This window comes from Moschus berezovskii, chromosome 6, assembly GCF_049115385.1.
Source record: "Moschus berezovskii isolate FMDL1 chromosome 6, NW_MosBer_1.0, whole genome shotgun sequence".
NCBI lineage: Eukaryota > Metazoa > Chordata > Mammalia > Artiodactyla > Moschidae > Moschus > Moschus berezovskii.
The window spans coordinates 109,293,239-109,436,350 of record NC_142465.1 but is presented as its reverse complement, the minus strand read 5'-3'; the positions used below and the strand labels follow the sequence as shown (position 1 = coordinate 109,436,350).

The 143,112-nt window shown below is 45.4% G+C and overlaps 3 protein-coding genes and 1 non-coding gene across 5 annotated transcripts; 2 read left to right on the top strand and 2 right to left on the bottom strand.

Annotated features, from left to right (window-relative positions):
- Window positions 1–24,719: 24,719 nt before the first annotated feature.
- TRNAG-UCC (transfer RNA glycine (anticodon UCC)) lies at window positions 24,720–24,792 on the top strand. The gene has a single exon. It is a non-coding gene; the product is annotated as a tRNA-Gly (tRNA).
- Window positions 24,793–26,738: 1,946 nt separating this feature from the next.
- FGF6 (fibroblast growth factor 6) lies at window positions 26,739–43,237 on the bottom strand. Its single transcript, XM_055396287.2, has 3 exons — window positions 42,664–43,237; window positions 41,615–41,718; window positions 26,739–31,112 (listed from the first exon to the last, which is right to left on the bottom strand). The coding sequence occupies exons 1-3, from the start codon at window positions 43,007–43,009 to the stop codon at window positions 30,936–30,938; spliced, it is 627 nt and encodes a 208-aa protein (XP_055252262.1). The 5' UTR covers window positions 43,010–43,237; the 3' UTR covers window positions 26,739–30,935.
- Window positions 43,238–81,966: 38,729 nt separating this feature from the next.
- FERRY3 (FERRY endosomal RAB5 effector complex subunit 3) lies at window positions 81,967–120,144 on the bottom strand. 2 transcript variants are annotated; one of them, XM_055395190.2, is made up of 14 exons: window positions 119,913–120,144; window positions 118,305–118,503; window positions 116,242–116,387; window positions 111,824–112,005; window positions 107,224–107,323; window positions 107,004–107,125; window positions 99,484–99,590; window positions 98,483–98,680; window positions 97,517–97,645; window positions 93,378–93,452; window positions 88,973–89,175; window positions 85,118–85,175; window positions 84,378–84,445; window positions 81,982–83,526 (listed from the first exon to the last, which is right to left on the bottom strand). In XM_055395190.2, exons 2-14 carry the CDS (start codon window positions 118,480–118,482, stop codon window positions 83,434–83,436), a joined length of 1,659 nt encoding a protein of 552 aa, XP_055251165.2. In that variant the 5' UTR covers window positions 118,483–118,503; window positions 119,913–120,144; the 3' UTR covers window positions 81,982–83,433. The 2 variants fall into 2 exon arrangements, with proteins under 2 accessions (XP_088693532.1, XP_055251165.2); XM_088837406.1 differs by lacking the exons at window positions 107,224–107,323; window positions 111,824–112,005; window positions 116,242–116,387; window positions 118,305–118,503; window positions 119,913–120,144 and having other exon boundaries at window positions 81,967–83,526; window positions 106,993–107,011.
- Window positions 120,145–120,284: 140 nt separating this feature from the next.
- On the top strand, window positions 120,285–137,794 carry RAD51AP1 (RAD51 associated protein 1). The gene is made up of 9 exons (XM_055395191.2): window positions 120,285–120,442; window positions 122,114–122,163; window positions 123,821–123,962; window positions 126,522–126,625; window positions 127,953–128,039; window positions 128,764–128,913; window positions 131,205–131,363; window positions 133,366–133,515; window positions 136,598–137,794. The coding sequence occupies exons 1-9, from the start codon at window positions 120,426–120,428 to the stop codon at window positions 136,732–136,734; spliced, it is 996 nt and encodes a 331-aa protein (XP_055251166.2). The 5' UTR covers window positions 120,285–120,425; the 3' UTR covers window positions 136,735–137,794.
- Window positions 137,795–143,112: the final 5,318 nt, after the last annotated feature.

Here is a 143,112-nt window from a genome sequence, read left to right as displayed (position 1 = left end):
CTTTCAACAGAGTAGGACTGGAAACCAGATTGTGTGGCCTGAAGGCAGGATAAATGAGGGGATGAAAGTGGAGAGTGTGGACATTCTTTTAAAGTGTGGAGAGAGATTAATAGGAAGATCATAGGGTGATGGTCTAGGCTAATCAGTTAAGAAACTCAAGAGAAAAAGTGATGTACTTATCAAATCACAAAAAGAAAACCTTTACAGGAATACCACTGCCATTTGTATCATGTTTCCACTCATAAGGCTTTCTTTTTGGAAGGACTTACAGGGCTAATCCATGACTAACTATCTTCTCCTGTCAGGGAGATAAGAAATCAGGGACTTTTCTTTTTTTTTTTTTTAAATCCTGGGTTCAAACTGCAAAACTGTAAAACTCCTACAAGATAATATGGTTGAGAAAATGTAAGCAACCTTGGGTTTGGCAATGACTTTTTAGATACCAGTGATTAAAGTGAAAATTTTGGCTCTGAGAAAGATAAAGTCAAGAGAAGCTGCAGACTGGAAGAAAATATTTGCAAAAGGCACATCTGAAAAAGGACTGTTAGCTAAAATATACAAAGAAACATGAAGACTCATCAATAAGAAAACAAACAAACATTTAAAAAATAGGCATAAAACCTGAACAGACACCTCACACAACGATTCTATACAGATGCCAAATAAACATTCAAAAAGATACTCCACATCATATGTCATCAGGGAAAGGCAAATTAAAACAGCAAGAAGATACCGCTACGCACCTGTACACTACACACTTATTAGATTGGTGTTCAGAATTGACAATGCCAAATACTGCCGAGAACATGGAGCAATAGGAATTCTCACTCATTGCTGGTGGGAATGCAAAATGGTGCTGCCACTTTGGAAAACAGCTTGGCAGTTTCTTGCAAGACTAAACATACTCTTCCCCTGTGAGCGTGTGTGCCAAAGCCACTTCAGTTGTGTCTGACTGTGCGACCCCATGGACTGCAGCCCGCCAGGCTCCTCTGTCCATGGGGATTCTCCAGGCAAGAATACTGGAGTGGGTTGCCCTGTCCTCCTCCAGGGGATCTTCCAGTGCTAAAAATAAATATGCTATCAAGCCATGAAAAGACATGGAGGAGCCTTCATTGTCTAGTATTAAGTGAAAGAAGCCAATCTGAAAAGGCTACAAACTGTGTGATTCCAGCTATGTGACTTTCTGGAAAAGGCAATGCTATGGAGACAGTGACAGATCAGTTATTTCCAGGGTTTGGGGGCGGAGGGATGAATAGGCAGAGCAGAGAAGATTTATCCCTGGGTTCAAATTGCATATTTCTTGGGCTTCCTAGGTGGCTCAGATGGTAAAGAATCTGCCTGCCAATGCAGGAGACCTGGGTTCCATCCCTGGGTCAGGAAGATCCCCTGGAGCAAAAAATGGCAACCCACTCCAGTATTCTTGACTGGAAAATCCCATGGATAGAGGAGCTTGGCAGGCTACACAGTCTATGTGGTTGCAAATAGTTGGATATGACTGAGCACACAGGCAAGGCTGTAAAAATACTCTGTATGGTACTCTAATGATGAATATGTGTTGTTTGATGCTGCTGCTAAGTCACTTCAGTTGTGTCCGATTCTGTGCGACCCCATAGATGGCAGCCCACCAGGCTCCCCCATCCCTGGGATTCTCCAGGCAAGAACACTGGAGTGGGTTGCCATTTCCTTCTCCAATGCATGAAAGTGAAAAGTGAAAATGAAGCCGCTCAGTCGTGTCTGACTCTCAGCGACCCCATGGACTCCAGCCCACCAGGCTCCTCCATCCATGGGACTTTCCAGGCAAGAGTATTGGAGTGGGTTGCCATTGCCTTCTCTGATATGTTGTTTGATACCTGTGTCCAAATCCATAGAATCTGTAACAACATCAAAAGTGAACTCTGGTGGAAACTATGGACTTTGGATGATTATGTGTCAATATGAGTTTATCAATTGTAACAAATGTATCACTCTGGTGGGGGATATTGATCAAGGAAAAGGCTATGCGGGCTGGGAGGAAGGGAAATCTCTGTGCCTTCATCCCAATTTTGCTGTGAACCCAAAACTGCCGTCAAAAAATACTCTTAAAAGATTTCCTCCTTCAAACGTCCATGCACCTTATAGCCTGATAAGTTTGGCAAAACCAGAGGATTCGATTTAGGAAACAAAAAGCAACTGCCATGTGCGGTGGTAATATTTGCTTTTGATACGACTTCAGTGAGTATACTTTTCAAATACATATTTATTGAGTAGTGTTGCTATATGATACTTTAGCAGTAAAAAGTGATAGACATGACCTCTGCTCTCTAAGTGGTGACTGTCTATCTGGGAAGAAAGACAATTTTGGAAGTCACATTCAGTTCAGTTCAGTTCAGTTGCTCAGTCGTGTCCGACTCTTTGCGGCCCCATGAATCACATTAAGAGTTGATAAATATTGCAATAGGGTGGAACACAGACCCAGGAGAAAATGTGTCAGTGGGTCACATTCCAGCAAACAGGACAGTGAATAACCAGGAGGACGTGATGAGGGCTAAACCGAGATCTGAAAGGCGAGTGACTTTGTAAACTATAGAAAAGTAGAGAGGCAAGAATATACCCATACTCTGTCTGAGCGAGAAAAATGATTTGATCACAACTCAGTGTATTCTCTTTAGACCTTCCTTTGTTGAACACCACTTTTGTTCTGTGAAAATTTGTTACTCATAAATAATTTAAGAAAATAAAATGAAAAAAGAACAAAGTAGAAAGAACAAAGCTTAAAAAAAACTCTGCCATCTATAAATATCCACTCTTGAATGAACTTTATTGTATATATCTCCATATATGGGCTTCCCTGGTGGCTCAGTGGCAAAGAATCCGCCTGCAGTGCAGGAGACCAGGGTTCCATCCGAGGGTCGGGAAGATCCCCTGGAGAAGGAAATGGCAACCCGATCCAGGATTCTTGCCTGGGAAATCGCCATGGACAGAGGAGCCTGGTGGACTACAGTCCATGGGGTCACAAAACAGTCAGACACGACTGAGCACCACCACCACCACTCCATGTATATCTTTAGGGATAGAAGAATAGGCAGAAACATTAACGGAAGTATTTTTACAAAAATGGAGTCATACTACATATTCATGTTTTTATGCAAAAATGTTTTAAATCGGTATTACTTGGATTTAATGGAAGGAAACAATGGAAGTAAAAGTGGTGAAGTAATTGGTGAACTTCAGTTAAATGAGTCATTTGCACAAGAGATATTGTTTTGATAAAATCCTCCAACATTTAAGAAAATAGATTATGAAAATATTATAAAAGCATTAAGAGGTTAGAATCATTGTCTATCTATCAATATTTTTTGGTGACTGATTTAAACTTGGCGTTTTCAATTGGGTAAATGCTACGAAAAATAAGGTAATTAGCATCTTTCACATGTCTGTGTTCTCACAACTCTCTAATTTTGCTAATTACATTCTTAATTTTACATCATCAAAGCTTGTTCTATGATTCTTTAGTCTTCAGTCAGTATCTAATTGTTTTAGTGCTTACCACCTGTACTTTTTCAGCTGCTTCTCATTTCCTGAATTTTTGTTTGGATTCTTATTTTAATAGATAAACGTTTATTAAATAGCTTTCCCCCCTTATCCCAAGTAGAGTTTCTGGGTGCTGTCTTCCTAAGTTCTTTCAGGTTTGATAAATTTTGTTTTTTGACTTTGGCTAAATGACTTCTTGGTGGTTATAATTTGGGGTGCCACTTTCTTTTCCTCAAAGCTTTGTAAATATTGCCCCATTATTTATCAGTTAAACAATGCTCCTGGAAATCTGAGGTCAGCTTGACTTTACTTCCTTGCAGGTGCATTGTTTCCTATACCTAGATTTTATATTTGGAAGGATGAAGCGTCTTCCCTCTTGAAAGCCAGCAGTCTTGTAAAGAGCCTGAATGCCACGAGACTGCCCTACTGTGAGGAAATCTAAGTCAGCCACCCGGCAAGAGAGAGAGAAGCCAGGCATGTGAGTGAAACCTTGGACCCTCTGGTTCAGCACAGCCAACGCTAAATGCAGCCAAGTCTTGACACCATCTGGTGAAGTGGAGCAGAAGAAGCCCCCAGCTAATCCCTACTCACATTCTTCATTTATAGAATTGTAAGCCATAGCCACTGATTGTTGTTTAACAGTGATTTGTTATGTAGAAATAGATAACTAAAACAACTCTATAAACAGTTTCATGTCCTTTTTTTTTTTTTTTTAATCCACTTAATAATGTATTAGAGGAGAGTGAAAAAGTTGGCTTGAAGCTCAACATTCAGAAAACTAAGATCATGGCATCTGGTCCCATCACTTCATGGGAAATAGATGGGGAAACAGTGGAAACAGTGTCAGACTTTATTTTTGGGGGCTCCAAAATCACTACAGATGGTGATTGCAGCCATGAAATTAAAAGACACTTACACCTTGGAAGGAAAGTTATGACCAACCTAGATAGCATATTAAAAAGCAGAGACGTTACTTTGCCAACCAAGGTCCGTCTAGTCAAGGCTACGGTTTTTCCAGTGGTCATGTATGGATGTGAGAGTTGGACTGTGAAGAAAGCTGATCGCCGAAGAATTGATGCTTTTGAACTGTGGTGTTGGAGAGGACTCTTGAGAGTCCCTTGGACTGCAAGGAGATCCAGTCAGTCCATTCTAAAGGAGATCAGTCCTGGGTGTTCATTGGAAGGACTGATGCTAAAGCTGAAACTCCAATACTCTGGCTACCTCATGCGAAGAGTTGACTCCCTGGAAAAGACTCTGATGCCTGGAGGGATTGGGGGCAGGAGGAGAAGGGGATGACAGAGAATGAGATGGCTAGATGGCATCACCAACTCGATGGAGGTGAGTTTGAGTGAACTCCAGGAGTTGGTGATGGACAGGGAGGCCTGGCATGCTGTGATTCATGGCGTCATAAAGAGTCGGACACGACTGAGCGACTGAACTGAACTGAATGATGTATTTAATTTTTTTTGTCTTTTTCTTTCCTTTCTTTCAACTTCTGTGGTATGAATGCAGAATTTCCACATCACTTCTTTTTTTTAACTCTGTCTGAGCAACTCTGCTTCTTCTGGGTTCAAGGATGAGGCTGAGAATAGCTCTGAAAAAAATCTAGGCAAGTCTGTTAGACTAATTCTCATAAAATGAATATTTACCACTGAAAATGAATATTTACCACTGAAAATGAATATTTACCACTGCAAATGAATATTTACCACTACGATTGACAGAGAACCCAACTGACAACAGTTCGAACACAGAGAAGGGTGTTTTTCTCAGGTAATAAGAAAGTATTAGTAGGTGTTTGCTGGTAATGGTTCAGTGGCTCATCATCAGGGCTGTATCATTCTAATTCTTCAGCCTCGACCCTGGAGTAGAAAGGTGGCTGCTCCAACTCCAGACATCAGGTACATTTTCCTGGCAGCGATAAAGGGGAGCCAGAGAAGGAATAGCTTCCCAGAGCCCCAGGTAAGATTCGTCTCATGTCTCGTCGCCCATCTCTTATATTTGTATATTAACCTTCCTTTCTCCCATGACTACAAGCGGAAAAGATGCTCATTCTAAAGCCTTGGAAAATTCAGGGGAAGAAATTAGAGAGCAACAGTTCTGTGGCAGCCTGGATAGGAGAGGAGTTTGAGTGATAATGGATACATGTATATGTACAACTGAGTCCCTTCGCTCTTCACCCGAAACTATCACAGCATTATTAATCGGCTATACCCCAATACAAAGCATCTTTGGTGTTAAAAAATTAAAATAAAAAAGAAAGCTAAATCATCAATAATCTCATACCCCAGAGATGATGTCAAATGTTTAACATTTAGGAACATTTCCTTCTGGAAATCCACTACCGACATATGTAAATGATATATATTTAGTATGGTGCCATGCTTTTTTAAAAAACTCAGTATTGTATTTTCCCACACCATTAAAGGTTTTCAAGGTCATAATTATTCTTTATTGTTTTTTTATCTTTCTTTTGCTGGATCACCAAACTTATACATCCCTGTAAAATATTCATGTTTATGAACATTCCTGATATTCTCACCTCAAGAAAAAACCACTCGAAGCAGCCAGCAGCTTTATCAGAATTTATGACTATTCCATGTTGTTGGACATCCAGGATGTTTCCATCACTACAGATAACACTGTGATGAATATCCTCACACAGAGATTCTGTTCACATTCCTGATGACTTCCTTTGTGTAAATTCCTAGAAGTGGAATCACTGGGTGAAAGGGTAAAAACACTTTCAACGCTGCTCCTGCATACTGCCAAACTGCTTTCCGGAAGGGTGGTACCGTTTATACTCCGACCAGCGTTTTATGAGCATGGCCCATCACTGCAACCTTGCCAGGGCTTCTGAACCTCTTTCAGACCTGTTGCAAAAAGGCAGTGGGGCTTAGAAAGCATAACAGTCAGACTTCTAACTAAGTCTAACCAGCAATCAGAAGTCCTGCTTTTAAGTTCTGACTCCAGCAGAGCTTTCGTGTGACCTTGGGCAAATCAGTGAGTGCACATATAAGTTTGGTTTAAAAGTTCTGGGTACTGAACACGATTGTCTACCTGCTCAATAATTATTTGCTCTTTACTCCTTTCCAACAGATCCTGATTGGCTCAGATACGCACCCCTCCTCTATGAAAAGCGTTGGGGGTGCTGACCACGGGCCGCCCCAGCCTCAATAGGTGGAAGCTGATTGATTTAAGCAGTGGTTCTCAAACTTTTCGGTCTCAGACAGCTTTACCCTCTTTTTTCTTTTTTAAATAAAGTTTTATTGGAGGACAGTTGCTTTACAATATTGTGTTGGTCTCCGCAGTACAGTAGAGTGAATCAGCCATGCCTCTGCAGACGTCCCCTCTTTTTTGGATTTCCTTCCCATTCAGGTCACGCAGGGCACGGAGTAGAGTTCCCTGAGCTACACAGTAGGTTCCCGTTAGTTACCTATGTTGTACACAGTCGTGTATGTGTCAGCCCCAATCTCTCAGTTCATCCCACTCCCTTCCCCCACCCCTTGGTATCCATACATCTGCGTCAGACACCTGCACACTTCTGAAACTCTTTGAAGAACTCAAAGAGCCTTCGTTTCTCGGCTATATCTGTCAATACTTACTGTATTTGCTACTAGAAGTAGGGAATTTAAGAACTCTTTTGAATTAATTTACAGATAACAACAAGAAGCCAGTTAGATGTTAACCTGATTAGCATATTTGAAAGAAAACATCTTTTATTTTCCAAAACCAAAAACACTCAGTAAGAAGAGCAGCCTTGACTAGAATGAGATGGCTGGATGGCATCACCGACTCTGTGGACATGAGTTTGAGTGAATTCCGGGAGTTGGTGATGGATAGGGAGCCCTGGCGTGCTGTGATTCGTGGGGTCTCGGAGAGTCCGACACGACTGAGCGACTGAACTGAACTGAAGAAGAGCAGCATTATTTTACATGTTTGCAAAACTCCTTTCAGCGCCTGGCTTCATAGCAGCACAGCCGGATGCCCACATTCACTCCTGTGTTCCATCTGCTGTGTTACCACCCAGCAGACAGTTGCTGTAAAAGTCCATCGCGAGAGACTGAGAGAGAAAGGCAAAACTGCTATGAAAACAGTTTTCCCTTCACGGACCTCCTGAAAGGATCTCAGTGCCCCCGGGCACCCCTAAACACATGTTGAAAGCTGTCATGGTGACCCCACGGCCCGCATCAGAGGCTGGCCTGGGAGTGGGCACGCAGCCCAGTATGATGGGTGAGGCCCAAAGGACAGGCTGTTGGTGGGCTTCAGGAAAATTCTTGCTCCCGAAGAAAAGCGTATGAAAGGGGTGCCGGTATCTGCATGCGATAGTTGTGTCTACAGCTATTTTTCTGCCACCGTGGGAGCGAAAGGTGTGCATGCAGAGGGGCACAGCCAAGGGGTGACAGGTGTGAGGAAGACAGTGGCCCTCAAATGAGGGATGGGCGAGCGGAGGAGGTGGGGAAGCAGGAGCCAGAATCAGGATCCCTGCTTGTCCAGGCTGGACAGCTGGGACACTGCTATGAGGCTGAGTTACCAGATGCCGCTATTTTCAGTAGAACTGTGGGATGATAAGTGAGTGCCCATTGAGGGTGTGGTATTAGGGGAAATGGAGCACTGTCTGTTTTTGGCGGCCTTCAGTAAATCTTATAAGAAACAGACACGATTATGCCAATCGGAAAGCAGAGAAGGAGGTGAGAATCTTGTCTTCAGGAGATAAGCCCATAAAAACCTTACTGGCCAGGACCCTCCCAAACACCTTCCTTTGAATTTCTTCACCAGATGCTCTGGACAGGGTATCAGCAAGATCAGCTTTATGGTGGGGGCTCCCTGCCCAGGAATGTTATTTAAAGTGCCTCTGGGCAGAGGTCTTTACACTGGGCCCAGGAGCTCACTTATCAGGGAACTCAGAGACCATGTCCAAATAAAGTCTTTGGTTGAGGATTAATAAGTCATAGAACCGACCAGAAGCAAATTGATGGAAACTATATGTGGTGATAGAGAAGACTCTTGAGAATCCCTTGGACAGCAAGGAGCTCAGACCAGTCAAACCTAAAGGAAATCAACCCTGAATATTCACTGGAAGGACTGATGCTGACACTGAAGCTCCAATACTTTGGCCACCTGATTTGCATTGGAAAAGACCCTGATGCTGGGAAAGGTTGAGGGTAGGAGGAGAAGGGGATGACAGAGGACTAGATGGTTGGATGGCATCACCAACTCAATCGACATGAGTTTGAACAAATTCAGGGAGACAGTGAAGGACAGGGAAGCCTGGCATGCTGCAGTCCATGGGGTCACAGTCAGACACGACTTAGCGAATGAACAACAACAAAAATATTAAGGGAACTGTGTTGCCAGAGAAATCCTAACTTTGACCAAGAAAAGGATCATTTTTGAAATCCCTAAGTAATCCCCATACCTCTGAGCCTGTGGTCACTGAAACGCTGTACCTCCTCCAACAGCCATCTCATTATGGCTGTGAAAAATACATTCCTTCATATTCAGGATCTATCTCCAGTAGGCTTCTATGAAAATGTGAATACTTTCCAACACACAACAATACATTGAATACCTCCCAACAAAAAACGCACTAGTTGCTTTCTACCCACCAGACAGTTTGCAGACATTATCACATTTGACCCTCACAACAACCCCACAAAAATGAATTCTGATTCCTGCTTTGCAGATGAGGAAACTAAAGCTTAGTTTGTTCCGGAAACTTCCTGGTTTCTTAAACTTTCTGATGATTGCCACCTTTCGAACCTGGTTCTCAAGCGGGTAACTGCTGGCAACTTTGTCTGTGTTTGCTCATTCAAGTTGCAAAGGTACAGATGGCCAACCCAGCACGCTCGGGGCAATAAAGTTCTCTGACCCCACAGAATCTAGAGATGAGCTCGCCCACTAAGAGGACATGAAATTCAAAGCACAGTGACATGAAACACTGATTTGGTTTTTCTTAATCAAAAATACAAATTATAATCTGTCAGCAAGTCCACAGATATGGCCGTTTTCATGCATGTTGGTGGGAGGGGTGTTTTTGACTGCAGGAAGGGAGTTCAGAGGAATTTCTGACCTACCTTGAACCACATCATGTAAGCGGCTGACCTGCAGCTAGTCCAGAGATCTGCTGATACGCAGTGGCTTCAGTCACTGTGCTTAGTGACTGCCGGGCACACAGTTCTGTTCCCTATTCCCATTGCCCAGATGACCCTCCAAAACCCAGGAAAGATTCATCCCTGGACTCCTCTGACCACTCCCAGACTGCATAGCTTCTCCACGCTTACATCTGTTCTTAGTTGCTAAGTCGTGTCCGACTCTTTGCAACCCAATGGACTGCAGCTCACCAGGCTTCCCTGTCCTTCACCAATCTCTGGACTTTGCTCAGATTCATGTACATTTAGTTGGTGATGCTCTCCAACCATCTCATCCTCTGTCGTCCTGCCTTCAATCCTTCCTGGCATCAGGGTCTTTTCCAATGAGCCTATGTGCATACAAGTCCTTGTGAACAAGCATAAAGAATCTCACAAATAACAAGTGAATTAGTTACTAAAGAAGCCACCATAGGTTTCTTTTCAGTATTGCCCATTGCATCCCACAAGGGCACTTAGTCCCGTATCCTATTTTCTCCAGCTATTCCAAAAGACGGTTTCTCAGAACAGTGGCGAAGGGAGGGACTTGGCAATCATGCAATCCAGCCCCTTATTTTTCAGGTGAGACCCAGAGAGGGGAAGAGTCTTGTCTGAGTTTTCACGGCTGCCTTAGTGCTGCAGCACTTGGTGGAACCTGGGCCAGAGTACATTACGGCAGGAACACGTCCCCAAACGTGCCCATCATGACAGCTCATCCGCTGGCTTATGTAATTTCTGTCCCAAGCCCAGATATAGTTTCCATCTCGATTAACTCTTGGAAGTAGTGAGTTCTGGAGCCTTACCACCTGCACAGAAATTGATAGCACCTAGATATTTTAAATTGCTGACTCACTGGAAAAGACTCTGATGCTGGGAGGGATTGGGGGCAGGAGGAGAAGGGGACGACAGAGAATGAGATGGCTGGATGGCATCACCGACTCGGTGGACATGAGTTTGCGTGAACTCCGGGAGTTGGTGATGGACAGGGAGGCCTGGCGTGCTGTGATTCATGGGGTCGCAAAGAGTCGGACACGACTGAGCGACTGAACTGAAGAAGTTTTGACAAGGGAGCTGACATTTTCACGTTTTGAGATTTGCTATATAAAGTACACGTTTACCTTAATGACACTAGTATTTGGCAGACTTTGATCATACTGTATTCTTGCCTTTTTTTAGGATTCATTTTTCAAAAGTCTTTTAACACTTAGGGCAAGATCTGGCTTGATCTCAGAGAATCATGGAATTTGAAAGCAAGGAAGGGACTTTAGGACTTGATACAACTGTTCTCTAGTTAAGTGTCCTTCCTCATAAACTTTACTAGAGAAACTTTAATTAGGGCACTTAGAATACAGTTTCTGGGAAAAGAATTGCTTGGGCTGCAGTTTTCATGAAGATAGTGACTACGTAGAAGTGAATTGATCTGCGCGTTGCCTTCAGGAAATGGTCCTCCGCTTCTCCCAGTTTGTGTAGTCTTTCTGGAAAGACGGCATATTTCTAATAATTCTAATTCTCTAGTAATTGTGTCTGCATCCATAGAGCTAACATGGTCTGAGCACACAGAAGGCGCTTAATGATTGTTTACTGAATGCATGGACCAAATAAATGGACGCAGTCCCACACATGAGGCTTGTGTTTCTTTATAGTAAGAAGGGTATGTAACAGGCCAGAGATGACATGTTAATTCCAGAAACAGCAACAGGGATAACATTCCAGTAAAGAGAAGAGACTTGTTTCCGGCTAGCATCTGCCAAAGTTGGTCCAGGAAAGGGGGCAGCAGTGATGATCATTTCTCAGAAAACACTTGTGTCCAGGCACGGATGCTCTTGCCGTGGGAAACGAAACCTTGCAAAGGTACAGAGGCCAAGCGTTCCGCTGACCCCTGCCCCCTTTCCTACCCCCAGCACTCCCCGCTGACCACCGCTGCTTGTCAGCACTGTACCCGGAGTGTGGTTCGGATTCCAAGAATCTTTGGAACTCGGAAAGGGCCTGAATCATTAGGACAGAAGGAAAGAGAAACACTCTCCAGAGGCCTTGAATGACGTGCTCTGGATGGGGCTTTGTTGTTGCTATTGTTCAGTTGCTAAGTCACGTCTGACTCTTTGAGACCCCATGGACTGCAGCACGCCAGGCTCCTCTGTCCTTCACCATCTCCCAGAGTTTGCTCAAACTCCTGTCCATTGAGTCAGTGATGCCATCCAACCAGCTCATCCTCTGTCACCCCCTTCTCCTCCTGCCCTCAATCTTTCCCAGCATCAGGGTCTTTTCCAATGAGTTGGCTCTTCCCAACAGGTGGCCAAAGTATTGGAGCTTCAGCTTTGGCATCAGTCCTTCCAATGAATATTCAGGGTTGGTTTCCTTTAGGATTGACTGGTTTGATCTCCTTGCAGTTCAAGGGACTCTCAAGAGTCTTCTCCAGCACCACAATTTGAAAGCATCATGGATGGAGCTTGGCTAGTTATACATTCTCCACTCCTTTGTTAATGTCAAGAGGCAGATGTGAGCCGTATGGAAAAGTTGGAACTTCAAAAAACATGGGAACAAAACCTCCAGATACTCTGGAGCACACATCTGCTGTTGTGAAGAAGTTCTCAACAGAAATAAATACAATGGAGCCTGCAGTCATCAAAGAAAACTAGCTTATTCAGTTTAGAAAGGTCTGAGTAAACAAGAGGGTCATTTGTTACGTTTGGTTAGCAGGGGCTGGTAGATTTAGTTATGATTGTTCTATAAATTTTCTTATGTGCATAAGTCATAAATTTGACCATTTTTTTTTTTTTCTGAGAGATTTGGTCACGTTGGTTCTCTTAAGAGGAGTGCATGCACGTGTCCCTGCTCAGCTGTTCAGTCGTGTCTGACTCTTTGAGACCTCATGGACTGTAGCCCACCAGGCACCTCTGTCCATGGAATTTTCCAGGCAAGAATATTGGAGTGGGTTGCCATTTCTTTCTCCAGGAGATCTTGGAGACCCGAGGATTGAACCCAGGTCCCCTGCACTGGTGAGTCAAGCATAAAAGTCATCAAACCATCTGCATTGACTTTTAAGGACATCTCAGAAGTTGAACTAACCTAGTGGAGACCATCCTTGGCCACAAACCTTGGTGCTTGGGATGGAGTTTGTTGGATCAAGCAAGCTGGGAAGTGTTGAACTCTTGCAGTTCACTTGTATTTATGAAATTACTAACAGTGCTCTTTCTTTCCTCTCCCCCACTTGCAGGGGGCGTGAGGAAATTAGGGGTAACATTTAGCTTGAGGCCATGGAGGGGAAGAGTAAAAGGGAAGAAGAAGGCCAGCGCTCCTTTGGGTTCAGAGAGGAAGTCTGAGCTCCTGATGATATAATTATAGGGAATACAGGGGTGTGGGCAGGCAGCACCAACTTGGCCGCAGAGGCTCACACATGGGGACCCGAAGCAGTTCTTCTGAGGCCTGAAAAGCAGTTTTGTCCCCACTTAGTGAATCAGGTGTGACTTCTCTCATCTCCTCAGCCCTGGACCACAGGGAGCACGTCCTTCCATGTTCCTATCTCACCAAGGAAAGGACAAGAAGGCAGATGCTCCTAGTGGGATTTCTTCATCTTTTGGGCCCTGGTTGTGTGTGCTAATGATGTAGGGAACGGACATCCTGTGGGGAAGTTAGGAGACCAAGGTTGTCTTCCCAACTTTCACTGTTATTGAAATGCGTGGTGTGGGCGAGTTACTTAAATTTCATTTTTCTTCTCTGCATGATGATGGTTTGCCATTAGATTGATTGTGAGGTTACGCTCAGCTCCATACATGTAATTCCAGCAGCAACGAATTGTCTTCATCAACTCTCATTTTTTCATTGAACGAGATAGAGTATAAAAGCATGCTATAAGGTCTACCTTATGTATATATGAAAAGACATCATTGAGCTGCTCATGTGAGTCCTCGTTTGTGTGCGCATGTCTGAGCCCTGAGAGTGTTATAACATAGCTGACAGGTGCTGACCCTTCTTCGTGTGCCAGGTGTGCTGAGCTTTTTAGGTGTATTTACCAGTTTAATTCAGGCGTCCCTTGGGGCTCAGTGGTAAAGAACCTACCTGCCAATGCAAGAGACACGGTTTTGATCCCTTGGTCAGGAAGATCCCCTGGAGAAGGGGATGGCAACCCACTCCAGTATTCTTGCTTGGAGAATCCCATGGACAGAGGAGCCTGGTGGGCTACAGTCCATGGGGTTGCAAAAGAGACAAACATTAAGTTGGACACAACTTAGCGACTAAACAGCAACAACAGCTAGTTTAATTCATGGACCAGCCCTCTGAGGAGGATCATGCTCATTTTACAGGTAGGAAGACTGAGTCTGAGGGCAGTTATAGGAGACCAGGGCGTTGGGACATGGTGTAGCCAGAGCTCAGTTCTGGCTGGTCTGTCCTTGGAGGCTCTGCCCTTGGCCCCAGCACCTCCTGCCTCTCCTTGGGCTGGGCTGGGCATTATCTTCTTAGCATCTTCCCTTGACGCCAGAGCTGATCAGAAGAGCAGAGTCAGACAACGACTGAATGGAAGGGATGCCAGTTGTGGGTAAACTCCCTTGCTTGAGAAGATTCCAGAACAGGCATCCAAGGCAGCTGCAGCTCACATCCTGCAGACAGCTCAGAACCGAGCCAGAGCTTTGGGCATGCTCAGTCAAGGGGAGACAAAGGCTTGCTAGCCCCGTGGAGTCTCCCAGCCCAAGGATTCTCTGTTCCTCTGATTCCTAGAACTGTTGGCCGAAAGAGAAAAGCTTACGATAAACCACAGCATGGAATGCGAGGTGACAGGAACCGTGCGTTTGGCCTGATGTTTATCTTGTGGGCCAGCCAGCGCCTGGCAGCCAATCAGCAGGCTCTCAGCCACGGAGCAGGGCTTTCCCCATCAGCTTCCTTCCCAGTTACTCACTACCAGTGAGCGGGGAGAGGAGGAAATAAGGGCACAGGGAAAGGAGTGTCTCCCTGGCAGGAGGCCAGGGGGGTCCTAGAACCGCTGACCTGCTTGCCTGCCTGCTGAACGGGGAGCCCAGCAGCCCAGTTAGCCGTGGTCCAGGGCTTGGAGCTTGCCTAGGGTCCCATGCTTCACTCAATCCACTCCCTAACTCTTTCATTCTCTCAGCAAAGAATGCAGGGCTCACTGGGTGTCCCCACCCACAGCACTCTTTCCTGACTTTTTCTCCAGCCCATCCACATACTCCGAGGATAGTCATCAATACCTTTATTCATCCAGAACAAATAGTGCAGCAAACACCTACCCTGTGCCAGCAGGTGGGTTCGGGATGCCCAGGGCCTCCATCTCTGCCCTCAGGGAGCAACCAGCAAGTGGCGTGCTGCCAGGGACACGGGAACGATACTGGAGTGTGGGACGTGTATGCGGAGGATGGCAGGAACCCAGCTCAGGAAAAGGAGGCTTTCACGCAGACGGCATTAGTGAAAGTGGACACGGTCAGGAGACGGTTCTCCAAAATGGTGACCTCCTGTGTTTTAAGATCACCCCCAGCTACAAAAGCGGGAATGGTTGTATGAGGAGAAACGAGGTATGGAAATGAGCTAAAAGGCTCAGAGGCACGGGGACCTGGACAGAATAGAACATAATGCCACCTCCTGCCTACAATCCTCTGACTCCATCCAGGACAGCGGGACATGCGCCGGGATAATTCATTGAGATGACCAGCTATGTCTTCTTCCCTCTGTATCTCCCTCCCTCCCTACCCCTCTCTTTCATTCCTGAATGGTGCAGACATTGTGTTCCCTCGTCCTTCTGAAGCAGACTTGGATTCCAAGCTGAGAATCAGAAACAGGAGGTTCACTTACATGGCATTTGAAAGCTGGACGATCCTCTCCGGGTGCAGGAAGGGCAAAGGAAGGATCAGAGGAGTCAATTGCAAGGAGACCGGGGGCAAAGGCCTCAGAGCTTCTGCAAGAGCCCAGGAATAGCCAGAAAAGAAAGGCCAGCACACCGTTCTCACCGCTCCCGGAATCCTCGTTTCCCAAGCCCTGCACGTCATCGCTTTGCGGGTTTTTAAATTTGTTTATATTGAAGAATAGTTGGTTTACAATGTGGTGTTAGTTTCAGACGTACAGCAAAGTGATTCAGTTGTGCATGCGTGCCTGTGGCTCAGTCGCTTCAGTTGTGTTCAACTCTGCACCTCTGTGGACCGTGGCCCACCTGGCTCCCCTGTCCATGAGATTCTCCAGGTGAAAATGCTGGAGTGGGTTGCCATGCCCTCCTCCCGGGATCTTCCTGATCCAGTGATTGAACCTATGCCTCTTACATGTCCAGCTCTGGCAGGTTCTTTACCACTAGGGCCACCTGGGAAGCCCTCAGTTACACATACATATTATGTATATTCTTTTTCATACTCTTTTCCATGATGGTTTATTATAGGATAATGAGCTGTACAGTAGGTCCTTATCGTTTACGTCATTTTTGAAAAATATCAGATAATTTCCACAAAATTTTTAAAAAATGTTGAAGAAATAGCGAGTGAAGCCTGGGGAGGATTATTCCTGAGAACACAACAATGGTACATTTTAATATGACGGAAACATGTTTTGAGACACTTACCACGTCTCCACTATCGATTTTCTACACCATAGTTTGTATCTGTTAATCCCAAACTCCTCACGCATCGCGTCTTTTGCATCTGCACACCAATTCTGGCCTGTAGGCATGGGAGCTGAAGTGGCCCATTTCCCCGGGTTATTCTCCATCCTGGCCCCACGGGTGTGCCCCTGCCACCCTCCCCTTGTCGTGTGATAAAGGTGTATTGTCTGGGGACTTCGTGGCCGTCCAGTCTCCAGCAGGACAAAGGCTTCCAGCGGCAGGAGCCTGCTCTCGCTTCCAGTTCATGGAGCTTCACCAGCACGAGCGAAGTACTTATTTACTTGGCTGCTCCGGGTCTTAGTTTCGGCATGGAAACCCTCGGTTGCTGCGTGTGGGATCTAATTCCCTGACCAGGGATCGAACTCCGGCCTCCTGCAATGGGAGTACCCAGCCTTGGCCACTGGACCACCAGGAAGTCCCCACAGCTGGCGGGCTGTAAACGTTTGACTGATACGTGAATGAGTAGCTTCCTTGTCGTTCGTTGCATCCAACTCTGCGACCCCGTGGACTGCAGCCCGCCAGGCTCCTCTGTCCATGGGACTTCCCAGGCAAGAACGCTGGAGGGGATCTTCCCGACCCAGAGATGGAATCTGCATCTCCTGCACTGGCAGGCAGGTTGTTTGCCACTGAGCCACCTGGGAAGCTCTGGGGGGCTTCCTTTGCTTTCCCTGTTTTATTCTCATCACAGAATTCTCTTAAGATTCCATCAGAATGCTTCCCTGCCAGCCCTACAGTGGGTCGCCTTTGTCTATGGATAATTTGGGAGTCCTGAGCTACACTACCCTCCACACCCATCCATGCCACCCACGGCTCTAGGACACCCTGAACTGCTTGCTTTGGCTGTTGTCATTGTACTTTCTCTGAGTCCTGTGCACAGTATTTTATGTATATTATTCCATTCAGCCTTTGCAGTGGCTCTGTGGATAGGCACTAGCTTTATCCCCATGATTCCTGCTTTTACAGAAGAAGAAACTGAGGCTTAAATAATCCACCTAAGATGGAGCAGCAAAAGGAGAAGGGGGCGGCAGAGGATGAGATGGCTGGCTGGCATCACCGACTCAGTGGACATGAGTTTGAGCAAACTCCAGGAGATGGTGAAGGACAGGGAAGCCTGGTGTGCTGCAGTCCCTGGGTCGCAAAGAGTCAGACACGACTGAGCAACTGAACAACAACGTGATTGAGCAGCTCCTGAGTGCCACATCCAAGCCCTGACACCCTCCTCACCCCCCGCACCTGTCTGCCACCGGAGTCCATAGACGCGAGAGACGCTGCCCGGCACAACCGACCACGCAAATAAGCGCGGCCGAGAGGAGCTATCCCACGCCTGAGGCCAGGGCTGGCGGCCGAGAGGAGCTTATTTGCTACCCTATGCCTGAGGCCAGGGCCGGCAGCCGAGAGGAGCTGCCCCACGTCCAATAGGCGGTGGCTGCGCGGGTGCAGGAGGGCCGAGAGGAGCTACTCCATGTTCAAGGTCAGGAGGGGCGACCTTGAAGAGATACCCCTCATCCAAGGTAAGGTGCAGCGGTTGTTCTTTGCTGGAGCAGCTGTGAAGAGATACCCCACGCCCAAGGTAAGAGAAACCCAAATAAGACAGTAGGTATTGCGAGGGGGCATCAGAGGGCAGACACACTGAAATCAGACACACAAGAAACTAGTCGATCTGATCACATGGACCACAGCCGAATGTGGTCCACTGGAGAAGGGAATGGCAAACCACTTCAGTATACTTGCCTTGAGAACCCTATGAACAGTATCAAAGGGCAAAATGATGGGATATTGAACGAGGAATTCCCCAGGTCAGTAGGTGCCCAGTATGCTACTGGAGATCAGTGGAGAAATAACTCTAGAAGGAATGAAGGGATGGAGCCAAAGCAAAACCAATACCCAGTTGTGGATGTGACTGGTGAGAGAAGCAAGGTCCGATGCTGTAAAGAGCAATACTGCATAGGAACCTGGAATGTTAGGTCCATGAATCAAGGCAAATTGGAAGTGGTCAAACAAGAGATGGCAAGAGTGAACATCAATATTCTAGGAATCAGTGAACTAAAATGGACTGGAATGGGTGAATTTAACTCAGATGACCATTATATTTACTACTGTGGCAGGAATCCCTTAGAAGAAATGGAGTAGCCATCATGGTCAACAAAAGAGTCCGAAATGCAGTACTTGGATGCAATCTTAAAAACGACAGAATGATTTCTGTTCGTTTCCAAGGCAAACCATTCAATATTACAGTAATCCAAGCCTATGCCCCAACCAGTAACGCTGAAGAAGCCGAAGTTGAACGGTTCTATGAAGACCTACAAGACCTTTTAGAACTAACACCCAAAAAAGACGTCCTTTTCATTATAGGGGACTGGAATGCAAAAGTAGGAAGGCAAGAAACACCCAGAGTAACAGGCAAATTTGGCCTTGGAGCACGGAATGAAGCAGGGCAAAGGCTAATAGAGTTTTGCCAAGAGAATGCACTGGTCATAGCAAACACCCTCTTCCAGCAACACAAGAGAAGACTCTACACATGGACATCACCAGATGGTCAACACCGAAATCAGATTGATTATATTCTTTGCAGCCAAAGATGGAGAAGCTCTATACATGTAGCAAAAACAAGACCAGGAGCTGACTGTGGCTCAGATCATGAACTCCTTATTGCCAAATTCTGACTGAAATTGAAGAAAGTAAGGAAAACCACTAGACCATTCAGATATGACCTAAATCAAATCCCTTATGATTATACAGTGGAAGTAAGAAATAGATTTAAGGGTCTAGATCTGATAGATAGAGTGCCTGATGAACTCTGGATGGAGGTTCGTGACATTGTACAGGAGACAGGGACCAAGACCATCCCCATGGAAAGAAATGCAAAAAAGCAAAATGGCTGTCTGAGGAGGCCTTACAAATAGCTGTGAAAAGAAGAGAAGCGAAAGGCAAAGGAGGAAAGGAAAGATATAAGCATCTGAATGCAGATTTCCAAAGAATAGCAAGGAGAGATAAGAAAGCCTTCCTCAGCGATCAATGCAAAGAAATAGAGGAAAACAACAGAATAGGAAAAACAAGAGATCTTTTCAAGAAAATTAGAGATATCAAGGGAACATTTCATGCAAAGATGGGCTCAATAAAGGACAGAAATGGTATGGACCTAACAGAAGCAGAAGATATTAAGAAGAAGTGGCAAGAATACACAGAAGAACTGTACAAAAAAGATCTTCACGACCAAGATAATCACAATAACGTGATCACTGACCTAGAGTCAGACATCTTGGAATGTGAAGTCAAGTGGGCCTTAGAAAGCATCACTATGAACAAAGCTAGTGGAGGTGATGGAATTCCAGTTGAACTATTTCAAATCTTGAAAGATGATGCTGTGAAAGTGCTGCACTCAATATGCCAGCAAATTTGGAAAACTCAGCAGTGACCACAGGACTGGAAAAGGTCAGTCTTCATTCCAATCCCAAAGAAAGGCAATGCCAAAGAATGCTCAAACTACCACACAATTGCATTCATCTCACACGCTAGTAAAGTCACGCTCAAAATTCTCCAAGCCAGGCTTCAGCACTATGTGAACCGTGAACTCCCAGATGTTCAAGCAGGTTTTAGAAAAGGCAGAGGAACCAGAGATCAAATTGCCAACATCCACTGGATCATGGAGAAAGCAAGAGAGTTCCAGGAAAACATCTATTTCTGCTTCATTGACTATGCCAAAGCCTTTGACTGTGTGGATCACAATAAACTGTGGAAAATTCTGAAAGAGATGGGAATCCCAGACCACCTGACCTGCCTCTTGAGAAACCTGTATGCAGGTCAGGAAGCAACAGTTAGAACTGGACATGGAACAATAGACTGGTTCCAAATAGGAAAAGGAGTACGTCAAGGCTGTATATTGTCACCTTGCTTATTTAACTTATATGCAGAGTACATCATGAGGAATGCTGGGCTGGTTGAAGCACAAGCTGGAATCAAGATTGCTGGGAGAAATATCAATAACCTCAGATATGCAGATGACACTACCCTTATGGCAGAAAGTGAAGAGGAACTCAAAAGGCTCTTGATGAAAGTGAAAGAGGAGAGTGAAAAGGTTGGCTTGAAGCTCAACGTTCAGAAAACAAAGATCATGGCATCTGGTCCCATCACTTCATGGGAAATAGATGGAAAAACAGTGGAAACAGTGTCAGACTTTGTTATTTGGGCTCCAAAATCACTGTGGATGCTGATTGCAGCCATGAAATTAAAAGACGCTTACTCCTTGGAAGGAAAGTTATGACCAACTTAGATAGCATATTGAAAAGCAGAGACATTACTTTACCAACCAAGGTCCGTCTAGTCAAGGCAATGGTTTTTCCCGTGGTCATGTATGGATGTGAGTTGGACTGTGAAGAAAGCTGATCGCCGAAGAATCGATGCTTTTGAACTGTGGTGCTGGAGAAGACTCTTGAGAGTCCCTTGGACTGCAAGGAGATCCAACCAGTCCATTCTAGAGGCGATCAATCCTGGGTGTTCATTGGAAGGACTGATGTTAAAGCTGAAACTCCAATACTTTGGCCACCTCATGCGATGCGACGAGTTGACTCACTGGATTGGGGGCAGGAGGAGAAGGGGACGACAGAGAATGAGGTGGCTGGATGGCATCACCGACTCGATGGACATGGGTTTGGGTGAACTCCGGGAGTTGGTGATGGACAGGGAGGCCTGGCGTGCTGTGATTCATGGGGTCACAGAGAGTCGGACACGACTTAGCAGCAGCAGCAGCAGAACCTACCTTGGGTTTTTACATCCTGAGCTCGGCCTGTGATCAGGCTCGTCTCTGAGCCTTGAAGAGTCCTTCCTCTTCACATGTCTTTCAGGCTTGGAGCCCCAGCCCCACCCACTCTTCCTCCAGGAGGCTTTCCACCCCGCTGCTGAGTCACCTTTTCCTGGGCACCCTCGGACGCATTCTGATTGAAAGCAGCATCAGTTGGGCAGGTGACTCCTCCACTCAGGGCCATGAGCTCTTTCTAGGCAAGGATTACAATCTATTCATAAAATTAGCGTCCAAGTCACCACTCCTATTGACATCCAGTGGCTCTCAACCACCGTGATGAAGGAAGTGACCACAAGGGGGCAGCACCACAGGGTCTGACGATGGATCGCCCCGACTTCACCCAGGAGACCCTGCAGGGCCCGGAGGAACAAACGCGTACGAGAAATGAAAAGCGCTCACAGTACTGTATTGTATATGTGAAACTTGTCTGAGAGAGTATATTTTTTTAAAGTCTTCACCACATAACTGTAACTACGTGAGGTTATTGCTGTATTCAGTTCAGTTCAGTCGCTCAGTCGTGTCCGACTCTTTGCGACCCCATGAACCACAGCACGCCAGGCCTCCCTGTCCATCACCAACTCCCGGAGTTCACTCAAACTCATGTCCATCGAGTCGGTGATGCCATCCAGCCGTCTCATCCTCTGTCGTCCCCTTTCCTCCCGTCCCCAATCCTTCCCAGCATCAGAGTCTTTTCCAGTATTAGCTGACCTTATTTTGGTAATAAGTTTGCATATATATATATATGTGGCTTCCCTGGTAGCTCAGCTGGTAAAGAATTTGCCTGCAATGCAGGAGACCCTGGTTCGATACCTGGGTGGGGAAGATCCCCTAGAGGATGGCATGGCCTACTGGAGTAGGAGCCTCTGCCAGTATTCTTGCCTGGAGAATCCCCATGGACCGAGGAGCCTGGTGGGCTGCACTCCATGGGGTTGCAAAGAGTCGGAAACGACTGGGCAACTAAGCACAGTATATATAAAATCATTATATCATACACCTTGAACTTACACAATGTTGTATGTCAATTATATCACAATAAAGCTCGAAAAAGAAAAAGTACTCAGCCAAAAAGGTAAATAACAATGTGAAGTATGGGAGGAAATTTGGATTAAAGTTATCAAACATGTTTTGGGAAGTTTCTGAAAATTTTCGAAGTTTTTAAAAAATTTGGAAAACACAGGGAAATAGCTTTTTTTCCCTGCTAAGTATTCTTTGCTCTTTTTGATAAGATATTTACACTTTTAGTCTCCCAAGCACAATTTTATTTGCCAATCAAGAAGCACATAACACATTCTATAAGGAAAAAGTCCATCTAGGTGTAAAAATAAGGTTAAAAGTATCAGATCAGATCAGATCAGATCAGTCGCTCAGTCGTGTCCGACTCTCCGCGACCCCATGAATCACAGCACGCCAGGCCTCCCTGTCCATCACCAACTCCCGGAGTACACTCAAACTCATGTCCACAGAGTTGGTGATGCCATCCAGCCATCTCATTCTCCGTCGTCCCCTTCTCCTCCCGTCCCCAACCTTTCCCAGCATCAGAGTTTTTTCCAGTGAGTCAACTCGTCGCATGAGGTGGCCAAAGTATTGCAGTTTCAGCTTTAGCATCAGTCCCTCCAATGAACATCCAGGATTGATCTCCTTTAGAATGGACTGGTTGGATCTCCTTGCAGTATAAGGGACTCTCAAGAGTCTTCTCCAGCACCACAGTTCAAAAGCATCGATTCTTCGGCGATCAGCCTTCTTCACAGTCCAACTCTCACATCCATACATGACCACGGGAAAAACCATTGCCTTGACTAGACGGACCTTGGTTGGCAAAGTAATGTCTCTGCTTTTTAATATACTATCAAGGTTGGTCATAACTTTTCTTCCAAGGAGCAAGCGTCTTTTAATTTCATGGCTGCAATCAGCATATGCAGTGATTTTGGAGCCCCAAAAAATAAAGTCTGACACTGTTTCCACTGTTTTTCCATCTATTTCCCATGAAGTGATGGGACCAGATGCCATGATCTTTGTTTTCTGAATGTTGAGCTTCAAGCCAACCTTTTCACTCTCCTCTTTCACTTTCATCAAGACGCTTTTGAGTTCCTCTTCACTTTCTGCCATAAGGGTGGTGTCATCTGCATATCTGAGGTTATTGATATTTCTCCCAGAAATCTTGATTCCAGCTTGTGCTTCTTCCAGCCCAGCGTTCCTCATGATGTACTCTGCATATAAGTTAAATAAGCAAGGTGACAATATACAACCTTGACGTACACCTTTTCCTATTTGGAACCAGTCTGTTGTTCCATGTCCAGTTCTAACTGTTGCTTCCTGACCTGCATACAGGTTTCTCAAGAGGCAGGTCAGGTGGTCTGGGATTCCCATCTCTTTCAGAATTTTCCACAGTTTATTGTGAACTCGTGCTATTTCCTATTATTTTCCAAATTGTGTTACTTTTCTCCCTCCACCCTCCTAATGGCTGTGTATAAATTTAAAATGCTTTTAATCAAGAATTATGTATTATCTAATTTTCATTGCTTTGTTATTGTTATTTAGCTGGGGTTTTTCAATTAAAAATGACTAGAAGACCATAAAAATGTCAAGACGTGTTACCTTCCTGGCATCCCTGGAGATCAGAGGGCCCCACAGTAACGCTGAGGGAGGACTGGGGAGGGTCAGGTTGGATGGAGAAGATCAGAGGTGGCCAGTGAGTGCTGGTGGCCACAGCTCGCTAATTCGTGGGGTGCCTCAGGAAGGATGTGAGAACAGACCATAAAGAAGGCTGAGCCCCAAAGAACTGATGCCGTCAAACTGTGGTGCTGGAGAAGACTCTTGAGAGTCTTCTCAAGAGTCAGCAAGAGAACAGCAAGGAGATCCAACCAGTCCATCCTAAAGGAAATCAACCTTGAATACTCATTGGAAGGACTGATGCTAAAGCTGAAGCTCCAATACTTTGGCCACCTGATGGGAAGAGCCAACTCATTGGAAAAGACCCTGATGCTGGGAAAGAGTGAGGGCAGGAGAGAAGGGGCAGCAGAGGATGAGATGGTTAACCATCACTGACTCAATGGACATGAGTTTGAGCAAGCTCCAGGAGATGGTAAAGGACAGGGAAGCCTGGTATGCTGCAGTCCATGGGGTCGCAGAGTCAACACAACTTAGCAACTGAATAGCAAGGAACAATTTAGGGATCAAATTTTGAACAAGAGTCCTGCTGGCTGGGATGGGATGGATGGGGGCAGGGGCGGGGCAGAGGATGGGGAAGGGTTCTGACCCGGGTTTGATCAACACAACTTAGCAACTGAACGGCAAGGAACAATTTAGGGATCAAATTTTGAACAAGAGTCCTGCTGGCTGGGATGGGATGGATGGGGGCATTGGCGGGGCAGAGGATGGGGAAGGGTTCTGACCCGGGTTTGAGCAGGTGACAGAGGAGAGGAAGGACCTGAGGGGCAGTCACTTCGTTCCCCTGGGGTCCTACTCACCGGCCCCTCTTGTCCCTCCTTCCACCCAGGAACACTCACCTGGCTCCCAGGTGCGAACTCCTCATCTGCCCTGCCGCCTCTCTGCATAATCCCCCATTGCCCACTGCCTTATCCCGTCCACACAGGACTTCCTGGGGATGCAGAGGAAGGGCAAGGGGTGCCCCTCTCAGAGGCCTCACCTGGGTCTCCAGTGAGTCAGTGATGAATTTCAGGCTGAGTGAGGAACTTCCCTGATGGTCCAGTGGTTAGGACTCCGCACTTCCACTGCTGAGAGCATGGGTTCAATCCCTGGTCAGGGAACTAAGATCCCATAAGCGGCATGATGTAGCCACTGCCCCCCAAAATGGAATTTTAGGCCAAGTGAGAGGGGGGCCCATACCTGTCCGCAGGCTTTCATAACCTGGGCACCACTGGACTGTTCTCTGTGGTCGGGGCTGTGCTGGGTACTGTAACAGCCCTGGTTTCTACCCACTAGATGCAATAAAACCCCACACCCCTACTTGTGAAGGTCAGAAATGTCTTCAGAAATCGCCTAAGGTCCTAGTTGTCCTCAGCGGAGATTATTGCCTACGTTGTGAGCATGCTCAGTCACCCAGTCGTGTGACTCTTCCCTCAGCCCCACCTGCGCCTTCAAATACCTGCAACAGCCTCCCTCCCCCAGAGCATCCATCCTCCCCTGACCTCACCCACCCACTCACTCACCTGAAGTCTGACTGACGCCCCTCACAGCTCAGCTCTCACTGGAATGGGTCCCCTTATCCACTCTGGACCCTGATCTGTGCCCCCGTGGGACCCCTGGACTTTCTCACTCATGCCTCTTAATCACAGATGGCTGAATTGTTCCTTTAATGTCTGTCTTCCTTGCTAGTATATGAGCCCACAGATGACTGATCACAGCAAGATTGCGGAGCCAGTGTGGGATCTGGGCACACAGTAGGAGCTCAGAGATGTTAACTGCATGGATACACACAAGGGTGGGATAAGGAGGGCGCAGGACCAGGTGACTCTTCCAGCAGAAAGTGAAAGTGTCTGTCACTCAGTCGTGTCCGACTCTTTTGCAACCCATGGATGGTAGCCCGCCAGGCTCCTCTTGTCCATGGGATTCTCCAGGCAAGAATATTGCAGTGGGTTGCTATGCCCTCCTCCAGGGGATCTTCCCCATCCAGGGACTGAATCCAGGTCTCCTGCATTGCAGGTGGATTCTTTACCGTCTGAGCCACCAGGGAAGCCCTCTTCCAAGGGTGTGTAGGTTTATTCAGAACCCATCATTGCTCAGCTGAAGACACACTGCCATCCCGCCCAGGGCTGTGGAGGAGGCAGAAGAGGGTGGGGTGTGGGCGCAGGAGTGAGGGTGGTGGAGGGGCTGGTGATGGTGGGGGACCGTGCACAGAAAGGAGGGAAGGGGTCTCACTCGGCTTGGTGATCATAGGCAGGAAACTTACAGTCCCTAGCCTTCTGCTTCTTTTAACCCATGAAAAGATTTTTAAAAATGATTTATAAAGTCTCTCTTGACCCAAATGTTCTACGAGTTCAGTCATCCTTATAGACCAGGGCTCTGCAATGTTGGGGTTGCCTGGGTAGATTCTTGGGCCCACCCAGGCCTAGATGCTGGGAGTGTGGCTCGAAATCTACACTTTAATACATTCACGGGTGATTTTTATATTTTTAATGCAAGTCTGCGAGAGGCTAGAGAACGGTTTCTGCCTTGTTCACTCACATGCCCGCCCCCAAATCTAGCCCAGGGCAGCCCAGAGACAGGTGCCCCCAAACTATGAATAATCCTGGACGGGCGAATATGTGGATGAGTAACGAGTGTGGCCGACGGCCCCAGAAGTGTGCGTAACCAGGCTCCTGGACACTGTGTGTGTGCACGTGCTCAGCTGTGTCCAAGTCTTTGTGACCCCAGGGATGCAGCCTACCAGGCTCCCTTGTCCATGGGATTGCCCAGGCAAGAGTACTAGAGTGGGTTGCCATTTCCCCATCCAGGGGATCTTCCCGGCCCAGGGATCGAACCTGGGTCTCCTGCATTGCAGGTGGATTCCTTATCAGCTGAGCCACCGGGGAAGCCCTCTGGCCCACCAGGGCTTCCCTGGTCTACCATGGCCGACTGTATCGTCCATCTCCCTCCTTGGCTGTATTTTCCCTTCTGTAAAACATAGAATGGATGAAGCGACCCACGTGACTACTTGTGGCCTTAAAAATCCACAGCACCATGCACTCCTGCTTTCTCTTTCCAATTTACCTCCCTCCTCAAGAGGAGAAAAAGAATCCAGAGGAGAATCAACCACAGCCCAAAGATTTGTTGTCGGTTTTAATAGGAGGGGTGGAGTCAAACAGTTTAGAGGAACGTATAAAAAGACCTTTTCCTTTTTGCTGGAACACGATATGGTTTGTGCATAGCACATACATATAAAAAAAAATAGAAGCATCACATTTTACAAGCACGTGACTGAACAAATTCTGCGTTTTCCTACCTGCTAAACCCAGGCTCTGCCCTGGGATGCAGCCTGAGGTACTGATTGATTTATATTAATAGGAAGGAGAACCCACGTAAGTCCCAGCGGTGTGGGTGCTGGAATCTGCCGTTCAGTGGGGCATCCACACACGGGTCTGTGTGAGCTGTCTGCAGGGTAGACCAGATTCGGGAGGCTGTGGGCACAGTCACTCCTGCCTCCTGTCCAGGGAAGAGGATGCACCAGTTCTGGGGCAAGCACAGATTTCAGTGTTTCCATCTGTTCTTCTGGCCCTGACCCTAACTTTCCTACCATAGGCGTTTTCCTGGGAGGCAGCACAATGAATGGTTAGGTTCTTGCTGAAAGGAGAGGGCAGAAATACTAGCGACCCACTTCGCAGGTGTGGGAGGGGTGAGTGGCAGAGAACACCTCCTTGGTGGTGAAGGACCCAGAGCCCTTGGGGGAAAGCATTGGGATAGAAAGAGGTAGGAGCGATCTAGCTTGTTTCCACACGAAAAGGGGCAAACAGGAAAGGGAGGGCAGAGAGCTCACCCCGGAGGCCAGTGACCGCGTTCGGTTTGTACTAGCAGCTGTGGCCCAGAGTGGGCAAAGGCGATAGACGTCCAACTCTGGGGGGAAGGAGACTGACACCTTACGACCGCCTGCATTTCCTTCCTCCCCTAGGACTCTCTCAGGATGAGGAAGGGTCCGAGATCCAGGACCAGAGAGGGGCGGAGCCAGCCTGGGCTGGAGAGTCCCACCTGCTTCCAGATAGGATGGAACTGGGAGAGAATTCCTGGGAAGAAAGCGATGTGTCTGAAGGAGAGAAGTTTGTCGCCTGGAACAGAGGGCAGGAGAACCTCCCCTCTTTCTTAAGCCCCAGAACAGGCCTGACCAGGGGCCTGGGGTGTGCGCTGGAGGTGCGGTGGGATGTGGGGGCGGAGGGGAGGGTATGAAGGAGAAGAATGATGGAGAGGCCATCACAGAGTTGTGTGCTGCTTTTCCACTGGGAAGTGGGGAGGGAGGGTCAGGAGGCAGTGAGAAACCTACAGGAACCAGCAGGGCGTTTTCTGGCTTCCTCTGCGGTCTGCCTATGGCTGCCGGGGAGGGGGTAGATTCTTCATGGGCTGGCCCCCCTTCTCTGTCCTGAGCTGAGCCGTCCCAGCTGCGAAGCCCCCTTCAGGGGGAGCACCTTGTTGCTCTGTGCTGCATCATTTGTTCTTGAAGGGGTAACAAGGCAGTCTCTGGGCTCCTGGAGCTCCGCCCTTGCCTGGAGCTCCTAGAGATGGTTTGTGGTAGAGCAGAGGCCATTTAGCTACAAAAACTGCATGACCTGGGGTCACAGCTCAGGATCTGGTGGAGGGAGGACCCAAGACATTCTTAGTACATGCTTGGCGGGAAGGTGGGGTCCACCTCTGTTCCCCTGCTTCTGCCACCTCCCTGCAGCCTTTTGGATCCAATGGGGCTGACAGCTGGGCCTGGGCCTCGGTTGGGGATGAGCAAGGAGAGAACTCTGCACACCTGTGCAGACCTCACTCTGTTTCTGCCCCGGCCCCGTGTCTATGGATGGGGGTTGATTTTTCCCTAAGCCTCAGTTGCCCACAGGTCAGAGGGAAAGCCCGGGGAGAATTCCTTTGGATGGGAAGGATGTTAAAGAGTCAGTGATTCAGCCGTACATCAGAGGTGATCTTTGAAGTACTGAAACACTAGTACACCATGGGTCTGGGTACCAGTGAGAACAGACGCCCACCTGCCCATAGGGACGTTGGATAACGGGTTATACTGGAGTGATGGGCATCAAGCCTGCCCGATCCTGGGCATCCCATCAGAGATGGGAGTGGACATTTGGGGAAACTCCTGGTCAGGATTTGGGCACTTTTATCAGCCTCTAGGGGGCTGCAGGAAAGATCTAGCTTCATGACTCTCCATAGAAGAGCCTTCTGCCAAGAGAGCTTAGCACGTGGGAGAGAAGGGAACCGATATTTTGGGACCTGTGACTTCCTTCTCCTCTTCAGATTGCGGACCATCTGTCCCCATCCAGACCTCCTACACGCCACTGCATCCTATCAGGAGCTGACCCACCACTCAGGTTGTGATCACATCGGTTTCCGACGTACCCTGTTAAACAGACCAGTTACTCAGGACAAGACCTCCTGAAGAACAATCCGTTTTGTCCCCTGCCTCCAAGCAGACCTACACTTGAAATATTCCAGTCAAGATGGACTGATGTTTTCCCCTTCTGCTTGACCAAGACCCCAGCTCCGTCCAGTTTCCATTCAAGACCTGGCTGCGTCCTCTCTCACCCGGAGCTCTCATTGTCTGCTGCATCTTTGCCCAGTTTGGTGCAGCCTCTTGTCCCTCCCCCAGCACATGCCTGCCCTGATATGTGCTGGGCAGAGGAGGTGACCAGCAGGGTGTCTCTCCCCTGGATCGTTAGCCCCTGCCTTCAGCTCATCCCAGCTCTATCTATAGCTGGATGCATCTGCAAATAGAGAGGTGTGTCAAAGGCGAGGATATTTGCAGCAGAGGAAGGGCTGGTCTTGCTGGCCGGGGCCTCTGAGAGTCATGGAGGGTGTCAGCTCATTTTGTAACCCGCCCGTCCACGTCCGCCGAAAATATGTGCGCTCCGACACGGGTCTCTCTGGTTTCAGATTTAGGAACGTCCCAACGGCTCAGGCATCCAAAGGCTCCAGGCGGACAACATTTATAGTCGCTTGGGGCACCTCTGCTTTAAATACTCCCAGAGGTCGGGAGGCAAGAAGGCATTGTGGCAGCAAGGAGCCGCTTCAGCTGGGCTGCTCCATTTCACCGGATTATCACTCTTCTCCTACTGTAGGGGGTCAGGGGGGCAAACTCCGGACGTCACGATGCCCAATTCCGCTGCATCCAGGCACCGGTGCGTGTGTGGGGGAGGTCGGCTGAGAAGGAAGTGAGAGTATCAGATGAGAACTTGGGTGAGTTTCCTGGACGTTGCTGGAGAGGAATTAGCATCTGAAGTCCGAAACCTCTCTACTTCCTTCATGACCTATTTTGTACCCCTCGATGCTCGCCAAAGAGGTTGCCATTATTAGGATCCTTGTCATCTGAGGTTAAAATAAGACCCGGTTCAACGTGAGGAAAAGTTACGGGCAGGCAGCCTGGCCCCAGCTTGTTCTTGGAGCCACGCACAGCTCTCGAGTCCTCTGGGCAGAAGGGCTCTTCCAGGACACCCCGTCCATTCTGCTGCTTCTAGCTGGTTTTCTACCAGTTGCCTCACACACTGCTCCGACCCTCTCCTCCAAAAAAACGGGACATCGTCTCCCCCAGCCTCCCCGACAAGGTGTCCCAGGGTCCCCAGAGCCCTCACACTCAGGATGCCTCGAGTGGCCGCTCATTCTTTCTGGTCTGCAGCTAAATCTTAGGCCAGGTCACCCTGCCCTCTCTGCACTTTAGAGGACAGTTGCTTCCTGCCCCAGCCCCCGGGGCAACCCACGTGGTCAGCAGCCTCTGAGAGGGAAGGTGATTGGAAAAAGGCAGAATGGGAGCACGCATCGATCCTGCTGGGCCAACAGGTGACATCCTTGCAGGCAGATTCTGGTGATGCCTGGAAGAAGAAACCTGTTTGGAGATGCCCAGAGGCCTCGGCTCTGATGACATACACCAAGATGTCTGTACATGTAGACCAAGATGTATATACGTCAGCACACACTCCCTCCTTTTCCAGCGCCCAGGGTCCTCTTCCACGAGTGTCTCTAGACTTTCTCCCCTCAGTCGAGGTCAGAGCGTGGGATCGATCCATTGCCATTCTAGGAGCCCATCTGCAACCCCTCCCTTGGGTGGGTCACACGCCATGGGGTCCGGTGGCTCTGGGAACTGGCTCAGGTCTCCCCCCGTCCCAAGCAGAGAAGGAGCTTGACTCAGGAGGCATAGGGGGAGGGGGGACCGCCCACTTGTGCAAAATTCCAACAGAAAAGACATTGCTTTCCACCTGTGAGCCTGCTTCCGGGGTCCTCACATCCTAGGGAGGAAGTGCGTGACAGTCATGGTGGGGGACACCTTGCTGCCCCGCTTCACCCGTCCATATTTGCTCAGCGCGATGTAGGCGCCTCGGTACAGGTCCGATTCGTAGGCATTGTAGTTGTTGGGCAGGAGGGTCTCTCTGAACTTGCACTCTTCTTGGAAGCTGGGCTGCGGAGGAAATGGACAAACGGCAGAGCATCAGTGATGAACGAAGCCCAGCAGGCCTTGGGCCCCTCGCCTCCCCGAATCGAATGACCGCTGGGAGCTCTGAGCCATCCTGGGTGAGCAGAAGCCTGGAAGCTGAAAACAGGGGGGCCTTTGGAGCTCTCGTGGGCCCCTCTCACCTGCCCACCTTTCATGATGAGAAAACTCAGGCCCAGGGGTGTGGGTGGACAGCCTGTGTCACGTGGAGAGTGGGGGTGCTCCGGACTGCCGGTCGCGGACACTTAGTCTACTGAACATCTGGATGATAATTTATTATGTTCAGAGTCGTCACCAGGAAGGGACAGAAGCTGTCTTCTCAAGCTCCCTGGGAGAGGATCTAGTGCAGCAGGACTGAGAAGTGGGGTTTGGTCAGTGGCTTCACTTGTGTGACCTTGGGGCAGCCGGATCCCCTCCAGACCTGTTTTCTCTGCACACCACGTGCTGGGGGACCATCAGGAGGGGCAGGCGAGTGGAGGTTGAGATGGATGACTTTCTAAGGCCTTCCCAGCACACCTGCATCTGGAAGGTGTCATTCTTTCTCCAGTTGGATCCCTCATCCCATCTTTCCCAGGTTAAGGCCCAAGTGTGCTGCCCCTTAAAAGGCCCATCCTTGGCTTTGATTTTGAGCCTAGAGGTGCCTGGTGTCACCTGTGCATGCGTGCTGAGTCATGTCCGACTCTTGGTGAACCCATGGACTGTAGCCCACCAGGCTCCTCTGTCCATGGGATTCTGCAGGCAAGAACACTGGAGTGGGGTGCCATTCCCTCCTCCAGGGGATCTTCCTGACCCGGGGATCGAACCCATGTCTCGTTTTGTCTCCTGCATTGGCAGTGGGTTCTTTACCACTGAGCCACCTGGGAAGCCCTGGTGCCCCCTTGGAATCCACTGTTCTCCAGAGAAAGGCAGGAATGAGATGGTGATGAGCAGAGACTTTATGGGGAACAGAACTTGGTCCCCTCTGGGACCCGTGGTGCCACGGAGTCTGGGGCTAGTGATGAAGGGCCCCCTCTGGAGCGAGTTGTGTGAGGACAGCCTGTTCAGAAACTGAGGGCCAGGCTTCCCATCACACATTGACAAGTTCAGCCCCAATAAATCACCCAAGTCCTCCTTTATTCCTAGAAAAGAGAGGGTCCTCCATTCAAGCCCACCCGGGTCACTGCCCCCGGCTCGGGGGATTTCTGGGCTTCGGGTGGGGTTCGCTCCCTTGGGGGGCCAGAAAGCCTGGGACCTGGTCTTTAGAGAAATGCAGAATGAAACTGAGATAGAGTTAAGCATAATACCTGACTCCTTCCTGCCGACTGAGGCCATCGGCTATAAAAAACCCACTCAATGGCTGAGCGACTGTGCCAGGGGTGTCGTCTGACCTTCTCAAGAGGAATCGTACTACGAGTGCCTGGCTTTACCCTGCCGGCATGGGGTGGACGAGAGCCTCTTTCTCTGATGAACGAGGGTGATGAGCTGGCTCCTCAGGACTCCGAGTGGACCAGTCTGACAGCACTGAAAACAATGCGCCATCCCAGGGGACTCCCAGTTCCCTGAGACAAGGACTCTGTCCTTTTGAGCAGGTGACACTGGATGAATGGTGCTCTAATAGGGGCTCATGGATGCCCACAAAGGGATAGCTCTTGGATGCAGCGAGAGCCAGTGAGGGGCAATGGGCATCGTCTAGGTAATACATTGGGTACCACTCACCCATCGCTTTGCTACCTCATCACTGAATGAAGGCCTCCCCTCTTTCCCTCTCACACCCCTGGGTTCCTGTTGACAAGGCACCTTCCCGTGATGTTCATTTCCTTGCGATGACTCTGCAAGTCTGCACCAGCCATGTCAACTGGCTTCTGAATATCGCACCAGGGAGTTCTGTTTTTCACAAGTTTTTATCTTTCTTGTTATGGGTACGCAAAAATATTTACAGAATGAAGAAAGGAATGTCCCAAAGTAGGAAAAAGAAGCTAATCAAAGTAGGCGAAGCGTATGTGACGATTCACCTCTTATTTACCTATGTGAATTTGGCAAGTGATTCTACCTCCTAAACCTCAGCTTCCTCATCTGTAAAATGGGAGCAGTGAGGCCAATTCTGTCATAGAATTGGAGGAAGCATTCACTGAAATGATGCATGGAGAGTCCTTGGTATAAGGCTTCGCACACAGCAAAGTAAAAAATAATTGTAGTTGCCATAATGATTCTCCTCCAACTGATTCATAGATTAGTTGAAAGTAAAAGCACTAAAGGCTTTGTCTTACCCGGGGTCATCATTCCTGTAAACTTGCTGTGGGGGCTTCCCTGGTAGTCTAGTGGTTAAGAATCCACCTGTTAATGTAGGGGACAGAGGTTTGGTCCCTGGTCTGGGAAGATTCCATGTACCCTGGAGCAACTGAGCCCGTGAGCCACAGCTATTGAGCCTGTGTTCTAGAGTCTGGGAGTGGCAACAGCTGAAGCCTGCACACTCTAGAGCCCGTGCTCCAAAACAAGAGAAGCCACCTCAGTGAGAAGCCCGCAAAGCACAACGAAGAGCAGACCCCGCTCTCCACGTTTAGAGACATGTCCCTGCAGCAGCCAAGACCCAGAGCAGCCAAAAATAAATAGTTTTTAAAAAGTTGCGGTGGGTTGTAGGACAGCTTAGCTTCTAAGCCCTGCATTTATTGCCTGAGTGATGGTAGGGGGTGAGCCTGGGCGAGAGGGGCACAGAGCTGATCGGGTTCTGGTCCCGCACTCCTGGGGCTTCTCGGGACACACGAGGGCGGGGTAACCACAGGACCTAAGGCTGTCCATGGGCAAAGCTTCAGGAAAAAGTGAATTCAGGATCAATGGTCAAAGTTGAGCAGAAATAATGATGCATGAATTAACAGTCTGGTGCAGCTCAACAAACAATACGATCCAGAAGTAAATCCAAACATGAACATAAAATGCATATAAAATAAAAGTGGCAATTCCAATCACTGGAGAAAACATGGTGTTGGAACAACTGGATACTATCTTATATAATAATAATAATGGAATAATAATAAAATTTGATGTATGATTTTATTCCTAACTCTAAAATAAATTCCAAAGGGACAAGTATTTAAATGCTAAAAAGAGAAACTAAAGGAGAATTCCCTGATGGCCTAGCGGCGCTTTCACTGCCAAGGCCCGGGTTCAATTCCCAGTCTGGAAACTGATATACCACAAGCCATGCAGGCAGGACCAAAAACTAAAGAAAAAAAGAGAGACAAGAATCTTAAAAAAAAAAAGTCAGAAAGCTCTTTCTACGCAGGACACAAAAAACTGGAGGCCATTATAAAACCCAAGAGGAATAAATTAGACTTCTGCCTGGAAAAAAGAAGTCACCTTAAAGAAAATAAGAATGTAAAGAGCAAACTGAATAAAAAAATATTTACAGTGCATTATACTTTATAATATACTTTGCAATAGATTGAATTTTGTTACTATATTCAGAACCATGGACTGACTGAAAAATGGATATTTATAGACAGATAGTTCGCAGAAGGAAATACAAGTGGCATTTAAACAAAAGAAAATGTGCCTAACAGAAAAAAAGTGAAAGGGTTAGTGGCTCAGTCGTGTCCGACTCTTTGTAACCCCGTGGACTGTAGCCCGCCAGGCTCCTCTGTCCATGGGATTCTCCAGGCCACAATACTGGAGTGGGAAGCCATTCCCTTCTCCAGGGGATCTTCCCAGCCTGGGAACCTGGGTCTTCTGCATTGCAGGCAGATTCTTTACCATCTGAGCCACCAGGGAAGCCCTAAAGGAAACATAACCACAGTATGAGATCACATTTGTAATTGTTGGGTTGCAAAGAGAACTGTGTTTGATAAGAGACTTTCATTGGTGAGGGCATGGGGACTAGGGGTTCTCATTGGATGTGTTGGTATTTGCATTGTTATAACTTCTGTCAAGAGAAAATTTACACTATTTGTCAGAATAATGTAATAACTATAATTTTATAGCACTTCCACTTTTAGGAATTTATCTTACAGGTTCACTCCCACTTGTGTATAAAAGTCACACACTGCAGCATCATTTTTAACAGTGAGAGACCGAAAACAGCCTCAGGGTCTATCAGGCAGGCGATACTTAGCTCAGTGATGGGACAGCCACACACAGAATGCTCTCAGTCATAAAAAAACCAGAACCCCTGTGTGCACTGTTTTGAGATGGCCCCTAAGGCATATGGTTCAGTGAAGAAGCAAGATTCAAACAGTGTGGGGAGTTTGCTCCTGTTTGTGTGATTTTAAAATATGATGCCAACATAAGCACACACACAGGGATGCTGGTTCTTCTAGGTCCTAGGATGGTTGGCACGTGAGGCCTAGTGACAGTGCTGTCCTGGGGAGAGTCTGGGTCTTTGAGACAACAGTGAAAGGGAGGAACTTCCCTGGTGGTCCAGTGGTTGGGACTCTGAGCTCCCAATGCAGGGGACATGGGTTCGATCCCTGGTCAGGGAACTAAGATCCCATATGCTGCACGGCATGGCCAAAAGAACCCCCCAAAAAACAAAAAAACAGTGAGAGTGAGACTTCATTTACATGGTGTATTCTTTTGCACCTCCCCACCCCTTAAACCATGTTCATGTATTGATATTACCTTGTCATGTTAGTGGATTAGTGAAAAAGGGGAGGGAATTGAGGATGGAAGATGGCCCAGAAAATGGACTGGGAGAAGCTTTGTATCAGAGATTGATCTGTGCTCTCCCTCTAGTCCTGTCTAGCCCCCTGACCACCCACCAATCGATTCTAACTTTTTACGACCCTGGAGAGCAGCCTGCCCGCCAATTTCCAGGAGAATTCATTTCTGATCTAAACGGTGGTTAAGGGAGAGGTTTCATGTGAGGTTTGCAAACTCTGATTCCCTCATGGCTCAGATGGTAAAGCCTTTACCCACAATGAGGGAGACCTGGGTTCGATCCCCTGGAGAAGGAAATGGCAACCCTCTCCAGTATCCTTGCCTAGAAAATTCCATGGATGGAGGAGCCTGGTGGGCTACAGTCCATGGGATCGCAAAGAGTTGGACATGACTGAGTGACTTCACTTTCTTTGCAAACTCTAGAGAGGGAATCAGATCTTGGGGCAGAGGTCTTGGCGGACAGGACAGGAAGAGAGAGGAATTGAGCTAGATTGGAGCCAGAAATTCAGAGCATTTGCCCTGATCCAGTAGAAGAATCTCGCTTTTGCTGAGGTCTAGATCTTCTAAAACGTATTTGTTTAGATGTGCACGATGTGGTGTTATACGTGGTGCTTTGGTCTCTGCTCATCAGGTTTGATGATTCAATTTCCTTCCCCAACTTTTCAGAAGGTCTCTGACCTCCGTCGCTTTGCTCCAGCCCACCTCATGTCGCCAGCCTACCCCGTATTGTGTTAGTTGCTGAGTCGTGTCATGGTCTTTGCGACCCCACGGACTGTAGCCCGCCAGGCTCCTCTGTCCATGGGATTCTCCAGGCAAGAACACTGGAGTGGGTTGCCATGCCCTTCTCCAGGGGAGCTTCCCGACCCAGGGATCGAACCCAGGTTTTTCATATTGCAGGCAGATTTTTTACTGTCTGAAGCCTTCCCCAGAATTCTGTGTGAATCCAAAGTGAGGAGAGACATGGATGAAGTTGCTTGAAAGCGTCTCTGCCTCTCCCTGGCCCCTTCCTCTCTGAGCCCCTCTGCTCCATCCCTGGTGTTCAGGTGGCCACGCGGCTGGGGGCAGGAGGCCGAGACTGTGGCCCTGAACTCTTCCCTCCAGCCCGATGCTCCACGGCCCCATGGATGCTCAGGCTGGCATCGGGACCATCCCCTCGCTTCATCTCACCGTTTGTGTCCCCGAGCCAAGTCTCGTGGCTCAGGAATGTTGGCTCCTCAGCTCTGGTGAGAAAAGCCAAGCGAACGCCGTGTTAAGAAAAGCAGCTACCGTATATTATTACTTGAACAAATGAAAATAATTCCCCCGGATCACATTGCCGGGGCCTGCCAGGCCCCAAGCTCCAGCCTGACAATGTCTTAAATTCCATGTAGGTCTAATCGGACTTCTGAGGACCCGAGATCTAAAACGTTTGCTCTGGCAGTGGAGAAGGGGTGTTTTGCAGGGGTGGGTGGGACATACAGGGGTCTTGGCGTGAGTTACCGCTGGCAGAAATTCCCCTCAGAGTCTGAGGTGGACCAGAAAGCCATCCCAGACTGTGGTCTTTGTTCAATAGGTCACCGGACTGATGGAAGTGTCTCCTTGTCTTTAAAGTTCTTTCTTCTAGGGCTTCCCAGGCCATAAGCCCTCTTTACTGCTGGTTGTCTATGGGCGTGTGAGTTGGGGAGGGGGTTGCATGGATAAGGAGGGGGAAGGTGAGAAAAAACCCAGAGAACTCTTTGTCCCAAGACCCTCTCCTCCTGGAGCACAACTGCTGCTTTCTCGGTCCCTAGCTGAAATGGAGAAACAGCACCTCCCGGCTCTGAAGACGCCTGTCCTTTCTAATCCCTGTTCCTAACACACAATTGCATTGGCAATTTAGAAGCGTTTGAAGATGCCTCCACCGGGCCTGCTGGGCTTCTCACTCCTCATTCCTGCATCGCCCTGGGTAGCAGGCAGGCTGCAGACAAAGCCATTTGGCACTGTCTGCAGGGCTCCCCGGGCCCCTGGCTGCAGCACAAGCCGCCCCCAGCTCTGGGGGCCCATCTCTGACCCTTCCATATACTGTTAGCACCAGTGACCCTTTGTCCCATCTGCTCAGACTCCATCTCCCGCTACAGGAGAGAAGCAGCAAAGAGCAAGAGAAAGACCTGGTCCTCCCCAGGTAATAACCAGGTTAACGCCCCAGGAAATAACCGAAGGCCTCTGTGGGTGAAACAAATGCTGTGCTTTGCCTGTTGTCAAGATGCCATTGATGAAAAGGATGGAGACAGTTATACTGAGTAAAACCAAAATCACTGAGAAGCATACCTGAACTCCTAGTAGCTTTTCGTCACTATGTACTTTTCTCAGCTGAAGGATTCTAACAGTCAGGTGGAGATCTTTGATTTTTTTTTTCTTTTTTAATTTGAAAAAGATCAAGGAGATTGGAAGTCACTGATTGCTGCCTCCGTCCCCATCAGAGGAAGCAGAGGTCTGGGCTCAGAGATTGTTAGAGACTTTGCCGGAAGTAAGATAGTGGCTGGAGGCTAGGAGCTGAAACCCGGGTGTCAGTCTGCACAGCTGGTGCGTTTCTGCTGCAGGCCTAGGGCATCACCTGTGGAGGCAGGTCTGCACACAAACCTGATTCACCTGAGACCTCAGAGACCCAGGGTCCCATCTTCAAAACGGGGTGACAATCAGACGTGCCTCCCAGCTGTGCCGGGGGGTACTGCCCAGAGAGCATCCCTAGGGCACCTGGCAAACAGTAGGTGCTCAATATAGGGGAGCTGTTTAATATTGTCTAAACACTGTCACAGGCTCTGCACCCCTCCTTCCAAGGGATGAGACCCATGGGAGCCCACTCTCTAGGTGGGTTTTCTTGGCGCTTATTTTCCTACCTTGGATTTTCCCGTAAAGAATCTGCCTGCAATGCAGGAGACGTGGGTTCAATCCCAGGTTGGGAAGATCCCCTGGAGAAGGGAATGGCAATCCATCCCAGTATTCTTGCCTGGAGAATCCTATAGACAGAGGAGCCTGGTGGACTACAGTCCATGGAGTCGTAAGAGTCTGACATGACCTAACGACTAACACCGTATACTCATTTTCCTACCTTGCTCCCTGCCCCTCCCTCTGTCTCTCCCCCCAGCAGGGGTCCTCACCCCCCAGAAGAAACCCTGCTCAGGGACCCCAGTAGCAGCTGAGCATGCAGGGAAGGGAGACAGCTCCAGGGGCTTAAAGGGAAATGGTGTGAATGAAATCACCATCCACCAGGAGTCTTCCTGGCTCCGGGATCAGTTGGCAATTGTTCTTTCAGACTGTGATAACAGCCCCTGGGGGGCACTGCAGGGTGGGGGAGGGAGTTCAGGAGCATCTGGTGGTGGGTCTGGGACTCCAGGGAGGACCATCTCCCCTCCAAGAAGGCGCCCTTGGGCAGATCCCCCTGGGAGGTATATGAGGGGAGGAGATGGAGGTGTAGACGGTGGGCAGGGCTCCTCCCAGGGGAGCCACCCTTTTTCCTGGACTTTGTCTCTTAGGTGAGTTCTGTGGACCCCCTTTGAAGTCATCTACCCAGGAGTGAGGGTCAGGGGTGTCTGGAGCATCAGGGGTTAGCCTATGCTTCAGAGCCTCCCCATCCTCGTGGTCCCGGAATGCTCTGTCCACTCCCAGCGCTGCTGCTGGTCCCAGCCTCCCTGGCTTCTCCTACGGGGACTCCAGGTTTCAAGTGGGAAGTGGACACACTGACCCTCTGTTTGTGCCCTTCCCCCACCTTACAGTTAAATTTCTTTCAGGATAAGGAGAAAGAAATACTAAATAGCTTGTTAAGGACGGTGGCAGAGATAAGGGTTGATAGAATCTGTGCTTCCTTCCAAAAGATTCACATTGTGGAGAAGCTCAGAGCCAATGGCCCCCATTCCTGGCTCTGCAATCAGTGGGATCCAGGCAACACTCAGGTGGCTGGGAATGGCTGTTGGGGACCATCTGCTGTACCGGGTGGGGCACTGGCTCCATCAAAGCCCTGCTGGCCCCAGGGGCCTCCCGCCCTCTCCATCACACACGCAGAGAGTGGTGAAAAGGACATCTGAGGATCCCCGTCGCAGACTGGTTTCATCTCCCGGCAGCCCTCAGCGCTGGTGTGACGCTCGGCCAGCGAGGATTCCCTGCCCTGCAAAGCCCATGTAGCCTGGTGGCCCCTAAGCCTGCTTGCACCTCAGAAATACCTGGGAAACTTAAAGAATAAAAACCAATATATGCAGGCCCCCCAATCCAGCCCTAATGACTGAGCATCTCAGAAATCTGGCCTGTGACAAGTTCCCAAGGTGGTGTGGATGCAGAGATTCCTCCCAGGAGACTCATCTCTAGCAGGAGGGGGGCAGAGCCCGTGGCAGTGTTGAGACAACACAAATGACTCCCCTGTATTGAGCACCTACTGTTTGTCAGGAGCCCTGGGGATGCTCTCTAAGCACTATTCCCCAGCAGCCCCGAGAGGTGCATCTGATCTTCAACCTCACTTTGCAGGTGGGACCCCGGGTCTGTGTGCAGACCTGCCTCTGTGCTCTGCAGGTGATGCCTGCAGGCCCTCAGCAGAAGCGTCTCCTCTCAAGGTACAGACTAGGACGCAGTTCCAGCTCCAGCCTCCCTGCCCTCCAGTACTTGTCCTCAGAGGCTCACTGATTCTGATGCACGCCTTGTCTCCACACACACCAATCCAGACAGAGAGGTGTTAGCGCTGCAGATCACAGGCTGAGGCCACTTGGGCTCCCGCTTCGGGTATTTCACAGACCTGGTCTGTTGGGACAGCCTCCCTGGATGCCGGCCCCGGGTCCCAGAGCCTCCACATTCACTTCCTGCTCCCATCTGCCCCCACGCAGGGGTAGAACGGCCCTCCACACCCTCCCCAGAAATAGTCACTCTGCTATTCCTTGACCGTGGCTCACAGGTCTTCCTTTTTAGCCGTCTTATTTCAGTCGTGAGAACTCCCAGTGTCTCTGCCTTCATAGGAATGCTTTCCCCGTCCACGTTTTGGAATATGCCAAAATTATGGGCTGGGAGACCCAGGAAGGAAGGGGTCAGAGAGAGCAGAGAAGTGGGGAAACGTGAAAGTTGGGGAGGTTAACCCAAGTGCTAGCATTGCCCCCACCAGCAGTGACGGGTGATGGGAGAAGGCAGAGTGGGGGCTGGTGCCAGCCCAGTGGGTACAGTGGGGGGCATGCTTCTCTGGCGCCAGGGATCAGAGGTCAGAAGGATTAAAACCTTAAAGTGAGATGTCTATGCACCGATAAAGGTGAGGAAAAGAGCTTCATTTCTTCTCCCCGAGCTGTGCTCGTGGCTGGAGTGTGGCTCATGGGCGCAGCGTGTCTAGGCTGAAACACAGGTCTGCTTCTCTGGGCCTCTCCAGCTCAGGGACTGACCGTAAGCTTGGACAGCAGCTTTATGCAGAACTCCGGCTTCCCTTGGACCCTATGGCCCTCTGAGCTACGGTTCCTATCTTGCTACAAGGCTCCGACAGGTGGGATCAACAAAAACATGATCCAGCACAGAGCTGCAAGCACCTCACTCGCACCGGCTCCTCCCACAGCCCCCTCCTCGTTCTAGATAAATACGCATATCTCTGCTCAAGAGTTTGCATTACTTTCTTCAATTGCACACTCTTCAGGCCTCATGCAGGGGCTTCCCGGGTGGCTCAGTGGTAAAGAGTCCACCTGCCAATGCAGGAGGTGCGGGTTCGATCACCGAGTCGGGAAGATCCCCTGGAAGAGGAAACGGCAACCCACTCCAGCCTGGAGAATCCCATGGACAGAGGAGCCTGGCAGACACGACTGAGCGACTGAGCACGCACGCAGGCCTCGTGCAGCCTGAAGCTTCCCCTGGCCTGATGGACTCACCGTGGCGTATAATTTTCCTTTACTGTTCATGGCGACGAAGAGGGCGCTCTTCACCCCAAAGAGGCTCACCACACCTCGCTCCACCGTGGAAATCTCCAGCAGGCCTGCCAAATAGACGGGGGCTGTGTTACCCCAGGATTGTGCAAAGCACAGTGGGATGTCAACCTAAAGGTGACCCCCCCAAGGGCATCTAGGCCAACCCTCCTGCTTCCAGAAAGTCAGGCCTTCTATCGCCTCCACCCTGATCTCACTTTAGGAGCTGGGTTGCCAGTCTGGTCCATTCTACCGAACTGTTAACAATCGAGTTTTGCAAGGGGGAAGTTCTGACATGGGAGTTAGAGATCCCAGTGGCCACCTGGGCATCTACCTAAGGGTAGCTTCGAATCTGGGCTTAATCACATGAGGTCTTTGGCATGGATTAAAAAAAAGTAAATTCTGATTAGCTTTGTTTAAAATGTCTCCTTGCATTTCAACACATCTCAGCCCATCTAATCGTGCAAACACTGCAGCCACACAGAATCTGACGGCTGCCCTGGATTCTCCAGCCCCATCCCCTCCTGGGGATAGCCCATCTAGACAGCAACCCACCAACTTGTAGGGCGGGCGTGGGGGTTGGGGGCAAGCTGAACTAGAGAAAAGAACAAGCTGCAGCTGGAAATTTTGCAAACGACTTGCCTTTCCTCTCAAAGAGGGAAGCAAAATAAAAAGCAGCTCACATCTAATCTGGTCTAAGCATCCTTGGCAGTTCTCTCCACCCTCATTTTGTGGCTCTCCCTGGCTGGGGGTTCCCGGTGGTCCTACGAGGCCATGGCTATGCCTGAAATACTGAAGAAATTAATGCCGCAGGGGCTCTGTGGGCTGATGTCAGAGGATGCTCAGACCTCTGCCTATGCATCCTGCAGGAGCAAAGCGAGTTCGGGGAGGTGGCTAAGCTAGTGGGCACCCAAGTGGAGAATCCCCCTTCCCCCTGCATCACAGGACCCCAGGCGCCAGAGACCTGCTGGAGCCCCAGCCCCCAGCTTCCCCAGCTGGCTGCGGCTGGTACTCACTGTATGGGTCCTCCTCGTGGGTCCCACTGATCCGGCCGTCGGGGGGCACCTGAAGGTGGAAGCCGATGCCCACGTTGCAGTACAGCCTCCGCTGCCGCTTGATCCCCACCAAGTAGCCACTCTCCCAGTTCACACCGGCGATCTCTCCGGCCAGCCCAGCCCGAGACCTGGACAGCAGGGTGCCCCAGCCCCTCGAGGCCAGCAGCGTGCCGTTGGCTCGGGTGCCCGTGGGAGAGGGCACCACCATGCCCACTAGGACGCCGAGGAAGACGAGAGCCCGCAGCGTGCCCTGCGGACGTCCTGCTCCCCGGGACATAGTGATGAGCAGCGTCTGTCCCCGGGCCATCCACCTTGCCTCTCAGGCACGTGGTCAGAATTAATGGCCCTAAAAATACCGCCCTTCTTGTTTTTCTCCCCTCGGCATGGCGGCAGGGGCTTATTTTTGGAAGGCAGTTGAAGGCTGCTGACATGAAACCAAAGCCGGCTTTGGGCACTTGGGTCTGGAGCAGAGGGACCCAGGCTGAGCCGCGGCCGGTAGGGACCATGGCTTGGGGACGCTGCCTGGCTGGCCCGCTCGCTCCGACCCGAGTTGATTATATCGGATCGGACCTGTCTTTATAGTTCAGCTGCCCGGCCCTCCCCGCCACCCATCATCACCCTGACGTCAAGTGGCCCAGCTCACTTATCCAGGGCTGTAACATTAACCTGCTCCAGGGCCTGGCTGCCTCCCCAGACCCCCGGCACCCTCCCCACACCCCACAGGTTCTGGGAGCCGCTGTCATTCCAACTATGAGGCAGGAATGAAGTGGGCAGGGCGCACCTCTGAGGGAGGGGGAGTTGGCTGGGGGCCCAGGGGAAGAGGGAGGCGAGAGGCCACCCAGGACCCAAATCGGGCAGAAGTCCTTGGCCTGGCAGCGCTGGCTTCCTTATTTAGAGGGCAAAGGGTAAAGCCAGGGGTGGGGGAGGCGTGGTGGCGGGTGATGACCGGGGCCTTTGAGTCACACTGTTCATGGAAAGAGCTCATGGTTGAGGGCCACCGAGGCCGGGAGGATGCTGGAAGGCTGCACCCCTTTAGCAAGAAAGGACAGGGATTGGGCGGGGGACTCCAAGGGTCTTGAGGATTGTGGAGGGAGGTGGGGCTAGGGTTGGGCTTCTGTTCTCCACACAGTCCTGGCGTGCAACCAGCCAGAGGGTAGGAGCTGTGTCCAGCCCTGGACAGAGTCACCGGCCCTTTTCCTACTGGGGTTCACCTTTGGCATCTGACTGCTATTATTCCCAATTCAAAGATGAGGAAGTTGAGGCAGGGGCAAGCTTAAGTGACTTGCCCAAATGATGACAGCTAGTAAACTGCAAAGCCAGAACATATAAAGTCAGCTAAAGTCCAAAGCCAGTGCTTGCAACCTCTGCATGATGCTGGTTGTAGAAGTGAGATTTCCATGAATCAAGTGAGCTTGCTCTAGGCCAAGGATACATCATAGGGTCATTTCAATAGCACTCACTCACAGTGGAGGCTGCGGGCAGCGTGGGGAAGGTTTCCAGGATGAGGCCTGCTGCGCAGGGCCTTCGCTGAGAACCCACGCCTTCCCCTCAATAGTAAGCTCCAGCCTTGGCCTGGGTCCCCACCTCCAGTCCATGGTGTCCACCTGCCTTCTACCCTGCTGCTTTGTTCACCTGGATGACACTTTGGTTAGGATTTTTGCCAAGCCTTGCATGTCCGTTTTGTCCTCTCAGAATCCTTGAAGCCCAGAGGTCTTCTGTGATTACTTTCATCTGGTAAAATGTGGGGAATATTGGAGGGAATACGTGACCTTCCATTCTGCCATCGGCCTTATCCTTGGGCCCCCAGCCTCCTGGGACCCCACCCCCATCACCTGCACCACCGTCTCATCCACAAGTAAGGATTGGAACCCAGTGGGTACAGAGAGAGTCGACTATGTAAGCCTTGTTAGAAAATTAGTGTATATATATATATATATATAATTTTAAAAAGTATCTCTTTGCAAAATAGGAAGGTATTGAATAATCAAAAACAGAACTGTCAAAAAATGAGCTTTTATGTTGGGCTTCCAGGTAGATTGCGCACATTTACCCTTTCAACACCCAGGAGCGGTGGAGACATCCCCTCACCCCGGTGGCCACTTTGGAATCTTGTGTTCATGCTGCTGCTGCTTGGACTTCAGGAAGAGGCAGCCCGTCGGATGGTGAGAAGCTAGTTTGAGATGAATGAATGCTTGCCTCGGTTGATTGGAGAGGCGCACATGAGCAGGGGGCCAGAATCTCTGTGGATTTCTTCATGGACCCCATCCGCTTTGGGACCCCTTTGGAGGTGTTTCAACCATCACAAGGTGTTTGCCAAGTATCAACAAAAGTAGTGAATCTCTAGATTCGCCTCACTCCAGATTCTTTGTGCAGAGATGGTGGTTGGTGTCTTACAAAGCAACGGGCTTTGGAATGCGGGATGCCTGGATTTAAATCCTGACTCCACCACTTGTTAGTTGTGTGACCTTGGAAAATTTCTGAACCTCTCTGAGCCTCATCTGCAAAATGAGACCATTACTACACAGGGTTATTATATATTAGTGACGATATATGCAAAGGACTGGGTGCAAAACACAATACAGGCTTTTCTCAGAAACACGTTGAAAATTGCTCAACCAATTCAAGGAGGACAGACCCAAAGCGAGAAGGACCATCTCTCAGCTCAAGGATGGGAGAGACACGTGGACTTCTACTTCCTAACTGCCGGCCACCCGAGTGTATATTGTGATGGCTGCTAACATATGCAGAAGCAGGCAGCTCGGATTCCTAAAATATTCTGAAAACCAGTAATAGCTTTGGTATCGTCCCCTGTTAAATATAAAACTTAAGTAATTCATTCTATTAAAAAGCCTGGGTCTTATTTTTATCGCGTGATGTGATGAGGCCCTGTTCTAAATGCGCCTCCTGGGCCTGTCTCCATAGCAACCCTGCTGTGCTCATATAGCCATAGATTTTCCCTGAAGGCTAATTAAGTTGACAACTGCTAGGGCTTCTTGGTTTACCAGATTTGCACCTGACCCTTCTCCTGGGGCTTAGGGACCCCTATGGATGTGAAGTGATAGAGAAAAAGAGTAACAGGTGGAGGAGGCCTCTCCGTGGACCCCTCTTTCAAATAGTTGCCCAGCAGCCTCTGGGGCTGTCAGTCACTCTCTCTGGATGAGCCAAGAGTTGATGGAGATGAGCGGGGGAAAAAATGCTAATGTCCATCTCCTTCCATGACAGGCCTTGTCCCTGGCTGGGGTTGGGGGGCAGGTACCATGCAGTAGACATTGATCAAGTTTGACCTGCCTGGTGGAACCCCTTCTGTCACAACCAGATGGGTTGCCTTCTATGTGCTGTGTGCTTAGTCACTCAGTCGTGTCCAGCTCTTTGCAACCCTATGGACTGTAGCCCGCCAGGCTCCTCTGTCCATGGGATTTCCCAGGCCAGAATACTGGAGTGCATTGCCATTTCTTTCTCCAGGTAGTCTTCCCAACCCAGGGATCGAGCTAGTGTCTCCAGTGTCTGCTTCATTGCAGGCAGATTTTTTTATCTGCTGAGCCACCAGGGAAGCTCTGTTGCCTTTTATGCTTCCTAGTTATCAATTCATGGATTTCAAACACCCTAGGAGTGACCATAAGGGAAAGCACAGAAAGCTCCTCTAGATTGTCAAAAGTGCTGTTTACCTGAACTTTTGACATTTGATTCTGAAAAAAGTTAACACTTGCCTTTTTTTTGTAGATAATTTGGAAAATGCAGAAAGTTATCAGGTAGAAAATGACACAGCTATGTTGAGCGTCTTTGGTGGTCTTTCTGAGTTACCTGGGCCGTGGGACTGCCACCTCCTTTGCATTCTCTCTCCCTCTTGCTCAGACACCTGTGTGCCCACACCTGCTGTGCAGAGGTAGTGTTTGCTCAGGGGGCTTGACGGGTCAGAGGTGGGCTCAGGCTGAGGGGAGGGACTAGCAAGAACCCTGCTCGAAGCTGACATTTAGGGCCTGTGACACTTGCTACAAATAGGAAGATTCAAGAGAGAGAAAATATTTCCAGGGACACCCCTGATGATTCAGTGGTTAAGACTTTGCCTTTCAGTGCAGGGGGTGCGAGTTTGATCCCTGGTCGGGAGCTAAGATTCTACATGCAGAAAGCTCAAGTGGAGCTTCACCACACTGTAAGTGGCCCCTAGTTATTTCTGGAAGTCCAGAATGTGCCTTACACGTGTGGTGAGCACGTGGCTGCTCCTGCCTGGGACCACCGCAGAGCACCTGCTGGGAGTCCCAGCCATCAGCCTTCCACCTCCTGCTTACAGCCAATGGGTACTTCTTTTCCCTCCAACGCTGAAGACCCAAAGCCCTCAAGGAGTCAATGTTCTGTTTCAACACCAGGACAAGTATCTGGGTCCCCTCCTATAGTGAGGCTTGTTAGAGAAGTGCCTGACTAGAACTACTGCCCCCTGCACCCTGGGGATTCCCCTTAGGGGTTTTATTTCCAGACTCCTCATTTGATATGGGTCAAGCCCAGAGACTGAGTTCTCTTCACCTCCAGGATGGATTCTTTCTCGGGAGGCCCCTCAACGCTCAGGCAGGTGGACTGCTGCTGAGCCAGCCCATCAGTGATCTCCAGGCAGGCGTTCAGACTGGAAACCCTGCTCTTCTCCCCACCATCCCTCACCGGGGACATCCCACCCTGCTCAGCTTTGTGTCCTGGTGGCCCAAGGATTTGCAGAGTCCTCTGGACAGGGGCATGTCTTCCTCTCTACTGCAGAAATCACCACCTTGGGTCACAGGGCTTCCTGGTCTGTGCCTTCAGCCCGAGCCCCATCCTGCTGCATCTCCCAGCCTACTCCCGCTTCCTTCTCTCCTTCTGGTTCTGCTCTCCCCTGACCCTCTCCCTTCTCCCCCTGACTATTATTGTCCAGCCACACACACACAAGCCTAGAGGGTTCACCAGCTGCCAAGGAGGTGGCACCTCAGGGCTGGCTGACCACCGTGGCCGCACATCTCAGCTGAATTTGCAAAGGGGCAGAGGAGTCAGGTAACTTTCTGGAGCCTCAGAACGTAAGGGGTTTTGGCTCTGCTCAAAGTTTTGAGGTTCTCAGGTTTGCCTTTCATGATCATCATCTAATAATACCTACTGCGTGCTGAGGCGGGCATGCATCCTGCCAGCCACCGTGCAGTTATGTAAAAGACTCAGCCCGCGGTGGCAGGCTCCCCAGTGTGGCAGGACAGGCCTTCCGCGTCCTGACCTCTGCTGGCCTCTGTGGCTCCATCCCCTGCCTCTCCTTTGGGAATTTTTACTGAAATGGCCCACGTCTCTCGAGGCCCGTTTGTGCTCCTTCTGCCTGCGTGCTTTCACTCAGACTGTCCTCTCTTTGCCTGGCGGGTGGTTTTCCATCTTTAAAGACTCCGCTGAAATGTCACCACCGGAAGCTATCGTTGACAACCTTCCACCTGTCCCCAAGCTGGACTTGGGGCCGCTGCCTCGCCTCCTTCCACCCTCTCTTCAGTAATGTTTTGTATGTTTCTCTATTGCTGCCTTTACCAGCTTGTAGCGTCATAATCTGATTTGGTAATCATTCTGATAGGGAAGTTCAGATGGTAGCAATGGAGCCGTATTCATCTCTGTGTGTTCAGAACCTAGCCCACTGCCAGCTGCATAATAAACGCCATGAAATGTCTGAATCAGTGGTGTTCAATTAAAGGCTTGGAATCTGTGGATTTCACTAGATGAGCGATTCTCAAACACATTCCAAGCCCTCTGTGTGTGTGTGTGTGGGGGTGTGTGTGATAAGTTTTGATGGGGCATTTTAATTTGTAAAACCACTTTAGAAGTATTCTTATTTATTTATTTGGCTGTGCAAGTACAGTGAGAGATGATTATCTTCAAACCAAAATGCTGCTCAATGTTTCCAAGTATAATATTCTTTCCAGGAAAAAAGCTCAAGAATACCCATAAAAATACAAGACCATTCAAACCCCAACAGGGCAATTTTCAAATGTTTGGCATACAATAAAAACATACCAATGGCTTTCCTGGTGGCTCAGTGGGTGAAGAATCTGCCTGCCAATGCAAGAGACATGGCTTCAATCCCTGATCCGGGAAGATCCCACTTGCCAAGTGCAGAGCACTAAACCCCGTGTGCCACAACTATTGGGCCTGTGCTCTAGAGCCTGGGAGCTGCAACTATTTAGCCCACGTGCCCACAACTACTGAAGCCCGAATACCTAGAGCCTGTGCTCCGCAAAAAGAGGAGCCACCACAATGAGAAGCCCATGTGCTGGAACTAGCGAGTAGCCCCACCACAACTAGAGCAAAGCCCATGCAGCAACAAAGGCTCGCACTGCCAAAAATAAATAAATAAAAATCATTAAAAAAATAATGGCTATATTAAAAAAAATAGATTACCAGTAATACAAAGAAGCAGGACAGTGTGAGCCATGAAAAGAAAAAAAATTTAAAAAGTAGAAACTAACCCAAAACTGACACATGTGCTAGTATTATCAGGCAACCACATTCAAATAGTTATTATAATTCTATTTTATATGTTCAAAATGCTAGAGGAGAAAATAAAAAATGTTACATAGAGACATAGATGATATAAAAAAGACTCAAAATGAACTTACAGAGATGAAAACACAATGCTTAAGATGAAAAATGCACTGGATGGGATCAATGACAGATGCAACAATGCAGAAGAAAAGATCAGTAAAATCAAAGACGTAGCAATAGAGACTGACCATAGAGAGAAAAGACAGCTTTTTAAAATGTACAGAACATCATTAAGGCAACTTGATATGTGTAGAATTTGAGTCTTGATATAAGTAGAATTTGATGAAGGGGAAGGGACAAAAAATATTTGCTAAAATAATGTTTAAATTTTTCCAAATTAAAAGGAAACTCTAAAGTCATAGATCCAAGAAGCTCAATAAACCCCAAGCATAAGAAACATAAAGAAAACTATGATGCTATCATGGAGAAGGAAATGGCAACCTACTCCAGTATTCTTGCCTGGGAAGTCCCATGGACAGAGGAACCTAGAGGGCTACATACAGCCCATGGGCTCACAAAAAATCAGACGCACCTTAGCAACTGAACAACAAATAATGCCACCATAATCAGATTACTGGGTGGCTCAGACAGTAAAGAATCCATGGTCTATATAGTCCATGGGGTCCCAAAGAGTCAGACGTGACTGAGAGACTAACTTCAGTTCAGTTCAGTTCAGTTCAGTTCAGTCGCTCAGTCCTGTCCGACTCTCCACGACCCCATGAATCACAGCACACCAGGCCTCCCTGTCCATCACCAACTCCCAGAGTTCACTCAAACTCATGTCCACAGAGTCGGTGATGCCATCCAGCCATCTCATTCTCTGTCGTCCCCTTCTCCTCCAGCCCCCAACCTTTCCCAGCATCAGAGTCTTTTCCAGTGAGTCAGCTCGTCGCATGAGGTGGCCAAAGTATTGGAGTTTCAGCTTTAGCATCAGTCCTTCCAAAGAACACCCAGGATTGATCTCCTCTAGAATGGACTGGTTGGATCTCCTTGCAGTCCAAGGGACTCTCAAGAGTCTTCTCCAACACCACAGTTCAAAAGCATCAATTCTTTGGCGCTCAGCTTTCTTCACAGTCCAATTCTCACATCCATACATGACCACGGGAAAAACCATAGCCTTGACTAGACGGACCTTTGTTTGCAAAGTAATATCTCTGCTTTTTAATATACTATCAAGGTTAGTCATAACTTTCCTTCCAAGGAGTAAGCGTCTTTTAAAAGTCATGACAATGGATGCTGCCTGGGAAAAATCCACTGTAAATATAATATTAAAATACATCAAAAATAAATCAAAATAAAGCTGGAATGTCTATATTAATGTCAATCATAGTAGATTCCATTTTAAAAATAGCATAAAAATAAAGATGGCTGTTTCAAAATGGAAAAAAGATGTTAATTAACAGGACATAAAAACCATAAATCATTATGCACTTGACATCAGAATTTCAGGAAAATGAAGCTGATACAACTACAGAGAGAAATAGGCAAGTCCACAATTACAGCCAAAGATTATAATACCCTCTTGCAATCGTTCATGGAACCAGGAGATTGAAAAGTACGTAAGGATGGAGAAGATTTGCACAGCCATATCAACCAATGTGACCTAGTGGACGTTTGTAAAGCTCTCCATCCCACAACAGCTGAATACTGCTATTGTCAGGTACATTTTCACAGTACACAAGAGAGATTATATTATGGGCCAGAAAACAAGTATTGGTAGGATCCGAGTCATATGAAGTATGTTCTCTGACAACAGTAAAATTAGAAATCAATAACAAAAAAATCTAGAAGAACCTCAGATGTTCGAAAACTAAGTAACACAGTTCTAAGCAACCCATGGGTAAAAGGAGAAATCTGAAGGGAAATTTAAAAGTGTTTTGAATTGAATGAAAAGGATAATATGACTTGCCAAAAGTGTGCGGAATTCTATTAAAATAGTATTTAGAGGAAAATGTATAGCCCTGAATACCTATATTTGAAAAGAAGAAAGATTTCAAATCAATGATTTCAGCTTTATTTTCCAAAAACTAGAAAAAAGAAGAGTAAATTAAACCCAAACTAAGAAAAAGAAATAATAAAGATTAGAGAGATCGGTAACATAGAAAACGGGAGAAAAGATAAAATCAATGAAATTAAAAGTTGATTTTTTAGAAGATAAATAAAATTAATAACCTCTAGTAAAGTCATCAGAAAAATAAGAGAGAAAATACAAATTAACAGTGTCATGAATAAAATACGTAACATCCCTAGAGATTTTGCAGATATTAAAAGGATAATAAGGAGTATTATGAAGAACTTCATAACAATAAATTTGGCAATTTCATAGAAATGGACATATTCTTTGAAAGATGCAGACTACCAAAGCTCACTCAAGTAGAAATAGATAACCTGAATAGCCCTGTATCTAGTAAAAATTTTATAACTGAAAACTTTCCCAATAAGAAGACTTTGGGCTCAGATGGCTTCACTAGCAAATTCTACTAAATATTTAAGGAAGATATCTACTAAATATTTCTACCAAATATTTAAGGACGATATCTCTTGCAGAAAATCGATAGAGAGAAAAACCTACTAACTTATCTATGCCACCAGCATTACCACTTACAAAACCTGATAAAGACATTACAATGGAAAAAAAATGCTGTAGATCAATATCCCTCATGAATGGATGCAAAAATCCTTAAGGAAGTTTTAGCAAGTCAATTACAATAATATATAGAAACAATAACCATCATAAGTGTGGGATTTATCTCAACAATGCAATCTTGGTTTAACATTCAAAAATTAATTATTATAATTCATTGAACAATGCAATTCATTTAACAAATTGAAACGTTATGGTTATCTCAATATAAGCAGAAAAAAATGTGTCAAAATCAACAACCATTTCTGATTAAATCTCTTGAACTTGTAAGGATAAACTGGAACTTCCTCAGCTTGATAAAAGGCATCTATGAAAAAGCTGTGCTCACCTGAAAACTGAATGCTTTTACCCTAATATCAGGAGCAAGGCAAACATGCTTTCTCTTTCACTTCCATCCAGTGAGAGATTCTAACCAGTGCAGCTAAGCAAGAAAAAGTAAAAGGTAACCATTGAAAAGGAGTTAGCAAAATTGTTTTTATTTGCAGATGACATTATATTGTAGGTAAAAAAATCTCAAGAAGTAAAACACACACACATACACACAAACTATTAAGACTAATAAGCAAGTTTCAAAAGGCTATAGGATACAATATCTGGTTACTAAAACCGATTGTATTTCTATGTACTAACAATGAATAGCCTGCAAATAAAACTAAGAAAACAATTCCATTCACAATAGCACCAAAAAGAATACAGTATTTAGGAATAAACTTAACTAATGACATTCAAGACTTGTACACTGAAAAGACAAAACACTGCTGAAAGATATTAAAGATCTAAATTAATGGATAGACATTCCATGACTATGGATCCCTAAGAAAATAAAAGGAATCACTGGAAAATACTGGAAAAGTATTTGCAATCATATATCTGATAACTTATACTAAGAGTATATAAAGACCTCTTACTAAGTTGCTGCTACTGCTGCTGCTAAGTCACTTCAGTCGTGTCCGACTCTGTGTGACCCCATAGACGGAAGCCCACCAGGCTCCCCCGTCCCTGGGATTCTCCAGGCAAGAACACTGGAGTGGTTTGCCATTTCCTTCTCCAATGTGTGCAAGTGAAAAGTGAAAGTGAAGTCGCTCAGTCGTGTCCGACCCTTAGCGACCCCACGGACTGCAGCCTACTAGGCTCCTCCATCCATGGGATTTTTTAGGCAAGAGTACTGGAGTGGCTTGCCATTGTTACAAGAAGACAAATAGCCCAATTAAAAGTAGGCAAGAAATTTTAGTAGATTAGTTACCAAAGATGTATGAAGAGCCAAAAAGCAAATGAAAGGTTGCTTAAGACTCTCAAGTCATTGGAGAAACACAAATTCAAATTACAAGATAACTCTTCAAACCCACAAGAATTTTTCTAAAATTAAAAAAGAAAAAGACAATAACGATAGTCTGTGAGAGTCTGGGAAAAATGGAAACCTTAACATTGCTGGTGGGAATGTAAAATGATGCAATCTTGAAAACTAGACGACAAATCCCCCAAAAGTTAAACATAAAAAGAAATTAAAATATATGTCCATGGAAAGATTTGTGTATGAATATTCATAGCAGTATCATTCACAGTTGTCCCAAAGTGGAAACCATCCAGTGTCCATCAACTGGTGAGTGCGTAAACAATATGTAGTTTGTTCTTACCATGGAATACTATTTGGCAATAAACTGTTACAAATTACTGATACATGCTATAAAATAGAAGAGCCTTGAAAACCCTATGCTAAATGAAAGAAGACAAAAAATATCACTTGCTATGTGACTCTATTTACCTGCTGCTGCTGCTGCTGCTGCTAAGTCACTTCAGTCGTGTCTGACTCTGTGTGACCCCATAGACAGAAGCCCACCAGGTTCCCCCGTCCCTGGGATTCTCCAGGCAAGAACACTGGAGTGGGTTGCCATTTCCTTCTCCAATGTGTGAAAGTGAAAAGTGAAAGTGAAGTCGCTCAGTTGTGTCTGACCCTTAGCGAACCCACGGACTGCAGCCTACCAGGCTGCTCCATCCATGAGATTTTCTAGGCAATAGTACTGGAGTGGCTTGCCATTGCCTTGAGATGTCCCTAAAAGGCAAATCTATAGAGAGAGAGCAGATTACTGATTGCCTGGGGATGTGGGTTGGAAAGGGAGTTACAGCAAATGTACATGAGGAATCCTTTAGGGATGATGGTAATGTTCTAAAATTGAATTGTGATGATGGCTCTATAAATTACTGAAGTTCTTTAGATTTTACCCTTCAGTTCAGTTCAGTTCAGTCGCTCAGTCGTGTCCGACTCTCCACGACCCCATGAATCATAGCACGCCAGGCCTCCCTGTCCATCACCAACTCCCGGAGTTCACTCAGACTCAAGTCCACAGAGTGGGTGATGCCATCCAGCCATCTCATCCTCGGTCGTCCCCTTCTCCTCCCGCCCCCAACCCTTCCCAGCATCAGAGTCTTTTCCAGTGAGTCAACTCGTCGCATGAGGTGGCCAAAGTATTGCAGTTTCAGCTTTAGCATCAGTCCCTCCAATGAACACCCAGGATCGATCTCCCTTAGATTGGACTGGTTGGATCTCCTTGCGGTACAAGGGACTCTCAAGAGTCTTCTCCAACACCACAGTTCAAAAGCATCAATTCTTCGGCGATCAGCTTTCTTCACAGTCCAACTCTCACGAGGAACGCTGGGCTGGAAGAAGCACAAGCTGGAATCAAGATTGCTGGGAGAAATATCAATAATCTCAGATATGCTGATGACACTACCCTTATGGCAGAAAGTGAAGAGGAACTCAAAAGCCTCTTGATGAAAGTGAAAGAGGAGAGTGAAAAGGTTGGTTTGAAGCTCAACATTCAGAAAACAAAGATCAAGGCATCTGGTCCCATCACTTCATGGGAAATAGATGGAAAAGCAGTGGAAACAGTGTCAGACTTTATTTTTTTGGGCTCCAAAATCACTGCAGATGCTGATTGCAGCCATGAAATTAAAAGACGCTTGCTCCTTGGAAGGAAAGTTATGACCAACCTTGATAATATATTAAAAAGCAGAGACATTACTTTGCCAACAAAGGTCCGTCTAGTCAAGGCTATGGTTTTTCCCGTGGTCATGGATTTTACCCTTACAATGCATAAATTCTGTGGTATGCAAATTGTATCTTGGTAAACCTGTTTTCTCTTTTAAAAGAGGGCTTCTTGTTGAAGGTGATGATTTGCCTCTAAAATTCATAGGAAATGTAGAGGACGTCACTGGTGGTCTAGTGCTAAGACTCTGCACTTCAGTGCAGGGGACCTGGGTTCGATCCCCAGTCAGGGGCCCCAGATTTGTTCCCTGATTAGAGAACAAGATTCCACATGCCACAGCTAAGAGCCTGTATGCCGCAACTAAAGACCCCATGTGCTGCAACTAAGCCTCGGGGCAGCCGAATAAATTAAAAATTAGTAACCGTATGTCTAAAATCTATAGGACATGTAAAGGTTCTTATTATAGCCAAAAAAATTGTTTTGAAAGAACAAAATTGGAAAACTTAATACTTTAAAGCTTTCAATACTTTCAATACATTAAAGCTACAGAAGTCAAGAGGGGGTAGTATTGGCTTGAGACAGTTACATAGAATGGTGGAACTGAATACAGTCCAGAGATAGATTCCCACATGTAAAAACAACTGGTTTCCTCAGAAATGCTAAGGTAATTCCAATTTATTTGGGGTTTTACTGTTACTGGCATTTAGGGGGATGTGCCTCACCTGAAACTCACTTTCAGGGCAGGAGAGACATCAAGCTCCATGGTGGTCAGAGTGCTGTCCCTAATAAAAGACTCCACTAGCGCTTACAGAGCTTCTGCTACCAGCCGGTGCTCAGGGATCATCCCTCAACTACCTCAGCCTCAACTCTTTACCTTTCTAGCTATTCTGCACTTTGACCTAAAGGCTCTGTTATATAATTCAGTGCCCAAGCTAATTTAGTAATTCAGTTCAGTTCAGTTGGCCTCCCTGTCCATCACCAACTCCCGGAGTGCACTCAAACTCATGTCCATCGAGGAAATTGTGGTATACAGCAAGGTTCCCTGGATTCAATAGAAGGGATGGAAACATCAGATGGAAACTGAACTTGGTGACTCTGAGACCTTTGGTTCTAGAAAGTTACAAGTGCACTGTTCATATTAGTCAGTTCAGAGTGTCACACGTGGCCATATACCTATCAGTCTACTGTGACAAGCAATGTTAGCCAGCTACCCAACAGACTTCCGTTCTTTCTGCTTTCACATGCAGTGGTGTATGCATGCAGTGTGAGCAGCGGCAACCCTTTTGTGACCATGAAGCTTCCATGAAGCCAAGAAGACTGCAGGACGCTGAACAAGAGCCTGACACTGTAGAGCTGCTGAATTAAGTGGCCCTGAAATCTCCTGCATCTAGACAGTGAAATAAATCTCACTGTTGAAGCAACTTTAATTTGGGTGGTATATTTTGCTCTCTTTCCCTCGATGGAGGCAAACACACATTTCTAGATTCTCTTAACGTGCAGATCCCAGACTGAGACCAGAGACACATATTTTTGCTGTCCTTATATTTAGGTAGTAGGTAGCCAGCCTCTAAGATGGGCCCCTTGCCTGGCCTTTTCCCGCACTGAATCAAGACAGGTCCCTGTGACCAGTGGAGTATGGCAGATGTGAAGGGGTACGAGGTCTGATGCTCGGTCATGAAGAGACAGTGGCTCCCATTTGGGTCTCTTGGGTTGCTCTGCCCCAGCCATGCTGTGAGGACACTCAAGCACCACTGTGGAGAGGCCACGTGGAAAAGAGCTGAGGCCTCCAGCCAACAGCCGCGCCAGCTGGTCAGGCAGATGGGCGCAACAGCTCCTCCAGTTTCAGTCAAGCCTCGGATGATTGTGGCTCTGGCTGACCTCTGACTCCACCTCATGAGAAAACATGAGCCAGAGCACGTGGCCAGGCCACTCTTGACTTTTCTGACCCCCAGAAACAATGGAAGATGTGTCCATATTTATTTATTTATTGAGTTAAGGGTTGATTATTTATTTCACGGTGGCAAAATATACATAAAATGAAATTTACCGTTTTAACTATTCTAAAGTGTTTACCGTTTCAACTATTCTAAAGTTCAGTGGCATTGAGTACATATACCTTGTTATGCAACCTCTGCCACCATCCATATCCACCGAGTTTTTCATCTTCCTGAACTGAAACTCTGTACTCATTAAACAATAACTTGCCACTCGCTCCCAGGTCTTGGCAACCAACCACCACATCTACCTTCTCTATGAATCTGGGTACTCTGGATATCTTGTAGTAGTAGAATCACACAGTATTTGGATCAACATTTAAGTCACTAAATTAGGAGCGAATTTGTCGCAATGAATACAGGGAAAAGACTTGTAACAACAGGACTCTACTCCTCAGCACTTGGTCACAAACACTTTCCTTGCAACTACTCAAAGCCCCACTTGATTTCCTAAATTTCACCCAGAAACGATTCAAACGGAAAGTTTTCTTCCTTCTGCACCCAGCCCGTCAGTCCAGATGTTCCTCCTGGCCCTGTTCTAAAAACAACCATTGCCCACTCTCCAGCTCTTCCTGGTCTTCCTTTCCTTCTCTTGCCTTTTTATCTTTTAGTCTTGACTCTAAAAGTATCAAGATTTTTCAAAACCAGGTCCTCATAGAATTAAATTGCTCAGGGCAGGAGTCAGTCCTGAGGACCGAACCGGAGCATCTGCCTGTTTTTGTGTTGACGTTTGGTTGGATCACAGGCATTTGTCTACCTGCTGTCTCTGTCTCCTTTTGCACCACAGAGCTGATCAACTGTGACAGAGATTGGATGGCTCACAAAGCCTAAAATACATGCTACTTGACCCTCAGTAGAAACTGCTTGCAACCCCAGACTTAGGGTTTCTAATATTTCATATGTGTAGCAAAACGCCAGGGGAGAAAGAATCACGACTGCCTTTGTGCGGCAGCATTCACTTTCCAATCCAGGGAGTCTGTTCCTCCCTGGTCCTCCCCTCCCATTCTACAGATATCAGCGCATCGCAGCCCCCCGACTAATTCAGCTTTTCTGTTCTGTTGATACTAGAGTTCTCAGTCCACATGCAGGGTTGCAAGGTGGGGCCATGGCTGTTTCTATTTTCTCCCCCCACGTCCCATCCTCCTCCCTCCCCTTGCGGCCCCACCTCTCACCCTCTCCCCTTTCCCTCCCCCTCCCCCCACTCCCTCCCCCTCCCCCTCCCTCTCCCCTTCCCCTCCCCCTCCCCCTTCCTTCCCTCTCCCCTCCTCCACTCCTCTCCCTGCCCCTTCTCTCCCCTTCCTGACTTCCCTCCCCGTCACTCCTTCCCTCTCTCCATCCTCTCTCTCCCTCCCCTCCCTGCCCCCTTTCTCTCCCCTCCCTCCCTTCTTTCCTTCCTTCCACTAAAGATGGGGGAAGAGGCAAAAATATTTTATTTCATTCCTTATGAATTGAGAAACCATGCAAAGACTGGGAAAGTTTTATTCTAGAAGTGCACACACATGCACACCCACAAACGTGTGTGCGCGCACACACAAAGCACACACACATGCGTGTACGCACACACATATGCATGCGCACACACACACGCGTACACACACACGCTCACACAGCGAACCAAGCCAAGTCAGTCTGGTGTGGAGATGCCATACCCTGAGCCATAATCACAGGGCACTTCTCAGCTCTGGCCCTTCGAGAGGAAGAGGAACAAGGGTAATTCCAGCTATTACAGGTTCCTGGGCACCAAATGACATGCTCTGCTGTAAATTGTATATAATCAGGGAGGAAGACTTTTATTTGTCCGTGGTTATGAATGGAACTTTTCCTTCCTCTCCTCTAGGAGGAAAGGAACAGGTTTAGATCAGTCCGGGGGAGTTTCCTTGGGCTGAGGTGACCAGAACTCTCTCTCTGGGTACGAACGGGGCCCCTGTCCTATATTCAGGATGTGTGTAAACAGAGAATCTCATGTCTCTTTTCTTAACCAAGATTTCCCTTCTCCTCACCACACAATTTCTGTCCTTAGGGCAAAGCATGTTTACTGCAAGGTAGTGGAGATTTTCAGATACTTAAAAGTGATGGAGACAGAATATAAGTGCCTGTTCGTCCTATAATATTCTTGCAACTTTACCCACATAGTCTCTGCCCTGTGGGAGCTCACAGTTTTGAAAGGGAGACCAATTATCTATAGGAAAATGTTGAATTACAGAGGGAAGATCCCCTGGAGAAGGGAACAGTTACCCACTCCAGGGTTCTTACCTGGAGAATCCCATGGACAGAGGAGCCTGGTGGGCTGTAGTCCATGGGATCACAAGGGGTTGGACATGACTGACTTATACACACACATAGACCCTTGAGAAGCACAAGTTGGGGGAGGGGGTACCATCACATACTGCACACACGTTTTCTGTGCCGGGGCAGGCTGAACAACCTCCCCGAGGCAAGCTTTTAGAGATGAACCTTCCAGAGGTGACTGGTGATGTCTGGCAGGGAGGAGACAGTGGGAGTTGGAGGTGGGATTGTCCCCAGGATTCTCACTTCCATTCCAGAACTCTTCCTTTAACAGATTCTCTCCCAACCCCATATGGGCAGCGTAGCAGCAAAGTGGAGTGAGGGCTGGACTTATGCTCCTCAGGGAAACAGTCTTCTGGAGCAAAGACAGGAACTGCAGCCACAAAGCAATGAGAAAACCAGACAGAAGAACATCCATTTCTGAACTGTGCAGTACACAGAACTACAAGTGGAGGAGCAGATGTGGGATCCAGAGAAGACCAGGCTGAGCTCCGAGGGGTGGAGAGGGTGGGGGGGAGGGGCAGGGCGAGGCAGGGGGCCAGCAGTCCCTGCAGCCGCAGACTGAAGCCACCAGGTGCCTGGCCCTCACCAACACCCCTCCTGTGCTCTTCCCTGTGTGCTCGTTTCCTTGTAGCCTCTGAGGCTATTTTCCTGTTTCACTCTGAGTTTCTCACTTGCATTAGTTCATCTCTGTCACATCATTTTATCAGTTACTTTTTGCACTACTTTTCTACTTCTGTAACATTTTCATTATGTGATCTATTTATTTCTCAATCCCATTTTGCTTCCTATCTATCTCTATCATCTGTCCATCCACTATCAGCCATTTATCATCTGTCAATCATCTATCAGCTATTTTTCTATCATCTATCAAACCATCTATTTCTCCCTCCTAATTCATCTTCATTCTGTCTGCTTTTATTATCTTGACCTTTCTCCTTCATGTCTAAACAGTTACCTGTCTCTTAATTCCGTCTTTCACCCTTAATATCCCCCACTTCTCCTCTTTATCCCCTCCACTCTTTCCCCACCCTTATTTCCACACAATCACACAACAGTTATCTTCTTTCTTCTACATTCCTCCCTCCCTCAAACTATTTGTTTTCATCTCATGAGTTAGTAATAACGAGCAAGAATACTGGAGTGAGTTGCTATTCCCTTCTCCAGGGGAATCGTCTTGACCCCAGGATCAAACCCAGGTCTCTTGCACTGCAGGCAGATTCTTACAGTCTGAGGCACCAGGGAACCCTGTAACAAGCAAACTTTTGTGTAGCCTTTTTATGTGCTAGGCAAGATCGTAACTGTTTTACTTACATTCATTCACTTCACCCCCAGGACAACACTGTGAGGTAGTTGACTCTCATTATCCCCATTTGGAGGAGACCCAGGTACGGAGAGGTTTATAACACACCCAAGCTCTCCAGCTAACAAATAGCAGTGCCAAGGCACAGTCCTCCAGCATCTGCTGTAAGCACTACACTTGCCAGCTCTTGAGAAGGCCCATAGTCCTCACCTTGTCCAGCTGTGACCTGGAGCCCCATCCTGCCTCGCTGGGTGGATGCAGACTCCATCATCGCAGGGGCTCCTCACTCTGCAGGACAGGACAGAATCCTGGGAGTTTTGTGCAAAACAGAATGCTTAGGAGAGAGGCCCTTCTGGTCTTTGGCCCACTTGGCTGAGCTGATACGATCATGTGGGAAGAGGAGTCCTTTTGGAGGCCCGTAGCCCTGGAGCGCTAGCGCCTGGGGTCATGCTTCCAGGAGTCAGCACCTCACCCTCTCTGAGCTCCCTACTAGTCTCAGAACCAGAGACCACTGATTCTTCAAAGTCTGGGGGACTCTCCTGCCTGCTCTGTTCTCTCTGATCGCTCCGTTTCAGCTCCCACTGTCCCCAGAGGGTCTCCCCTTCCCAACAGAAGCCCAACCTTGAGTTCAGAATTTCTAGATGGAGGTCAGGAAGGAGGGCTGTCTGCGGGTAACTTGCCTTTGGCCTCACTCCCCATGCCGCATCCATGAGGGAACACAATGTCCGCACCATCTAGGGACGCAAGAGGGCGACACGAGGGAGGAAGACACAGTTGATCATCTCAATAAACTGTCCTGGCGCGTGTCCTGCTGTCCTGGATGGAGTGAGGTGATCGGAGGCAGGAGGTGGCGGTAGGTCCTGTTCTGTCCAGGTCTCCACGCCTCTGGGCCTCTTAGCTTGTTTCCCTGTCCTGTTTCTCCTCGTGTCATTCCTGCTGGGGTGATCTTGAAATGCAGTTTCACCCCACGCGCTTTCTCTTTGGAAATGTGCAGAAGAACACTCTCTGTTCTGGAATTAGATCACGGTAATGGCTGCGTCCCTTTGTGAAGATGGTAAAAACTTACACTTTAAAAAGGTGAGTTCTACGGCGTGTGAAAAGCAGCTCACTTTTTAAAAAGAAGGCGATTGTCATCTTCGCCTCGGAGTCCAGCGCACAGTCTTCAAGGCCTCCCTTGATCTCTCCAGCCTTCTTTCCACTCTCCTTTCTTTCCACTGCTCTCACTTCTCCCTGCCTCTGGTCCTGTCACTTCCTTGACCTAAAATCCTCTCCCGCTTTGGTTCATAAATCTCTATCTCGTAGTTTCTTCAAGACCTGTTCAAGTTTGGCCTCCGTGATGGACCTTTGATGTCAGTCTTCACTGATGTCTTCTGCTCCAAGCTCCCTTACACGATCGGTCTGTTCCTACTTCGGCATAAACTTTAGAAGATGGGCCGTCCCTTGAGTGAAGGGACTCTTCTTTTCCATCATTGTGACTCTGTACCCCACAGTACCTGGCATAGCGGCCACCTTAAAAAGTGACAATAAATGCATTCTGCTATCTCTAATTGATTCACATGTGCCTGTCTTTTTTTTTTTTTTCAACTAGATTGTAAGATCCTACCGGAAGGACCAAGGTCTTCACCTGAGATTTAGAACAGGATACCTGGCTGACCATTCAGCTCCTTACTTACCTGATGGCTTAGCCGACAAAGTCACCCGTTCCCATTTCACTGGTGACGGGCGGGAAAGGGAGGATGCTGAACAGGCAGGGAGAGTCTCCAGGATGCTGGTTGAATGGTGGTTGCTCCACCCTTAACCACAAATGGTTCATTGACCACTGCTTTGGCATCTACAAGGGCCTTTGGAAAGAGATGTAGCAATTTCCCCCCTCGCGGCTTATTTTTAAAATCAGTGGCTGAGAATGCCTGCCAGAAGTGGGGTCAGACAGCCCTGAGCTGCCAGGTGGACAGAATGGGTGCTGTCTGAGAGGACATGCAGTGGTTGGTCCTTAATTTCAGACCTCTACTTCCCTGGAAGAGGAAGCTGGGCCAAAGGGAAGGAGTGGCTTACCCCAAACAGATCACAGCTTCCATGGTGATACAACCATCTACCCAGGCAGTTTTCCCAGTCCTGAAGTTTGAAGAGTGGGGCTGGGCCAGCCAGAGAGCTACTGGCCTTCCATTCACTCAATGGAAAAAAAAAAAAAAATTAAAGTTTTATTGAGTTCTTACATGTGCCAAGCGCTCTTCCAGGCACTAGGGATTGAAGTGTGGACTTGATATAATTTCTACCCTCCAGAGGCTCATAAATTGGCAGGAGAAGATGGAGAAGCACACAGGTAAATACATTAGTAGGTGAATATATTAGCACAGTGAGTCCAACAATGGAGGCAGAGGAGAGAGCCCCTGGAGTCTTTGAAGAAGTGGCACCGGGTTGAGACCTGGTGATGAATAAAGGTCAAAGGACAAAGGAAAGGCATTCCAGACAGCAGACCGTGAAGTGCTCATGAGATGCACGAAAATGCCTTGTCCACAGGTAGTTCAATTGGTTAAAGCAGGGGTCACCACACAGTGGTTCAAGAGACAAATGCAGCCAGCTGCTTGTTTTTGTAATTAAAGTTTTATTTTCACATAGTCCCACCCATGTATTTGCATATTGCCCATGGCTGATTTGTATTACAACTGGAGTTGAGTCTTTGTGACAGAGAACATGTGACCCTGAAAGTCTAAAATACTTACTATACTGGTCAAAAGAAAGTGGTCTGGGGAGAGACTGGAGAGTGGCAAGCAAGAAACAAGGCTGGGGAAGTGATGGGGAGGCAGACCATGAAAGGCCTTGTAACCAAGCAAAAGGGTTCACTCTTTAAATGCTAGGAGGGAGCAAAAGGAGAATAGTCAACCATTTGTACTCAACATTTACCATTTCAGTTTCTCTTCCTTCATTCCTGATCTTCTACGTTTCTTCCTGAATCTCTAATGTCTGAAGAACTTCTTTTAGCCATATATTTAAAGCAGGTCTTCTGACAACAAATTTTCGTAGTCTTTCTTCATCAGAGAAGGTCTTTATTTCACTTAATTCCTGAAGATATTTTCACTAGGTATAGAATTCTGGACAGTCTTTTTCCACTTCCTCCTGCTTCCATGGTTTCTCATGAGAAAACTGCTGCCACTTAAGTTGGTGTTGCTGCTGCTGCTAAGTCACTTCAGTCGTGTCCGACTCTGTGTGACCCCATAGACGGGAGCCCACCAGGCTCCCCCGTCCCTGGGATTCTCCAGGCAAGAACACCGGAGTGGGTTGCCATTTCCTTCCCCAATGTGTGAAAGTGAAAAGTGAAAGTGAAGTTGCTCAGTTGTGTCTGACCCTTAGCGACTCCACGGACTGCAGCCTACCAGGCTCCTCCATCCATGGGATTTTCTAGGCAAGAGTACTGCAGTGGCTTGCCATTGTTACCCTGTGGCTAATGCATTGTTTTTTCCTGGCTGCTTTCAAGAATTTTGTTTGTTTTTAGCTTTCAGCAGTTTGATGTGTCTGGATGTAGATTTCACTGAATTTGCCTTGTTTGGGATTTACTGAAATTCTTGAATCTTTAAATTTATATCATTCACTAAATTGGGAAGTTTTCAGCCAATGTTTCTTCAAATATTGTTTCAGCACCACAGTCTTTTTCCTCCTGGGACTCTAACAACATGAATGTCAGACACTTTACTATTTACCCACCGTCCTCTGAGGTTTAGCTTATCCCCCCCTTTTTTCCTCTCTGTTGTTTAGCATGAAGAATTTCTTTTGATCTGTCTTCAAGTTCACAGAATCCTCTCTTCATCATCTCCATTCTGCTTCTGACCCTATCCAGTGATTTCTTCCTTTATTTTGGAGAATGAATTTTTCAGTTCTAAAGTTTCCCTGTGGTTCTTCTTTACATCTATTTCTCGGCTAAGAATTTTTAAATTCAAGAGGGTTTGTGTTTATTTTTTTCTAATAGCTTTATGGTGTAGTCCCAACATCTGAGTGATTTTAGGCTGTCTTTGGGAGTTGAGATTTTTCTTGTTCTCTGTATGGCAAGTGTTTTCAGATTGTATTCAGGACATTTACAATATTATATTATCAGATTCTAGGTTTTATTTGAATCCTTATTTAAATCCTATGGAGAGTGTTGATATTTTTCTCCTAGAAGACAACCAACCCATTTTGTTATTTCAGGCCATAAGTTCAGATACACCTTCTTGTGGGCTATGGCTTGGCTGTTCGTTCTGTTTTCAGAGGCTTTGCGGCGCTCCCTGAAAGTTTCCTGCATTGGTGCTGCTCAGCAGACAGCCTGGAATCTGGGTGGTGATCTATCTCATCACTCAGCTCTCAAAGTTTTTAGTAAGATGTGTAAGATCAGGTGACTCCATGCTGACACATCTCTGGAGTAAGTCCAGGAGCTTGCAAATGACTTTGTGGTATAGGTTCCAGCTTTTCCCTCTCTATGATTTCCCTAGTTCTTTCCCTGTCTCCCATTTTGGGTCCTTTAACCAGAAATCTGGGAATTTATTTTCTCTACTCAGTGTACTTACCTCAACTACTCTTTTTAAAAGTTTTGCTTGTTTCATTTTATTTCCTCAGCCTGAGAAAGCACCTTCCTGTACTCTGTCTGGCTCAGTTCAGTTCAGTTGCTCAGTCGTGTCCGACTCTCTGCAACCCCATGAATCACAGCACGCCAGGCCTCCCTGTCCATCACCAACTCCCAGAGTTCACTCAAACTCATGTCCATCGAGTCGGTGATGCCATCCAGCCATCTCATTCTCTGTCGTACCTGTCTCCTCCCGCCCCCAATCCCTCCCAGCATCAGAGTCTTTTCCAATAAGTCAACTCGTCGCATGAAGTGGCCAAAGTATTGGAGTTTCAGGTTTAGCATCAGTCCTTCCAATGAACACCCAGGATTGATCTCCTTTAGAATGGACTGGTTGGATCTCCTTGCAGTCCAAGGAACTCTCAAGAGTCTTCTCCAGCACCACAGTTCAAAAGCATCCATTCTTCGGCGATCAGCCTTCTTCACAGTCCAACTCTCACATCCATACATGACTAACTAATATTAATTTTTCAGGTCTTAGCTTATACACCATCTTATCCTAAAAGTCTTCCCTTATTGTCATATCAATTATGTTTATCCTTTTTCCATAGGACCCAGCATAGTTTATAGTTACATATGTATTTGTTTATTGATCTAATATATCTCTCCCACTAGCCAGGGGATGAGATCATGTCTCTTGTTCATCTCTATGTAATATTTCTATATTTTAAACAGTGCATGACACAAAAGACACACTCAATACATATTTATTTAATTTCCTTCCATCTACCCGCCCGCCCACCCATGTCCTGCCTCACCTCCCAAAAGATAGTAAGATTCTCGTATTCAAATGTGGCCTTGGCTTTTAACAATCAAATTAAATCTTATCTTTTTATAACTTTATAATTTATAAAGCATTCTCACATTTCCTTTTTTTCTCGCCTGATTTTATGAAGCTGAAAGGAAGAAAGGTAAATAAACAACTGAACCTTACATCTCAAGGAACTAGAAAAAGAGCACTGTAAGCCCAACGTTAGTAGAAGTAACAAAATAACAAAGATCAGAGTAGAAATAAATGAAATAGACACTAAAAAGACGTGAAAAAAATTAATAAAGCTAAGAGCTGTTTTTTAAAAAAGATAAACAAAATAGGTAAACCTTCAGTCAAACTTACCAAGAATAAAAGAGAGAAGGCTCAGATAAAATTAGAAATGAAAGAGAAGACATTGTAACTAATGCCACACAAATACAAAGGATCACGAGAGACTACTGTGAACAACTGTATGCAAAAAAATCAGACAACTCATAAGAAAGGGTAAAATCCTGGAAACATGAGACGACCAAGACAAATCATAAAGAAACAGAAAACCCGAACACATCAATTACTAGTAAGGAGACCGAAGCCATAATCAGAAATCTCCCAACAGGGAGTCTGCAGTGGACATGTACATGCTGCTGTACTCAAAATGGATAATCAACAAGGACCTGCTACATAGTTGTTTAATTTCACACTATGGACGACAGAGGATGAGATGGCTGGATGGCGTCACCGACTCGATGGACATGAGTTTGAGTGAACTCCGGGAGTTGGTGATGGACAGGGAGGCCTGGCATGCTGTGATTCATGGGGTCGCAGAGAGTTGGACACGACTGAGCGACTGAACTGAACTGAACTGAAATGATATTACAATGCTATAGTACCCAGAAGAGTATAGTACTGGCATAAAAAAACGAAACAGAATAGAGAGCCCAGAAACAGATCCACACATATATGGTCAATTAATTTATGACAAAGGAACCAAGAATATACAATGGGGAAAGGACATGCTCTTCAATAAATGGTGTTGGGGAAACTGCACAGTTGCAAGCAAAAGAATAAAACCGCACCCTCATCTTAAACCACTCACAAAATTCAACTTGAAATGGATTAAAAACTTGAATGTTAAGATCTGAAACCATAAAACTCCTAGAAGCAAACAGGGCATAAGCTCCATGACATTGGTCGTGGCAATGATATTTTTGTATTTGACACCAAAAGAAAGGCAACAAAAGCAGAGAGAAACAAGCAGGACTACTCCAAACCAAAAAGCTTCTGCTCAGAAAAGGAAACCATCAACCTTGGGCTTCCCTGGTGGCTCAGACAGTAAAGAATCCACCTGCAATGTTGGAGACCTGGGTTTGATCCCTGGGTTTGGAAGATCCCCTGGAGGAGGGCATGGCAACCCATTCCAGTATTCTTACCTGGAGAATCCCCATGGACAGAGGAGACTGGCGGGCTATGGTCCATGGGGTTGCAAAGAGTCGGACAGGACTTGGCGACTAAGCCCACAGCAAAATTAAAAGGCAACTTATGGAATGGGAGAAAATATTTGCAAATCATGTATCTGATAAAGGGTTAATATCCAAAATGTATAAGGAGGGACCACCCTGGTGGTCCAGTGGTTTGGAATCCATCTGCCAATGCAAGGGACATGGGTTTGCCCCCTGGTCCAGGAAGATCCATATGCCGTGTGCAACTGGATCCACGCACCGTAACTCCTAAGCCTGTGTGCTGCAACTACTGAAGCCCGCTCCCCCGAGAGCCCATGCTCTGCAATGAGAAGCCCATGCATTGCAGCGAAGAGTAGCCCAAGCTCAGCAACTAGAGAAAGCCCACGCATGGCAATGAAGACCCAGTACAGTCAAAATAAACATTAATAAATAAAAGTTTAAAAACCAAAATGATAAGGAATTCATACAACTCAATAACAAAAGCAAACAAACAACTCAATTGAAAGATTGGCAGAGGAACTGAATACAGTTTTCTAAAGAGACATACAAACAGCCAACAGGTACACAAAAAGATGATCCACAGCACTAACCACCATGGAAATGCAAATCAAACCCACAATGAGATGTCATCTCACACCTGTTAGAATGGCTGCTACCAAAAAAAAGAGACAAGTGATGGTGAAGAGGGAACCCTTGTGCACTGTTGTTGGGAATGTAAGCTTGTGCAGACATTGTGGAAAACAGCACTGAGTTTCCTCAAAATGATTCAAACAGTTCATGACAAGGGACATCAGAATGGCCAACAAACATTTGTCACGTGCTGTGCTACACAGCATTACCAGTAACAACAGAAACACAAAATCAGATGGCACTGTGATACTGTTTTTACCAGAATGGCAAAAAATAAAATTTCTGAAAGTTCTTGCCTAGTTTACCCAAGAATATGGAGGAAAAAGGAGAGTTCATGTACTGTCAGTGGAAGGGGAATTTGGTACAACCACTTTGGAGTTAAATTTGGAACTCACCAATTTGAAGTTGCTCATACTCTATAACCCAGCAATTCCACTCACAGAGATACACCCGGGAGAAGCCAACACATATGCAGGACAATACATGTATATGATGTGGCTGTTGCAGCAAAGCACCTCACTGTCCATCAAAAGGAGAATAAACAAATACGCAAACTGGACTATAAACCTATATAATTCAGGGTATTCAAAAATAATATACAGCAGCTGAAATGAAGGAAGTATCTCTATTTGTATCAATATGGCTGAATCCCAAAAGCATCGTATTGAGTTTTAAAAAAGCGAGTTGTTAGGATTTCCCTGGTGGTTAAAGACTCCACACTCCCAATGCAGGGGATTCCCTAGTGGCTCAGAGGGTGAAGAGTCTGCCTGTGATGCAGGAGACCTGAGTTCGATCCCTGGGTCAGGAAGATCCCCTGGAGGAGGAACCTGGAGGGCTACATTCCATGGGGTCGCAAAGAGTTGGATATGACTGGGCGACTTCACTTTCACTTTCCCAATGCAGGGAGCCTGGGTTCCATCTCTCCTATGGAAACCAGATCCCACATGCCACAACTCAGAGTTCACATGCCATAGCTAAAGATCTCGCATGTGGCAACTAAGACTCAGAACAGCCAAATAATAATTTTTTAAAAGCAAGTTGTTGAATGATACTCAGAAGATAATGCTTTCCTTATGATAGCTTTTGCACACCTTGATATGACACATTTTATGGCTACACTATATAGAGATGGACATGCTCTCTACAGACATGCCTTAAAACTGTGAATAAGCCCATGAGAATGAAGAACACCGAAACCAAGACAGCAATCACTATTTGGGAGAGACGGATACAGTGGCAGCAGAAATAGTCCCAGTGTTTCTCCCCATCCTGCATCTGTGCTTTTTGCTATGTAACTTTAGGAACACTTCTCATCAAGACAGTGAACCTATTCCCTCACTCCTAGAAGACACAATGAGTTTGCGAATTGCTTTAACCAACAGCATGTAGTACAAGTGACACGTGTCATTTCTGAATCCAGGCCTCAGAGGCATTGCATGATTCCACTCTCTATTCTAACCAACCTGCTAACGAAGGTGAGCAAGTCTGGGCCAGCTTCCTGGAGGAGGAGACCCAGTGAAGGACCATCCAGGTGTCCCAGCTGAGGTCAGCCTATTCCAGCCTGCAGCCAGCCGACCTCCAAACACTCGAGAGAGATGATGATCCTCAGAGCTGCGCACCTCTGAGGCCCGTCTGCAAACTCATGAAAGAGCCCAGGTAAGACCAGAGCAACTGAGGTGACTAAGGAGCTGTAAGGAGTCAGAAGGCTTACCGTCTCAGCCACTAAGTGTCTGGGTGGTTTGTTACTGAGAAGTAGCCGATATAAAGGGGGAATATGGAATGGGGGAGGAGCAGAAGGGAGAAGCGTTCAATTGTATTGTTCGTGTTTCATGTCTTAAAAAAAGAGAACCTGGCACATCCCTGATGATCCAGTGGTGAAGAATCCACCTTGCAATGCAGAGGATGCTGGTTCCATTCCTGATCAAGGAACTAAGATCCCACATGCCACAGGACAACTAAGCCCGCACACCATAATTAAAGAGTCTGTGCGCCCCCAACAAAAAGCCCTGCAACTAAGGCCCAACGCAGCCAAATGAATTTTTTTAAAAAAACAGAGAGACCTGAAGAAAACATAGCAAAATGTTAAGACTTCACAAACACAGGGAGTAGAGAAATGAGGACTGGTTATCTAATTCTCCCGACTCTTCTCTATGCTTGAAGTATTTCACAATAAAAGAAAACTTACACGGAAGAGCAAATATCCAATGTGCTACACCAGACAAGATGGCCAAGATGATTTTTGAGAAAGTATTTTATTATTATTATTTTGACTGCACCACCCAGCACGTGGGATCCTAGTTTCCTGATCAGGGATCAAACCTGCAACCATGGCATTGGAAGCCTGGAGTCTTAACCACTGGACCACCAGGGAGGCCCTGGCCAAGATGATTTTAAAGAGAAGAACCTGCCCTCTCACCCCCTCCCGACTTCACTGGCACCACACACAGAGAGCAGAGCAAGTGGACCAGGGATGGTAGAGTTCCTATCCTCTTCTCTCATCCCCGGGACGTCTTCCCTAACCTCCTGGCACTGGATCCCTTGCCAGCTTTTAATCCTCCAGCCTTAGTGAGTCATCCGTGAGACAGCACACATCTGATCAGCTTTCAGACAGGAGATCCTCAGAGATGAGCCAGGGGAGCATCACAGGGGTGAATTCTATACAGCTGCTTTGGAGGCAGCGGACCTGAAACCTCTAACTACTTCATACTATTGTTATGTTCAAAATCCAGGTTCACCCGATAAAAATGTGAGAGTCCTTCCTGCCGCACTCAAATACAGGGTTAGTCACCTCCCCTGTGACTTCCTCCTGACACTCTAACCTGCCCTGTCCTTTGTGTCTGAAGTTGCTGCCACTCCTGGCAGAGGTGGCAGGGTATGTCTGCCAGGAGATTCGCACTGGCCCATCGAGAGAGACGAGGGCTCCCAGCGGACAGGCGCTTGATGCCAGAGAGAGGCAGGGCCAAGCTGGCTGCTCTTGAGGGGCTCAGCATCCCTCTTGGGCCGATGCATCGCTCCTGTGTCTGTTCTGATGTCCAAGCCCACGGGGAGCACCATGTCCACAGGCCACTGTGTGCACAGCATTCTGTGCTGACCGTGTAAACACTTTTCTGCGTTGCATGCTGGCCCTGCAAGTTACCCTGAATGCTTGTCCCGACTCAACTGGGCTGCACTGCCCGAGGACACAGTGTGCTAAGTGACTTCGTGTCCTTACCATCCAGTGAAAGGAAAGACGGAAAAGAGGAGAAAGGTCAGACAGGAAGGAAGGACGGGAGAAAGGGGAGGCGGCAGGAAGGAAGGATAATAGCAGCGTGTATTTATAGAATGACGATACACCAGGTCGTGTGCACTTTCTTATTTAATCCTCCAACTACTCGGTGAGGTAGATACTATTATTAATTTTTCCTAGCTTACAGATGAGGAAACATCCTTCCGAGGGTTGGGTAACACGCCCGGTGGAACGAGCCACAGTGACTGAATCGGGGAGGCGGACTGTGAACAAGATTTGTTGAACCGGGTTCCCATCTCTGATGCCAGACTGCCGCGCTGAGTAGAGTTTTGAGCACAGAGGAGCAGATAACAGGGAACCAGGACATGACTCTAAAGAAAGAAAAAGGAGAGGAGGAGAGAAGGCAGAAGAGAACACAGACGAAAGGGGAAATCTCCAAACACAGATCTCACCCTGGACCTGCAGCAGCATGGTTTCTGCTTCATTCCTCGACATCTCCAGAAAGGAAGCATGTGCTTCCCAGGGATGTGTTCCAGGTTTCATTCTCCACGTGCCAGAGGCATCCACAGAGAGCCCATTCTGCCCGCCTGCCTGTGAGAGAAGACGGGCAGACAGCTGACTCTGGGGCTGTACCCCAAGTTAGCAAGTCCTGAACCACTGCTCGGGGGTTGGGGGGAAATACAAGGCTCTCATGACATTCTCATCAGCCAATCAATACATAACCTTTCTTATGCCCGTTTCTGTTTAAAGACACCTGATTTTAATGGACTGTTGACTCATGAACATTGAACTCAGGGCCAGAAGCACCATAGCTGATGCCTGGGCGGAGCTTGCACACAGACCTGTACTTCCCCATAAGGCTCACTGCAACCTCCCAGCACTGAAGAATCCTAGACGATCCTTCAGCGTGACACAAATGGCCTGTAAAATCGTCAACAAAACTGTCAAAGATGTGACCAGAAACAGACTGTGAAAAGGACACTTGGCTACTTTGGTGGAGCTGAAGTCAGAAGGCAGAGGGTCACCCTGGCCTTCCCAGCTGGGAGCGTGCTTGTCCGCTGACTTGGTTTTCCACCATTCTGCATGTGTGTGCACATATGATGCCCCAAGTGGTGCAAAGGACCCCCTTTTCATCCTGAGGGTCAGTTACAACATCCAAGCAACTTGGAATTGATGAGACTACTGCTTTTGCTCAGTGGCTAAGTCATGTCTGACTATTTGCAGTGTCAAGAACTGCAGCACGCCAGGCTTCCCTGTCCTTCACTATCTCTTGGAGTTTGCTCAAACTCATGTCCATTGAGTTGGTGATTCCATCCAACCATCTCATCCTGTCAGGCCCTTCTTCTCTGGCCCTCAATATTTCCCAGCATCAGGGTCTTTTCCAGGGAGTCAGTTCTTCAAATCACGTGGCCAAAGTATTGGAGTTTCAGCTTCAGCATCAGTCCTTCCAATGAATATTCAGGGTTGATTTCCTTTAGAATTGACTAGTTTGATCTCCTTGCTGTTCAAGAGATCTCAAAGAGTCTTTCCAGTACCACAATTTGAAAGCGTCAATTCTATGTTGCTCAGCCTTCTTCATGGTAGATGCCTGATTACTTTTGGGGTTACAAATAAATGTTAGCAAGTAGGAGAATCTGCAAATATAGAGGCCGCGATGAATGAAGGAAGATTCACTGCAGGCAGTATTAAGTTCGGCCAGTTCTCGGACTTGGACATTCCAGGAACTTGGCCCTCCTCTGGGAAAACAGGAAAGGAACAGAGAAGTGAGGTGCGTGGTAGTGACTGCAGCTGTATCTATAAGAGGACATCTCATGCTTGTCCAGCAGGGACCCTCAGAGGCCAGCCATCCATACTGGGATTTAGCTGGGATTCTGTTCTGGTCATTAGAGATGGTCAGCAGCACAGATCCTAGAAGAGCCTACCAAGTATTCTCACTTGAATAAAATAGCTCCTCAAATCCATCGTCTTTGTATAGCCTTCTGGAGGTTGGATCTTGCTCAGCCCTGTGCCTGCGTGTGTGGAAGAAACTCGGCAAACACAGCCTGTGAATTGAACAAGGCTCAGCTGGATCTGCCCCCCACACTGTCTTATCCCTCCCCTTCCTTTGTAATGTACCCTTGAGGAAATATTTCTAAGTTTGAGGTTCCTCGAATTGGTAGTCCTTAAAGGTGTCTTTAAGGAGAATGCTTGAAGAATGCTCAAACTACCGCACAATTGCACTCATCTCACACGCTAGTAAAGTCATGCTCAAAATTCTCCAAGCCAGGCTTCAGCAATATGTGAACCATGAAATTCCAGATGTTCAAGCACGTTTTAGAAATGGCAGAGGCACCAGAGATCAAATTGCCAACATCCGCTGGATCATGGAGAAAGCAAGAGAGTTCCAGAAAAACATCTATTTCTGTTTCATTGACTATGCCAAAGCCTTTGTGTGGATCACAATAAACTGTGGAACATTCTGAAAGAGATGGGAATACCAGACCACCTGACCTGCCTCTTGAGAAACCTGTATGCAGGTCAGGAAGCAACAGTCAGAACTGTACATGGAACAACAGACTGGTTCCAAATAGGAAAAGGAGTACGTCAAGGTTGTATATTGTCACCCTGCTTATTTAACTTATATGCAGAGTACATCATGAGGAACGCTGGGCTGGAAGAAGCACAAGCTGGAATCAAGATTGCTGGGAGAAATATCAATAACCTCAGATATGCAGATGACACCACCCTTATGGCAGAAAGTGAAGAGGAACTCAAAAGCCTCTTGATGAAAGTGAAAGAGGCGAGAGACGCCCGGCTCCCGGCGGCGCAGACGCGAGAGACGCCCGGCTCCCGGCGGCGCAGACGCGAGAGACGCCCGGCTCCCGGCGGCGCAGACGCGAGAGACGCCCGGCTCCCGGCGGCGCAGACGCGAGAGACGCCCGGCTCCCGGCGGCGCAGACGCGAGAGACGCCCGGCTCCCGGCGGCGCAGACGCGAGAGACGCCCGGCTCCCGGCGGCGCAGACGCGAGAGACGCCCGGCTCCCGGCGGCGCAGACGCGAGAGACGCCCGGCTCCCGGCGGCGCAGACGCGAGAGACGCCCGGCTCCCGGCGGCGCAGACGCGAGAGACGCCCGGCTCCCGGCGCAACCAACCACGTGCAGAATCGTGGCTGAGAGGAGCTGCCCCGCGCCCAGGGTTGGGGCGGTGGCCGAGAGGAGCTGTACCACGTCCAGGAGGTGGTGGCTGCTTGGGCACCGGAGGGCTGAGAGGAGCTGATCCACATTCAAAGCAGGAGGGGCGGCCTTGAGGAGATACCCCTCGTCCAAGGTAGGGTACAGCGGCTGCGCCTTGCTGGAGCAGCTGGGAAGAGATACTCCACGACCAAGTGGAATATAAGAATCCAGTGTTCTGGGGAGGAAGGAACAAGACGGTGAGACCACTTTCTTCCCCACAAATTCATCAAAAGAACATTTGAACGTGGAGTAAAGTCCACAAAACAACTTCTGAATACTGGCAGAGGACATCAGGCTCCCAGAAAAGCAGCCCATTGTCTTCTAAAAGAAAGAGAAGAAATCCAGCTCCACCCACCAGAACACTGACATATGCTTCCCTAACCAGGGAACCCGGACAAGTCACCTGTCCAACCCCACACACAGCGAAGAAACTACATAATAAAGAGAACTCCACAAACTGCAAGAAGAGGGAAAGGACACCCCAAGCAAAGCAATATAAGCAAGATGAAGAGGCAGAGAAATACCCAGCAAGTAAAGGAACAAGATAATTGCCCACCAACACAAACAAAAGAAGAAGATATAGGGAATCTACCTGATAAAGAATTTCGAATTTTGATGGTGAAAATGATTCAAAATCTTGAAAGTAAAATGGAGTTACAGATAAATAACCTGGAGAAAAGGATTGAGAAGATGGAAGAAAGATTTAATAAGGACTTAGAAGAAATAAAAAAGAGTCAATATACAATGAATAATGCAATAGATGAGATCAGAAACACTCTGGAGGGAACAAACAGTAGAATAACAGAGGCAGAAGACAGGATAAGCGAACTAGAAGATAGAATTGTAGAAATAAATGAAACAGAGAGGAAAAAAGAAAAACGAATTAAAAGAAATGAGGACAATATTAGAGACCTCTGGGACAATGTTAAACGCTCCAACATTCGAATCATAGGAGTCCCAGAAGAAGAAGACAAAAAGAAAGACCATGAGAGAATACTTGAGGAGATAATAGTTGAAAACTTCCCTAAAATAGGGAAAGAAATAATCACCCAAGTCCAAGAAATCCAGAGAGTCCCCAACAGGATAAACCCAAGGCGAAATACTCCAAGACACATATTAATCAAATTAACAAAGATCAAACACAAAGAACAAATATTAAAAGCAGCAAGGGAAAAGCAGCAAATAACACTCAAGGGGATTCCCATAAGGATAACAGCTGATCTTTCAACAGAAACTCTTCAGGCCAGAAGGGAGTGGCAAGACATACTTAAAGTGATGAAAGAAAATACCCTACAGCCCAGATTACTATACCCAGCAAGGATCTCATTCAAATATGAAGGAGAAATCAAAAGCTTTACAGACAAGCAAAAGCTGAGGGAATTCAGCATCACCAAACCAGCTCTCCAACAAATGCTAAAGGATCTTCTATAGACAGGAATCACAGAAAGAGTGTATAAACTTGAACCCAAAGCAATAAAGAAAATGGCTACGGGATCGTACTTTTCAATAATTACCTTAAACGTAAATGGGTTGAATGCCCCAACCAAAAGACAAAGGCTGGCTGAATGGATACAAAAACAAAACCCCCATATGTGTTGTCTGCAAGAGACCCACCTCAAAACGAGGGACACATACAGACTGAAAGTGAAGGGCTGGAAAAAGATAGTCCATGCAAATAGAGACCAAAAGAAAGCAGGAGTAGCAATACTCATATCAGATAAAATAGACTTTAAAACAAAGGCTGTGAAACGAGACGAAGAAGGAAACTACATAATGATCAAAGGATCAATCCAAGAAGAAGATATAACAATTATAAATATTTATGCACCTAACATAGGAGCACCGCAATATGTAAGACAATTACTAACAAGTATGAAAGGGGAAATTAATAATAACACAATAATAGTGGGAGATTTTAACACCCCACTTACATCTATGGATAGATCAACTAAACAGAAAATTAACAAGGAAACACAATCTTTAAATGATACAATAGAACAGTTAGACCTAATAGATATCTATAGGACATTTCACCCCAAAACAATGAATTTCACCTTTTTCTCAAGCGCACACGGAACCTTTTCCAGGATAGATCACATCCTGGGACATAAATCTAGCCTAGGTAAATTCAAAAAAATTGAAATCATTCCAAGCATCTTTTCTGACCACAATGCAGTAAGATTAGATCTCAATTACAGGAGAATAACTATTAAAAGTGCCAACATATGGAGACTGAACAACACGCTGCTGAAGAATGAACAAATCATAGAAGAAATCAAAAGAGACACCAAAATATGCATAGAAATGAATGAAAATGAAAACACAACAACCCAAAACCTCTGGGACACTGTAAAAGCAGTGCTAAGGGGGAAGTTCATAGCAATACAGGCACACCTCAAGAAACAAGAAAAAAGTCAACTAAATAACCTAACTCTACATCTAAAGCAACTAGAAAAGGAAGAAATGAAGAACCCCAGGGTCAGTAGAAGGAAAGAAATCATAAAAATTAGGGCAGAGATAAATGCAAAAGAAACAAAAGAGACCATAGCAAAAATCAACAAAGCCAAAAGCTGGTTCTTTGAGAAGGTAAATAAAATTGACAAACCACTAGCCAGACTCATCAAGAAACAAAGGGAGAAGAACCAAATCCATAAAATTAGAAATGAAAATGGAGAGATCACAACTGACAACACAGAAATATAAAGGATTATTAGAGAATACTATCAGCACTTATATGGCAATAAAATGAATAACCTGGAAGAAATGGACAAATTCCTAGAAAAGTACAACTTTCCAAAACTGAACCAGGAAGAAATAGAAAATCTGAACAAACCCATCACAAGCACGGAAATTGAAACTGTAATCAAAAATCTCCCAGCAAACAAAAGCCCAGGTCCAGACGGCTTCACAGCTGAATTCTACCAAAAATTTAGAGAAGAGCTAACACCTATTCTACTCAAACTCTTCCAGAAAATAGCTGAGGAAGGGAAACTTCCAAACTCATTCTATGAGGCCACCATCACCCTAATCCCCAAACCTGGTAAAGACCCCACAAAAAAAGAAAACTACAGGCCAATATCACTGATGAACATAGATGCAAAAATCCTTAACAAAATTCTAGCAATCAGAATCCAACAACACATTAAGAAGATCATACATCATGACCAAGTGGGCTTTATCCCAGGAATGCAAGGATTCTTCAATATACGCAAATCAATCAACGTAATACACCACATTAACAAACTGAAAAATAAAAATCATATGATTATCTCAATAGATGCAGAGAAAGCCTTCGACAAAATTCAACATCCATTTTTGATAAAAACCCTCCAGAAAGTGGGAATTGAAGGGACATACCTCAACATAATAAAAGCTATATATGACAAACCCACAGCAAACATTATCCTCAATGGTGAAAAACTGAAAGCATTTCCCCTAAAGTCAGGAACAAGACAAGGGTGCCCACTCTCACCACTACTATTCAACATAGTTCTGGAAGTTTTGGCCACAGCAATCAGAGCAGAAAAAGACATAAAAGGAATCCAAATTGGAAAAGAAGAAGTAAAGCTTTCACTGTTTGCTGATGACATGATCCTCTACACAGAAAACCCTAGAGACTCTACCAGAAAACTACTAGAGCTAATCAATGATTACAGTAAAGTTGCAGGATATAAAATCAACACACAGAAATCCCTTGCATTCCTATACACTAATAATGAGAAAATAGAAAGAGAAATTAAGGAAACTATTCCATTCACTGTTGCAACGAAAACAATTAAATACTTAGGAATATATCTACCTAAGGAAACAAAAGACTTGTACATAGAAAACTATAAAACACTAGTGAAAGTAATCAAAGAGGACACGAATAGATGGAGAAATATACCGTGTTCGTGGATTGGAAGAATAAATATTGTAAAAATGAGTATACTACCCAAAGTAATTTATACATTCAATGCAATCCCTATCAAGCTACCAACAATATTTTTCACAGAACTAGAACGAATAATCTCACAATTTGTATGGAAATACAAAAAACCTCGAATAGCCAAAGCAATTTTGAGGAGGAAGAATGGAACTGGGGGAATTAACCTGCCGGACTTCAGGCTCTATTACAAAGCCACAGTCATCAAGACAGTATGGTACTGGCATAAAGACAGAAATATAGATCAATGGAACAAAATAGAAAGCCCAGAGATAAACCCACGCTCCTATGGACACCTTATCTTCGACAAAGGAGGCAAGAATATAAAATGGAGAAAAGACAGTCTCTTTAACAAGTGGTGCTGGGAAAACTGGTCAGCCACTTGCAAAAGAATGAAACTAGAACACTTCCTAACACCATACACCAAAATAAACTCAAAATGGATTAAAGATCTAAATGTAAGACCAGAAACTATAAAACTCCTAGAGGAGAACGTAGGCAAAACACTCTCCGACATAAATCACAGCAGGATCCTCCAAGACCCACCTCCCAGTATATTGGAAATAAAAGCAAAAATAAACAAATGGGACCTAATTAAAATCAAAAGCTTCTGCACAGCAAAGGAAACTCTAAGCAAGGTGAAAAGACAGCCTTCAGAATGGGAGAAAATAATAGCAAATGAAGCAGCTGATAAAGGATTAATCTCCAAATTATACAAGCAGCTCCTGCAGCTTAATTCCAGAAAACTAAGTGACCCAATCAAAAAATGGGCCAAAGAACTAAACAGACATTTCTCCAAAGAAGACATAAAGATGGCTAACAAACACATGAAAAAATGCTCAACATCCCTCATCATCAGAGAAATGCAAATCAAAACCACAATGAGATACCATTTCACACCAGTCAGAATGGCTGCTATCCAAAAGTCTACATGCAATAAATGCTGGAGAGGGTGTGGAGAGAAGGGAACCCTCTTACACTGTTGGTGGGAATGCAAACTAGTACAGCCACTATGGAGAACAGTGTGGAGATTCCTCAGAAAACTGGAAATAGAACTGCCATATGATCCAGCGATCGCACTCCTGGGCATACACACCGAGGAAACCAGAATTGAAAGAGACACATGTACTCCAATGTTCATTGCAGCACTGTTTATAATAGCCAGGACATGGAAGCAACCTAGATGTCCATCTGCAGATGAATGGATAAGAAAGCTTTGGTACATATACACAATGGAGTATTTCTCAGCCATCAAAAAGAATGCATTTGAATCAGTTTTAATGAGGTGGATGAAATTGGAGCCGATTATACAGAGTGAAGTAAGCCAGAAAGAAGAACATCAATACTGTATATTAACGCATATATATGGAATTTAGAAAAATGGTAACCTGAACCCTGTATAAGAGACTGCAAAAGAGACATAGGCATTTAGAACAGTCTTTGGAACTCTGTGGGAGAGGGTGAAGGTGGAATGATTGGAGAGAATGGAATTGTAGCATGTATATTATCATAAGTGACCAGTCCAGGTTCGACGTATAAATTTTCCTCTGTTCAAAAAAAAAAAAAAAAAAAGAAAAAAGAAAGTGAAAGAAAGTGAAAGAGGAGAAAGAAAAGGTTGGCTTGAAGCTCAACATTCAGAAAACAAAGATCATGGCATCTGGTCCCATCACTTCATGGGAAATAGATGGGGAAACAGTGGAAACAGTGTCAGACTTTATTTTTTTGGGCTCTAAAAACACTGCGGATGCTGATTGCAGCCAGGAAATTAAAAGACGCTTACTCCTTGGAAGGAAAGTTATGATCAACCTAGATAGCATATTAAAAAGCAGAGACATTACTTTACCAACAAAGGTCCGTCTAGTCAAGGCTATGGTTTTTCCCGTGGTCATGTATGGATGTGAGTTGGACTGTGAAGAAAGCTGAGCGCCGAAGAATTGATGCTTTTGAACTGTGGTGTTGGAGAAGACTCTTGAGAGTCCCTTGGACTGCAAGGAGATCCAACCAGTCCATTCTAAAGGAGATCAATCCTGGGTGTTCATTGGAAGGATTGATGCTAATACTTTGGCCACCTCATGCGAAGAGTTGACTCACTGGAAAAGACTCTGATGCTGGGAGGGATTGGGGGCAGGAGGAGAAGGGGATGACAGAGAATGAGATGGCTGGATGGCATCACCGACTCAATGGACATGAGTTTGAGTGAACTCCGGGAGTTGGTGATGGACAGGGAGGCCTGGCATGCTGTGATTTATGGGGTCGCAGAGTCAGACAAGACTGAGCGACTGAACTGAAGGTGTCTTAATGATGTCACTGAGCTACTGAAAAAAATCTTTCCCAAGATACATTTCACCAGGACGAGACTTCACAGGTGAACAGAAAATGGCAAGGATTTGTTTCTGGTTTTGTGAACCTGCCAGGAATGACAGTGAGCATGGTATGCCATGATACATATTCAATTTCATCTAAATGGGAAAACTCATTCCTGAAGGAAATCAACCCTGAATATTCACTGGAAGGACGGATGCTGAAGCTGAAGCTCCAATACTTTGGCCACCTGATGAGAAGAGCTGACTCACTGGAAAAGACTCTGAAGCTGAGAAAGTTGGAGGGCAGGAGGAGAAGGGGACGACAGAGGATGAGATGGTCGGACGGCATCACTGACTGAATGCATGAGTCTGAACAAACTCCGGGAGATAAGGAAGGACAGGGAAGCCTGGCTGCAGTCCGTGGGTCGCAGAGTTGGACGTACTGTGCAAATGAGAGCAAGTGCAACATAGAGACATTCTTTACCTAAAAACTGAACAGCATGCCCGAGGAGCCGCCCTTTGCGCTCTGCTCGCTCTTTCAGCACAGCTCGGCTGACTCTTCTGAGGGCCTCTGAAACAGGCCTCTTTCCATGAATTCATCTTTCCTTTGTGGAATGTTTTTTTCCTCCTTGTGAGACTCAGCCAGGATCCAACTGCAGTGACACAGACGGCGTGTGCTTTGCCAGGAGATGAGCTCAGCCAGCGCCCAGGCAACCAAAGCTGTGCTTCCCTTCAAATTCCTCTTCATGCCTTTCTCCCATTCCGGTCATACTGCCATGCTGCGGAACAGCTCGGGCCACCCTTCCCCATCACGGCGAGGTTACAGCCCTGCTGGGTTTTGAGTACGTAAGTGGGGGCAGGGGAGGAGAGGGCAGTAGGGACCAGAGACCTCAGGCTCAGCACCCGCCTTGTCTCCAGTGTGCTTTTAAAGCCTTGAGGACCTCATCATCTGTCCTCGGGATCCTTAACTGTGTGTGCAAATTGAGAACCCGAAGCTCACCGAGATGGTCTTTGCACTGCCCCCCGGTTGGCGCTGAGGCCCTGGGACCAGGCCCTTGCGGTCAGTTTGTTTCTCCCAGCTTCCCGGTGGTGCTGCGCTCCCTTCACTCCACCCCTGCTCCTGTCTGGACCTCACACAGTGGACGCGCTTCCTTTTCTCGGCCTGCCAAGCGGACTCCTTCTCATCATTCATGGAGTGTCTGAAACCACTCCCATCCAAGAAGCCTTCAGGAACACGCCGGGTAGTCTTAATCTCATCCTTCTCAGTCCAAACACAACACCACAGACTTCCTCATCTACTGCTGCACTAAAATCCCTACCATTTAGTACTTTTAACTACACACTTGTTACGCTTAGTGTTTGGTGTGTCTTTTTGAGAATGGAACTCTGCTCAAAGTTATGTGGCAGCCTGGATGGGAGGGGAGTTTGGGGGAGAATGTATACATGTATATGCATGGCTGACTCACTCTGCTATCCACCTGAAACCACCATAACATTGCTAATTTGTTATACCCCAATACAAACTATAAAGTTTTTTAAAAAATGGTATGTAGCGTCATTGCTTGATTTTTCCAATCTTGGTTGTTGTCTAGTCGCCAAGTCCTGTCTGACTCTTTGCGACCTCGTGGACTGTATGGACTGCAGCCCACCACAGAAGCTTGCATCTGCTAATCTCAAACACTTAATTTATTGAATAAGCAAAAATTTCAATTTTTTTTTGATGCGGACCATTTTCCCAGTCTTTATTGAATCTGCTACAATATTGCTTCTGTTTTATGTTTTGGTTTTTTTGGCCATGAGGCATGGGGGATCTTTGTTCCTGACCAGGGATCGAACCCGTACGCCTTACACTGGAAGGTGAACTCTTAACCACTGGACCCCCAGAGAAGTCCTGGCATGAAAGTTAATGCCTTTTACTGATCACACTACACTCACCTCCAATTCGACCTGTCACAGTATGAGCCCCAGCAGTCTCTGACCCCGTACCAGCACACCCCACTTTCTATGTACCTTGCTCTGTGTTAGAATCAGTCACAATGGTAGCATTCGTGCTTGGAAGACAATTTCTTGCTCCAAGGGCAGAACACCTACCTTCTTCTTGGTGGGACCGCCAGATTCTTTGGAAAAGGGTTTGGAAAGTGTGAGTGAGTCGTGGACCCAGCCTGGAGTGGTGTTCTCCTCAAGGTTGTTATTGGACAGTTGCTGCCTTGAGTAGATCAAGGCACATTCTGTGTTATGAGGAAGCACTGTCTCTGCCAAACGCCTTTCTGTAAGTGATTATGTGTAGGAGTACCAGTAGGAGTGCTTTTTGTTTCTGCGGCTTCCCAGATGGCGCTGGTGGTAAAGAACCCGCCTGCCGATGCAGGAAACGTAGAGACGCATGTTCAGTCCCTGGGTGGGGAAGAGTCCCTGGAGAAGGGCATGGTAACCAACTTCAGTATTCTTGCCCGGAGTGTTCTAGCCCATCAGGCTCTGCTGTCCACGGGATCACAAGGAGTGAGACACGACTCAGTGACTCACTAATAAGCCTTGTACCCGGGTATGATTCAAACTTTCGGAAAAGACAAGTATTTCCATGAAATTGGAGTGAATAATCTCCTACATCAAATGCCCATGTGTGAAACAGAGAAAGTTTTAACTAATATTCACAGATAGGACAGTAGGGAAACAGTAGGGAAAAAAAAAAAACAAGACTTTTTCCCCATAAACAGAGCTTAAGAATGAATGTATAAGTAAGGGGCTGATCACCAGTCTGTACAACATACGGGTTTTTGGAATGTTTAGCAGACTTTTATCATGACTGGATTTGTGCCTTGGGTGGCAAGTTCTCTTTCTGGGCATCTTTTGCTTGACAGGATCCCAGCATCTTCTTCAGCGTGTCGGTCTGTGGGGGCTCAGTGCTTGGAGGTCAAGGTCAGTGTCGATGACACCCGGAAGATCTGAGGAAGCATGTTACTAAGTTGGTAAAACATCTCTTCAGAAATACTCTGTAAGAGGTAACAAAAAAAAAAGAGAAGAGCTTGCATGTGTTAAACTATCAGTGACTTTTAAAAAATGCTTTTAAGTGTTTTAAAATATGGAAGTAACGCAAGCAGTTCTGGACATGAAGTGAAATGTGAGAACCTCATCTTTGGGAACTGACTCAACTGCGTGGCTCTGGGCAGGCGCGTTTCTCTGGCCTCTGTCTCTGAGAACCACTGTGTCTGTCAAGCAGTAAGCCTGATAACCAGAAAAAGCCCTCGATCATACTAGTATAATCAGAGATAAAAGTACCACTCGTTGTGCTGAATTCTACACAGAAGACAGAATCGTTTCCTGCTCATGTCCGCCTTTATGAACTCTTTAGACTCTATATAACATAACTGTGGGGGGAAAAAAGCAAAGGGGAGTCAAGTTCGGCTTTGGGTTAAATCAAAGAACCCTCAAGTGGTAGACGCTAATATCTTCGACAGTAAACGGAGTGCCTTGATGGCTCATACACTTCTCCCCCTAAACACAGAAAGCTGTGAGCATTTTATTATGCAGTAATGAGTTGAGGGCGGGGCTTCCAAGGTGGCTCAGAGGTAAAGAACACACCTGCCAATGCAGGAGATGCGGGTTTGATCCTTGAGCTGGGAAGACCCCCTGGAGTGGCGACCCACCCCAGTATTCTTGCCCGGAGAATCCCATGGACAGAGGAGCCTGGTGGGCTGCAGTCCATGGGGTCGTGAATAGTTGCACATGACTGAGCAATTAAACAACAACAGCAATACTGTGTGCAGGGCAGTGTGCCTAGCCACATCTGTAAGGAATTCTATAGCAGAGCTGGACTGAGGTGAGATCTACCCAGGTAACACACCTGTGGCACCAGAAACTGCACTGTCCTAGAAATCCCTCCGTCCCACGAGGCCATTTCCATCATGAAACCTGGAACAGAGCAACAAATGTGGCTGAATGATGAATTCTGGTCTTCAAGCCTACCTGTCCTTTACTGAAAGTAAACTGGATGTTTACAGTCAGGCTACCTGTCTTCACGCTTTAGGTACCCACTTCCCTGTGGGAGAGGCTAAGCCCAAGGGCCAGATACACTTCTGTAATCCTTAATTCTCCACACCAGCAGTTTCACATAGTGCTGTCCAAACACTTGGAATGATCATTTCTTGAGTTCTATTTTGTCTCCACACAACGAAGCCAAAACAGGTCAATATAGATTCCTTAAACATGTGGTTTTATTTTCTTTTCAGGAAAATGAAAGGTAGCTGAGAGTAAGTTCTATCAATGATCAAATATCGTTGCATTTCAAGAGGGCTGGAGACATCCCTGGGGACCTAATGGTTAGGACTGGGTGCCTTGGTCGGGGAACTGAGCTCTTACAAACTGCATAGCGTGACCCGAAACAAAAAAGAGGGCTGGAGATTTTATTTTGTGATTGGAAAAGGTTAAAAAGTCCATTATGAAGGGGTTGCTCATTAAACCTTTAACTGGGGCACCAGATGACCAAAGGAACATCCACGTTCTTTCACCTGGCTTGCTCGATGCCAAGATTTTCAAGGAAGAAAGATAGGTCCTTGTTGTTAAATATATAAGGTTGTATCTTACCTTTGACACACTTAAACACAAGTTCCGCTCTCCTTAAGCACCATGGTATAGTCATTTCCTAAAAACAGAAACAAAATAAATCGTATTTTTTTGATAGGACTTTGCAGGAAAAAAATACCTAACTAATCTGTGCTTTTCAAAGTGAAAACGGCGGCTACCCTTGTGTAGGGAACAGTGGAGAGAATGTGGGTTCACTGGCTGGACGAGAGCCTGGGGCAGCTTCTGGGGTGCTGGCTGGTGACATTCTGCTTCATCACCTGGGCGCTGGTGATGTCAGTGGTCAGTCGGGGAACGTGCGAGCTGCATGTTTCTGTGTGCTTTTCCCGAGGTGTATTATATGCTGCTGCTGCTGCTAAGTCACATCAGTCGTGTCTGACTCTGTGCGACCCCATAGAAGGCAGCCCAGCAGGCTCCTCCGTCCCTCGGATTCTCCAGGCAAGAGTACTGGAGTGGGGTGCCATTGCCTTCTCCAATGCATGAAAGTGAAAAGTAAAAGTGAAGTCGTTCAGTCATGTCCGACTCTTAGCGACCCCATGGACTGTAGCCTACCAGGCTCCTCCGTCCATGGGACTTCCCAGGCAAGAGTACTGGAGCGGGGTGCCATTGCCTTCTCCGGTATTATATGCTAAGACAGGTTAAAAGGGCTTCTGGGGTGGCTCAGTGGTGAAGAATCCGCCTGCCAATGCAGGAGACATGGGTTTTCAATCCCTGGGTTAGGAAGATCCCCTGGAGAAAGAAACGGCAACCCATTCCAGTATTCTTGCCTGGAAAACCCCATGGACAGAGGAGCCTGGTGGGCTACAGTACAGGGGGTCACAAAAGAATCGAACATGGCTGAGTGACTAAACAACAACGAAAGGTTAAAAACAAAGAACAACATCAACTAAAACCTGGTGAGTCCCAAACGAGTCAACAAGTTCACAGCACAGACAAGAGGAAAAGTCAGGGACTCGGGGCTCGTGACCTGCAGGTCCACTCCCCGTCTGTCAGGTTAGACTGATTCCAGGATGACACTGTCTTCAGATCGCAAAACGAAAGTCTACAGGGACAGAACTGGTAAGAGCAGGATGTCTTCCTTCTGGCCGATGGATTACTTTTTCCTTTCTTTCTAAATTGCAGTCCATTTTATCCACCCCAGGACAGGACTGTTTCCGACACTGGTGTCACCTCACACGTGCTTCAGTGTGGGCACTTTGTGTGGCATGTCTGTCTGTTACAGGAAGAAAACAAGACACGAGATGCCGTGGGGCCTTCTGTGAAAGCTGAGACAGACACCGCCTCTATATCCCAGGCAGTGTCGTCTGAGTTTGTAGGACAGACTCTGTGACCTGAATGGATGTTTAAATATGACCGATGGGAGGAGTGTGGCTTGATATACTTCTGTGAATTAAAATGGGACTCTGGATGCAGACTTAATGTTCTGCAGCTGGCCGTCCCGATTTAAAACATGTAACTTTTGTGACACTGTGGGAGAGGGCACGCTGCTAGGGTCAGATGTCTGGGAGTGAAGCCGAACTTGGTGACTTTTGGAAATGCTGCCTTTGAGGTTGTTTCCCACCTACATAGAACCATTTTTATAAACTGGTTAACCAGGAGTCCAGCTGCAGGCATGTCCGGATACTTTCATGGGGCCGGAGCTCGTCACAAACTTTCTTGGTTTCTCCCCAAAGACTCTACTATAGATGGGCTGGTTTGTGATGAGAAGGATGGCTAAAAGTTCCTGGTGGGACTGAAACTTCATAAAGCGACAGTGGAGGAAAAGAAAACAACAAGGGACGTTGGTCAGTCACTCCTACTGCTGGATTAGGTATGACTGAGGCCGAGAGACTGAGAACGCTGGCGCACCTCTCACCAATCGGAGCCAGAGTTCTCTTAATCAGAATGGCGTGTCTGGTAAAAACACAGATGGATGGTCAGTGGGAAATCATTTAACCCACCTTGTCTGACATGGACTTGAGCTGTGTGTGTGTTTACACAGAGAACTGCATTTAAAGTGAGGCCTCCTGAATACAATGAGTCTAAGCGGGGACTCAGTCACTCTGAAAAGTGCAACATAAAATCTCCTGCACTGTTTCTTTACGGTAAGAGGGTTTACACACATCTGCTATGTCTATGGGGTCGCACAGAGTCGGACACGACAGTAGCAGCAGCTATTTCTGAGCATGTGGCAACACTGTGGAATACGTATCATCCACTTTACGTTTGTGGAGAAGGCAGTGGCACCCCACTCCAGTCCTCTTGCCTGGAGAATCCCATGGGCCGAGGAGCCTGGTGGGCTGCCGTCCACGGGGTCACCAAGAGTCGGACACGACTGAGCGACTTCACTTTCCAGCATTGGAGAAGGAAATGGCAACCTACGCCAGTGTTAGGAGCGAATGCCCTTCCTTTCACAACCTGTCCTTGCCGGCTAGAAATTTTGCTTTTTAAAGAATGCCACTCAAAACCAGCAGCAACGTGCTGCTGATATGGGTCCTTCACCCTGTTGGCCACTGGCTCTCCTGGAAGGATCAGCTGGAACCTGTTTGCTTGGAGGCTGTTGTGCTCCTCCAGACTCTAACTAAAGTTGGATTTAACCTCTGTATTATTTCTACAACTTAACCCCTCTAACTAGCTTTCATGGAGGGGAGGAAATAAAGCATGAGAGAAAGCAGTCACGGGAAGAGAGTTTTTTTAAAATTTAAAACCATAAAATACAGTAAACAGCAAAAGGAGGGAATGATTGTGCCATGTTTTAGCTGTAGAGGCCAGTATGAGCATTGTAGCAACAGTGTCCTTGAGGACCTGGTAACAGGAGCCTGGCTTCTTCCTGCCAACGGGAAAGCACCTCTTTCCATTGACTATCAATGCCTGCTCTGCTGCGTCATTTCAGTCGTGTCCGACTCTGTGCGACCCCATAGATGGCAGCCAACCAGGCTTCCCCGTCCCTGGGATTCTCCAGGCAAGAACACTGGAGTGGGTTGCCATTTCCTTCTCCATATGCCTGCTCAGAGAACGCTTAATCATTTTAATGGTAGTCTAAGCCAATACACTGGAAAAGACTCTGATGCTAGGAAAGGTTAGGGGCGGGAGGAGAAGGGGACGACAGAGAATGAGATGGCTGGATGGCATCACCGACTCTGTGGACATGAGTTTGAGTGAACTCCGGGAGTTGGTGATGGACAGGGAGGCCTGGCGTGCTGAGATTCATGGGGTCGCGGAGAGTTGGACACGACTGAGTGACTGAACTGAACTGAACTGAAGCCAATACAAATGTGGAGGTAACCCTAATGCTGCCTAAAGACAAAAACTGAGGTGAAGTTGGGGGGAGGGGGAGGGGAGGATGAGGAGCACGTGCCTTACCCAAAGCTAAAGTTAAGTTTGACGTTCTAGTTTACCTACCCTAGGATACTGCTGTAACTCTCTGAATATGTGTGGCTCGGGATTATTCACCGCTTTATATGACGTGTCACTTGGTTCTATTAACCAGATAGGAGATGTAAAGGTTCATTAAAAATGAAAAGTGCTTTTCAAATGTAAAGCTGCTGCTGCTAAGTTGCTTCAGTCGTGTCCGACTCTGTGCGACCCCTTAGATGGCAGCCCACCAGGCTCCCCCGTCCCTGGGATTCTCCAGGCAAGAGGACTGGAGTGGGGTGCCATTTCCTTCTCCAATGCGGGAAAGTGAAGTTGCTCAGTCGTGTCCGACTCTTAGTGACCCCATGGACGGCAGCCCACCAGGCTCTTCCGCCCATGGGATTCTCCAGGCAAGAACAATGGAGTGGGGTGCCACTGCCTTCTCCACAAATGTAAAGTGGATGATGCGTATCCACAGTGTTGCCACAATCTCAGAAAATGCTGGCACTCTTCCCATCTGCTTACCTCTGACATATCATGCACCAGCAGGAGGGGAATACTGACGGTTGTGATGTCGTGGGTACAGCAGACCTTGAGGATATTTCGGAGCCCCATGATGGCGGGGTCCCGAGCGGTGATGTTTCCCGATTTCACGTTGTCATCCACACAAAGGTGGAAAGCGACGTGTATTTCTGAGAGGTTAGAGTGCCGCGTGATGTAAAATTCTCCTGTCAACAGCGGATAACAATCGTGACTTTCAGAAACACAAAGTGTGCTCACTAGTGGGCTTCAGAGACGACTGTGACGGGCAGCCAATGCCAATGTGCTGAACCAGCAGAGGAGTTTGTCAGGGACCTGTGTGGAACTCAGGAAGCAAACAGGATTAGCGCTACTTAATTCTCAGAAAGAAGGTGATGGAAAAGAGAGGTGATGGCCGAATTCATCTTAGGTTCATAAACTAGTACGAAGAGACCACCAAGCAGGAAGTAAATCAAATGAGTGCTCATCATCGCAATCTGATGTAAATGCTCAAAGCGCCCTAATTCACTCAAAATTAACATGTCAAGACAGGCTACTTGAAGGTCTGTCTTCCCCACACCCTACAGCTGCTCTTCTCCATCTCAGTTTAGGGGACTAGTCAGTTCTCTTCCGTTAGCTGCAAGGACAGAAAGACACGAGTTGGCCTTCATTACTTTCTTTTTCGCAGGACATCTTCCCCCACCCAATTCACCAACTATTTTCAGTATTGTTGTTGCTCAGTTTCTAAGTTGTGTCCAACTCTTTGCGACCCCATGGACTACAGCATGACAGGCTTCCCTGTCTTCCATCATCCCCTGGAGTTTGCTCAGATTCATATCCATTGAGTCCATCATGCTATCTCATCATCTTATCCTCTGCCACCCCCTTCTCCTTTTGCCTTCAATCCGTCCCAGCATCAGGGTCTTTTCCAATGAGTTAGCTCTTCACATCAGGTGTCCAAAGTACTGGAGCTCCAGCATCAGTCCTTCCAATGAATACTCAGGGTTCATTTCCATTAAGATTGACTGGTTCGATCTCCTTGCTGTCCAAGGGACTCTCAAAGAGTCCAGAACCACAATTCGAAAGCATCAATTCTTTGGTGCTCAGCCTTCTTCATGGTTCAGCTCTCACATCTGTATATGACTACTGGAAAAATCATAGCTTTATCTATATGGGCCTCTGTCAGCAGGCTGATGTCTCTGCTTTTTAATACACTGTCTAGGTTTGTCATAGCTTTCCTTCCAAGGAGTGTCTTATTTCATGGCTATAGAAACTGCCCACAGTGATTTGGAAGGCCATGAAAATAAAATCTGTCAGTGCTTTCATTTTTTCTCCTTCTATTTGCCATGAAGTGATCTATAACAAACACTTCAACTATCTCAAGTCTGAGCACTCCATTTTTATTGCTATCACCCTAGTTCACAGTACCATCTTATCACCTAGGTTTCAGTAACACACTCCGAATTAACCTCTCTGTTCCCATTCTTGCCCACCAACAGATGATATCCACACATACAGTTAAAATGATTTTAAGTATAGATCAGATTACATCACTCTCCCACTTAACATGGTCCAAAAGGCTCCCATGACAGGAAAAAAACCCAAACTCCATCCTCTTGTCTCACCCTCTCCTCCTGCCCCAGCCACACGGCCTTCCTTAAGAGATCTTCAGATACACAGGGCTTGTTCCTGATCCAGGGCTGTTTCCTGAGGGCCTTTCCCCCACGGCTCCTGTCCAGATGACTGCTTTTCACCAATCACGTCTCAGAGCAAAGGTCACCTCCTCCCGGAAGTCTTCCTTGATTGACCCATCTGATTGATGTAGGATCTCACTCCTCACTGATTCTCTTTCACATTGTTCTATTTTCTCCTCAGCACTGAGATTCCTCTGCGATCTGTTTATGAGGTCATTTTAAAGCGAGCACCACTGTTTACATGCCATGACTCTAAGGACTTTTGTCTCTCTCATTTACCATGCTGTCTGTAGCTCACGAAACTACAGGACCTGGTGCACAGAAGGTACTTGGTAAACTTTGGTTTGCTGAATGGTAATCAATGTTTTCAACCGAAAGCTTGTTTTATCAAGCCTTAACATCCAGGCTTTCTACAATCACTCCATTCCCTAGGTAGCCATGCCAGCCATTGGCTTTTATATTCTGTAGTTTCTGTCAATGTAAATAAACAGAAAATATATAAAAATATGTTTTTATAAACACACCTGCCTCACTGGAAATTCTGAGATCTTCTTTGAGGAAAATCCTGCTGTTCTAAAACCTAGTCTTCCATCACTAACCCACATCCCCACAAATTCCCCTCATCCTGGCCTCAAGGTCCTTATCTTAGGATTTTACTTTATATTTACATATAAACACAGAGTATGTTTAAAGTACTTAACGCACAGTGGCACAGTGTTTAACCATTTCCAGTTACAAGTGTACATAAGCTGTGTCACTGATAGGCCCTAGTCAAAAGTCTGTTTTTTTTTTCCTTTGACTTACGATACAAGAACTAGATAAAGTAGTGAAAGAAATTAAAGAAAGGCCAGTGTCAGGCCAAACTAGACAAAAGAAATGTTAAAAAAAAAAAAAGAAAAAACTTGTCCGGCAAGAAGTGGTATGGCTGCCATTTCCCTGGCAGGCAACATGAGACGCAGACTGCTTATCAGAAACCAGGCAGGTCCCTTGAAGCCCCACCTTTCGAACTCTGGCTGATGGCTTAGGTGATGGAGTCACCGTGTTGAACCTGGGCCATGGCCAGCATGGGGGCTGATGACTTAGGGCACAAGTCAGGTGCTCCTAATCCCCAAGCTGGCACTGCTTCATCTGACCTCAGATGACTTGTCCTGGGTCTCATTTTACCTGTGAGGAACATGGGGGTCTCGGGGCTGGCAGTGGCGACTGAAATAACATAAGAAGGTAGGAAAAGGGACCAGACTGGGTGTTAAGAAGATCTGGCATCTAGTACTGACTGGTTGAGTGATCTTGGGCAAATCAATTCAATTTACGGATCCTCAGTACTTCATGAATTAGATGGGAAAAATAACGCCTGACTACTTTCCTTACAAAGCTGTTTTAAGAATTAAAGAAGCTGATGTTTAATTCTTCAGATGATACAAGCTACAAGTAATTAGATAATGACAAAACTGGTTTTATCTAACTGAAATTAGATAAAAACTCACTGGTTAAAAGAGACATAAATCAACTCTTTCTCTGTAACTTCGAAATCTAGAAGCATTTTGTGATCTGGACCCTTCTAATCTCCTGTATCCTTCCTGGCTAGGCTGGCAAGCTTTTCCCAAATGGAAACTCAGAAGCTACCAGCATAGCTCACTGAACCCTTATTACTCCTTCTCTGATGCTGATTTATGGCAGAGTCTCCTGATTTACTAGTAAGGGCCAGATACTCACCTACAGGCTTTTTCCAAGAAGGACCAAGAGGGAAAATACACACAGCAGTGAAGAGTTAAGTTTAAAAAAATCAGACATCACTACCTCCGGAACAGATAAGGGTGACACATTTTAAGAAAGCCACAAAAGATAGATGATTTAAATTATGCACCTACGAAGAGAGATACGATAAATCCTGTCTCAATGAAGGTGTTTTTAGACGGAGAGGAGGACACAGTGGAGAACCACCTCGTGGTGACGCCATCCCCGCCACTGAGCATTCTCCAGCCGGGCGGGCTATCTGAGGTGGGCGTGCACTCGGAAGCCAACGACCACAGCTAGCTGGCCGGGAGAGGAGTGAGCACCAGTGGAATGCGGCCCTGGCGCTGAAAATCTGGGGAAGGGGATGGGGCCAGACAACTCTGGCTGTTTCTGCACCTGCGACATGTGGCTGAAGAGACTTGACACAATGTCTACAAACGGGCCTTCCTGTTGTGCCCTGTCATACCAACACTGCTGAAGGTCATCAGAGGGCATTAAATCCGGGAGAGCATCAAGGGTCTGAACTTCCAGTTGATAAACAATATTCCCAAGAGTCATACAGGAGATTTAAAGAATGGGAAGACAGGGACATTTATGGGGAAATGGCAATTAAAAAGATTCTAAATCAGATGACCTGCGTTCAGTTATTTACATCTCTATTTACTGTTGTTTATATGTCAGAAGAAAAATGATTTATTGGCTCGTTTAAGAAACTAAGAAACAATGTGTGAAGTAGCAAGTAATAATAAAAACTTACGCAACGGCTTGAGGAATTTTTCTTGTACGTATCTGGGAAAACTCAGGACTGGTATAAGAATAAGGATTTAGTTGCTGGACACTGTGACAGTGTATTTACAGAGATACAAAGCTCTAAGGTGATACACTTGACAAATTGTATAATGTACACCAAAAGGACTTGTGTTTCAAATCTATGATTTCAATGCATGTGATTATAAGAAAACTGCAAGTGAAATAATACTCACCAGGTAAAATATTTAAGTAGTTTCTATCTGCAGTTTTAGTCTTATCATCACTTCCTCCATTTCGGCTTCCAGAATCTATTCATAAGATAACGCACCATGAAAGAATATAGTTAACATATGAGAACACACTACTACTGTCCCCCAAACAACCACAACAATCGCAAATACTGACTAAGGATCTCTAGGCATCAGGCGGTCTGATACGTGCTTTATATGATGGTCTCTCTTAATTCTTACAAAACTCCTCTACCCACAACACTCTACCCTTTCCATCTTATACGTGAGGACAGAGGCTCAGATGGGTTAATTCACTCAAGGAAGGAGGCACAGGTTAGAACCAGGTCTGGAACCCACACACTCGGATCCCAAATTCTGCGGTCTTGACCACAAGAGACTTGCCAAGGCTCTGTTTTTCATCTGGGCAGTTTATCTGGGCAGTTCAGGGCACTAAGTTAACCACACATAAAATAACTTCATTAGGCAGTTGTGGGGTGGCCATCTTTATTTTTAGAATCTGAGTCACTGTTGAGGATATAACTTGTTTAGGACGACAGGCTAATGGCTAGTAGCACCAGGAATCATTTGATATTCAGCCCATCCTTGAAATCTGTCACTTATCTGACACTATATACAATTTCTTCCAAACAGATACTTGAGATTCCATTTCAAATGGAGTCTTCTTTTTTCCCCCAGATATTCAATAGTTTTTCTTTCTTTTTACAAGGCATGATATTACTTTGAAGGATAAATGTTGGAAAAATAAAATATAGCACATTTGATTATTCATTATTATGGCTGAACACATTATTTTACATGTGTACACATATTTCTAATAGAAGATACATCTTAATTTTATAAGAATCCTAAGAGAACTGAAAAATGCAGCATGAATATTATTAGCATAGCTATCTTTAAGAAACTATATGTCTATACAAATTAAATATAAAACTATATTGCAATGGCCTTCAATATCAGAAAATCACTTGAAAACAGTCAGAACTTCAAATGAGTAAACTGAAACTACCAAGAGAGTATTATAGTTTTTTTAAAGTTCTGGATAAAAGTAGCCTAGTGTTTACCCACTGCCTACTCTGAGTAATTGATCTATAACACTGTACCTCGTAAACACATATATTTTATAAACAGACTGAGAGAGGGAAAGGCATAGGCGGAAGGCTCTGGGTTGCCAGAATCCACATTTAATGCAATCATCTGATTCTCATACAGACCCATGAGACCGATAGGCTCTGAATAAATGGCTGCTCACAGCACAGAAAACAAAAAAACAGTAAATGAGGACTCTTTAATTTTGTTCATGTGCAATCCGAAACTGACAAAATCCTTCCTAAGAAACAAAAAAGAACAGTTTATAGCACCCCCGCTTTCCGTGTTTCAAAGGTAATACCCTGTAACACTAAGATGGTTATTTTTAAAAATGGGTATAAAATATGTACAAAAACGAAACTACTTTTGGCTTATCATGAACCACAGAAACATAAAGATGCTGACATAAAAAACACAGTGAGAAAAATAACAGAGTGTCTTAGAATAGACAGACTTGCGTATCAGGATGTAAACGTGAAGAACAAACAGGTGGGCACGCCTCAGAAAAGGAAGAGACGGGGAAAGCATTTTGGCAAAACTCTTCTATAACAACATGTGGGCTTCTCTAAGAAAGGAGTCTTTTATAAACCTACTTGTTTCACTGACTCACTTAAACCACAAAATAGCTGCCTGAACAAGAACAAAATGCTACCGTGATGTACATACGGTGCCCTAACGGTATGTGGTTTAAAAACTTTCCGTCCCCACACACTTTCTAACCTCTCATAAGTAAACTCGGCACCCTCCACCTTCTCCTACACCGTCGTGACCTCCATCTTCATGCTTTTAGTCACTACTGAGAATAACAGCTCTACGTCTCTGATCACGTCCATGCCACTTTGAATGAGACGGAGGCAGAAGCTGGCAGAAGAATAAGAGGATGGACTGGAATTTGCCCAAAGGTCCTTGTTGGGGTGTGCTTCCAGGCTGATTTCCTAGACTCAGCCGGGGTCTGTTGTGAGTGACACACATTGCCAGAGCAAAGCCACAGTTACCTATAGTGGAAATACAAACTGGTGGGGTCGCAGCGCAGAGTAATTGCTAACATTATCAGAAGTACAACTGCCTGTGCCCTTTAGCTCAGGAATGTCTTTTTAGGACTCTATTTCACAGGTACGCTCACTCATGCAAGATGATATATGTGTAAGGTTATTCACGCATTATTACTTAGAAGAGCAAAACTCTGGAACAGATGAAATGCCCATTAACAGGGAAATGATCATTAACGGGATATCCTGCAGCAGACCTTATCCAGCAGTAACAGGCTCTAAGGATGCTCCGTCTGTACAGACGTGGAAGGATGCCCAAGATAAACTATTTGGTGGAAAAAAAGCAGAGGACAAAAGAGTGTGCAGAGAAAGCGGCCATTTGCGTGAAGTGGGAAAATCTGTAAATACAGACAGACATGCTCACACACACATTCATAAACACATGTCTGGAAGGTACATGAGACGCAGCATTGGCTGCCCCAGGAGCAGGAAACTGGATGGTTGGTGGACACGGTCACAGAGTCTCTCACCGTATGCTCTTTTGTACGGTTTGAATTGTGAATCTTGAGGTGGTACTGGTGGTAAAGAACCCCTACCAAAGAGGAGACACAGGAGACATGGTTTCAATCCCTGGATTGGGAAGATCCCCTGAGAGAGGGCATGGCAACCCACTCCAGTAGGCCTGCCTGGAGAACCCCACAGAGGAGCCTGGCAGGCTACAGTCCACGGGGTCGCAAAGAGTCAGACATGACTGAAGCGACTTAGCGTGTACAAGACTATCTTTACTTATTTCAGCAACGATTACAGTAAAAAAATGTTTTTTTAAGTCTACTGAATGAACATGGACACTATTATAAATGCTAATCAAGTCGATTCTAGAGAACTGCCTTCTTTTATCAGGAGAACAGGAGGAATTCTTCAACATACATGGGAGAGAGAATAAAGTCACCAAGCAAAGGTATAGCAGTGTCTCTGTTTACTATAAAAAACAAAACCCGTGAACCCAAAGCACCAGAAAACTCTAAAGGTTTCTCTGAAACACTGAAGCTGCAAAACAAACAAGATAGACAACCAAAGCACCAGAAGCAGATTTAAAGGTCTGACCAACTATTTAAAAAGTGCCATATTTTATTTCTTGGGCAAGACATCAAGTTTCTATAAGAAATAATAAAACACTGGGAATGTACTCTTGTCATATAAGAGCATGTATTGTAATTTTAAGCTTGTGACATACTATGAAGTATCAGAAAAATAAGAAAAACACACCTCATGTATATTCTTGAATGAATATTACCCTTATATATTTAGCTCCTAACTAAACAAACTTATGGCACCAATTTACTTTTTGAAGAGATTCCTTTTTAAATTTTCATTTTTCAATTAAAGATAGCAGAATAACTCTGTAACTTGAGCCAGAGTATCTTGTTTTATGTCTCCCCTGTCTTCCCAAAGGTCTTCTTAAACATAATTAGAAATCACTGAAGAAAAACACCATGAACTTTTCCCATATCTTTTAAACCATCTTCCAGTAAATTTCCTATAAGGATGTTTAGATTGTGGATAAATATAGAAAAAGCAGGATATAGTTCTAAACATAGTAAATTTTAAAAAGAACAACCAAAACCAGTTCGTGTAACTGACTTCATGCTAACTAAGTGGATCAAAGATGGAACATATAAGAAGTATATATTTCTGGCTGTTTACCCTATGATTTCAATGTCCTTTACAGTACTAATTATATCCGTTGTAGAGATACAGAACTTGAAGCAAAGGATTCCAACTTTCCACCGAGTGCCTACTTCAAGTACAACTAAAGAATCAAAATTTAAAAACGGTTTTTCTAAGGATCTTGAACAAAATTAGGCAGAAAAAAAAATTAAGAACAGAAGTCAAGCTTCTAAAGACTTTGAAATTTGCTCCTAATTTCTTTCTTCCACCTTCCCACAAGTACAACTTTCTCTATTTCAGGCGGCCAGGATTCTAAGAGAGTGCTTAGAGACAGAACATCCTCAAAGTGAAATTTTTTAAAATCTGAGTTTCACTGACCATGAGATTCTTTCAACCTGCTCCTGCGCTGGGTTCTTGCATAAAGTACGACCTGCTGGACAACCTCCAGTTGCTCTTCAATCCGGGGGAAATGAAAGTCAGTGCATTCTTGGCAAACCGTGGCGAAATCTAAGGGACCCAACACAGTTAACGAACTTGCAAAGGTGAAGTATCAGATCTTTAGTGTTTACTTACAGAGAAATCCAGCAGAAATGGAACAGAGTATTCCCAAGGACGGAATCTCATACTTGTCCTCTCTATAATTACGTCTTAGTAAGTTAAGGGACAACAATTTGGTTCTGATCAGAAACTCACACTCTCAATGGCTCAAAAGAATACATAATTAATAGGCAAGGAAATTTTAATATAAGTCCAAATCTTCTTTAAATAGTAGATACTTTGATCATAATCCAGTCCCCAAAAGTGCTAAAAAAAAATCAGGTTCTTACACTTATGATAGAAAATAAAATATTCAAGCGTCTTAAAAACAGTTCTACATTTCAATGCACTTTCTATGTCAAACTCTTAAAAAATCATCAGAAAAAAGGAACTGTACTAGGAGGGAAGGCATAATTCAACCTAGCATTTTTAAGAAATAGATTATTTAAAAATATAAAGAAAAAACATGACAAATGGATGAACTAAAATTCAGGCAGGATCTGCTTCTAAACTGAAAAATATATTTATGTCTCAATTATTCTTTTTGTGACACCATGAAAAAGGATCTTGAAAAGTATTATCTATGATAGGATTCTAAGGAAAATGAAGCATCCTGAAGTGCCCCATGGGTGCCAGAGTATGAAACAATCCTACACAACTAAGTCTGGGTGTGTGTGCTGTCTGGACTGCCCGGAGACTGAGACGACTCAAGCTTTGTTCAGTTCTTTCCCTCTAACTGCTTTCTCTTTCAAATGGCATTAAAGGGAGAACTCTGAGGGCGTAACTATGCACGATGTTTTAACTTACCCCGTTTAATGCCACTGTAGGAATTGATTCGATTATCGACCAGCAACACCAGCCCGCAAAGGGACGTGGAGTAAAGCGACAAAGCCGTCTGGAGTCGGTGGAGCTTCACGCCGCTTCGGTGGTTTCTCCTGTGCTTACAGAAGTCCAGCATGTCTGCTCTCAGCAACCTCAGGTTGTGCATGGTCTTCAACTGGGCCCCTGGGGGAAGGGAGCAGGCCCAGAAAGATACTTAGACAGCTGCGGAAAGCCAGCAGAGCGGGAGGCAAATCTCTGTGGCAGGAATCCTAGTAAACCTGTGCCACGAATACTTTAAGAGGGGTTTTTCAATTTTCTATTTTGCTGTTGTTTACTCCCAAAGTCGTGCCCAGTGCTTTGCGATCCTATGGACTGTAGCCCACCAGGCTCCTCTGTGTCCCTGGTGATTCTCCAGGCAATAATACTGGAGGGCGTTGCCATTTCCCCCTCCAGGGGAGCTTCTTGATCTAGGGATCGAACTTGTATCTCCTGCATTGGCAGGTGGGTCCTTTAACACTGAGCCACCAAGGAAGCCCGTGTTCTATTTTAATAACTATTAATATTTCACCTTTGCATTTGAAAAAAATAATAGATGAGCTAAAATAGAAAACTTATTGCCAATAAACATAGGCCTTCTTGGAGCAGAATCTGATTTTTCATTTTAAAAGTGAAGTAGAAGTGGACAAACTCAGTTGTGTCTTGACTCTTTTCGACCCCATGGACTGTAGCCTACCAGGCTTCTCTGTCCATGGGGTTTCCCAGGCAAGAACGCTGGAATGGGTTGCCGTTTCCTTCTCCAAGGGATCCTCCCAACCCAGAGTCTTCTGCATTGCAAGTGGATTCTTTACTGTCTGAGCCATCAAGGAAGCCTTTGATTTTAAAAAGAACCTGGATATATTCTACTTATATGCTAAGGATTTTTCTCCTAAAAACATTAAAGTTTCACTGGTTACAAAGTGGCGACTGTAAAAAATTAACACACTTACCTAAGTGGATGGTAAAACTTTCTTCTAACTTTCTCTGTTCCTCATAAACCCTTCCATTTGCTTCAGCGGATTCTCGGAACTGACTTGGCTGAACTTTAATTTCCTCGCTGCAATTGAAATAATTATTGATATGCTTTTTTTTTGGTATGCTTGTCAAGAAATTTTCCGATAGGAAAGAAAGCTTTATAGTGAAATCAAAGTGAAAGTCACTCAGTCCTGTCCGACTCTTTGCAACCCCATGGACTGGAGCCCACGAGGCTCCTCTGTTCATGGGATTCTCCAGGCAAGAATACTAAAGTGGGTTGTCATTTCCTACTCCAGGGGATCTTCCCAACCCAGCGATCAAACCTGGGTCTGTCGCATTGCAGGTGCAGTATTTACCGTCTGAGCCACCAGGTAATGAAACTAATTGCTGAAAGTAGCACTTAATTTATTTCTAAATTTATCCTTTATCCATGGGGCAAGGAAGACAAGCACGTACAACTTATAAAATTCCCACTTATTCTTCTATTTCTTTGGTTATTTCTTTCAGTCAGTGAGGCATATATTTTTACTCATTACAATATCAACTCCTATGTCACTATGTAATATTTCTTAGTAGCCTAGGGCATGATTAAGTAGTGACTAACATTACCTTAAAATGTTTAAAATGACGTTAAAAAACATTAATATATCCTTATATCAGGTGGCATCAGTGAAACTAGAGAATAAGTGAAGTGAGAGAGATGAAATTAAAAACAAAAAAGTCAAATAAAAGAAAGAATTAAAAAGGAGAAAGTTCTTTTTGACATATTCATATCCATTTTTAAAAAATCATTTCCTACTTTTTCACTGCCAACAGGCTCACTCTAAAAGACTTCTCTTAGCTCTAGTCTGCCCTTGCACTTCCTGAAAATGTTCCCGTGGAGGCATCAGAACTGTACAACTGTTCAATTCACATATTACGGTGAGCTGAAGATGATGCAAGTCTGTAACAGCCATCTACTCCCCTGACTAGATTTTTTCGATAAATCCAAACAGTCTTATTTGTGTCACTGATGGACTTCATTAGTAAATATAGCTAATTTCAACCCCCAAACAAATTCATACAGATTTACACTAATAAAATATCATCTTAGGATTCATGAAGCCACCAAAGAAAGTTGTTCCCGTTCTAATAACAACAAAAGCCAGGATAATCTATATGGCCATAACTGTTCTGAAGCTCATCAGAGATCTGAGGTAACAAGGTGACTAAGAAATTAAATTCTGAAGTGTGACATGCCTGCCCCAGGGGAGATAGGACACACGGTTGTTGGTTTTGGCAGAGCATCATAGAAATGAAATGCCGTAATGTATGTAAAAAGGTAAGAAGAAATTAGCTAAAATGTTAACTCATTTAGGACAGCAATGGATGCTACATGCTCTTGCAAACTCTTTCCCACCGGCCTCCAAGTGCTTCCAGGAAAGGCCTGGGGGTGGGGCAGGAGAAGAGACAGCCCACCGGGTGGCACAAGCGGATGTGCTAAGGATGCCCTGTGCCCTCGGCCCAGATCCGCAGGGCTTGTCCAAGACCATGGGACCATGGAGCCTGCCTCCCACCCTCAACGAGGAGCCTGACACCAAACGGCAAACAAGGTCAGTCTATTGCTGGGGGCAGAACAGCAGCACACACAGGGACCTCCTGCTGAGGAACAGGCCCTCAAAGGCTACTGACAGCTGAGGGTGGGGCAGGATGGCAGAGGAGAACCATCTAGAAACCAAAGCCTCACTCTCAACACAAAGTGGCAGCAGCGTACAGCGTACCAGTGCAAACAATGAAGCCTGTGGTGGACTGGACTGGAGAACAGAAACCAAACAGCCCGACTGCCAACTAGATTTCCATGGCCTTCACGTTAACAGCCTGCTCATTTCTGGGCATAGGTACTATTCACGCAGGTGGCGCTTAGTGGTAGAGAATCCACCTACCAATGCAGGAGATAAGAGACCTGGGTTCAATCCTTAGGTCAGGAAGATCCCCCGGAGGAGGAAATGGCAACCCACTTCAGTGTTCTTGCCTGGAGAACTGGATGCATCTGAGCCACACACTACTTCTTTTCTAATACACACAACAGTCAGCATTTTATAGTGGATATATTTACTTATATTCATTATAATATAGATGAAGTACTAGATCTTGAGTTATATGTATAAGTTTGAACTGTAAAATTTCTAGAAGAAAATATAGCAGGAAATCTTTGTGATCTTGAATTTCAACAATATCTTAGATGAGACACAGATCTTTTAAAAACTGATAAACTGTACTTAATTAAAATGAAAAGTTACTCTTTGAAAGAAACTGACAAGAAAATGAAAAGTCATGCCACAGGTGCTAGAACATATTTGTAAAACATAATCTGATTATACACTTGTACCAGAATACATAGAAAACTTTCACAACTCAATAATAAGGAAAAAAATAAGGGAGAGCTACAGCTAGAAGATCAGCACATGAAAAACTGCTCAGCGTTAGTAGCCGCCAGAGAAACGCACAGACACACAAAACGAGGCACCACTACAGAACCCACCAGAATGGCGAAATATCACCACCAAGTGCTGGCAGGGTGTGGAGCAACTGGAACCCTCACACGGGTGGTGGGGGTGCAAAAACGTCACAACCACTTTGGAGAACAGTTGGGCAGTTTCTTATAAGATTAAACACACCATGGATTTTACTTACTCTGTTACCCAGCAATCCCACTCCTAGGTATTTACGTTAAGAGAATTTTAAACATATGTCTACACATATTAAATTATAAACACATGTCAATCCATATGTTCCTGCTTCCCTGTTGGCTCAGATGGTAAAGAGTCTGCCTGCAATGTGGGATACCTGGGTTCGATCCCCAGATCAGGAAGATCCCCTGGAGGAGGATCCAGTATTCATTCTTGCCTGGAGAATCCCATGGACAGAGGAGCCTGGTGGCCTGCACTCCATGGGCTCACAAAGAGTCAGACACAACTGAGCGACTGACTTTCATTTTCACTTCCATGACTATACAAAGACCTGTCTGAATGCTTACGGTCACTTTATTTATAATTGCCAAAATCTGGAAATGCTTCAAATGTCCACCATTGGATAAACAAAAAAATAACAGAGCAACACAAATGGAAGAATCACTTATAACAGCAACAACATGCTGCTGCTGCTAAGTCGTTTCAGTCGTGTCCGACTCTGTGCGACCCCAGAGACGGCAGCCCACCAGGCTCCCCCGTCCCTGGGATTCTCCAGGCAAGAACACTGGAGTGGGTTGCCATTTCCTTCTCCAATGCATGAAAATGAAAAGTGAAAGTGAAGTCGCTCAGTCATGTCCGACTCTTAGCAACCCCATGGACTGCAGCCCACCAGGCTCCTCCATCCATGGGATTTCCCAGGCAAGAGTACAGGAGTGGGGTGCCATTGCCTTCTCCAGGCAACAACATGAGTGAGTCTCAAAAGGGTTAAGTGAAGAAAGTAAGACATAAACTGCTGCACACAGTTTGATTCCATTTCTATGAGAAAATAAAAATTACAGGGACAGAAATCAGATCAGGTTACCACGAGTTCCGCAAGCAGAAGGGGGGTTAATATAAATGGATAAAAAGGAAATGCTATGTCTTGACTGCAGTGATGGCTTCATGACTAAGTTTGTCAAAACTCATCAAAATGTAAACCTATGCAATTCATCCTTCAATAGACCTGACTTTAAACAAAAAGGCAAAAATAAATGAATTTTTAAAATTGGACAATTTCATACAATCCCATACGTAGTTATGTTGAAAACAGGTTTCTGCTCCCCCAGGAAACCTATCAAAAAGGAAAGCAAGCTAACAAAGTCACAGTAAAAATACTCTTTCCTAGGAATATTTGATTTTTTAAAGCAGCAGCAGCTAGAGATCAATATTTATACGATGGAACTGATCACATAGAATGAATTTCTGAAACTATAGTAGCAGGTGAAAGTGAAAGTCACTCAGTTGTGTTCGACTCTTTGCGACCCCATGGACTATAGCCCATGGGATTCTCTAGGCCAGAATACTGGAGTGGATAGCCTTTCCCTTCTCCAGGGGATCTTCCCAACCCAGGGATTGAACCTAGGTCCCCCACACTGCAGGCGGATTCTTTACCAGCTGAGCCACAAGGGAAGCCCAAGAATACTGGAGTGGGTAGCCTATCCCATTTCCAGCAGATCTTCCTGACCCAGGAATTGAACCGGGGTCTCCCGTATCAAGAGATATTTTCTGCAGCAAGCGGCTTTCTGAGCTTCGATTAGGTCAGTGATTTTTCTGCCTTTTTGACCACAGTAGAGTACACATTTAACATTTTACATTTTGTTCAATACACACATGTGTAATGCACTGATGTCTTTTTCCCTAGTCTACTCTACTCAGATCTGTTCCAGTCCATTCCATTCTATTATTATTTTGAAAGTTCAGTTGGAAAGTAAAGGATCTAGCATGGTTCCTGGCAGACTACAAGCAGCAGTCTGAGAAACATCACTGGACCTTATGGCATATGGATGTTCCCAGGCTGTCCCCAACATCTCTTTTTGTACTGAGTTTAGCACTTTTTTCACTTGAAATGAAGAGTATATACATGCTAGTGTCCAGGGGGTTATCCCATTTCTAATTATAAAAAATTGTTTAAATGTGTCTAAGGTACTGTCTTGGGGAAAACAACAACACAAATGAAAGATGATAAAAGGAGGTGATAACAGACAGCATCAGGTAAACAGTTTAATGATAATCTACTCATAAGCCTGTCTATACACCCATCCCATAAGTATTTATTTACGCGCCTGTATTAACAGGGAGCAAGACCAGCCCCAAGAAAAAAAAATGCAAGAAAGCAAATGGCTGTCTGAGGAGACCTTACAAATAGCTGTGAAAAGAAGAGAAGTGAAAAGCAAAGGAGAAAAAGAAAGATATACCCATTTGAATGCAGAGTTCCAAAGAATAGCAAGGAGAGATAAAAAAGCCTTCCTTAGTGATCAGTCCAAACAAATAGAGGAAAATAATAGAATGGGAAAGACTAGAGATCTCTTCAAGAAAAACCAAGGGAACATTTCATGCAAAGATGGGCTCAACAAAGGACAGAAATGGTATGGAACAGAAGCAGAAGATACTAAGAAGAGGTGGCAAGAATACACAGAAGAACTGTACAAAAAAGATCTTCATGACCCAGATAATCACGGTGGTGATCACTCACCTAGAGCCAGACATCCTGGAATGTGAAGTCAACTGGGCCTTAGGAAGCATCACTACAAACAAAGCTAGTAGAGGTGATGGAATTCCAGTTGAACTATTTCAAATCCTAAAAGATGGTGCTGTGAAAAGTGCTGCATTCAATATGCCAACAAATTTGGAAAATTCAACAGTGGCCACAGGACTGGAAAAGGTCAGTTTTCATTCTAATCCCAAAGAAAGGCAATGCCAAAGAATGCTCAAACTACCGCACAATTGTACTCATCTCACACGCTAGTAAAGTCATGCTCAAAATTCTCCAAGCCAGGCTTCAGCAATACATGAACCATGAACTTCCAGATGTTCAATCTGGTTTTAGAAAAGGCAGAGGAACCACAGATCAAATTGCCAACATCTGCTGGATCATCAAAAAAGCAAGAGAGTTTCAGAAAAACATCTATTTCTGCTTCATTGACTATGCCAAAGCTTTTGATTGTGTGGATCACAATAAACTATGGGAAATTCTTCAAGAGATGGGAATACCAGACCACGTGACCTGCCTCTTGAGAAACCTGTATACAGGTCAGGAAGCAACAGTTAGAACTGGACATAGAACAACAGACTGGTTCCAAATAGGAAAAGGAGTACATCAAGGCTGTCTATTGTCACCTTGCTTATTTAACTTATACGCAGAGTACATCTTGAGAAACACTGGGCTGGAGGAAGCACAAGCTGGAATCAAGATTGCCAGGAGAAATATCAATAACCTTAGATATGCAGATGACACCACACTTATGGCAGAAAGTGAAGAACTAATGAGCCTCTTGATGAAAGTGAAAAAGGAGAGTGAAAAAGTTGGCTTAAAGCTCAACATTCAGAAAACTAAGATCATGGTATCTGGTCCCATCACTTCATGGAAATAGACGGGGAAACAGTGGAAACAGTGTCAGACTTTATTTTTTTGGGCTCCAAAATCACTGCAGATGGTGATTGCAACCATGAAATTAAAAGATGCTTGCTCCTTGGAGGGAAAGTTATGACAAACCTAGACAGCATATTAAAAAGCAAAGACATTACTTCACCAACAAAGGTCCGTCTAGTCAAGGCTATGGTTTTTCCAGTAGTGATGTATGGATGTGAGAGTTAGACTATAAAGAAAGCTGATCGCTGAAGAATGGATGCTTTTGAACTGTGGTGCTGGAGAAGACTCTTGAGAGTCCCTTGGACTGCAAGGAGATCCAACCAGTCCATCCTAAAGGAGATCAGTCCTGGGTGTTCATTGGAAGGACTGCTGTTCAAGCTGAAACTCCAATACTCTAGCCACCTGATGTGAAGAGCTGACTCATTTGAAAAGACCCTGATGCTGGGAAAGATTGAGGGCAGGAGGAGAAGAGGATGAGATGGTTGGATGGCATCACTGACTCAATGGATATGAGTTTGGGTAAACTCTGGGAGTTGGTGACGGACAGGGAGGCCTGGTGTGCTGCAGTCCATGGGGTTGCAAAGGGTCGGACACGACTGAGCAACTGAACGGAACTGCTCAAGAGCTAGACACTTGACAGAGATCTGGGGATTACAAGCGCAGAAAAAATAGACATGGTTTTTTACCTTCAAGGCAAGACAAGTAGGGGAGAAGGACATTATATAAATAAAATGCTATATCTAAATATTTACAGCACACACTAGAAAACCCTGAAAACAGGATTATTATACTGTGCCATGTATATCTCCAATAGAATATACTTTAGGGATTTGAAAAAAGAAAGACAAAGGTGAGTACACAGCCAGGAAATAACAGGCAGTATAAGAAACACAGTGCATTTGGCCCATAAGGGACCACACAGATTATGAATTACAGAAAGTCTTCTTTCTTCGTTTTGTACCCCGTGCATGCTTCTGTTACTGCACATGTCATTCTGTACACTACTGTTTTATTTACAGGTCAGTCTCTATAGAATATAAGCTCCCCACAGGCAGTTATCTTGTTTTTCTGCTTAAAGAGTGCTTGGCATTTAAGATGCATTCAATCAGGGTACTGCATTGAAAAGAAACCAATTTAAAAAAACACAGGAGACAGCAGTCAAGGTATTTAAGTATACATACCCACAAGATTGATAAGGCTAAGTTCTAGGTGGGGAGTCACCTTTGTAAAACATCCTGTCCCACATAATCCACATAAAGTCTATAAGACGAAAGGTGTTACAAAAAGCATAGAATTATCTTGAATTTTCATTGGTAACTCAAAAATATCTACAACTAAAAAGGTCCAATTTTACAGTAAATACAAACTGTTACTGATAACAACTTTTCATCTCACAAAAACGATACCTGAGTAATACCTGAGGGAGCTGTTGATGGGGTTTTTTAGGTCTTGATGAAGTTTAATTACCCATTCCTGATACTCTTGTTTTTGAATGGCAGTCGATTGTTTTAATTCATTGGACCACTTATTTTCTAAGTCCTAAAAAGAGATAGTATACCAACTAGTTAATTTTTTTTTCTTCATAAAAATAAACAAAAAATGCACTCTGAAAGTCATTATATATATACCTCACTTACCTGCTGGGATTCGAAATGCTGAGCAGCCAAGGTGTTCACATCTTGGTCTGTCAGTGACTTTCCCAACTCCTGCATCACTTTTTCCATTTCAATACCTTGTCTGAAACATAAATAAGCAGATCAGATACAGCTATCACATTTTAGAGGTGCAGAACCACTTCAGATTCAGGGAATAACTGCTAGGAAGTGAAAAGAACATTTTCTTCTTATAGGAAGGTGCACAGGAACGGCAACAGCACTGTCTGGAAAGCACTCCGACGCCTTGGCAATGCGAGAGGTGGAAACAATGATGCCAACGTTGTATAGTCTACACAACTTCATGTGTGCAGTTAAATCGGAATCTAAATTTAGTGCATAAAGGAGAACATTCAGAATCCAGGAGATAGTTCAACTTCTGTAACTAATATTGAAAAGTCCAGAGCCTTTTTCATTTGCAGATTTTCACAAAGAAGATACTCCTCAATTCAGGTCAAAGTACATTTTTCATTCCTCTGAACGTGAGTTAAAAGGACTTCAACCTTCGAATTGCACATTATATTATAATCAGAAGCTGCCAGTTAGGTTCTAAGAATCAAACTGGTATTAAATCATGGTGTTCCCTTTCTAGAGGAATGTGAAATACATTCTGAAGATACACTTTAGTCTTAATTTACCCAAAGAAACAATGTGTGGAAATTAAAAATGGTATTTCCCCATAGGAAAAACTAACTGATGGTGCTAGAAGTTTAGATAGTGGTTATTTATGGAGGAAATGGGTGGGAACTGCTGGATTGTGGCAGGGAGCCTTCTGCAGGCTGGAGATCACCTACTTCTAGATCTGGGAGAGGAGCACACTGGTGAGCTTACTTTGTGGAAGCTTACTGAACTGCTGCTGCTGCTGCGGCTAAGTCGCTTCAGTCGTGTCCGACTCTGTGAGACCCCATGGACAGAAGCCCACCAGGCTCCTCCGTCCCTGGGATTCTCTAGGCAAGAACACTGGAGTGGGTTGCCATTTCCTTCTCCAATGCATGAAAGTGAAAAGTGAAAGTGAAGTCGCTCAGTCGTGTCCGACTCTTAGCGACACCATGGATTGCAGCCTACCGGGCTCCTCCTGTATACCTACAGTTTATTGCCTTTTTGTATGTAGGTTATATTTTAATAAATAAGTTGATTAAAACTTATCTCTAATAAAAATGTATTAATCAAGTTTGTTCTAAAACACATTTCAAACAAACTTGAAAGCAGTGAAACAACACAGACATGAACTAAAGGACTTCACTATCATTCTAGTCAGTTTACGTAAACTGCTCTTAAAAGAGAAACTGTACTTGTCTCCAAGAACTGATTAAAATACTTACAAGATTATCACAGATGAAACTCATTTGTATGTTCCACACTTTTATATATCTCAATGTGTACCTTCTAGTATCAAATATTCAGTACTACTTAATTCCCACTTAATGCTAATGCGGGTGATCCCACTAATTTTTTAATAATTACTAGAGGTCAGGTGAAGATAATGCTTGCAAGTAAGATTTTTATTTAAAACAGAAATAACTGCTAAGCATTTATAATTATAAATTTTGATACAATATATTAATATTTTACATTACACATGTTCCCTCTAGTGGATAAAAAGTATCATTGCCACTTTAAAGTTTCAAAGAACTATCTTGCGTCTGGTTTGCTAAAAGAAGGAAATTTTCAATCAGGAAAAAGAAAACTAATAATTCAACAAATAAAACTTCATGAACATTTATCTCACCCTAAATATGTTAGAAGTGCAAGTACAGTTAATGATACATTTATTTCCACGATTAAGATGAAAGAAAAATTTATTATATGAAACACTATGTAACGGCTCAGTATGTCTGTCACGATGATTCTGACAACCTGTATGTTATCTTGAAGACATTTAGGAAAAAAGATCATTATAACTATGTTGATGCTGTATTGAGAAAAATTCTTTTAAAGATGTAAAATGGGATTAAAATGAAAGGAGAGATGAGAAAAGGCTTCACTTCTACTCACGAATTAGATAAATGAATTAAACACCAAAATTCTGGGTGAACTTCCACTAATGAATCCCAACTTCCTTTCAGTTATATGGTTCAACTTTGCAAAAAATATTACCAACCTTAAAGGGAACATGGTTTATTTTTATTTATTAAGCTGACAGTTTGGACACGTGAAAAACTATAAAACTGTTCTTAAAATAAATGTATTCAAACATTTTTAAAGTCTTTATTGAACCTGTTACAATAGTGATCTGTTTTATGTTTCAGTTTCATGGCCATGAGGCATGCGAGATCTTAGTTCCCCAACCAGGGATCGAACCTGCACCCCCTGCATTAGAAGGTGAAGTCTCAACCACTGGACAAGCAGGGAAGCCCCAAATGCATTCCATTATTATCTGTATGTTTGGGGGTGGGGGAACAAGGACCCGTCAAGAAGTCTGGCCAAAGGACATTTCAAAAAATAACATAAACCAAAATAAATCCTTATTGAAAAACTATCCTGTAACAGAAAAAATATACATATAAAGTACCAGTAAATGAGATCAGTCCTGGGCGTTCATTGGAAGGACTGATGCTAAAGCTGAAACTCCAATACTTTGGCCACCTGATGCGGACAGCTGACTCATTTGAAAAGACCCTGACGCTGGGAGGGATTGGAGGCAGGAGGAGAAGGGGATGACATAGGATGAGATGGCTGGATGGCATCACCGACTCAATGGACATGGGTTGGGGTGGACTCCAGGAGTTGGTGATGGACAGCGAGGCTTGGCGTGCTGTGGTTCATGGGGTCGCAAAGAGTCGGACTCGACTAAGCGACTGGACTGAACTGAACCAGTAAATGCAGATAATTAGTAACTTAATGCAGCTTTCAAAAAACGGAAGGGTTAAGTGGAATAAGAACCTTCTTCCAGCTTAGAAAAAGAGAACAATTATAGAACAGTGATGACCAGAGACGAAATTTTCTGGGAGCTGGAGTGAGCAGGCACCAAAGAGGACCTCAGCTCAGAGCCGCTCAGCTGCTGACTGAAAGCAGAAGCGACAGCCGCCGACGTGAACTGCAGATGCTGAGCTGGGCATGGTTAGTATCCCACTGGAGAAGGGAACGGCAAACCGCTTCAGTATACTTGCCTTGAGAACCCCCTGAACAGTATCAAAAGGCAAAACGACAGGATACTGAATGCGGAATTCCCCAGGTCGGTAGGTGGCCAGTATGCTAGTTTGAGTGAACTCCGGGAGTTGGTGATGGACAGGGAGGCCTGGCCTGCTGTGATTCATGGGATCGCAGAGAGTCGGACACGACTGAGCGATTGAACTGAACTGAACTGAAACAGGTAGAACGAGTGCAGGCCCAGAAAAACTGAGACCCGAGAACAGATTCAGAATCAGAGGAAGACTGCATTATCTGAAGACCCGGTGGGGGAAAAAAATCAAACAAACGAAGTTCAACAGAAGGTAATTAGTGTTGGGTAACTAGCATGGTATTTTAAAAAACCTAATCTGTATTTCATGCTTATTTTAAAGTATGTTCACAATATTCCATGCGTGCATGCTTAGTTGCATCAGTTGTGTCTGACTCTTTGCAACCCCATGGACTGTAGCCCACCAGGCTTCTCTGTCCATGGGATTCTCCAGGCAAGAATACTGGAGTGGGTTGCCATGTCCTTCTCCAGGGGCTCTTCCTGACCCAGGGATCAATGCGACATCTCCTGAGTCTCCTGCATTGCAGGCAGATTCTTTACTCACGGAACTACCTGGGAAGTCCGTGGACAATATTATTATTGGATATGAAATAAAGAACTAGAGGAAATCCAACTTCTGTCTCAGTAAACTGGGGTAGTAACAGTAGGGTATCAAATGAGACAGGGCATCTGTTAAGGACTGCATGTTCATGGCCCCCCAGAGTACAAATGTTGAAACTCTAACCCTCACTGTGATGGTATGTGGAGGTGGGGCCTTTGGGAGGTAATTAGGTTGAGGTGAGCTCCAGAGGTTGGCATCCTCATGATGGAATTAGTGTCTGGAAGAAGGGGTGTTACCGCTCTGTCTACAAGCAACAAACCAGGAGCGCGCATGGAGGAAAGGCTGAGGAAGCAATGTCAGGAAGGCACTGGCTACAAGTCAGGCAGTAGGTCCTCACCAGACACTGAGTCTGCTGGCACCTTGACCTTAGATGACCCAGCCTCCAGACTGTAGGAGAGCAATTTCTGCTGTTTAAGCCATCCAGTCTGTGTTTTTTTTTTTTAATACAGTGGCCTGAATGAAGACAGCATCCAAAGCACTTTGCACAGGGCCTGGAACAAAGTTGACCTTCAGAAGAGGTAAGTTCTTCCTCCATCAGAACTAAGAGTAGATAGAGACATCATAATTTGTTTAGGCAAATCCCTTGAACAGTTCTATAAACTAGGAGAACCTTACCTGCCCAGGTAAAATAAGAGATCGAAACACACGAGAAAATTAATTTCAACTGTTGAAGATGTTTTTCTATTCTATTTTTCAGTTTTATTAAAAAAAACAACAGAGAGAGAGCGAACACGCTGTTCTGTAGCCCGTCATTATTTCACGACATAACGTTTAATTACGGTAATGCAAGAACTAGGAAGTACCTCTCCCGTAACTTTTTCAGCTCCACATCTCTTTCGCCAATGAGTTCGGAGATACTGACGAAGTAGTTGTGTTCCAAGTTTAGGAGAGTTTCAGAGGCCGGAGAATGGATGAGGTCATGGTACACATCTGCAAAGTCTTCATCCCAGCTGGGCTCCTCGGGCCTCGCGTGCTCTAGTGTGGTCTGCGGGATGGGACCAGACATTCTTAAATCCTGATGCAGTGCTCTTGGCTAACACACTACTAGAGAAGTGAGTACACTATGATTCCATTTCAGTGCATCAAAGGACAGAAAGGCCCTCTATATATGTGTTTATAGGTTACATAGGGTTATCTGAGCATACACAAAAAAATACGGAAAGATGTGAACTCAGTTGTCAATGCGGGTTACCTGGAGGCAGGGATAAGGCGAAGGTGTTAATGTGGAGCAAGGGATAGGAAGTGTCCATAATTTCAAAAGAAAAAAGAAAGAAAGGGTAATGAGTAAACTAAGAGCTCATTTCCATAAAACACACACACACACTTGAAGGGGCTATCTGCAGCAGAGTGGGATTTCTAAGTACCTTACTTTCTATTCTAATGTACCACGTAAGAGAATAACTTACATATAATAATTATATCATCAGAAAAAAAGCTTTTCATTATAAAAATATATTGCTAAAAAAGGTTTTGTAGGCTATATTTTTAGAGAATGAGCTTACCTATGCAATAACACTGCCCTTGATAACCCAATTCATGCGTAGGATTTTATATCAAGATATACATGTGAAACTTTCTTACTTTGAACTCAGGTATTGTTTTCTTCATAAAATGTAAGTCCCCTCAATTAAATGTATGAAAACAGTAGTTATCAAAACGATAAAGGGACAGAATAAACACTGATGCACAAACAAACACAAAACCCAGAAACATGCAGAAGCAGAAAAGAGACACCCTGAGTGTGCACACATAAGCACATCTGGGGAGACAGACGCCTGGCCCCAGACACGTGCCATGACAACACAGCAGACACACAGTGCTCTACAGTGGCGGGAAAATGACATGCTCAGAAGTCCCCTGCCAAAGGTCATACAATACCACGGCAAACGCGGAAATTACACAAAGATTTCAACATGTTTTCTACTTTTGATCTTTGCAGCTAGACACCTGTAAAAGAGAACAATCTAAATTCTTCCCTTTTCTTACCAAGGAAAATACCCCAAACGGGAATCTATGATAGGACTCAGAATAATAATTCCCCTTACATACAACAAATGGATAAATCATGGGAACAGGTATTTTGAACCGGGACAATCAGGTAAACTCCTCCCCTTGTTCCCTTTCACTTACACTTGGATCCACTCCAGGTCAGGAGGGGAGACTTATTAAGAGAATCAGCCAAATGCAGAGGGTGGATTTCATCTGCCCTGCGCCTCTGCAAACCTGGACCGCGCTATGATAACTTCTATGCATCCCTAGACCCAGCATCCCTCTAGGAATTATAACCAGTCCACGTTACTTAGGCTCTGTTCCAAATTCACTCAGGGCCTGGGCTGAAGTTTTGCAGGAAGGAGCCAAGGTCAAGTCCGAGGGACCTGCTTGGCCATAATAACACCAGACATTCAGTAACCCCATGAGGTCAGATCAGCTCATTACGTAACTTGCAAGCCTAAGTTTACAACTCAGCCTGAAGTGAGACTTGTGAATAGGGAGAAGCGTCTTACTATACGAGATGCACCCAACAGAATTCTTTCTCACTCTCAGTCAACTAGAACTCTGGCACCGAGTTTACATACCTCCTCCCTGTCCCACAACCTGAGACTAGCCTGGGCCACCTGGATGTCCCGGTAGATGATTCACCAAGGCCCTGCCTTCCGGTGTCCCTCAATGCTGTATTCTTAATAGGTTCTCCCCTTTGCCTGTCACCCATTCCATATCCTCCCTGGGGACAGGTCAGCTGCCAAAATTCAAACACTCAGTCAGTGATTACAAACTCCAACCGAAACTTCTCACTCAGCGGCTCCCAGGCAACTGGTTCTGCAGCCTCACCAGGACCTCCGCTTCACAACCTCCATATCTGAGCCGCTGGCCCCCTCTCATTGCCCATTCTCCCTGATAAAGCTTACAATCACTGTCTTGCCCACACCCTCCTTGCCCACCTAACAAAACCGTATCTTATTCCTCTAGCTCCACCTGCAGTCAGGCTCTGGGGAGCCGCAGCAGAAAAATCACGGAAGTCCAGAGTCTATGGCGGCAGACCGCTGCCAGTCCGACCCTTCCTCGCGATGCTGCCCGGCAACCCTGGCTTCCTCTGGTCAGTTCAGTCCTCAGACACCCAACCATCTCATCAGCCCCCCAATCACCCCATCTAGACAAACAATCTCCTTTACTATTTCTCAGATAAAGCAGAAGCAGTTAGGAGAGAATTATCTTCAACTTCCTGCTACCAAAGTAAAGTTTTCCGAATTGATGTTTACGTTTTCTTTCTTCCTCTCCGCTATGATGGAAGCCACCTCCTTCTTCCCTGGAAAGACTGATCCTCCACTTGGGCTCTGGGTCTGATTCCTTTTGGCCTTTCTCTCTACCGTCTTAAACAACAAGCCTCTGATCCTGGGGGTCCCATTTTGCAAGTCTCACCCTCCTCTCTGCAGCCCAGCTTCTTGAGTTGTCTACACTCATTCCACTTTCACAGTCCCATTCGTTCTTAAACTCACTGAAATCTAGTTTCTGCTCCCACCAATCTGCTGGAATTTATTTTGCCACTTGACTTGATAAACCCAGTGCGTATTTCTGAGTCTTCTCCTTGCTTGATCATCTCTGCAGCATTTGAACTACAGACCAGTCCCTCCTTCTTGGTAACCTCTTTTTTGGTCAGCGTTCATGAAACCTTAAACTTTTTCTTCTTTGAAACTATAGTCTTTTATCTTCTTTCTGTTTCCTTGACCAGTTCCTCTCTTTCCTTTGCAGGGTTTTCTTCCTCAATTCATCTCTTAAGTGTTTGGATTTGTTTACTTACTTTGTATACATTCACCCATATATACATCTATCACAGACCAAACCCTGTTATTTGCAAGCTTGTTGCTGGATGTATTGTTGTTTACTTGCTAAGTTGTGTCCAACTCTTTTGCAACCCCATGGACTGTGGCCCGCCAGGCTCCTCTGTCCATGGGATTCTCCAGGCAAGAATACTGGAGTGGATTGCCATTTCCTTCTCCAGGGGATCTTCCTGGCCCAGGGAGTGAACCCAAGTCCCCTGCACTGGCAAGTGGATGCTTTACCACTGAGCCACCAGGGAAGCCCTCTGTGCTGGTTACTAGTTAATAAAAGAGAAGGCTGCAGATGTTTCCAGGTGGATATTCAGATAAGCCAGAAATACAGGTAGGTCACCAGACAATTACAATAAAGGATCTTGTCAAGATTCTGTCCAGGTGTCTTCTCTTCTCAGGCTACAGTAACCCTGGGCCACTCCATTGAACAATGAATAATTTTTTAACATAGGCATGCTCCATGTATATGTGGGATATACTCATATGAAAAAATTCATTGTTTATCTGAAATTCTGGTTTATTTATTTATTTAGGGCCATACCACATAGCATGCGGGATCTTAGTTCCCCAACCAGGGATCAAACCCACAACCCCTTGCATTGGAAGCACAGATTCTTAACCACTGGACAACCAGAAAGTCCCTGAAATTCTAAGTTAAATGGGTGGCCTGTATTTTTAATCACTAAATCTGGCAACCCTATGCTGGATAGAAATACAAAAGTAGCGTCTCATTTTTCAAGAATACTACATGAAGCACTGTGCCCTGTGTGCTCACCTTGATAACAAGAAGGACACACATAAGCACCCATACAGGTTGCATATTATGGAATAAATCTTTGTACACAGAGAACAAAAGATTCTACAGCGGGTCCAGTATTACCTTGCAATTTAAACACCCTCATCATTCTGCTTCAGAAACAAACAAACAAATGAACACACAGAAAAAGCAATCAGGTTTGTGTTACTTCAGGCTGGGGATGGAGGAAGCGGAACTGGGAAGGAGGCAGTCAAAAGACACAAGCTTCCAGTTATAATAAGGACTAGATATGTAATGTGCAACGTGATACATAGAATAAACACTGCTGTATGGTACACATGAAAGTTAAGAGAACAAATCCTGAGCATCCTCAGCACGGGAGAAAACATTTTACTTTCTTTCTATTTCTTTAACTCTGTGTCTGTATGAGATGAGGGATGTTCAGTAAATCTGTTGTGATAACCATTCCGTGATGCACGTGTGTCAAATCATCATGCTGTACACCTTAAACTCGTGCAGTGTCATATGCCAACTACATTCCCAACATCTCAATAAAACTGTAGGAAAACAAACAAACAAACAAACACATCAGAGTCCAGAACACCCTTGAAATTTAGGATCTGATAGATTTTCGCACCTCGGCATAAGCTTTGGCCCATGTGCCTGCCAGCTGATGCAGGTCAACTTCACCTGACTTCACAGCTTCCAGGGCGGCTTCGGCCTCTCTGTCATAATCTCTGTGGGATTCTTCTTCGATAAACTGGCTCAGAGTTTCTTTTAAGTCTGTAACAGTGATAACAAATACCATCATTGGCAGACATAAATTGGGAACATTTTACCTGGCTAAGCATTCCAGTGTGAAACTCCTGTCAAGCTTATACCCTTAAGAGCATGTCTAACTAAGATAAATTCAGCTTAGAGGATCATTCAACTAATCCCACACTTATTTGCCTTTACAACCACAGGTTACTGAATAGTCACAATTCTTAACTCTTGTAATGTAACTCTGATATTAATTAAAAACAATAGTTTCTTAAGTCTTCATCTGAAACTGAGTAGAGAAAAGCACATAGAGACCTTCTACAGATAGAGGGTATGAAGCTTTCTGTATTTAAATGAGTTTCCCATATAAATTTCGAGGACATATATTGTTGTGTGTGTGTGCTCAGTTGCTACAGTTGTCTTGAACTCTTTGAGACCCCATGGACTGTAGCCCTCCAGGCTCCTCTGTCCATGGGATTCTCCAGGCAAGAATACTGGGGTGGGTTGCCATGCCCTTCTCCAGGGGATCTTCCTGACCCAGGGATTGAACCTGTGTCTCTTGTGTTTTCTGCCTTGCAGGCAGATTCTTTACCACTAAGCTATGTGGGAAGGCCATATATTGTTACATTCTTCGAACCTGAAATAGAACTTGACTGATCAGCATATTAAAACTGATTTATTTCAGATGATCTACAATTCCAACTTCAGAGACACTACTTAAAGACTGCTTTGAGGATGAGAAGACCATGGCTTTCATCTTGGGCACTTCCTTGCTCCCTCCCTCTCTCAGGTTGCTGGCCCTGGGGGAGACCAGCTGCAGGTGCGGAGGTGACCCTATGAAGAGGCCCCACGATAAGGCCTGACGACAGCCTTACAAGTGACCTTGGAGATGATCTTGTGCTAGTAAAGCCTTCAGACGAGACTTTGGAGTCCTGACTGACAGTTTGGCTGGAATCCCATGAGAAATCCTGAGCCAGAGGCACCCATCTAAGTTGCACTTGGATCCCTAAACCACAGTAATGGTAGCAAGATAATACATACTTGCTGCTTAAAAAAAAAAAAAGAGATTAAAGAGCAGTGAGACAGAAACCAGGATATCCATGCTCTGGTCTTGGTTCTGACACAACGGCTGTAACTCTGGACCAGAGAGTCTCAGTTGTTAGGACACATCAGAGTTCCCTGGGGGGCTCACTGGAATAGATAATGCATCCCAGTCCTAGAATTTCTAATTCAAAGTGAATGCAGTGGAGCCCAAGAATACATACACACTTCAAACAGGTTCCCAAGTGATGCTGCTTGGGGAACAATTTTCGAGAACTACTGCCTTGGGCAAATTATTTAACCTTTCTAGGCACCAGTTTCCTTATTCATATGATGAGATAATGCTAGAAAGTTTCCACGTTCCCTTGTATCTCTGACCTTCTATGATCCAACACATTCTCAAAAACATTTTCCCTTCTCTGTAGACAGAATGTAGACCTTTTAAAATGGCATAATACAGATGATTCTATGGAACTCTAATTTAGGTGAGCAAAGATTACTGAAAGATAGGTACCCCCTTCTCTTCCATGACATCTCAGAAACTGAGGACCAGATTGTTAAAAGGGCAAAACATTGAGCACATAACCAATGATAGCCAACATGCCTTATGAATCCATCTAGCTACATGAAGAGGTTAGGAGTTCTAATCCAGACTCTCATTTCTCATCATATGTAATTAAATTTAATTTTGATTCTAAAATGCCTAATAAACAGCTACAAGAAATATAGAAAAAAAAAATCCCATAGAAGAAAGATCTGGGGAACCTTTTTATTCTTGAAAGCTTCATATTTTGTGGTTGTTTCCAGTGCTTCTCAGGTTTATGCTACCACGAAACTTCTAATGACAGAGACCAAAGGAAAATAACAAAGCAATATTTTCCAAAAGTCAGTCCTCACCTTTTTCTATAAAGCATGGTAAGTTGTGTAGCAGCATTAGACGTCCATGTAAATGACTGGCATTCTCTTGAACAGGAAATTTGAGGGGTACCCTCAGTTCAAAGCACTGACTTCCAACTTTGAATTTATACACAAATTCCCTCTCTCGGTTGCAGAATCTTTCTCTGTTTTTTTTCATCTTTAGCAGGATTCTAGAAAACTAACAACAAAAAATTCAGTCCGTTATAAGTCCAAAAAAACGTACAATGTTTCCTTATTGCTAAGCCACTCCTGGACTTCCCTATAGCTCAGATGGTGGAGAATCTGCCTGCAATGCAGGAGACCTAGTTTTGATCCCTGGGTCAGGAAGATCCCCTGGAGAAAGAAATGGCAATCCACTCCAATATTCTTGCCTGGAGAACCCTATGGACAGAGGAGCCTGGTGGGCTACAGTCCATGGAGTCACAAAAAGCCATTTCTAAGATGGCTCCCCACTCAGAGATTTTATTGGTGTGACACTCAGCTAATTATTCTACTTTCCCCTACTTTTAACCCTTCATAAAAGTAGGGATGTTTTCATGATGAAAACAAAGTGCTTCTTTTTTAATGAAAAGTCTCTCTTCAACTTCATATATGAAAAAAACTGCCCACTTAGCATTCCTAAGCAGTGTGCTCAGTTGCTTAGTCATGTCTGATTCTTTGCAACCCCATGGACTGTAGCCCAGCACGCTCCTCTGTCCATGGGGTTTTCTCAGCAAGAATATTGGAGTGGGTTGCCAATCCTTTCTTTCCTTGGCCTTGTCTCAGATAAGATATGCCCCAGGAAGCATTTTAACTTGTAGGACTGTCTTCATGCTTAACCAAATAATAAACACGAAGCATCTGGTAAACATAACATGACCAGTTAATGGGAGCTGGTAGAGAGTAACTAAAGAAAGAAAGAAGGTTTTATATAGGAACATATCAGTTTTTATAAAATCAAAGGCTGCTAAGTACACGAGGCAGAGGCAGTAAAGGAACATTTTGCAGGGAACTGAAAATTAATTAAATATGGGCTCACGGTCTCATTTTGTTTAGAGTCAATATTCTAGGCAAACAGAAACCATTAGCTCTGGCTTCAGTTGATTCACTCTTTAGAATTGTGTCTCAAAAAACTGATACTTTAGTTCTCTGTCTCCGGTTTGTTATTACTGTCTGCGTGCATGGGTGTGCTCAGTCGTACTCCACTCTTTGCAACCCCAGGGACGGTAACCGGCCAGCTCCTCTGTCCATGGGATTCTCCAGGCAAGAATACTGGAGTGGACTGGCATTTCCTCCTCCAGGGGATCCTCCCCACCCAGGGATCAATCCGGCGTCTCCTTCGTTGGCAGGCGGATTCTTTTACCACTGAGTCACCTGGACCCTCCCCAGTGCTGAAATCAAGGAAGATTTCCATACAACAATGGGATGGGAAGAGGAGAGCTGGACCGAACTCATTCAGCCAATAGAAAGGAGGTTCGGAGGCTTGAATGAGTCAGGGAAGGGAGGGCAGACTGTCGGGCCGAGAAGTCCCAGCCGAGTGAGGGGAACAGTCCCCCGACTCGAGGGTTCCGGCCCAAGGGAGCTTCCTCGCTCGGGTCGCGAGCTCACCTCCTCTTGTTCCGAGTCCCCAGCTGTCCGCAGTACGGGTCCTGACCACCGGCCTTGGCGCCGGGCCCATCAGCTGACTGCTGCCTTGTTTTTACAGCCGGAAGATCCGCTACGGCAGATTCTTCCAAGTATTTTCTTCTTCCTGGCACCTCGTGGAAAATTCCTCGGTCTAAATGTTCCCTTGTTCCATCATACCTATTTTTAATCATTTAAAAAGTGTCGGAAGGTGTATTTATACTAATATTGTGCATTTTGGAGACGGCGCAGAGCCAACTCTTGTGACGAAAGTGAAGCGGCGAAACACAATCTCAGCTTCGGCAGAACGGATGCGGAAGGGCGGCGCTTGGGGAGGGCGTGAACTGACGCGCGCTTCTCAGAACGCATGCGCGGCAGCCGGGATGGCCGGCCAGGATTGGCGAGCCGCTGGGTTTGGTTTTGGGCGGGAATTGGAACTGCCGCGGCGGCTGCCTGCTAGAGCCTGAGAGCTGCAGGTTTCCAGCCTCGGAGGGGACCATGGTGCGGCCTGCGAGGTGAGTAGCTCGTAGCATCCGGCAAGGGTGGGGAGGAAGGTCAGGAAGACGCTGTAGGCCGCGTTACCTGCACGGGATGGAGAGAAGGGCCAGAGGACCAGAGTGGCGATAGTGGGACGGGCAGAGAAACACTCTGGCCTCCAGTGAGAGCTCCCGCTCCTCGGAAGGGTCCTGTCAACCTAGCCGTTTTCATCTCTTGGCGTCCTTGACAGCTCCTGCCGTTTCTTTTACCCACCCCATTCAACTAAGACCTGATTACGCTTTGCATTTTACTGAGCTCCTACTGAGGTGTTAATTCACTTGTTCCTTACTATACTTCTTTGAAATAGAAAGTTTAGGCCTCTCCTCATTGTATCAGTTTAAACTTCTGGGCCTGGAAGTCAGTTTGCTTGAGTCATACAGCTAGTAAGTTACTGGGTAACTAGCAAATCTAAGCCAGCTGGCGCCAGATCCTCTGTGTTTTCCACCAACTGCTGTTGGAAATTCTTCCTCTACTTTATCTCAGTCGAGCACTATGGAGGCCTAGGGTCAGCCGTTCATTTAGTAGAGTTTCGAATATACTTACTTCTGCGCTGGAAGTATGTATATATAAATACATATATTTAGGTGCTGGAGGTTGCATTCTAAGGGGCTGAAAATAAACTTGGCAGTGTGAGAGAGTGAGAGGAAGGAAAGCCTTACTTTAATTTTAATTAAAAACTTTTTACTGAAGTGTATTTACCTGTAATCTGGTGTCTCTGGTGTGCAGCAAAGTGATTCAGTTTTTTATATATATATATATACACACACACACGTATTCTTTTCCGTTACGTTTTATTACAAGATATTGAATATAGTTCCCTGTGTTATATAAACTTTTTGTTTATCTATTTTGTATATAATATTTGTATATGCTAATCCCAAACTTCTAATTTATCCCTCCCATCCGCTTTCCCTTTTGGTAACCCTAAGTTTGTTTTCCATGTCTCTGAGGCTGTTTCTCAGACTCGCCATGTTTTAAATGTCTATTGCATAGTGAACCATGGAGAAGGAAATGGCAACCCACTCTAATATTCTTGCCTGGAGAATCCTGTGGACGGCGGAGCCTGGTGGACTGCTGTCCATATGTTCGCACAGAGTTGGACATGACTGAAGCGACTTACCGTGCATGCATACATTGGAGAAAGAAATGGCAGCCCACTCCAGTATTCTTGCCTGGAGAATCCCAGGGACAGAGGAGCCTGGTGGGCTGCCATCTGTGGGGTCGCACAAAGTTCGACACGACTGAAGCACCTTAGCAGCAGCAGCAGCATACCGAGCATGAGTTAATATTATAAGAGATAAAAGAAAATGGCTTTCAGTATCAAGAAGTTTATTTTTTAATACATCAACATTCACATATAAAACAAAAGAATACATACAACAAGAACTTCTAAATGCCCAATGGCAATTAAACAGAGTATAAACTTTATGTTAATTATATTGATTATTCCTACTTTGTTCTCTGAATTAACTGTTTTTCTTATCAAGTATAATAATGTTATATCTTTGCTGTAAAATGCAAATCATGTTTTTAATTTAAATGTGCTTAAGGGAATCCAAACATTTTTATTTACTCAAGAGTATTAATGGTCTTAAAGAATGGAGGTGAGAAATTGACATTTAAAAATAAAATTTCTGTCTTGGTCACAGGCATAAGAAGCCAGTCAATTACTCCCAGTTTGAGGACTCTGATAGTGATGGTAAGTAAAGCATCTTATTTCTTCATTAAAGATTTGATTATTTCCTCAGTGTATAGGATATATTATGTATGGAGGGGTGTGTGTGTGTATGGCTAAAATATGGTTGTACCAGTTGCATATGAGGAAGGTCTGGAGAAATAATTTTCTTAGCATTTAGGATAATTATGCTGATCACTACACTGACAAGAATTATTATTGGCTTAAATCATAACCACACAGGGCCAGGAGAAATGATTTTTCAGGTCTAACCTACTCTAGATCCAGGTTCCCCCTGTCTTTCAGAGATGCAGATGTGTTACAGAATATAATGTAAAATCCCCATTAACGACAGAGTAAAGCAAGAACAGAAGGAAGCTCAGGCTTAAGCTTTATCCTAGTGTGTTACATATGTACTTGTCTTTGCTATTAAGAGAACTTTGGTCAAAAACTGTGAGAAACGTGGTGTTAGGTTACATTATACTTCAAAGTAAGTTTTGTGTTTCTTTCTCAGACCTCTGGAGTTTTCTGGGAATCAAATGTTTAGTAATGCCTTGGTTTGAAGGAATCTGTTTTTGCCTGGAGCCCAGTCTTACGTGTGTCTAAGACTTAGGAGAGAAGAGTATAGAACATGACTTTCTAGCTTTTTACTCGTGTCATCAGTCTGTCGCAAAATAGGTATAAACTGCTGGCTGTATTCTGGAAACTGTGGTGTGGAGGTGGGGGACAAGTCACAGATTATTGTATTTCTGTGTGGAGAAGCATAAAACACTTGTTAATAAATGGGAAAGTCCATGATTCAGACTGTGCGTACCTAGAGGGTTTGAAAGGTAGAGCAGCGGTTTTATGTTGTGTCAACAGAAGAATCACCTCAGTTCTGAGGATGGTAAGACAGAAGATCCCATGAAAACAGAATGGACTGGAAGACAACATCCCTTTGGCAAAAGTAAAGTTACTGTGTTGGGATCATAGGAGGGCTCTTAAGGTGATGATACCACTGTGAAGACTGCTACTGTAAAGTCCTAAGGAGGCGCTGCTTTCTCTTCCTCCAGGTTCTGATGCTTCTTGCTTTACTGTGCTTGGTTGTTTTAGGAAAGGTAATGAGGTTGGATGGCATCACCACCTCGATGGACATGCGTTTGAGCACGCTCTGGAAGTTGGTGATGAACAGGGAAGCCTGGTGTGCTGCGGTCCATGGGGTTGCAAAGAGTCAGACATGACTGAGCAACTGAACTGTACTGAATGGGCCTTTGAAAGAAAGTATTTGGCTGTGTTATGAAATTTCCATGAAAATAATTTTCTTCCACTTGTCAATACGATAAAATTATACGGAGAATTTTATTGATTTTTCTAATGGTTTTAGAGGTTTTTAATTAATCGTTTTTTTCTTTGCCACTTATATATGCTAGCTTAGTGGCCCTTGTAGTTTTTCAGGGAGTTAGTTTTTGACAGATGGATTTTTCTTTTTAAGTCACTAAAACAAAGTTGAAAAGCTCGAGTGAGGATAAAGACAGTATACCAACTGTATTTTTTAGATTATGGAAAGCAAACAGTTTGCTTCTCTTTAAAACTTGAACACACATAGTAATGACTCAACTACCAGGAAAGTAAGTTTACCTTGTTTCTTCCTTAGGAAAATCAATTTCATATATTCTTTTATTTTTAATTCACGCATAAATAGATGATTTTGTTCCTGCAACTGCACCGTTAAATAAGAAATCCAGATCAACACAAAAGGAGTTGAAACTAGAAAAACCAGAACCTAAGCTGAAGAATCTACAGGAAAAAGACATCCCACTACAAGAGAAAACCCCTAAAAAAAGGTGAGAGGTAAGACATACAGTTGAATATATGACTTTAGATGTGTTAATCTAAAAGAGATAAATTCAAACTAAATTAGTCTAAATTTAGATAAATTAGATAAATAGATAAATTAGATAGATTGGTCTAAATTAGAACTTGAGCAGAATCACAGGTCTTATTTAATTCACGTAGGAGAACAGGAATCTACCACTAATCCCCTCTGGGTTTCTGAACTGCTTTAAGTTCATGAATGCGTAAGGAAATAACCGTTTAAGTTATAATCACCAAGTTTACAAGGTAATATCTTGCCCTTACAAGGAGACCTATCACCTGGCTCTGAAGTCCTCAGGTCTTACAAGACTACTTTGTTTAAAGTTACATCTGTAAGGACACTTTATAAAATTCAAAGCCACATTTCTCAATAAGATGATAGATGTTCCCTAAACTTGTCATCATTTCATGATGTATATGAGCCACATCATTGTGCTGTACACCTGAAACTTACACAGTGCTGGATGTCAATTGCAGATAGCTCAGAAAACAAGAGAGAGAGAAAAAAAAATGAAACTGTGTATTTCTCTACAGATAAAAAATATTTTCACTTTATCTTACTGAGTTTTGTCCAGCAGTGAGAAAGACGTGTAGTTTCAAACTAACCCTGGAGTTCCATTAGTTAGTACTTGGAGGCAGTGTGGGAAACAGAGGGGAGGAATCCCTGAGAGGCCCCAGACTTGCAGTGTGGGGCGGAGGTGGCCGAGGAGGGATTCTGACACGTGGAACATGGCATGCGTGATGCTTCACTGCTCTAGTAGTGTGAGGAAACCTCCTTAACGTAGAGAAACTTACCTCCACGTATTCTCTTCCCTTTTGATTCTTTGTTTTTGAACTTCTTGTACTATCTTTAAAATATAGTTTAAAAAACAACCAATGGATGGGAAAAAAGATTTGCAAATCATATGATCCATTAGGGACTTGCATCTAGAATATATAGGGAACTCTTACAACCCAACACTATAAAGGATCATGACCCAGTTTAGAAATGGGCCAAAGACTTGAATAGACATTTCTTTAAGGAATATATACAAATGGCCAGTAAGCACATGAAAAGATGCTCACCATCCATAGCTATCAGGGAAATACAAATACAAACCCCAGTGAGATCATATGTCACACCCACAGGAATGGCTGGAAGCAGAAAGACAGATAGTAGCAAGTGTTGTGGAGGATGTGGAGAAATGGACACCCTCATGCACTGCTGCTGGGAATATAAAATGGTGCACCCTCATTGGAAAACAGTAGCAGTGCCCCAAAATGTAGGGTTTATTATATAACCCAGCTAGGTATATGCCCAAGAGAAACAAAACTCTGCCCACACAAAAACCTGTACACAGATATTCAGAGGAGCATTAATCATAATAGCTAAAAATAAAATGTAAGTAATCCAAATTCCTATTGATTAATGACTGGATAAATAGAATGCAGTATACCCACACAGTGGAACCTTATTCAGCAATGAAAATAAATGAAGTCCTGATGCGTGCCGCAGCATGGATGAACCTTGAGGACATCACGGTGAGCCAAAGAAGCCAAGTACAGAAGGCCACATATTACATGATTCCATTAATATTAACAAGGAAGGCCCGAAACAGACACATCCATGGAAACAGCACGTATTAGTGCTTGCCAGATGCTGGGGAGGGAGAAGGGGGGCTGACTCTAGTGGGTATGGAGTTTCTTTCTGGAATGATGAAAATTCTGAAATTAATAGTGGGAGTAGCTTCACAGCTCTCTGAATATACTAAAAACTGCTGAATTGTAGGCTTCAAAGGCTGCATTTGACACTGTGTGACTTATATCTCAATAAAACTTATAATTTTAAAAAGTACTAAATCCGTCAAGGTGCATCTCAACATCTCCTTTACGTAACCTTTTCTGTCTGTCTTTTTGTGTTCCCTTAAACACTGGGGCACTCTTAACTACCTTGGACAGGAGCTGTGATAATTTGTTTACATGGGATAATTATTCCGGGACTTTCTTTCCTCCCTCCTCATTAACTGCAGACCCTGAGGGCACGTCTAGTATCCTGTCTAGTGCAGTGCCTCATGCAGAGTAAGTACTTAGTGAAATACTTGTCAGAATCCGGACTGGGCGGAACAGATGTAAAAATATATATATATATATAGAGAGAGTAATTTCAGTTTAACATAGGAGCTGTAATAGCTGCCTAAGGAGGTGTGGGTGAGGTCAAGGAAGATACCTAAGCAGAAGTGATGTTTGAGCCACATCTGCTGTCACTTGGGCGGGTGCTTCCCACCTGGACAGAGCAGAGCTGGTGGTGAGGAAGAGATGTTGCAATGATGTGGACACCGTCACCCACTGCCCCTGTCTATTCTGTTCTGCTTTGTTCAACATGACACTGTTACATTTCAGGAGGTGGAACGTTAAAGTCCGTTATGATAATGATCATTGTTTAAGAACATTTTCCTGAAGTTGGAAACTCCCAGCTAACCTCTCTCAAGGTTTGCTGTTTAGTTGAGACTGATAGTTTAAAAGCTCATTATTATTTGTGTGTGTTTTAGGATGGCTTTGGACGATAAACTCTACCAGAGAGACCTAGAGGTCGCACTGGCTTTGTCAGTGAAGGAGGTTCCAGCTGTCACCATTGATGTGGAGCAGTCTCAAGGCAAGCGTAACTTTATCTTCTGTAATTATCTTAGAAACCTTCTTACCCCTTTTGTAATCATTTCTTTGGATGAGCTTGTACAGGGAGAAGGATATACTTTTAATACTTTGGACTGGAGAAGGAGCAGTTTGCAGAGGGTACTGTTGAATTATTTGTTTATTGCATCATAAAACTCTAATCCACACACAAATATCTCTCTGCCTAACACTCAGGGTCCACTTAAGGACGTGGACTGTGCGCCTGGATCCAGAGTTCGTCTTCGTACACAGTAAAAATGTAATTTCTTGGTCAAATAAATTGACCTACATCCTAACAGCCCACTTCCTTTCTCTCCAAATTGCAGTTAGTTAAACATCATCTAATGGTGGTAATCTTTATTATTCAGAAAGGTAAAAGTACTAATTTGGTGAGCAAACTCAGTAGACATAATAGGTTTGTGGCTGCTGACTTTTTCTGTGGATTTTTCTTCTTTGATTTTTCTGGCAACTAGGAAGCAGATGGCAATATTGATATCCTGGAGAGGCAGAAATCATTATTATTGGAAAAGACATTCATATTGCTAAAATGCTTTCTGGATTAAACTACTTTGGCCTAACTTCTTTTTTGTCAGAGGTTATTTTAAGCATATTCCCTTATTTAAAGGGTAAAGATGTTTAAGTCAAAAGTGCCTGCTGTTTGACAATGAGATAGTGTTGATTAGAGGGGCCTTTATCAAAGAAACTTAAGAGAATTGTCTTACACCTAAAATTGAGAAAATGAAAGTCTCTTTCCTATAAAAGACTGTGACATGTGTAACAGGATTTCCTTCTCCGAGAGTCTTATATTCCATAGCATTGGGATCAATACTCTAGATCATTTTAAAGTTATAATAATGATTGATGAGTCTTTACATTAGTAAAAGCACAGATCTGCCTACACAGGGATGATAGTTAACATAAACGTTTCCTGTGTGCTGGGCACCACAATAAGCTGTTTCCACATTCAGGCAACATCTAATTCCCCACAGGAGCCTCGCTTAATCCCTACCCTGTTTCTGCATCCACATTATGGATGAGGAATTAAGCCTTGTAAAGGATAAGCAGCCTCCCCTTGGTATGTAGCTGATTTAAGAGCCTGAATTTGAACTTAGGTCCCATTAAAGTCTGTGTGATTTCCGAACCAAAAATCCTAATCTTCGGCTGGCTTCGCCAGGTCAGATCAATGTGCTAGTTTGAGTTTGGTTCATGTGTCTGTATCTAAATGCTGTCAGATTTTAGCCCTTCTCTTCTTGTTTCTAGTCATTGGTTGATTAGGGTGCATTTGCATGTTCCTTCTTCCTGATATCCAGGCTTTGACAAACATGGCAAGAGGGAAACAGAAGCAACGAGTAAGTCTCCTCATGTCTCCAACTGCAGTGTAGCCGGTGATTATTTAGGTAAGTTTTTTATACTAATATTTAGTTTTTCCATCATCATTTTTCTAACTCGTACGTAAATTCTTGAACTAAAACTAGAACCAAGGTCGTCGCACTTACGAAGGTTCTCTTCACCTCTTCTCCTTCGTCTCTTTCTGGATTCAGTCTCTCACTGCAGACCTGGTTCCTTCCCTGGGGTAGGGTCACGGCTTCTCCTGACTTCTAGTTGACAGGAGTCGAACCCTGAAGAAAGGGGCTGCATCTTCCCAGCTCAGCTTGAAAACTCTTGGGGAAAGACTCTCAATTTGGGTCTTAGACTTATGCTTAACTCAGACTGCTGCAAGGAGACTGATGTATTATATTCACCAGACTGGGCTCTGTGGTCTGTTACTGGAGGCACAGGAAAGGTGGAGCTGGGCAGATTTTTTAATAAAAGCAGGTGTAATGGAAGTCTGCTTTGCAGTTCGTCAGATGATGTTCAGTCACTCAGATCTGTGTCCGACTCTTTGCAACCCCGTGGGCTGCAACCCACCAGACTGCTCTGTTCGTTGGATTCTTCAGGCTAGAATAGCCTGGAGAAGTGGGTAGCCATTCCCTTCTCCAGGGGATCTTCCTGACCCAGGGATCAAACCCAGGTCTCCTGCATCGGCACGTGGGTTCTTTACCACTGAGCCACCTGGAAAGCCCCTCTTTAGATGTTACTGGGCACAAAAACTTTCTTTTTTTTCTTTTTAATGTCCTGAAGATCTGGATAAGATCACTGAGGAGGATGGTTCTCTAGACACTCCACGGAGAAGGAAGGCTGCGTCCCAAGCCGTGGTCCAGCAGAGGAAAATTCTCTTGGAAAACAGTGATGACGACGGAGCCAACGACTCTGAGCCAGACTTTGCAACTGGTAGGTTTCGTCCTCACTCAAGCTCCACCCTGTGGAGAGTCAGTCAGAAGTTCCCAGAGACTCCTGCTGTACACAGAACACTGCTGAGCATTGGCCCTGCAAATTTGAGGAACACAGGACAGTTAAATACAGCTGTGCCTTTGGTGGAAAAGCTTTATCCGGAGGTGAACTTTAAGCTGTGCCTTGAAAAATGAGTAGCATGTAGGGGTGAAATAGCACTTCTGACTGATGGAAAGGCATAGACCACAGAACAGGCAAGTACATACACAAGAGCTCAGTGACACTAGAGATTTCTCAAAGAAGTAACAATGGAGCTGCCTTACGATCCAGCAGTTCCACTCCTAGGTATTTATCTGAAGAAAACAGGCACAGTGATGAGAAAAGATACATGCCCGCTCTGTTCACTGCAGCATTATTTACAATCGCCACTACTCGGAAGCAACCTAAGGGCCCGTCAGTAGATGAAGGGATAAAGAGGATGTGGTACATATATATATGTTTGATGTATGTATATTGGAGTTGTTCGTCCACATTTATCCAGCAGATATTTGGGTGTCTATTTTGGGTGCTGTATTCTTGACACTAGAGCTTACCTTTGAGGGCAGGAACATGGACAGAAAACCAAGATCTGAGGTGTCAAGTGTTGATGGTTTATGTACTTAAGAATTCATAGATTCTGGGAAGCATCTCTTGTCTTCTTGCTTCACTTGAGGTCCAAAAAGACTGTCTCTTTTCCAGTTCTTTGAGAGCTGGTTTGGTTTTTCTCTGCTGCATTGTTCCAGTTCCCCCAAACTCTCTGGGTGGCTGTGCTTCCCATCAAATGCTGTGTGGTCCAACCCCAAGAACTCTCGGCCTCTCAGGAGGCAGCTCGTTGTGGGGAGATCGTTACCACCGTCCAGCCTGTGCTGTGGCTGCACAGCCTGAGCTTCAGGCAGTCTCCCTCCTCCCAGCCTTCTGACTCCTCCTGAGTCCCCCACCCCAAGAGTATGCAAGTCCACACTGTCCTGTGGGTCTGGAACCCCATCCGAGTCTGCTTTACTTACCATGGAAGGACAGCCGTGTTCCCTGTCTTGCTTGGTGTACTTCAAGGAGTGGTACAGCCAGTTTATTTTCTTCTGCCCTAAGCTGAGAATGGTGCCCTCTCCTATCCCCTCAGAGCTGATGGTTTATTATACTTGAATGTGCTGCTGGAATCATCTCAGACAGCCTGCATTATCTGGAGCAGGGTCCCTTCTTTAAATGACATTTCAGAATTTCCCACTGCATCGGGTCACCCTAGATGAGAGAAAGCGCCTTTTGTGACCTTCGGTAGGGAAAGAAAAGTGAAAAGGAGAGAATCAAGGCTTCTAAGGACATATAAAGCTCTCCCACATCCATAACCCAGTGTCTGGGTTTTTAGATTCCCCAGGAGGAGATGCTAATGCTTGGGATTCTGGGTGTCACGTCGCTGCCCCTCCAGTTTATGTACATAGAGTCCTAGCTTGTCCTACAGTCTGTCCCCTCAAGCCAAAAGAGAATATGTGAAACACCATAGCTGTTGAGTTTACAGGAAGCTGTGCCTCCTGGACTCTTGTGTTCTGAAATTCTAGAGAAGCTTCTCCACCACCTGCCCTTCCCAAATCCAGATCCTCTTGGGACTCCAGAAATAATTACTTGATTTTGCCAGGTGCTATTTACATTAATAGCAGCCTTCGTGCAATCTGCTGACCTTTTATAGTAAATTCCAGTATAACCCGGTAAATGTTATATGAATATGTGGGTTGAACATCTGTTTTTAAAATTGTGTTAGTGTGGGAAGAATGACAGATAAGGACATCACAGTTTGAGATCATAATGACATAGTTGATTTAGGCAGAGGCCATCAGCGAGAGGCCGATGAGCATCTTTACGACGAGGATTCAAGCCAGGCATCCTCTGACCCCACCAGAAGCCGGACAGCCACACGTTCTGTGCTCTCAGACATGAGTGACACTGTAAGCAGAGCAGAGCATCACCTGGAAAGTGTGTTCATTACCTGTATTAACTCAGTCTGCACAAGAGCCCCGTGGTGGAGGCAGTAGGATCCTCCCTATCTTATACATGGGAAACTGAGGCACAGTGACGTCAGGGGCTTGTCTGAGGTCAAGGACACGTAAGTGAGGGGCCCGGATGCACACCCAGGCGCTGTGTCTTGTTCGGCCCCTGGAGATGGCACGACACGGGGTACAGGGATGTGTGTGCGGAAGGTGATGCTGGGGCTCCGGAAGCCCCGCGTCTTCAGCAGAGGTGAGCAGAGGTGTGATCTGTTTCAGGTGAAGACTCTGAGGATGACTCTGATTTTAGTGGGAGTGAAGATGATGAAAACTTCACTGTGAGAAAAAGTAAAGTTAAAGAAACCAAACAGAAAGAAGTGAAAGTGAAACCTCCAGCTGAAAAGAAAGAAAAGCCTAAACCCAAGCGTGGTGCTGGGGGTAAGCCAGTCCCTCACACATCACTTCATGCCGGAGACAGGCCTGCTTTCCTTAAAGTGCTTCCCCACCTCTGCCCTTAGTCTCCCTGACCTGTTGGGTGTTCCTTTCTTGTCACAGTCGGGGAAGACGGCAGTCCGGGGTGGGGTGGCTGAAGGCTGAGAGGGCCCTGAGCAGCTCCTGTCCCCTGAATTTCAAAGCCACAAAATTGAGGCTCTCAGAGGTCAAACCACATGTTGGATTCTCACAGCTAAGCGATGGCTGGCACTAGCCCCCAGCTTTGTCCATGCAGAGCCTGGATCTGTCCATTAGACACATTTTCTCCAAGTAATTGAACGGGGAGGTGGCGTATCTCATTTACTGCTGTTGTACATGACCGGTCTTGGAGGGGAGAACCCTTCTGTCTGTGTTTAGGGCCCTTTGGTTTCTTCAGAACAGATTCAGTTAGAAGAAACCAGTTTTACAAGACAACTTCTGAAACTAGTGACGACCTGAACGTGGAATAGTTGTTTCTTGTGTGAAAGAAGTTGGGATGTTTGTGAGTTCATAATACATTAATAGATTATTGTAAAATGTAACTTCCTTAAACCTGATTTGTTTTTCTTACTGATAGAGTTTTTATATCTTAGTTGTTTAATATATGTATAGTATTTGAAACTGTTGTTCAGACCCCATTGCTAAGGATGCCTTAGTCTCAGCTCCCCTTGAACAGATCAGTGCTGAGTATTACTGAGAAATGAGAACTAAGTGCTGATGGAGTCCCGTAATTTTTCCCTTGGTAGAGAAAATTTTAAGAGCTGTGGCATCCAATACAGTAGCCACTAGCCAAAGTAGTTCCGTCACATTTAAGATTATTAAAATTAGGTACAGTTTGAAAGTCAGTTTCTTGGCTTTGCTGCCACATTTCAAGTGCCCACCTGACTGTGGCTTGTGGCTACTGATGTGTTGGACAGCACGAAATCCAGGGCATCCCCATCACAGCAGAGCAGCCTGAGGGGCAGTGCTGACCTCGGGAGTGGACGGTAAGAGGAAGAGGAGTACGTGGCGAAGGTGTTCGCATCCACGGGCACTCAGATGCTGCTGAGGTGTCTTGAAGCAAGCGTTTTCTGACAGAGGCTTTGTCTCCTACTTCTCCCTCCATTTCTCCTCCATCAGAAACAAACCCAAACCCACTCCCACTCCGTGTTCCTTCTCAGACAGTGTGTCCATGACGGGAATTTGCGAGTCCTGATTGTTCCCGGGTCTCCAGCACCCTCCTCCTTTCTAATGAGTGAAAGCCCTCCACTCTGCTGTTTTCCCCACTTTCTCCTGCTGCGTTCGTTCCGATTCACTCCCGATCCCCTCTCACCTGGGCCACCGCGGGGCCGCCTCGGTGCTCTGCTTTTACATCGCCCTCGGTGAGCTGCTTCTAAACGTTCGGATCCACGCGGCTTCTGAGCTCCCCCAGGCCCGCCTCCAGGTTCTGTCGTCTCTCACCACACTGCAGTGTTCCTATCTCTACTTTTCTGCCGTTTCTGCCAGCCTAGTGAGGGACCATAGGTTCCCTGGGAATAGGATACTCTGAGACCCTGGAGCCTGATACATTCAGTATCTCACGACACATTGTGACGGGGCACTGTTGTGTGAGTTACAGGTGTGGACTCTGGACTCAGACGTGGTTTCCACTTCCGGCTCAGACGCTTACTAGCTCTCAGACTACAGCCGACTGTCTAATCTCTCTTGTTTCCTTAACTGACAGTGGGGAGAGTCATTTCTGTATTGGAGCTGCCCTCAGGGTTAAAGGTAGTGTTAAAGGATATACTTACCATTCTTCCTAGCATAGAAGTGCTCAGAAAGAATGGCTGTTCCTAGGCCCTCTATAAATGTTGATCAATGAAAGTTTCCTGGATTTACAATTCTGCTTCTTTAATTTTTATAAGCTGATGGAACTGTATAATTTTCACACATGCATGCTAGACTTCAGTCTTGCTCTGTGACCCCTGTTTTATGTATATTTTCAAACAAGTGACTTCAGTAGACTGCACTCCAGCTGCCGTCAAGTCAGAATCTCGGTCCTCACCAAGAAAGGGTTCTGTCTCTTCGGAGGCCAGTAGGACACCTTCACAGATACGCAGTCCTGCAGCAGAAAGCAGGAGACCTAAGTGGGTCCCACCAGGTATGTATAGTGTGTTTATTTACTGCTTAAGGGCAGGGACTTGGAAAATTGCTACAGGTAGGTATTTTTTCCTTGTAAATGTTACAAATGAGCACTTCCTCATATTATTATACAGTCTTCAAAACTAAGGTTTTTAATTGCTGCGTTTATTCATCGCTTGTTATTCCCTTAAGTTGTTTATTATTTCTTCATGGTGATAAATAAGGTTGCAATTAGCACAGACACCCTTATTTTAAAAACCTGGGCACTTCCCTGGCTATTTCCTAGGATAAATTCGTAGTACTAGAATTACAGTGAAAGAGTACCAGCATTTAAGATTCCTGATACATAGGAATGAATGTTTGTCAACAGATCTCTTTGCTCAAGACCTACTGACGCCTGCAGTGGGACAGAAACCTTGGGAATTCCAGCATTTAGCAAACTCGACCTTCAGTGGTCACACGCTCTGCTTCTTTTGCTCCACAGCCCAGTCTCATGATCCTTCGTGCTTCTTGGCATTCCTGAAACCCTAGTCCAGGTTCTGCTCATTTCACACCCAGACTGGTGGTGACTTCCTGCCAGTCCCTCTCCACTTCCCCTCATCCTGCCCAGGAGCCCTCTGCAGTGGAACAGATGCATTCTTTGTTCCTTGGGCACTCTGGGTGTACACTTCTGTCCAGCTTCCTCCCTCTGGGATGGCTCTCTTCACGTGTCTGCTCTCCTTCACTGAGTTATTCCAAGTCTCCTGGGGTTTCCTATCCTCCTCCATGGTGTCCTTTGGCTGGTCCACAGTGGTCACTCCCCTAAGGATGACCGACTATTCACAGATGGATGCAGGCCTGGGACTCCATGGTTGCTTCATTTCTCTGTGGCCTCATTTCATCATCTGAAGTGGTAGGCACTGTATAAAGTCTTCTGGTTTCAAAATTCTAAGATTTTAGGGAGGACTTAAAAAGTTTTTGGAGAAGGAAAGGAGAACGGTTATTTACTGAAATAATGATGCCGTTTCAGTTCAAAGGTACTTCTTAGTCTATTTCTTCTGAGAATAATTAGTGATTCCTCAACAAAAGAAATTTTAAAGAATTGATATAATGAGTTACAGAAGTTTGAAGGCAGCATAAGCCAAAATATAAGAAATAATGGAGTGATGACTAAAGAGTCATCGTCATAAAACACAGCGTGCTTGCAGACTCATTGTGTGGAAGGCAGGGCAGGTCAGGTGCTGGCCACAAGGGACCGAGGCCAGCAGGCGTGAGTGAGCGGGCGTCCTGCCCTCTGTAAGGAGGCCACGCCGCTCTGCTCCGCTTGCTTGTTCACACGCAGGGCGATGGGCCACGTATTCCCATGCCTTGAGCTTTTCAAGAGAAGCCAGAAGTTCACATTTCAGTGGGAAATCTCCTAGTTCGTAAAAGTGAACTTAAAAGTTGACCAGTCAGTATATCTGAGAGCAGGGTGTGACTCTCAGGTGGCCAGCTGGTCTCCTGTCTTACACAAACTTGAGAAGACCAGTGAGGCCCCACTGGGAAAATGAGCCAAGGACATAAACGTTCCGCTGCCCTCAAGAAGTGCCACTGGAAACAAATATGAAAAGAGCGGCAGTCTCAGTGGTCATTAAGGAAGCATAAAACAATAAAATACAATTTTATACCTTTCAAGCTAGAAAATAATAAAACTGTTAACCAGTGCCTCTGGGTTCTGGGGTTCAGTTCAGTCGCTCAGTCGTGTCCGACTCTTTGTGACCCCATGAATCACAGCACGCCAGGCCTCCCTGTCCATCACCAACTCCCGGAGTTCACTCAAACTCATGTCTATAGAGTCGGTGATGCCATCCAGCCATCTCATTCTCTGTCATCCCCGTCTCCTCCCGCCCCCAACCTTTCCCAGCATCAGAGTCTTTTCCAGTGAGTCAACTCGTCGCATGAGGTGGCCAAAGTATTGCAGTTTCAGCTTTAGCATCAGTCCTTCCAATGAACACCCAGGATTGATCTCCTTTAGAATGGACTGGTTGGATCTCCTTGCAGTCCAAGGGACTCTCAAGAGTCTTCTCCAGCACCACAGTTCAAAAGCATCAATTCTTCGGCGATCAGCTTTCTTCACAGTCCAACTCTCACATCCATACATGACCACTGGAAAAACCTGTGGGGTAGCAGGTGTAATTATTATAAATTTGTAATCCTTTTATAGACCAGCTTAACAGGAACCATAAAAATAAACCTGTCTTTTGTTTTCAGAGCTACTTTTGGGAATTTTTCTTACAAAGAATTCAAAAGAAGAAAAAGTAATAAGTGGTCAGTTTTTTTATAACCATTTATAGAAAAGTGGTGAAAAGCTAGAAACAACCCAAAAGTTTGTTGTAGGAATTTTATCAACATATGACTCATACATGCAATTAAGAATGGTAAATCAGATAGCTGGAATCATGGAAATGTTTATAAAACCTTTGTATGAAAAAATTGTACATAGTTGTACTTTTTATGGTTATACTCCATATCAACTACAAACGTATATATGGATAAATTCTGAAATTTAATACTCGATGGAAATAATCGCTCCATTAGTGTAGTAGCATAAATGAAGTGTTTAAATAAAGAAAAATGGTACTTGTTAAAGCTATTTACTGTTTGAAAAATAGACTCTTTAAGGAATATTTGTAAAAGTTACAGAATTTTTAAAAAATATATTAGATTTGCTACTACTTTAGAAATTATAATTACATTTTTTTTTTAATGCCATTACAATCAGTGTTCTTTACTCCCAACTTTCCTATTTAGCTTTCACATTTAAAATTGTGGTGTCATTACATTGGCCTCTGGAGATGTTTGCTATCTGATATACTTTCTGCTCTATAGTTCTTCCCACTCTTTTGCTCTAACTTGATAGAACCTACATAGCAGGAGAAGGAAATGGCAACCCACTCCAGTACTCTTGCCTGGAAAATCCCATGGGAGGAGCCTGGTAGGCTACAGTGCATGGGGTCGTAAAGAGTCGGACATGACTGAGCAACTTTGCTTATTTACTTCTGCTGGCCTCTCCTGTTTCATAGACTGATCTTTGTGAAGAGATGTCTGACATGCTCAGCATCAGATGATGTGTTTTCTTGCAGCTATGTCTGGAAGCAGCAGCTGCAGCCCCCTGGCAGGAGTGGCTGTGAAGTCTCCGAGTCAGAGCCTCCGCCTCGGCCTGTCCCGCTTAGCACGGGTTAAACCTCTGCATCCAAACACCACCAGTAGCTGCGTGTAGCCACAGGAAGATGTTTGATTAAGAAGCTCTCACTCGTATGAGCGGGTTTATATTTGAGAAGGGAATTGTAATGTAAAGGAATCCTTTAACGTCATATAAATTGCCTCTACCTGTTTTGTGACTGTTCTCTGCAAAGCTGCCCGAGACTTCCGCAAGAGTTTTGTTTATGTGAATTCTCTTGGAATGTCCTTTCCTTCTGAAGAGCATATTCTCCTCCCTCAGTGTATACAAGCGGTCACTGTCATCACCTTGCTGTCAGCATGACACGGAAGAGGTCCACGTTACATGCTGCTCGTTGCCAGTAACAGGATGCTGTTTCCTGCCTTTGTCGAGCTGATGGCACCTGAACTTCGTGTGCAGAGTTTATCTCGCAAGAGGAGGATTCCCACTTCTCCTAGGGGCGTTTCTACACTGACAACTTCACTGTCAGTTTTATTGCCATGATGTTTCATATTTTAGCCAAATGTTTTTATATGAGAATTCAGAATTGTTTTCCACATTAAAACAGTTGCTGTACTATAGTGTGTGTCTCCTACCTAGAAGTATTAATAGATGGTTATCTTACAGCAAATAAAATTTTGTGACATTTCATGAAGGCTTCATTGTCAAAACCTTTGATAAAAGTGGAAAAGTTTTGATATGTACTTTCCCTTGATACCATTGCATCCGTCTGTCTCTGTCTACATTTCATGATAAAATAACTGCTCTGCCCAAAAAAAAAAAAAAGTTATCCTTTTTGTTGTAAATGGAAAGGAGGAGCTGTTTCTCAAAGTCATCAGTGTGTGTGAAGCCCATGTTGTAGCAGGTTGCTGTCAAGGTTGTCGTCCCTGTTGTGTTAGCATAGCTCTTCAGGAAGTTTAGATCCGAGTTCACTGTGACTAAAAGTAGCAATAGATGTTTCTTATTTACAGTGAGAATTTAACCAGCTCCTGATCACTTTTTAATAAAAATTCTTTGAATTTTAACCATTAAAAATGTATATAATAGTTCTTGGTTTATGAAATATGTTGATGTGAAAATAAGTAATTCAGACTTATGATTAAAGTGAGCATTTGCCTACTGCTGCTGTGTATATTTTTTCTTCTCTGGTATATATTTTATACTGTGGTGCATCCCTAACCCATTCCCCCCTCCCTGGCCAGAAGCATGCTTTCCAGGAAACGGGGTTGAGGGACTCTGTATGCTGCAGTTTAACAATAAACACTAAGCTATACTGTGCCAGTACTGATGTCCTTGATTAATCACCTGGGCCAGCTTGATGAACCTATTATCTCTGTGTGTGGTATTAACCCACATATTGAAAATTACCTTAAAGTGTGTCCAGATTGGCTTTGCAGAAAACACTAGTGACCATTCTGGTGTCAAACCCAGGGTACCTTTTCTCACTGTCTTACAGACTGCTCATCACCCTGCTTAACGTGCTTCATTTCCTGGGCCACAGGACACCACTCTGGTTCTTTTCTCCCCACCTACTCCTCATGGCTTTGTGGCTTGCTAATGTTGAGTGTCACCCTCACCCCCTGCTCTCACCACCCCATCATATTCCATGTGAGTCCGTTCTTGCCCCCTGCTCCTTTTTTCTTTCAAACGTGAGTAACTTCAAGTTCCCGGGGTCACCTAGGTGCCAGTGCTGCCTGCCTGTCAGGCCCTTCCGCCCAGATACTGCTCTTGATGCAGCTGTGTTGCCTGGCCCCTTGGTCACATGGCATCACTGAATCGGTGACATGCCCCCATCCCAGGCGGCTTCCCTCTGTAGTTGCTATTAGTAAACAGCATCATCGGTCAGCAAGCTCCAGTCCGTTTCCTGCTCTCTCTTTGCAGGTGCCGCCCTTTCTCTGACTCCCATCACTTACTACTTCTAAGGGGCATCCTTGCCATGATGAGTGAGCTACTCTGTCCTCCCTTCAACCCATTAGAGCAGGAGGGAGTTTCCTAAACCAAAATCTGAGTCGAACACCCCTCTGCTTAAAATCTGCACACACTCAGCCTGTTTCGTTCACAAGCTACTGAGAATCAGACTGGCCCCTCGTCCCCTTCTTCAGCCTGTCCCCTGCTACCCTTGCCACACCACACCGGGTGCTGGCACCTGTGGCTCTGGATTTTCAGATGATTCTATTTGCCTTTTCCTTGTTGCTAATTCCTTCTTGTGCTAGAAGACCCATATCCAACTCTGCTATTTCAAAAAGCTTTATTTGAATGTCTGTTTCGTGCGCAGACCACATTGTATTTCTCCAGGTAACTCTGCTGTCATTCATCTATTTAGTTTTCCTGGTTTTAAAAGCTGGTGCAGAGTACGCGCACACACAAAAAATGTTCCTCTGACAAATAAATCTTATTGGGAACCTTTACTATGTGCTTCTGATAACCCCGGGGCTTCCCTGGTGGCTCAGAGGTAAAGCCTCTGCCCGTAATGCGGGAGATCCAGGTTTGATCCCTGGGTCAGGAAGATCCCCTGGAGGAGGGAATGGCAACCCACTCCAGTACTCTTGCCTGGAAAATTCTGTGGGCTACAATCCATGGGGTCGCAAAGAGCCGGACACGACTGAGCGACTTCACTTTCACTTTCTGATAACCCCACACTTTTGTGAAGGGGGAGAGAGTGAGGGGTCGCTTCATGAGCCTGTTGCATCAACTCGAATCTCTCCAACCTCAGAATGTCCTTCAATTCTTGTCCAGAACTTTAAAGAACGGAGCCAAGAGAACAGGAGCAGGAGGAAAAGAGCTGTCTCTCCCGGCTGAGGTGAAAGGTGGTTTGGGACCGCCCCAGAGCCCCAGCCTTTCAGCTCAGGAGTCACAAAAAGGGCGGAAACAGTTTCTATAGCGACGGGAGCCGGGTGTGGCCCTCCAGCCGCGCCCGCGGTTACGGGTCCCAGCCGGCAGCGCCCGCAGTCTGCGCAGGCCCGATGCAGCTCCTCCCGCCTCCCACCCACACCTGCGCCAAGTAAGGGGCGGGGTGGGGGGCCACGTCGGGGCCATGGGGGCGGAAGGTGGGGCGCGCGAGAGTGACAGGATGCAGGAAAAGAGAAAGGCTGCGGGTCTGAGGAGGAAAAGGCAGGTGTGAATGCGAGGAGAAGGCAAGTACTATTTCAGATTTCGCTCCGAGCCCAGCTGCATCCTCAGAACCCAACATCAGTATATTTAGGATTAGTTTTATTTTCAGATCGTAATATCAAAGTATGGCCCCATTATCTCCTTGATGACAAAGTACTCAAATGATGGGCATGTCTCTAAGAAGCATGGATCATCATTGCTGAGTGTAGTAGCTATACATAACCCTTCTCTGGCGTGTATTTCCTTTTTTTTTTTTTTGCTTTTTATTTTGTACTGGGGGCTTCCCTGGTAGCTCAGCCGGTAAAGAATCCGCCTGCAGTGCAGGAGACCTGGGTATATAGCCAGATAACAAACAATGTGGTGATAGCTCCACTGAACAGGGAAGGGACCCAGTCATACATACACATGTATCCATTCTCCCCCAAACTCCCCTCCCATCCAGGCTGCTACATGACACTGAGCAGAGTTCCCTGTGCTATACAGTAGGTCCTTGTTGGTTATCCATTTTAAATTTAGCCATGTGTACCTCTGACACGTATATCGTAGGCTAAAAACCTTAAATGTGCACTATTTTAAATGCTTCCTTATAGAATTACTAACTTTTGTATAATGCTCTTTGAAAGTCTCACTAACTGCTCCTAAAAGTTTTGGGCATGAGGAGAGTAGAATTTTTATTCCCATTTTCTTATTGAGAAAAGCTAAGTGACTTGCCCAAGGCCTCCTGATTATCAACTGCTTTCTTCTGACTGGAGCTTCTCCCCTTGGCCCAGGTGTGTAGCTTTATAAATATGTACCCCCACAGCCCTAAGCAGTATGTTATACTTTTCCAATAAGATCATTTTGCATCACTGGCTTGGACTGAGTGCAGGATGGGGAAAGGTGAGTTTTAGAGAACTCGTAAGACCTACTGGACATGCTTCCAGCCCTGACCCCAACACCTTGGGGCCCAGAGCTTTCTTCTCCCTTTCTTTTCTTTTTTTAAAAAAATTTCATTGGTGTATAGTTGCTTTATAATGTTGTATTACTTTCTGCTCTGCAGCAAAGTGAGTCAGCCACATGTATACATATATTCCCTCTTCCTTGGATTTCCTTCCAATTTAGGTCACTATAGAGCACTGAGCAGAGTTCCCTGTGCTCTACAGCAGGTTGTCATTAGTTACCTATTAATATCAATAGTGCACACGTGTCAATCCCAGTCTCCCAAGTCATCCCACCCTTCTATTCTCCCTTGGTATCCATATGTTTGTTCTCTACATCTGTATCTCTATTTCTGCTTTGCAATTAGGTTCATCTGTACCGTTTTTCTCAATTCCACACATATGTTAATATACCATATTTGTTTTTCTCTTTCTGACTTACTTCACTGTGTGACAGTCTCTAGGTCCACTCATGTTTCTGCAAATGGCACAATTTCATTCCTTTTCATGGCTGAGTAATATTCCACTCTCTATATGTGCCACAACTTCTTTATCTGTTCATCTGTTGCTGGACATTTAGGTCGGTTCCATGTCTTGGCTATTGTAAATAGCACTGCAGTGAATGAACACTGGGGCATCTGTCTTTGGAATTATGGTTTCAATAGGCAAATGCCCAGAAGTGGGATTGCTGGATCATAGGGTAGTTCTATTCTTAGTTTTTTAAGGAACCTCCACATTGTTCTCCATAGTGGTTACATCAATTTACATTCCCCCCAAGAGTGTAGGAGGGTTCTCTCTTTTTCACACCCTTTCCAGCCTTTATTGTTTGCAGATTTTTGATGGTGGCCATTCTGACCGGGGTGAGGTGATATTTCGTTTTAGTTTTGATTTGCATTTCTCTAATAATTAGCAATGTTGAGCATTTTTTCATGTGTCTCTTGGCCATCTATATCTCTTATTTTGGAGAAATGTCTATTTAGGTCTTCCACTCATTTTTGACTGGGTGCTTTGTTTATTTGATATTCAGCTGTGTGAGCTGCTCCCTTTCTTGTATTCACCGCACATCTCATCTGACTTGGTCATAAAAAGGGTGTCCAAAAAGTGTGTCCATGACCCCACAGCTCATGTCCAGGGATCTCTGGCTGATAACCACCTCTTCTGAGCAGCCCATGTGCCTGCTGTCTGTTCCAAGCCACACTGTCCTATTAGGGGACACCTGCCACTCGGGGGTGATTCCCAAGCTTAGTGAAGTTTTTTCTTAGAAGGAGATGAACAGTGCAAAATTTGGGATTTTTTAAAGTCTGTAGTTAACCTGTGCTATTGGAAATGTTCCATCAGTCAGTTCAGGGCTTAAGTAACCTGTGGCCCCTCTGACCTGTTTTGGATGACTGATGATCAACAATGTTATTAACTCAGGTTTCACTGTTCAGGCTTAAATGGAGACTTGGCGAAAGTGTGATGCTGTTTAAACAGGAAGTTCAGACTACAAAAGAACGGTATAAGTGTCCTCAGTCACCGGTCTTGCTTGAGGGATTTAATTGTCTACATGTAGGTACATAAAATCTAGGTGTTCTAAGGAATTCTCTAAACATGGACTCTGCCAAGTTGGTTCTGAGACTTAAGTCTGTTAGTTCCCTTCTCTGTTTCGGACCTTATCAAAGAGAATGATGATAAATATGAAGGGATTCTGGTATGCCAGCCACTTTCCAACTGCTATTGTTGTCAGCACCTGACCTGTAATGCACACTTCTGTGTGTGGAGGACCAGTGCTGACCACAGACCCAACATGAATGGGTTGTAACAGCTGGAAAGAACCCACACTGGTTTTGTCTGCTTTAATTGAAGATCAGTGACCATGTTGATACATGGCAGAAACCAGCACAATATTGTAAAATGATTATCCCCCAATTAAAAAGAAAAATGAAAACATCAGTGACCAGGTGAGGGATGCAAAATTCTGGCTGCCTAACAGAGTGTTGATTAGAAGAGAATCTTAATTCCAGCAAACTGTAGGCTTTTTAAGGGAGGTCATTTTTAGTCCTGGCTTTCTCCATCCTGCCTGGATGCTCTATCAAATGAGGAGGGATTTGATATAAAAGCACAGATGCCTGAAGATGAGCAGGTGCTGGGGAACCAAAAGGCCACTGTTTTGAATATTTAAGAGCTCTTGAGTAGAAGAGGGGATGAGTGTGCTCTTTGTAGCTCTGCAGAGGAGAACAGGTGTCAGCAGAGAAGAATAGGTGTCAGCAGAGGAGAACAGGTGTCAGCAGAGGAGAACAGGTGTCAGTGGAGGAGGAAAGGTATAAGCAGAGAACAGGTGTCAGTGGAGGAGAACAGGTGTCAGCAGAGAACAGGCTGTTGTCAGCAGAGGAGAACAGGTATCAGCAGAGAACAGGTGTCAGCAGAGGAG

Coding starts and splice junctions, on each gene's coding strand:
- FGF6 (XM_055396287.2), bottom strand. CDS start 43,009: ATGGCCCGGGGACAGACGCTGCTCATCACTATGTCCCGGGGAGCAGGA. Junction 41,719..42,663: donor CCACGAGGAGGACCCATACA/GTGAGTACCAGC, acceptor TCTATTTGGCAG/GCCTGCTGGAGATTTCCACG. Junction 31,113..41,614: donor AAGGAAAATTATACGCCACG/GTGAGTCCATCA, acceptor TTTCCTCCGCAG/CCCAGCTTCCAAGAAGAGTG.
- FERRY3 (XM_055395190.2), bottom strand. CDS start 118,482: ATGAAAAAAAACAGAGAAAGATTCTGCAACCGAGAGAGGGAATTTGTG. Junction 107,324..111,823: donor CTGAAAAAGTTACGGGAGAG/GTACTTCCTAGT, acceptor TTTATGTTTCAG/ACAAGGTATTGAAATGGAAA. Junction 99,591..107,003: donor CCCATCAACAGCTCCCTCAG/GTATTACTCAGG, acceptor TTTCAATTGCAG/CGAGGAAATTAAAGTTCAGC.
- RAD51AP1 (XM_055395191.2), top strand. Junction 123,963..126,521: donor GAGAAAACCCCTAAAAAAAG/GTGAGAGGTAAG, acceptor TGTGTGTTTTAG/GATGGCTTTGGACGATAAAC. Junction 126,626..127,952: donor TGATGTGGAGCAGTCTCAAG/GCAAGCGTAACT, acceptor CCTGATATCCAG/GCTTTGACAAACATGGCAAG.